The sequence below is a fragment of the Heterocephalus glaber genome, unplaced genomic scaffold (genome assembly GCF_053883595.1).
Source record: "Heterocephalus glaber isolate CG9 unplaced genomic scaffold, H.glaber_assembly_v1.0 deba00001504, whole genome shotgun sequence".
NCBI classification, from domain to species: Eukaryota; Metazoa; Chordata; class Mammalia; order Rodentia; family Bathyergidae; genus Heterocephalus; species Heterocephalus glaber.
In genome coordinates, this window is record NW_028258324.1 from 737,843 (window position 1) to 882,021 (window position 144,179).

General features: G+C 44.7%; 1 protein-coding gene and 1 pseudogene across 2 annotated transcripts; one reads left to right on the forward strand and one right to left on the reverse strand.

Moving 5' to 3' along the window:
• Positions 1-34,133: 34,133 nt before the first annotated feature.
• On the reverse strand, positions 34,134-114,724 carry Parm1 (prostate androgen-regulated mucin-like protein 1). Of its 2 annotated transcripts, none has more exons than XM_087186002.1 (4): positions 114,634-114,724; positions 62,893-63,573; positions 48,113-48,191; positions 34,134-37,582 (listed from the first exon to the last, which is right to left on the reverse strand). In XM_087186002.1, the coding sequence occupies exons 1-4, from the start codon at positions 114,707-114,709 to the stop codon at positions 37,498-37,500; spliced, it is 921 nt and encodes a 306-aa protein (XP_087042128.1). In that variant the 5' UTR covers positions 114,710-114,724; the 3' UTR covers positions 34,134-37,497. The 2 variants fall into 2 exon arrangements, with proteins under 2 accessions (XP_087042128.1, XP_021110505.1); XM_021254846.2 differs by lacking the exon at positions 114,634-114,724 and adding an exon at positions 114,139-114,300.
• A 17,412-nt stretch (positions 114,725-132,136) lies between these two features.
• LOC101702434 (N-alpha-acetyltransferase 50 pseudogene) lies at positions 132,137-132,664 on the forward strand (annotated as a pseudogene).
• The last annotated feature ends 11,515 nt before the right edge of the window (positions 132,665-144,179 follow it).

Below are 144,179 nucleotides of genomic sequence, written 5' to 3' on the forward strand. Positions count from 1 at the left end.
TACATTGGGTCCGTGCTCAGAGGGATATTGCAAAATTGGTACCAGGAGGGATTTCTGAAATGTGCATTAAATTGGGATTCTGGAATTGACTTTCTCACTTGCTTAATGAGCAGAAGCTCAGAGGGACAGAGGCAGAGAGAGGCAAAGTATTTATTTTTCTGTTGCCTTTCCAGGCTTCCAGTTGGCAGCATCTGTCCCTATTACCCAAGGCCACAGCTCTGTCTGGTGAGGATCTGACAGCTACAGGTCTTACTGCATCAGAGCTTTGCTGCTAGTCCTGGGTTCCTTGCTGTTCTTGTTTGTTCCTACCACATCTTTGTCAAATATGTCCATTACCCATTTGAATGTGCCAGCTATATCCTGCTGGCCCCAGTGGATTGCATAATTGTTACTAGGAGGGATTTCTGAAATGTGCATTAAAATTGGATTTTGGGACTGAGCTTCTCACTTGAATAATGAGTGAGTAGATGACTAATCTTTTCCTGCGGGGAGGAACTGAGACACTGGCAATTCATGGTTGTGATGCCATTATGGATACTCAAAGTGTTAATCAGTAGTGGCATGGCAGAGTGCTGAAGAGGGCACGGTGTGGGGAGATCAAGTTACCTATTTCCCCCAACACCCAACACTGTTGTTGAATAACACAATATTGAATAACACATTATTGAATAACACTTACTCCTTTTTGAATAATAATGACTCCTTTAGTGCAAATTAAACTCTTTTATATACTGAAGACTTTCTGGACTATTTTGCTTTATTTATTTGGATAAGGCTCACATGGTCACTTTATTTAATTGACCTTTGTTGTAAGTCAGAGACAACACTGACTCTTGGTATCAATGGCTCTATTTACATGGGGTAACTGTGTCCCAGTTACTGCTCCAAGTGATTTATGTGTACTAACTTATCTGGTCCTCACAACTCTATGAACAGAAGCACTTATTATCTGCATTTTGCAGATGGAAATTGAGGTACAGAGAAAGTAAATGACTGGCCCCCAATGCCATGACCAGAAAGCAGAAGAGCTGAGATTTGAACTTGGAAAGACTGTTCCAGAGTCTGAACTCCTAACCACTTTGCTACTACTTCTAATAGTGAGGCAGTGAGGGCATTTCTTCTGGGGACTAGAAAGTTGTACTCCTGGTGCATGGCTCCTGATGGTCTAAATTAACCAGATAGAACTTTGATAGCCTAGAACAATGGAGAGCAACTATGTCCTCTTGCCTGTCTCTTCCAATCATCAGTTTCTCAGGTGACCTCCTAGTTACTGTCAGATTTTATCTATATCAGCCTTGAAAACTAAGTCCAAAACATTTTATTACTGAGCTAGCCAATTATATTCAATTTTTTTTCTACTGCAGATTTCTCGCAAATCATGACTGGCATCTGTGTTTCTGTGATGGTTCTTTTGCATTGCTAGATGATCATTGTGTTGTTATGACACATCATAGATTGGACTGGTGAATACCACAAGGAGACATGACTGGGTAAAACTCTCTTCCATTGTTGTATAATAAAATAAGGCTGAGAACAACTGTATGAAGTTGGGTTGACCATTAGGTCACATAGCATCTCATATGTGAGAGCAATTCGTAGTGCCTGGCAGTGCTTGGCATTCGAGTGGTTCATTGCAGGCCACAGTCATTATGTGGCTGTGACAGTGCAAGTACAGTGCTTGGTGGTTCTGTGCCTATAACTTTATATCATGGATTTGGTAAGGACTGTATGAGATGACTTCACTGCATGGTAAAAGGCCTATAATTAAAGCCCACTATTATGTGCTGCCTTAACATCTGGTGAAATCAGGGGCAAGGGTCCTTGAATGTCCTAACTACAAGTTCTTTTCCCCACTCTGCTATGGTAGGCCAGGGACATTTCCTTCTCAGCCCTGGGTAGGAGGCTCAGTCCCTGATAGCTTGCAGATTCATTCACAGGAGCTGATCACATCCTCCTGCAGGAAATAGGCTGGCAGCTCAGCCTCTGCCTCTCACAGCCTGAGCTGCTCCTCTGTTCTGAGTTAGTGAAGCCCATTTGGGCCTAGGGCGGGGGTGGGGAGGGGCGGTAGCATCCTCCTCCCCTTCCAAGCGTGTGTGTGGTCACATCTGCCACCATGAGGTGTGTGTGTTTGGCCAGCCCCATAAGGACAGCGTGGGAGTCCTTTAAACACCAATGGGAAATGGGAGCTGCCGAGCATCCTAGGAGAAGAAACTTAACTGAATGAGCCCTCACTGAATTCTGTAGATTGCTTTGTCTCCAACTTCATTATCTAAACCAATTACCTGGGGATCTTGTTAAAACATCCACTCTGCCTCAGTAGGTCTGGAGTGGAGCCTAGGGTTCTGTATTTCTAACAAGGTCCAGGTGACACATTGAGTAACCAGCCTAGGGTCAGAGTCCAGGCAGGCAGGACTGGAGCATTAAGGGTCACCTAAGCATTTGCCATCTCACTGAATGATGGATGGCGGGGAGGGGAATATTCAGCTCGAGAAAGAAGATCCTGACCAGAATGTATGTGAGATGCTCAGAGAGAAGACTCCACCAGACCAAAGGAAAAGCAAATCCTTTGTGGTCATCGCTAGCTGGGGAAGAGGTCTGTGCTAGCCATTCTGTGATGCCAGAGACGAAGCTGTCTGCATAAAGCTCATCACTGGATATTTTATGATGGAAGAACCTTGCTTATTTCTATTAGTATTTTTTGTAAGGTTCACTGGGGAATGTGACTCTGGAAGAGGTGGAAAGGGAGGGCTTGTTGCCAAGGGCACTAATGATAAGCAAACCATGTCTTTCTCACTGAGGTCAGGGAAAAGGAGAGGAACAGGAGGAGGGCTGATGAGATCAAGTCCTGTTTCCGCCAGGAAGCCTGACCTCAGTGAAGGCAGAGGCCCCAGGCGTCCCTCTGCTCCCCTGAGACCCTGCATATTAGATTGGCCTGTGTTTAGCAGCCAGCTTTGATGCTAATTTCTCTTGACCTTCTCATGAAAATCTTGTCAACCTGGCCCTCTTTTGTTAAGCTTGCTTTAATTATGTGCATAATGACTCATTATTTTTTTTATAAAGGAAGGAACAAAGGAAACAATTATGCAGATGAACAGGGTTTGTTGTTTGAGGAGGAGTTGCAGGCTAATGGGGCACTGGTACAAAAAATGCCATTGCCAAACACAGTGCTGCCAAAGGAAGACCACCAACTGTGATGTCAGACCTAGCATCTCCTTCCTGCCTAAGGGGTAAACTTGCACCACCAGGACAAAGGAGCAATGCCAAAGAGTTCCCCTGAGGCCTTGTCCTTGCCAAGGCAGAGGGTGGATCTGGGTGGCCAGGGCCACTCCAAGCAGCATCTCCTCTTTAGCTTGGACTTTGGTGTATTTGAACCTAGTATTCTTCCTTTGGTGTCCTTTGGATTATGTCATTCATTTGTTCCTTCTGCTTATTTCGATTTTGTTGAGTTAAAATATTCACCTGCAAGGCTCTGTGTGGTGGCTCCTTCATTTTTTATTTTATTTTATTTTTTATTTTTATTAAATTCTTTTATTGGTACATTGTAGGTATACAACACAATTACATTTCTCATTGGGAATTGTACCTTTACATAATGCATCTTGGTTCTTATTTTTTCCCCATTCCTAGCCCTCCTTTCATCCCCTCCACCCTTCCCTATTTACAAAGACTTTATTTCCATTTTTTCCATTTCTCATCATTTTTCCTTTCCCTTTTTTCCTTTCCCCTGCCTCTCCCACTACCCCTACCCCTTTGGACCTTTTCTTCCTATTTTGCATTATCGATTATTCATTCTAATCATTGGTACATTTTAGGTGTACAATATAATGACATTCATCATTGGAAATTTGCACCTTTACATAATCTCTCTTGGTTCTTATTTTTCACCCTTGCCCAGCCCTCCCTTCAACCCCTCCAGTCCTCCCTATTTACAAAGATTTCTTCCTATTTTTCCATTTTCTCATATTAATCCCATTCCCTTCTATCCTTTCCCCGACCACTCCCACTTCCTTCCCCTTTGCCCCTTTTCTTCCTATTTCACATTACCTATTAAACATTTAGTCCTTATTTACACTTTCAGTTTCTCACACCAGAGAAACTATTCAGTATTTACATGTGTGTCCTATTTATTTCCTTTAAGAGTATTGTTTCAATGTGCATCCACTTAGCTATAAATGTCTCTAATTTCTCATTTTTTATGGCTGAGTAGTACTCCATTTTATGAAAAAAACACATTTTCTTTATCCAGTCTCCAGTTGATGGGCATTTGGGCTGTTTCGAAGTTTTAGTTATCACAAACTGTGCTGCTATAAACATGGGTGCACATATATCACTGTGGTATGATTCTTTTAATTCTTTGGGGAAGATCCCCAGCAGTGGAATAGCGGGGTCAAATGGGACTTCCAGTCCTAGTTCTTTGAGGTATCTCCATACTGATTTCCAAAGTGGTTGCATCAGCCTACACTCCCACCAGCAGTGGAGCAGAGTTCCTCTTTCCCCACAGCCCCACCAGCATTTGTTATTGGTTGATTTCATGATAGCAGCCATTCTTTCTGGAGTGAAGTGGAATCTCAGTGTTGTTTTCATTTGCATCGCTCAAATGACCAGTGATGTTGAACATTTTTTCATGTATTTATTTGTTATTTCTACTTCTTTATCTGAGAAATGTCTGTTCATTTCAGATGCCCATTTTCAGATTGGGTCTTTAAATTTGGGAGGTCTGATCTTTTGAAGTTCTTTATAGATTCGAGATAGTAGACCTTTGTCTGAGGAAAAGCAGGTGAAGATTTTTTCCCACATTGTGGGTTGTCTCTTTACACTGCTGGTGATTTCTCTTGCTGTGCAGAAGCCTTTTAATAAGAAGAGATCCCATTTGTTGATTGTTTGTGCTAGTTCATGAGCAACTGAGGTTTTGTTCATAAAATCTTTTCCTACAGCAATGTCTTCAAGGGTTCTACCTAACCTCTGTTCCAACTGGTTCAGAGTTTCTATTTTAATATTTAGATCTTTAATCCATTGTGATTTTAGTTTAGTGCATGGTGAGAGATATAGGTCTAGTTTTAATTTTTGCAAGTTGAAGCCCAATTTTTCCAGCACCATTTATTAAAGAGGCTATCTTGCCTCCAGTGAGGGTGTTTGGCTCCTTTGTCAAAGATGAGATAGCTGAGTGTGTCTGGCGTTGTTTCTGCATCTTGTAATCTGTTCCACTGGTCCTCAAGTCTGTTTCTTTGCCATTACCATGCTGTTTTTATCACAGTAACTTTGTAGTATAGTTGCAGGTTGGGGATTGTGATACCCCCTGCCATGTCTCTGTTACCTAGAATTGCTTTTGCTATTCTGGATCTCTTCTTGTTCCAAATGAATTTTAGGATTATTTTCTCGAGGTCTATGAAGTATGCTACTGGAATCTCTATTGGAATTGCATTAAATCTATATAGCAGTTTTGGAAGTATGGCCATTTTCACTACATTAATCCTTCCTACCCAGGAGCAGGGGATGTCTGTCCATTTTCTGATATCATCTTCAATCTCTCTTTTCAGAGTGCCATAGTTTTCAGAGAAGAGGTCTTTGATTTCTTTTGTTAGGTTGATTCCTAGGTATTTCAGTTTTTTGGATGCTATTGTGAAAGGAATTCTTTGCCCTATTTCTCTCTCAGTGAGTCTGTCATTAGTGTAGAGGAAAGCTATTGATTTTTGTGTGTTGACCTTGTAACCAGCTACTTGACTGAATCTGGTTTTTAAGTCTAGAAGACTTTTGGTGGAGTTCTTGGGGTCTTCTATATAGAGTATCATGTCATCCGCAAATAATGACAATTTGACTTTTTCATTTCCTATCTTTATTTCTTTTATTTCTTTCTCTTGTCTAATTGCCATGGCTAATGTTTCCAGAACTATATTGAACAAGAGTGGTGATAGTGGACATCCTTGTCTTGTTCCTGATTTTAGTGTGAAGGATTTCAGTTTTTGACCATTTAGTATGATATTGGCTGTTGGTTTTTCATAGATGGCTTCTATCAGTTTGAGGTAGAGACCATCTATTCCAATTTTTTGTAGGGTTTTTATCATAAATGCATGTTGGCTTTTGTCAAATACTTTTTCTGTGTCTATGGAGATAGTCATATGGTTTTTGTCCCTGGCTCTATTGATATAGTGTATTACATTGATTGATTTGCATATATTGAACCATTCCTGCATCCCTGGGATGAATCCCACTTGATCCGGGTTTATGATCTTCTTGATGTTTTTCTGCATTTTGTTTGCCATTATCCTAGTAAGGATTTTTGCATCTATGTTCATTAGTGAGATTGGCCTATAATTCTCCTTTTCGGTTGGGTCTTTCTCTGCTTTAGGGATCAAGGTGATGCTTGCTTCCAGGAATGAATTCGGGAGTATTGCTTTCCTTTCAATTTCATTGAAGAGTTTAAACAGTAGTGGCAGCAGTTCCTCTCTAAATGTCTTGTAGAATTCAGCAGTGAAGCCATCAGGGCTAGGGCTTTCCTTAGTTGATAAGTTTTTAATTACATTTTCAATTTCATTGGTTGATATTGGGTTGTTCAGAGTTTTTAGGTCTTCTTCGTTCAACTTTGGTAATTCATATGTATCTAGGAATCTGTCCATTTCTTCTGTGTTGTCCATCTTATTGGTGTATAGGTTCTGGAAGTAGGTATTGATGATCCTCTGGATTTCTGCTGGGTCTATTGTCATTTCACCCTTTTCATTTCTAATTGCATGGATTTGGCCTTTTCTTTCCTTTTTCTGACAAGGTTGGCTAAGGGTTTGACAATTTTGTTGATTCTTTTGAAGAACCAACTCTTGGCTTCATTGATTTTTTGTATCATTCTCTTAGTCTGCATTGCATTGATTTCTCCTCTGATCTTTATAATTTCCTCCCTTGTATGAGCTCTGGTGTTGTCCTGTTCTTCTTTTCCTAGAAGCTTGAGGTGCAGCATCAGGTTGTTTAATTGGGCTCATTCTGTTTTCCTAATATGCGTATTCACTGCTATGAATTTCCCTCATAAGACTGCTTTCATTGCATCCCACAGATTCCGATATGTTGTATTGTCATTGTCATTTAATTGAAGGAACTGTCTGATTTCTTCTTTAATTTCCTCTGTGACCCATTGGTTATTCAGAAGTGTGTTGTTCAATTTCCACATGTTTATGAAATTTTTTGAGTTTCTTTTGCTGTGGATCTCCAATTTCATCGCACTATGGTCTGATAATATACAGGAGATAACTGCAATTCCATTGAACTTACTTAAACATGTTCTGTGTGTGAGTATGTGGTCTATTTTGGAGAATGACCCATGTGCAGTTGGGAAGAATGTGTATTCTGATTTTGTGGAGTGGAACACTCTGTAAACATCTGTTAAGTTCATTTGTTCAAGAGTTTGATTGAGTTCTAGTGTTTCATTACTTATTTTTAGTCTAGTTGATCTATCTATTTGTGACAGTGGGGTGTTGAGGTCCCCCACTACAATTGTATTAGTGCATATATGACTTTTCATGTCTGTTAGTATTTGTTTTATATAGTTGGGCACACTAGATATTTATGATTGTCACCTCTTCCTCTTGGACTGTTCCCTTTACAAGGATGTAGTGTCCTTCTTCATCTCTCTTAATTAGTGTTGGTTTGAAATAGACTTGATCTGCCAAGAGTATAGCTACTCCTGCTTTTTTTGGGTTCCTGTCTCATGGAGTATTGTTTTCCACCCTTTAACTTTCAGTCTATGAGTTTCTGTTTGAATTATGTGTGTTTCTTGTATGCAGCATATTGTTGGATTTTGCTTCTTGACCCATTCTGCCAGTCTGTTTCTTTTGATTGGTGAATTGAGACCATTAACATTGATGGTTATAACTGAAATGTATTGACTTGTCATTGCCATGACTTTTTCTTTTTGTTGTGTTCTCCCCCTTTACATTTAATTTCTTGTCATGCCAGATGGGTTCATTCTGCTTTGCTTCCTGGGGTTGTGATCTTCAATGTCTCTTCCGGGGATATTATGTAAAATTCTTTGGAGTGCTGGTTTGGTATTCACAAAGTTCCTAAGGTGCTCTTTGTCATGAAAGTATCTTATTTCTCCATCAATTTTGAAAGGTAGTTTTGCAGGGTACATCAATCTGGGTTGGAGGTTGTTTTCTCTTAGGGCTTGGAATATGTCAGTCCAAGCTCTTCTTGCCTTGATGGTTTGTGTTGAGAAGTCTGCTGTGACTCTGATGGGCTTTCCTTTGTATGTGATTTGTTTCTTTTCTCTGACTGCTTGTAGAACTTTGTTCTTCTGTTGAGTTTCTGGAATCTTAACACTTTTTTGCCTATGTGTAGATTTGTTTTGATCAAGGCTATTTGGAGTCCTATATGCCTCACTTATCTGTATGTTAAGCTCTTTTCCCCTGCTTGGGAAGTTTTCTCCCATTATTTCTGTGAAGAGATTTTTTTATGTCATCTCCACTCTCTCCTGTTTCTTCATTGAGTCCAATCAGTCTTATGTTATTCTTCTTTGCATCATCTAGCAGCTGCTGTAATGATTTCTCATGTTGCCTTATAATTTTGAAGCAATTTTTCTTTTCCTGGTCATTAATTGCAATCTTATCTTCTATATCTGAAATTCTGTCCTCACATTGCCTCATTCTGCTGTGTAGACTTTCAATGGAGTTTTTCATGTCCTGGAAATCTATTTGCATCTGTTTTATGGATTCCATTTGAGTCCTATGTTGGGATTCCATCATGTTCTTGAGCTCCTCTCTAGATTTATTAATCATATCTTGCACTAGGGGCACAAGTTCTCCTGTTATCTGAGAAATTATTTCTGATTTCATTTTTTTCAGATCCCCTTTTGTTGCCAGTTCAGTGGGTCCAGGTGGTTGAGTATCAGAGTGTTCCATCTCATTCCCCTTTGGGGTTTCTGTAAGTGATCTGGAAGTCTGGTTTTGAGACTTTTTTATGTGTTTTCTCATTTCAACTGGGGCGGGGGGAATGTTGGCACCTGCACAGATTTCCTCCTTTGAGCTGGGTGAGGTCGGACAGTGGCCAGGAGCAGTGGTAGGGATGGTGGCCCAAAAGCCCTTTCCTGTGGGCTAGGAGCAGAGAGAGAGATGGTGGCCGGGAAGCCCCTTCCTCTTGTCCAGGAGCAGTGGGATGGTGGCTCAGAAGCCCCTACCTCTGGGCCAGGAGTGGTGGGAGGGATGGTGGCCCAGAAGCCCCTTCTTCTGGGCCAGGAGCCGTGGGACAGAAGGTGGCCCATAAGCCCTTTCCTCTGGGCTGGGATCAGCGGGAGGGATAGTGGCCAGACAGCCCCTTCCTCTGGACCAGGAGCAGTGGGACGGCAGCTCAGAAGACCCTACCTCTGGGCCGGGAGTGGCGGAACTCAGTACCATGGTCTGGTGGTCCGGTTTCCTCTGTGTCTTTGTAGTGTGGAACCAGGTGGCTGTACAGAGGAGTGGGTGGTGGGGTCCCGTGGATTGTTGCCAGGGTGCGGGCCGATTTGTTGTATTCCGCCTGACTTGGGACCTCGGTAGGGCGTGCACAGACCTGCCTGTCTGCAGCAGGCTGATTTTGCATGTTCTGCATGACTCTGGTGGCTCCTTCTTGCCCTGGCCTTGGCTCCCTCTTCTGACTCAGTCATTCTTCATAGGTGGCTGACTCTAGCTTTCAATAGTTCAAGCTGCCTTGGTCTTTTGATTACAATGGATCCTTCTTTTCCCTACTGTTAATCCCTAATTGTGATTTATTAGAGTAGGCCAGGAATAGATGTCATGTGCTTCCATGTTACCCTAGGGCAGTGATGACAAACCGTTTAGATACCAAGTAACCAAATTGAAACCCCAAACCCATGTATTTATTGAAAAGTGCCAACACTGCAATTAAATCTTAATACTGAGGTTTTAGTTTAGAGAAAACATGCTATCTGATGCTTGGCTGCTGGGGCAACTTGGCTTTTGTGCTACCAGAGAGGCCTCTGTGTACTCACTGAGGCACATGTGCCATAGCTTCACCACCACTGTGCCAGGGCATTTATATTTGAAATTCATTGCTGCTATAAATGACCTAAGTTAGTTGTTTATTTACAATGATCATATCCTCTCCTCCAGAACTCACAACCAGCAGGGATATTACACAGAAGGCAAGTCTGCAATCAGATCTGCTCAACAGACATCACCCAGCAGCCACAAACAAGGTCCCAGGGCCTGTTCTGCTAGCTTTCTGTCTGTTTTTGCATCCAGACAAGCCATTAACTAATAGGTTCATTTGAGGTAAATGCAAAAATATTGTGGCAATAAGATGCAATTAAATTTCTAATCAGGACCAAATATTGCTTAAATGGTGAGATTTAAAACCAGAAGAAATATCATTATTTCAAAAGATATAAAGTCATTATTAGGTATTCCAGATTCTTATAATTTTTTATGCAAAAATGGGAATGCCTACACAATAATTTTAGTCATTCCAGAGACTTGGAAGATCATTTATTTGACGAAAGAAAAATCATCCACAACAACCATTGTACTAAGCAACAAACTTGCCATTGATGAGCTATGGAGGTAACCATAGACTGTGTTGGAGTGGGGATTTGGTTAGTTTCTCAAATGCTGATTAACCACTCCATGGGATATCTATTTTTGATTAGGGCAGTTCAAATATTAACCAACCACCTCTAAAGTATAAGTGAAAATGGCCACCTATACATCACATGGCCTACAAAGTAATTTAAAGCAAGTTGCAGGCAATATAACCATTGTTAAAATCACAGATTAATGTCTGGTTTATTTACTGGACTATAAACTCTGCGGAGGGGAGAGACTTATTTATGTGAATCGTATACCCAGTTATACCTGCACAGTTCCAGACCTGGAGCAGGTAATCAGGAAGTGTTCCTGGGAAAGTTGAGATCATTGGTCATCTTTCCTCTCCTTCCCAATTCATTTTTTGCTGCCTGTTTTTGTCTATCACTCTTTTTTTTCTTTCCTTCCTTCCTTCCATCCTTCTTTTCTTCCTTCTCTTTCTTTCCTTCTTTTTTCTGATTTTCTTTTCTCTTTCTTCCTTCCTCCTTCTTTCTTACTCTCTTCTTTGATTCCTTCCTTCTTTCTTTTTTCTTTCTCCCTCTTTTTTCTCTCTCTCCCTCCTTCCTTCCTTCCTTCCTGCCTTCCTTCCTTGCTTCCTTCCTTCTCCTCTTATGCCTGTGATGCTGTAGCTTGGACGTTCAATGTCCCTCTAAAGCCCATGTGTCAAAGCTTTGGGCCCCATGATAGTGCTATTGGGAGGAGGTGGAAACTCCAAGAGGTGTTCCTTGTAGGGTGGGCTTAGGTCATTGTGGTCATGCCCTTGAAGGGGATGGTGGTACTGCAGCCCCTCTTCCTCTCCCTGTTGGTTCCTGGCCATGAAGTGAGTGTTTTATTTCAGCTGATATCCCCACAATGATGAGCTTCCTGACCAAAGCCCTAGAAGCAATGGGCCAATCAGTCATGGACCAGAATCTCCAAAACTTCAAGTCAAAAACTGATTACTGCAGATGTTTCATAGAGTGATGGAAAACAGACTCTTACATGCAGGAAAAGCAAGAGATATATTGAGAATTCGGCCTGTATGTTCCATTGTTAAAGAACAAGTGTCTTTGAAGACTTGAATTATCCTGATTTAGTCACTTGGAGGCTTTATGCTTTGCTTACTCACCTATGAAAGGGGCAGCAGTAATTCCTGCCTGAGATGCTTGTGGGGATCTGTGGAACATGCCTCACATGGATAATTCTTCTGCTCCTTTCCCCTTTGAGTTTAGCCCTAGGTCCATTTCACTAATTTCCTCAGCCATGATGCCATTCATTTCTTCTCCTTACTGGTCCTGAGAGTGTGCTGATGCAGTTTCTGTGTCTTGGGGAAGGGCAGACAGGAATTATAGCTTAGGACTCTGGAGGAACCATGGCTAATTCTTGGGGAGGAGAGGCAGATATCTGGGGAAAGTAAACTAGTGGAATGTCTTCTGTTGTCAGCTTGCTAAGATTTCATTAAGCAAAGAATATGGAGAGAGTGTTTGTTTCCAGGAGAGGAAATTCAGGGGGGGTTGAACATTTTCTCAGACTTTGAATATCCCTGGTTGCGTGAAGTGGAAAGCTTAGTTCTTATTTGAACACACTGTAATCTGGCAAGGACAGATATGGGATAAGATAGAGAGCAACCAAAGCGGAATGTATTTGTGACTGTACAAAAGGCATATTGTGACACAGATGGAGGTTATTTTGAGCATCTCCATTTATCCTCTGGGGCCCACTGCACTGGGACATCAGTGACCTTATGCTATCAATGGTGGCTGCATTACTTTAAGGCCACACTTGGCTCAGCAGGACTCTTGTCCCGATGAACCCTACATATATGATGTCTCAGACTGTTCATCTGGTGTAATAACACACTATAGAGTGGGCAACTTATACAAAAGAGAAATTTATTTCATACAGTTCTGGAGAATAGAAATCCAAGTTCCAAGTGCTGGCACATTTTTTTTCTCATATGGCAGTCTTGCCTATGCCTCACCTGATGGAAGAGACTGAGGGTTTCTCTGGACCTCTGATATAAGGTACAAATCCAGTTCCTGAGAGTTCTGCTCCCATGACCTAATCACTTCCTCAAAGCACACACCTGGAATCCCAGCATTTGGGGAAGCTGAAGCAGGAAGATTACACATTCAAGCACAGCCTGAGCAATTTACCAAGATGCTATCTCAAAATTAAAAAAAAAAAAAAGATGTAGCTCAATGGGAAGACCATGGGTTTAATCCCCAATAATAGAAAAAAGAATGCCTGAGCTCCTTGTGGTAAGGATTGTAACTTGTGAGTTATGTGGGGACACAGTCATTCAGACCACAGCACCTGTCTTCATTTTTTTCTCTTAGTTTTTGTTGTTTATTAGGCCAAACTTTTACCCAGACACTCACTATCACTAGTCGAATGCCTTACATTTGTGGAGTTCCTTAAGTTCGCTAAGTACTTTTACATGTATTATGGCAGTTGATGGACTTGTTAGCATGGGTTAATATCTTAATTAATAAGTCGGTCCATGTCTGTGACATATTGATATATTAACTACTGGAAACAGCACCGGACTTGGTCAAATACCTTAGCTCTGCATAGTTCTTTACATTTTCCAAAGAGCTTTCACATCTGTTGTTGATAGGGCTCTGGAGCAGTGAGACCTGGCCTTGGGAAGACTGCAGGAGAAACTCTCTCAGGTGGAGGGCTTTGGGTCAGGGCCACCTCACTGCATAGCCCCAGGGAACACCATGAACACCATGGGCACTGGGGTGGCATCTGGTGGCTATGCAGGACACCTGTGAGCAGCCACATTCAGCAGCTCTGCTTGTGGCCTTCAGTTCATTTCCTGGTCTGTGGCCCGTGCCTGAGCAGGTGGCATCAATCTGATGGCCAGAGTGACTAGGAGAGCACTGGCTCATGCAGTCCCAACCCCACAGCTCCAGGATGGAGTGACCAAAGGCTCTGCCCAGGAACAGTCACTTAGGGCCACTCTGTAGAATGCTTCTCTCTGTATGCTTGGGGTCAGCCTCCTTGGAGGTAGGATTCCAGGAAAGGAGGATGTGAAAGTATAGAAAGCACAGCAGGCATTGCAACTGTTGTAAATAGATAATCCCTTCTCCAGGCTACTGTCCTTGCTAGTCAGGTGCCATGCTCATGGTGCCAAGGATGCGTGAGAAGACTGCCCTTCAGTGTTGCCAAGGAACCTGAGGTTCTCTGGCCTTAGACACAGCTTGGATGCACACCGCGCACTGGGTGCCCAGGTTACTGATTGTCAATTTCCTACATCAAGGTGGTGTTTTGAGGGTACCATGGTTCCTTCTCGGTAAATTCTCTCTCAAGGGGATGTTTCCGGTTCAAGGCCCAGGAAGTCTGAGTGGGCTCCAGAGCCCACTGGCTGTCCTTCTGGTGTTTGAAGAAGGCCCTGGAAAGAGTGACAATTTTACAGGAAAAAGCAATGATCATTTTGTTCTATACACAGTTCATATGTTTGCAAGGTAAGATCAGGCTTCAGAGGAATTCTGTTGCATTCCTAACAAATCAGAATGTTCTCAAGTGTGACTGTGTCAAGGGCCACCCGGTCAGCTGTTCAGTTGTCTCCATCATCGTGTTAGAAGTGGGATTGAATTTCAAAGAGTTCACTGTGGCTGCTTGGGATGCAGACAGATTTCATTGCAGACTACTCGGAAAAAGTGGCAGATGCAAGACTGCTTTACACAGTTAGGTATTCCCCGCTTCCTACATCTCTGTCAGCCGAATAAGGAATGCAGAAGGGAATTTCATCCGTTTTGGTGGAAGCACAGGTACTCACCACAGTAACAGGATACTTTGGAGCAGCCTTGGGAGATTGTGACAAATGGATGTGCAAGGGACAGCTCTCCCCATACATTCTTATGCGGAAGCCATCCACACAGCGGCTTTATCTGAAGCGAATTTTGCAAGTCTGAAAGGAGTAAGGCCTGGGTTCCAGGAGGCCAACTCTCCACTCCTAGTTTCCATTTCCTTGGTCAGAAAGGCCATTCTCTCCTCCCCTGTCCACCACTGTTTCAATCCTGTCACAATCTAACAAATAATTTTTGCTTGATATTACAAATTTTAAAATAGACTGATGTTATCTTAGCTCCACTTTATGCTCAGCATCATAGTTACCATCATTCTTGGTCATTACTTTAAGTGGATCACAGAGGCAGGCTTACGGTACACCTATGTGCAAACCTGCCTATTCCCGGGTAACTGCGGCATTCACAATTACAACCCTCACGAGCTCCACGCCGAGCTGGAGGCGAGGTTGTTATAGACTATTATGCAAGGAAAATCCTGCAAGTTCATTTTTCTCCAACTCCTCTCTACCATTGTATTTTATTTGGTGTTATGGTTTATGTTTTAAAAAATTTGCCTGTTGCGTGATATTCTGAATTCATCAAAATAATTCATAGCCCCCAAAGGACTTATTGAAGTGTAAATGTGATGAGAACAATAGCCACATACATATTAAAACTCAGAATATACCTCAGAACACAGCTCTACAGTATGGACTATGAGTATAGTGAGTGCCTATGTGAATCTCTATGAATGAGACAATAAATCCATGGGTATGATGTTGTACAAGGACAAAAAGACAGTTTAGAGAGCATAACAGTAAATACCTGAAATTTGAGTGTTACTTCTTCCCTAATAGTGTATTATCATTGTAAGACTTCATCAAATAGAGCCATGAAGTCAACTGTAGCATTTGCATCTTTTTTGTCAAAGTTCAAAAATATACTCACTAGGAATAATTTCAGATGCATTTAAGACATTGACCCTTAAAGAACTGTGAGTTGAATAAGAGAGGGATTTGTTTCTGTTTCTCCAAGAGACCTGGGTAGGCAGTGTGGCTGGTGTAGTGGCCCCAAGATATTGCAGAGCCCTGGGCTCTGATCTCATCCCACACCTGAGTGGGTGGCTTCTGTCCCCACAAGTGTTTCATGGTCAGGAGGACTGCACAGGTGGGCACACTCATTTCCTCTCAGAGAGAAGCCTCTGCCACACCCACAGAGATTTGTGTCTCTTTGACCAGAACTTCCTCCATGATGACTCTAGCTTCAAGGAATGAGAGAGTCTTCTGTCGAGCAGTATTGCATCCATCCAAAATTTGAGGTTCTGATACTAAGAAGAAAGACAAAAAATGGATATTGTAAGGGGGATTTGCAATTAATTCCACATATGACTTTCCTAGAAAACTAACCAGTTCTTTTTTTTAAAAGCAAGCACAATATGACACTTTTTAGTACAATATCAATAGATGTGGTTGCTAAAGTCATGGAAGAGACCAAAGTAGAAGAAAAATCATTCTGAGTACTTATCACACAAATCACAAGAATCTTGTTCAATTACTCCTACAGTTAATGATAAATATCATGCTTGAAGGTTATTGGCAAAGTTCCTTTATGAGATGTCTCTGTTGTGGATTGCTGCATACCAACAAAATATAATATGAAGGGTAATTTCTATTGGTAATGCATAATAATGGTAAGTTCCATGCTTTGCAGTTCTGTTAAATTCACTGAGATGCGGGATTTTAAACTAGTTCCTGACATTTCTTATTCATGGAGGAAAATTTCTTGATATCTTTTAAAAAATTTATCCCTGAAAGCCTATGATATAGGAGATTTTCATTCACTTAGTAAATAGCTTTTCAAGTAATGATGTAGATAGGAAAAATACATTGAAGATTAATGCTGAAGGCAAATAAGTGTTTGTAGCAAGTGAAAGATTCAAATGAAACATGAAATCACTCACTGTTTTATTTGTGCAGAATAGTTGATAGGCAAGTATGTTATTGGCTTTAATTTTAGAAGGAACAGTGACGCTTATAAACATAAAGAGGAGGTACATAGTGTATTATTTTCAATGCATTATTTAAGCATTGAGCAGTAAAACCTACTGATGCCAGGTAGAACACAGACAGTGCTGTGGGATGCAGCTGGTAAACATGTACACTGGTCTTGTGGCATGCAGCTGGCACTTTGACTTTGGCCTTGAGAGATCTTAAATTCAGTTGAATCTGCCTGGGCTCCTAACCTATAGGATTGAGGGGTAATATATAATATTGTTTTAATCTAACTTTGTGTTAATGTTTAATCCAATAACACTTAACATAATGTGTTCCAAAGGGTAGGAGATAAATCCCAAGAAGATTCAGGGACCCGTAGCACAATGAAATTTTTAATCTAATGGCTAGAGGCACACTGGGGCATTTTCAAAGTTGGGGAAGATCATTGCATCTTGTACTCCTTATCACTAGGAAGGAAATAGCACCTGACAGGCATTTTTGATTTATGGAGGAAGCATATTGCATATGTGGGGGTGTTGCTTCAACCTACAGGATGGATGACACATAAAACTGTCAGCTTTGCCTGGGGCCAGGACAGAGAAAGGCCTGTGGGAGGTCAAGACTGCAGACACCTTGCTCACTGGTTTTGACACCTGTTGCCAATATGGATCCACCTTTTCTGGCTGCAGGGCCTCAGTCAACACCATTGACTAATGGCTTAGAGAAAGTTAGATCCTTAGTACTGGACCCACATAAGACTGCAGAGGACAGAAAGATGTGCAGTTGTGGGCATGTGACCATGACATCAATGGTCCTATCATATGGTACCCAAAGTCTACTGGGCTGGCAGAGAGAAGGAGCAGTCTGCTGAGGTGCCATCTTGGAGAGGAGGCCCTGAGTCCCTGGGACACTATCCTCAAGGGTATAATGTTCACCCCAAACCAAAATGCATTATATGGTCCTGTGTTCATGAAGTCCAGAGAGCAAGGATCCAGGAAGCAGAAAGTGATGGTAGCAGGGGCCCCGCTCACTTTCAGCCTTGTAGTCCTTTTCTTGCAACTCTGACTTCTGGCATCTTATCAGCCTTGATTGTTAGAGGAGGTTGTTTCCACAAAGGAATATTGCAAGATCCTGGCAATGCAGGGCTGCTGCTGAGTCCCTTCAGAGACCTCATCCCAAGATACCAGGAGGCAAAGAAAGTGATCACCACACTGGCAGGAACAACTGACCCTACCAGGGATCACCAGCCTGTGCTTAGTAAGCATGTGCCCAGCATTGACAGTAAATGGTTGAGTGCAGCAGCCATAGTCCTTGCCTATCCTAAACTCAGGTGCTACCTCAGCAGCCTAGCCACAGAGACAGCAGAGACACTCCTTAAGGTGAAAGGGGCTCTCAACCTGGTGGTGGAGCATGGCCAAATGAAGGTCTCTTCCTGCCTTGAGATGAGCTACAGTGGTGAGGAGGGTAGTTTTCGGAGAGTCCCCCAGAGTCCTGCAGGAGCTTTATAGTCCAAAGCACAGAGATCCCAATGGTGTGGGGAGATGGCACGGTCTGCCCTTCTCTAGGTCTGTGCATTCATCTGCCCTGGCTGGTGACAGCTGTCATTCAGTTCACTTTCTAGGGTTTCCAGGAGCTGAGGGTGAGTGACTGCGGGTAGGGAGGCAAGGGAAGCTTCCCTACTCCCTCTGAGGACAGGCTGACAGCCCAGCCCCTCAGCCCTGCTTTGCTGCAAGTGTGTTGCAGTTCTGATCGCTTCAGTCTAAGCCTGCTTCCTCCTTCCCTCTCAGGTGTTCACCCCAACCTCTCCCCAATGCACCTCCTGCACCCGCATCTCTCCTCTGGACAATAGTTCTCAGGGTTCTGACTGTGACTGGAATGTGCCAGCTTATATCCCCCTAGAAATATATGACTTTTCCTTGAAGCATTTCTGGCATCAGATTCCTTGGTTTTTAAAGGTGGGAATTTATTTTTTGTTGTTTAATTTTATTATGCAAAATGGCACTCAGTTTTATTCAGAATTTAAAAAATTGCCAGCAATGTTGAAAATAGTGTGTGTGTGTGTGGGGGGGGGGCTTTGTACTGAGTTACATCCCCAACTTTAAAAGAAAAATTTTTTTTAAAAAAATGTGAGACAGGGTCTTGCTACATCCTAAAGTTACAGAGGCTGGGATCATTCTTAGGGTCCTCCAGCTTCTGCCTCCCTGAGTGCTGGGATTGCAGGAGTGCACCATCATACTTGGCTGAGAGAATTTGTATGTGTCTATATATTTGTTGTACTTTTTCTTTTGTGAAATGTCTACAGGCATGAAGATTTTTGGACCTGGCTTTTCATGCAGACCCCTGACTCTTTCTCCTCCACCTTCTCTCCTTCCTTCATACAGCACACAGCAGAAGACAGGGAACCTGCTGGCCAAGTGATGGTTGGTGCTCAGGACACCATTCTGTCCTTGCTCTAGGAGATCCCAGGAGGGACAGCGACTGAATCTTCAGGAATCATGCCAGTACAAGCAGGGTTTTTGGAAGGTGACTCCTCTCTGTTCCTTGAGGCTTCTTGAGCTGGTGTTGCACCTTTCTGAGGCCAGGCTGTTTCCCCTGCATGCAGGCTGCGAGTTTCATGGAATGTGCAGGCAGAGTGTGCGCCTCTAGGGCCTGTATGGCTCCCGACCACTGATGAAAGCTGGCTAAAACTTCAGCTTTTATTTGAATTCTTAGAAAAGATTGAACTGACTGAAGGATATTTGGAAGCCTTTCAAAATTCAGAAACACTTTAATATCACTCCAAACTACTCCTGACATTTTAAACTTGATTATGCAAAGAACTTCATCTCTGGGATGTGGAATTACCCATTGCCAAAAATAACTCCACTGAGACCTGGAATCTGTTTCTGGTGCTGAGAAAATGGATGTGACTGGAATTTGTTCCCACTCTGAGGAAAGATGACATCTGTGATTCCTGGTCTGTTTGGAGGCAGGCATCACTTGACCTCAGTTGGTTTAACCTGGAGAAGCTCAGTCTTAGAAAGGCTTATTATAAGCAGGAGCTGACTTTGCATCTGTGATCATCTCACAGCTGAGATCCGTGTATTCTCAGAAGGATAGCAGTGCAGATCAGCATAAGACAATGGGAGGTGCTGCCTGAGAGGTGGGCAATTAGACGGTTTGGATTTGTGATGTGTTAAAGTAGTGTTTATCTTCCCTAGTGAAGCGTTTATTTTTGCAAAGGTGTCAATTGGCTGTTTTTAAAAACTCTTCAAACAGAGTTTGGGAAAGAAAAGGTGGTAAGTGGAGGAAAGGATAGTTTGATTCTTAAGAAGAAGAAAAGTAGATAAGCAGTCAGAATTTGGGGGACACTACAGGACTCAGAGAGGACAGGGATGGCTTCTCCACTCAGCTGGAGCCTTCTGAGGTGACAGGTGAGTGGTCCAAGATGGGTGCTTGGTGTTTTGATCACTGTCAGAGATGTTGTCTTTGAAATATCATCCTCAGACTGTTCATTCTTGCTCGCTAGCTCATCACTGGAAACTTGCACCCCAGGTAATCAAAACGTTGAACAGTGAAAACTAGGAACCTATCATATTTCCCTGAAAATGAGACCAGGTCTTATATTAACTTTTGCTCCAAAAGGTGCAGCAGTACTTATTTTCAGAGCATGTCTTATTTTTTCATGTACAACAATCTACATTTACTCATTGATTCATGTATGAAAATATACATTTATTCTTGTATGAAAATCTACATTTATTCAAATACAGTCATGTCATCATCTGGAACATCATTGTAACTCTCTAAAAACCGAATTCAGGCCTGAATTTCTTATGAATCCATCTCCTGTAGAACCATTGGCCCCAGTCTCTCTGTCTAGCAAGAGAGCTCTCCTTAAATGAACACTTCGTGTCCGTGTGGCCTGTTCAGAGTACATTGCCAACACTGCTGTCAGCGATTTCATCCAGTGAATTCTTCACCCAAGTCACAACCTCTTGCAGGCTAGGCTTCACAAAGTTCCCATTAAATCAAGTGTTAATTGAAGACTTATGAGACAGGTGCAGCAACAAAAATGATGACAGTTAAGAATGATGGGCCACACAAAAGCAATGGAAAATTGTAGGAATCAAATTCAGAAAACATTTCTTTATTTCACACGAGTGCATTAGTACATCCATTAAAGCACACAACATATTGAATTATGAAGATTTATATTAGACACAACATGTCCATTTTTTATCAAGTATGCACGTTATTTGTGCATTGTTCTATGTTCGGATAGGTCATTTGGCAGTAAGTCTCAAGTTCATCTGTTTATATGGGCGTTTACTTCTCGTCAGAAGGTGTCTACTTGGGTATTCACAAATACTTTATTATAATTTATATTATTGTTTAAGTATTAATCTCAATAATATTATTTATATTTAATTATATAATAATATTATTATTTTATAATTCAATATTTCTGTTGTGCATTGTAACAGACTACTAAATGTGTCCATCTAACTGATAATCTTAACTGGGGCTTATTTTTGGGGTGGGGCTTGTATTACAAGCATTCTAAAAATCATGCTAAAGCTTATTTTCCAGGTAGGTCTTATTTTCAGGGAAATATGATACCAAGAAAAGAAAGCATCTTCAACCTGCTACACTCACATTCTCAAAGCAGCTAATTGGACACCTATCTACTTTTGAAATATTTTTAAATGTAGATTGATATTATATATCTGGTTGCATATTTGTTAGCCAAGTGTGGTGGTGCACATCTGTACCCCAGCTCTTGAGAGGCTGAGGCAGGGGGATCGCTGTGGGTTTGAGGCCAACCTGGGATACATATGAGTTCAAAGCCAGCCTGGACTGAATAGTGAACCCTGTCTCAAAAAAGAGAAAAAAAAATGTGTCAAAGTGTGTATCAGAATGTGGCCTTTTTCTTTTCCTGATGGTTTGACATCTTAATTATGTAAAGCAGTTTTTAATGAATAAAACTTCAATTTATAAAGCTCCAACTCTCTGAGCTATCACCTAGAAACATTTCTGGAACTTCTGTGTCAGTGATGTCTCCATTTCTAGCTCCAGTTTCTCATGCCCTCTGAGCAAAATGGAAGAGAACAGGGTTAATGTTTACTAAGCCCAGTGCACATAAATTCCCATTTAATCTTCATAAGTGGCACTGCCAATGAGCGTTATCATTTACATATTTTAAGTGAAGAATCAGAGGCCCAGAGAGATTAAGTCAGGTGCCCAAGGTCATTAAAGGTTGCAGCTGGCAGAGGTGAGATGTGACTGCAGGTTTATTTTTTCATGTTGCTTTGCCACTAACCCACCGACAAGAAGGTAAAGACATGGCAGCAAGCACTGATCTGAAAACAAGCTACGTGGCTCTTGCTTGTCTTTGTCCTGCAGCCATCTGCTCAGCCAGCCAATGACCACAGGTGAGGAAGGAACAGGCATGAGCTTCAGAACTGTAGCACCAAGGGTCCAGGGTCAAATGTGTCTGGCCTCAGATCCCGGGTTCAGCACTAACCAAAAAGTTAATTCAGGCCAGTCACAGTTCCACCCTTGTCATGGCTATGTCATGTAGATCGGGTGGTTGTGAGGACTGAGTAAAGCACTTAGCATGCTGCCTGGACAGGAGAGATGCTGACTGAATATTAATTTTATTATGATTAATCAGACAGATTCTACCACACTGGAGAGCTGTGTTCAACTTGGGTGAGACTGAGTTTCTGCATCTCTAGAGTGGAGAATCATTTCTCTTACATGACTTTTATTTAGCAAGAACTTACTGTGAAGGGGTGGAGATATGACTCACGGTAGAGAGCTTGCCTAGCATAGGCCCCAGGTTCTGCCCCTAGCCCTGCAGAAAACTAATAACACAAACACAAATCCTGTATTTTTATAGTCTTTGCTCTGTGCTGTTCTAAGCATTCTGCAGGTGTTAATTTGTTCAACTTCAGGTTAGCCTCGCAGGTAGGCTCCATTCTGATCTCATTTGCATATGAAGAAACTGAGCAGCTGAGGTGCAAAGTTACACATCTGAACATGGGCTGAGCCAAGGTTCACATGCAGGCACACTCGCTGCTCCCTGAAGCAGAGCCGATATTGGTAGAGTCTGTCCAGTTCCTGACACATAGCAGAAGCCTCAAATGTGCTGGCTCATCTTCTCCATAAACACCTGCTGACATTCTCATGGGATTTGTCAGCTGGCCCATTTTTCCTGAAATGTGCAGCTATAGTGAGAGCAGCACCCTGCCCCCTTTGAAGGCACCCAGGAATACATCCTTGGGTCACCTCTCCCAGGAAACCTTGCATCTCCAGGCAGCATGGTGGCTGTTACTGTTGACAGCCAGAGTGCAACAGTTGGAGGGCAGCTGATGTTACTAATGACAGAAGACTAGTCCCAGGAGCAGCACAGCCAGAAGACTGGAGTCTAACAGCAGGCTGCAAGCATTCCAAGCTACTGTCTGGGGTCCTGAAGTGACTGTGAGGTACCCTAGGGGACAGTTCTAGGCTCCATGGGGCTGTCTTGGGCCAATTGCCCTGTATGCTTTCATACACTGTAGGATTTGTAGTGTCCTTGACTCAGTTTCTAAGTGGGAGGATCCCCCAGGCACACAGGGCAATTAAAAAAACAAAACCACAAGATAGTGGATCAACTGCTCTGTTGTTAGAGGGAAGCATTTTGAGGATCCATTTCTGAGGGCTAGTTCCTGTTTCCTTGTGTCTAGGAAGGCAGCTAGAATGTACAGATGAATGCATATTATGATTTCCATCACAGTCGATGCCTTAGGAAAATCCCTATGGGATATGATGGAATGTTTTGATGCCCTGGAGGAAGATGTGGTGCTGTCACTCTCCTGAAATCCAGCAGTGGGGTGCTTGGGGATACCTAGGCATTCCACTGGGAGGCTGCATCTTACACTTGCTGCTCAACCTTTGGAGCTAGGGGGCAGCATTAGCACCCTTGGCTGTGATTTGGTTGTGCATTGAGGGCTGAGAGGCATTTCCACATGAGAGACAACACCGCAGGCTTTGGAGTAGGAAGGTCCAGGGCTGAAATCCAGACTCTATCTCCCGCTACCTGTGCTACCACTGGAAAGTCATTTGATCTCTGAGCTCCAGTATCTTGCTCTCTGAATTGATTTTGATGCCATCCTGGTAGCGAAGGCACACACAGGCATTGTGACAGATGTCATTTCCCTTCCCCTCTCAATCATCTATCAGAGAACAGCCAGGAAATTCAGAATGGCTCCTTAGGTATCCTTAGGGAATGGTGACCATAGGATGGCATGACAGGGTAGAGAGATGATTATTCTCTCCCTTGGTCTCCACAAGGAGAAGCAGAACACATAGCAGTTTCTATCAGTGGGATTGCTGGGATGTGACAACTCTGGCTGAGGGCTGATCTGAATGTGACAAAGGTGGGAAAAAAAGTGGTACCATGGTTCAAGGAGGGCAGTTAGGCGGAACAAGGATGAAATCCACTGAGGATGGCCCAACATGGGTCTACAAGGGGAGCCCAGAGAGCTGATGCAGGCCATTGGGCAGATGGTGGGGTGTGGGCACCAGAGACCTGAGAATAGGAAGAAGAAAGTGGTCCCTCTCATCCTTTGGTTCCTGCCTCTTTGGGCTCCACAACCCTGCACATTGGTGCACTCAGGCACCCACTGCACCACATGATCATGGATGGAGGGAGGCATTTTGAGGATCCATTTCTGAGGGCCAGTTCCTATTTCCTTGTGTCTAGGAAGGTATCTAGAATGTACAGCTGATTGCATGTTGTGGTTTCCATCACAGTCGACTCCTTAGGAAAATCTCTGTGGGAAGTGACAGAGGCTCTTGGTGGCTGTTGGTGAGCAAATGTGGCCCTGTTGGTTTCAGCTCCTGAGCACCTCTGGACTTCCTGCCCCCTTCTCTTCTTGGAACTGGTGTTTCCAGCACAGAGAAGGCACTGAGAGGGAAAACCATAAAGGTGTTAGGACTTCTGGGTAAGCAGTTCTCTTTTGGTAATGGCTTTGACTATGGCTAGATCAGAGCCCATGAATTCCCAAGGAACTGGCTGCTTCCAGGAGGCCAGGAGAGAATGTTTGTGTCTTCTCTTTTTAACCAAACAGCCACTTGGCAGCCCTCTGGAATGGTCCATGAGGTCACTGTCCAGGAAGCTTGAAGATTTACTGAACTCAGATGGATGAAGCATGAAGCAGACCAATGGAAGACACATAAAATCCAGCCCGTATACACTGGTGGAAGAGAAAAGGGGACTCTTACAAGGGGACATAGAAGGCTTCAGACCTGTGTCCCTGAGTAGGTCTGGCTGATTTCCAGGAAGGAATGAGGTGACCCTTCAGTCCCTAGCTCCAGGAGCCAGGATTCATTGCCCTGGGGGATTATCTGTCATACAAAGGTAAAGTGTATTTCCTCTTGCTGCATCTCAACTCCAGGACTGGTCCAGCAGTTCAGTACAACCACTGCAGCCTGGGTCTCCTCATGGGAGGGGAAAGATATGGGCTTGGGGTTGTGATGGCGGGTGTGGAGTGCTTCATGGTGCTTCAAGCTGGAAGTGAACAGATTAAAGGAAATCCTGCTCTTACTCTCCTCCCCCCTTCCTAGCAGGTCTTCTTTTCCTTTTCTCCTCTTCATCTTCTCACTCTTCCTCCCCCATCCTTCCCATCCTCTATATCTAGTCCTGACTTTCTGTCTCTCTCTGTCTTTTTTTTTTTTTTTTTTGGTACCCAGGACCAAACTTGGGTCCTTGTGCTTGTGAGGCAGGTGGTGGAACCACTGAGCTAAATGCCCGGCCTAGTCCTGACTTTTTGAAGGATGCACAGTTCTCAGAGAGATGAGGATGGGGGAGGCTGGTGGATGCATGGGGGTGATGGGGTGTGGAGTGGCCATGGCCCTGCATGTAGCAGGCTAAGTGCTGGGAGTCGCTTTGAACCCTTCCTCTGTTTTCTTCCTACACATTCTGTTTTCTTTTTAGTGAAGGAGCGTGAGGTGGGATGAGGGTGAGTGGGAGAGGGAAGAACAGTGGGGGAAGAGTATTTGGCACCTCACATTCCATGTGAGCTTGTCTCTGTCATTTCTCTTCTTTTTTTTATTACTCATTTGTCTGTCCTACACTTTTTATGTGGTAAAAACATTACCCAGCTCAGTAGCTCCCTTTCTCCTCTCAAGTACCCAGGTTTTACTTGTGTTTGACAAAGGTTTGAGGCACTGACACAAAAAAGCACCACAGCCTGGTGTGATGTTGACTGAGGACAGGAGGTTCTGCGGTGGTGGTGGATGAGGGATGCAGCCTCTTGGCTAAAGACATTTCAGTAATTGTTTCCTCTTTGCTTCCATATGCATGTATGTACACACATGTGTGTGTGTGTATGTGCTGGCTAGCCCCTTTTCTGTTCTCTCTCACCACTCTCTGTCCACTGTTAAGCATGCTAATGTGCCAACCCTGTCATTTGTCAGGGGAGGACTCATCTGAGCTGGGAAGGGAACGCACAATCCCAGAGACACAGGCACAGATGGGATGAGCATTTTGCTTTGCAAGGAGAAGGCATGTGTGTCCCCAGCTGTGTGAGGGAAGAGTGTACCTATCTTGATGGGGTTTCCTCTCACTCTGACTGACTTTTGGGGAGTTCTAATCCAGGGTAAGAATGAACTGTGATGGTTTGTTTTTAGAGCAGTGTTGTTACCATCCTTTCTTAAGATCCTCTGCAGTAAGGAGGAAAAACCAGAAGCAACGTTACCTGGGACCCCACTTGCTGCTTGGCTCTGATCAGAGTTCATGCTGAAGAGCTCAGATGAGATGGGGAAGATGGAAAAGGCAAAGCTAGGCTTCTCTGGAAGGTGCTGTCACCAGGTGGGCAGATGGTTGCAGCCTCCTGGGAGCTCCTAAGAAACACAGGCTTTGCTGTTGCAGCCTGAGACCATGACCACTTCTCCAAAACTCTAGACCTGGATCAGGTCCCTGCAGGTGACTTCCCTAACCTTCCTCCTCCTGCTCTTATCAGTGTGTGGCCTGTATGAAATGTTCCCCTTTGTACTGAAATGTTACTGTACTTCCCAGGAACACACACAGGTGCTCTTCCTCTGTATTCCCTGCTGCATCCAGGGATGCAGAAAGCACTTGTCTTACACCTCTTGGCCTTGCCTGGCAGTGACTAACTTGACTTGCAGTACTCTGTCCAGTGTCTGTTGCTGTGAATTCTGTGTATGCGAACTCTGTGTATGGGGATATGCTCAGTGGAGGACAAGATTGGTATGGAAAGTGTCCTGACAGCTTCTTTGTGGACTTGCCACAGGGTGGGTCAGCCTGGAGACCCTTGGGTATGGTGTTGAGGACTGAAAGGGGGGTGCTGGGTTGTCCCCTAGGACAGCTGGCTGGCTTCCCATTACTGTCACTAAATGCCTGGGACCGTCACCTTCTAAAAGGGAAGGTTTATCTGCTCCCTGTCATGGAGGCTCCTGCCCAGGGTCAGTTGGCCCTGGTGCCCTGGGCCTGCAATGAGACCACACGTCATTGCAGGTGTGCAGGACAGAGCACAAAGCTCACTTCATGGACAGGTGGGAAGAAGAGGAAGGAGGGGCTAGGGTCCCTGTGACTTAGATGCCTCCCACTGCTTTCTGAGAGTGCCACTCTGGGTCCAGGGGACATTTGAGATCCAGATTACAGCACCCAGTACCATTTGTCCCCTCACAAACTCATGCTGAGATTTAGTCCCATTGTGAGGTACAGAAAGTAAATATGTCCACAGTGTTTAGGGCAGGGCCTTGGGGAAGTGACTGGGATCAGATGTGGTCATGGGGGAGCCCCATGGTAGAACACAGGTGGCTTTAACAGGAGAGACCACACACATATGCACACATGCACAAATGCATACTCCCTGTCTCTGGCCACATGACCCCTGTGCTGCCTGGCACTCTGTTGGTGAGAGACTATCACCAGTTGTAGCCCTATGCCTCTTCCTCTAGAACTTGGAACCAAATAAACCTCCACTCTCCATCACCCTAGCTGCAGTTGTCTCAAGGGCAGAGAAATGGACTCATCCTGTGAACCTGGGGCTGCTGAGTCTGTTGGGCTGTCACCTCCAGGGCCCTGCCATTGTGGAAAGACCCCAAGCACTGTGCCAGGCAGCACTGCTCCTCAGCTGCTGTCATGGTACCCAGCTTGGCCACACTGAGACCCTTCTCCACAAGGAGTTGGTCTGCAGTGGGGTCCAGCCTCCTCTGCCTGTAGTTGTTCTCTGCACCCTGGGAATGTGAATAAAATCTCACTGTAGAGATATCAAGCTGCGCAGAGTGTGTAATGCTGTACTTTGCTCATGGTAAGTGCTCTATGAGAAGGAGCTATCGGCATCATTATCAATGGAAAATCACGCTGACACAGGGACAAATTCAGGATGACAGCAGAAAGGTGACTGTGAGCAGATTCCAACAAGTAGCAGTGTGGGCCAGTGCCTTGTGGCTGCAGGCAGATCCTCACCAGGGCTATAAGTTATAACCATCAACATTAATGGTCTCAATTCACCAATCAAAAGAAATAGACTGGCAGAATGGGTCAAGAAGCAAAATCCAACAATATGCTGCATACCAGAAACATACTGAATTCAAAAGGAAACTCATAGACTGAAAGTTAAAGGGTGGAAAACAATATTCCATGCGACGGGAACCCGAAAAAAAGCAGGAGTAGCTATCCTCTTTGCAGATCAAGTAGATTTCAAAACAACACTGATTAAGAGAGAGGAAGAAGGACACTACATCCTTGTAAAGGGAATAATCCAAGAGGAAGAGATGACAATCACAAATATCTATGCATCAAACACTAGTGTGCCCAACTATATAAAACAAATGCTAATGGACATGAAAAGTCATATATGCATTAATACAATTATAGTGGGGGACCTCAACACCCCACTGTCACAAATAGATAGATCAACTAGACAAAAAATAAGTAATGAAATACTAGAACTCAATCGAACTCTTGAACAAATGAACTTAACAGATGTTTACAGAGTCTTCCACCCCACAAAATCAGAATACACATTTTTCTCAGCTGCACATGGGTCATTCTCCAAAATAGACCACATACTCACACATAGAACGTGTTTAAGTACAAAGCAATTGAAGTTATCCCCTGTATATTATCAGACCATAGTGCGATGAAATTGGAGATCCACAGCAAAAGAAACTGGAAAAATTTCATAAACACGTGGAAATTGAACAACACACTTCTGAATAACCAAGGAGTCACAGAGGAAGTTAAAGAAGAAATCAGACAGTTCCTTCAATTAAATGACAATGACAATACAACATATTGGAATCTATGGGACGCAATGAAAGCAGTCTTATGAGGGAAATTCATAGCAGTGAATACACATATTAGGAAAACAGAGTGAGCTCAATTAAACAACCAGATGCTGCACCTCAAGCTTCTAGAAAAGAGCAGAACAAACCCAAAGCTCATACAAGGGAGGAAATTATAAAGATCTGAGCAGAAATCAAGGCAATGGAGACTAAGAGAACGATACAAAAAAATCAATGAAGCCAAGAGTTGGTTCTTGAAAAGAATAAACAAAATTGACAAACCCTTAGCCAACTTTATCAGAAAAATGAAAGAAAAGTTCCAAATCCATGTACTTAGAAATGAAAAGGGTGAAATTACAATGGACCCAATAGAAATCCAGAAGATCATCATTACCTACTTCGAGGACCTTTACGCCAGTAAGATGGAAAACACAGAGGAAATGGACAGATTCCTAGATATGTATGAATTACCAAAGTTGAACAAACCTAAAAATCCAATATCAATTAATGAAATTGAGAAAGTAATTAAAAATTTACCCGCTAAGAAAAGCCCGGGCCATAATGGCTTCACTTCTGAATTCTACAAGACATTTAGAGAGGAACTACTGCCATTACTGTATAAACTCTTCAATGAAATTGAAAGGCAACCAATACTCCTAAATTCATTCCTGGAAGCAAGCATCACCTTGATCCCCAAAGCAGAGAAAGACCCAACTGGAAATGAGAACTATAGGTGAATCTCACTAATGAACATAGATGCAAAAATCCTTAATAAGATACTGGCAAATAGAATGCAGAAGATTATCAAGAAGATCATACACTCTGACCAAGTGGGATTCACCCCAGGGATGCAGGGATGGCTCAACACACGCAAATCAATAAATGTAATACACTATATCAATAGAACCAAGGACAAAAACCATATGATCATCTCAATAGATGCAGAAAAAGCATTTGACAAAATCCAACATGTATTCATGATAAAAACCCTACAAAACATTGGAATAGATGATCTTTACCTCAACCTGATAAAAGCCATCTATGAAAAACCAATAGCCAATATCATACTAAATGGTCAAAAACTGAAATCCTGGGCCAGGGATTTAGCTCAGTGGTTCAGCCACCTGCCTTGCAAGAGAGAAGTCCCAAGTTCAATCCCGGGTACCAAAAAAACAAACAAACAAACAAACAAACAAAAACAACCTGAAATCCTTCACACTAAAATCAGGAAGAAGACAAGGATGTCCACTATCACCACTCCTTTTTAATATAGTTTAAGAAACATTAGCTACAGCAATTAGACAAGAAAAAGAAATAAAAGGAATAAAAATAGGAAATGAAAAAGTCAAATTGCCATTATTTGCAGATGACATGATACTCTATATAGAAGACCCCAAGAACTCCACCAAAAGTCTTCTAGACTTAATAACCAAATTCAGTCAAGTAGCTGGTTACAAGGTCAATGCACAAAAATCAATAGCTTTCCTCTACACAAATGACAGACTCACTGAGAGAGAAATAGTGCAAATAATTCCTTTCACAATAGCATCCAAAAAACTGAAATACCTAGGAATCAACCTAATGAAAGAAATCAAAGACCTCTACTCTGAAAACTATAGCAGTTTCAAAAAAGGGATTGAAGATGATATCAGAAAATGGAAAGACATCCCTTGCTCCTGGGTAGGAAGAACCAACATAGTAAAAATGGCCATATTTCCAAAACTGCTATATAGTTTCAATGCAATCTCAATTGAAATTCCAGCACCATACTTCACGGACCTTGAGAAAGCAATCCAAAAATTCGTTTGGAACAAGAAGCAACCTAGAATAGCAAAAGTAATTCTAGGCAATAAAGACAAGGTAGGAGTATCATAATCCCCAACTTGAAACTATTCTACAAAGCTACTGTGATAAAAACAGCATGGTAATGGCAAAGGAACAGACCAGAGGACCAGTGGAACAGATTAGAAGATGCAGAAACAATGCCAGACACACTCAGTCACCTCATCTTCCACAAAGGAGTCAAAAACACTCACTTGAGGATAGATAGCCTCTTTAATAAATGGTGCTGGAAAAACTGGGTTTCAACTTGCCAAAGATTAAAACTAGACCTATGTCTCTCACCAAGCACTAAACTAAAATCAAAATGGATTAAAGATCTAAATATTAAAATAGAAACACTATACCAGCTGGAAGAGAGGTTAGGTAGAACTCTTGAAGACACTGGCATAGGAAAAGATTTTAACAAAGCCTCAGTTGCCTGTGAACTAGTACAAACAATCAACAAGTGGGATCTCTTCTTATTAAAAAGCTTCTGCACAGCAAGAGATACCACCATAGTGTGAAGAGACAACCCACAATGTGGGGAAAAATCCTCACCTGCTGTTCCTCAGACAAAGGTCTACTATCTCAAATCTATAAAGAACTTTAAAAAATCAGAGCTCCCAAATTTAAAGACCCAATCCAAAAATGGGTATCTGAAATGAACAGACATTCCTCGGACAAAGAAGTAGAAATAGCAAATATATGAAAAAATGTTCAACATCACTGGTCATTTGAGAGATGCAAATGAAAACAATGCTGAGATTCTACCTTACCCCAGAAAGAATGGCTGCTGTCATGAAATCAACCAATAACAAATGCTGGTGGAGCTGTGGGGAAAGAGGAACCCTGCTCCGCTGCTGGTGGGAATGTAGACTGGTGCAAGCACTGTGGACATCAGTATGGAGATACCTCAAAGAACTAGGACTGGAAGTCCCATTTGACCCCACTATTCCACTGCTGGGGATCTTCCCCAAAGAATTAAAAGAATCATACTACAGTGATATATGTGCACCCATGTTCATAGCAGCATAGTTTGTGATAGCTAAAATTTGGAAGCAGCCCAATTGCCCATCAACTGGAGACTGGATAAAGAAAATGTGGTTTTTCTATAAAATGGAGTACTACTCAGCCATAAAGAATGAGAAATTAGAGACATTTATAGCTAAATGGATGCACATTGAAACAATACTCTTAAGTGAAATAAATAGGACACACGTGTAAATACTGAATGTTTCTCTAGTGTGAGAAACTGAAAGTGTAAATAAAGACTAAAAGGTATAATAGATAATGTGAAATAGGAAGAAATGGGGCTAAGGGAAAGTGGGAGGGGTAGGGGAAAGGAAAGAAGGGAATGGAATTAATATGAGAAAATGAAAAAAATGGAAACAAAATCTTTGTAATTAGGGAGAGGTGAAGGGGTTGAAGGGAGGGCAGGGGAAATGTGGAAAAAAAGAAGAACCAAGATAGAGTATGTAAAGGTGCAAATTCCCAACGATGAATGTCATTATATTGTATACTTAGTATGTACCAATAAAATTAATAATATAAAAAAAAGGTGACTGTGCCTGAGGAAGCAGGTGCCCAAGAGTAGATGGGCCTTTGCCAGGGCTGGGCTGCTCCTGTTAGTAAAATGGGGACAGGCCCTCGGGGAAAAAGAGACTAAGGGCTCTGGTTTAAGCCCCACTCTGCTGCTCTATGGACGTATAGATCCTGTTTACTTCATACATTGCAGGGGGCTTGGACAGATTCTGTATGTGGATGCATGAGTTTACTATCCTGGTGCTTCAGTTGCCCCCCATGAGGTAGAGACGGTATGGTGACCTTGAAGGTGGATGCAGAAAATGCCCACGGCACCTAAGTTTCCTGATAAATATTAGAGTTGTTTCCTTTTTACGGTGGATTTTGAGGTTCTTGGTTAGGATAGGTTAGAGCCATCTGTTGATTGATAGGAGAATCGTGTCTGGTGCAGTAAGTGTGTGTGTCCTGGGTGTTCTGAGGATGAGACCCTGCAGAGAGGTGCTCCCACCTTGCACAGGGCTCTTCCAGCTCAGTCAGTGGCTTTGGGTGACTCTTCATCACTGCTCTCTGACAAGGATGAGAAATGCTTGCTAGAAACTGTTAGTGACATTGAATTTTAGGAGAGTAAAAGATTAAAGATAGATTATTATATACTTGATACAGATTATGATCTGAAGCTGAAAAGGTATAATTGAAAAACTATAGTTGAAAAGCTCTAATATAGAAAAATGTTGATTTTGACTAAGAATTATAATATGTTGACTTTTATGACATATATACATATATGCATTAGTTTTTATTTTATTTTTTGTGGTGCTGGGGATTGAACCCAAGATCTTTGCACTAAGCTACATCTCCACTCCAACCTTCCTTCCTATCTTTCTTTCTTTCTCTTTCTTTCTCTCTTTCTTTCTTTCTTTCTTTCTTTCTGTCTTCAGACAGGGTCTTGCTAAGTCAAAAAATTGCTCAGGTTGGGCTTTGACGTGTGATTCTCGTTCCTCAGCCTCCTAGAGTTCTGAAATCATAGTGTGTGCCACCACACCCAGCTACATTACATATTCTTATGAAGTGTTTCCTTTCTGTGCATATTTAAAGTGCTTCCTGTCCAATTCCGTTAAGGCAAACTTGGAAGAAAGGAGTCTTTCGTTGCTTTTGTGCCCATAGCGTGTCCAAGAAATAACCAAATATGTTAGTCAGCTTTCTGTCTCTGCAACAAAATACCTGAGACAGCTTATAAGGAGGAAAGATTGCTGTAGCTCACAGTTCCAGAGGTTTCTGTCCATGGCTGGTTGGTCCTTGCTCCTGGGCCTGGAACCAGGTTGAACACAGCAGTTAGCAGAGGAAGCAGCCTGCCTGCAGGCAGCCCAGAGCGGAGAGAGGGAAAGGAAAGAGGTCAGGTCCCAGCATGTCTTTCAAGGCCAGGACCTAGTGACCTAAATTCCCCCAAGGCTTTACTGCCTCCCCACTCAGGCCTTGGGGAGATACTCAGCTCTCAGCACCAGGCAATCCATGGCAAGGCTCTTTCTTTGCTTTGTCCTCATTTTCTATCTTGTTTTTCCCGGTCAGGTCTTCATGCCATGTCACTGGAGGCCAGAGAATTAAATTTCTAAATCTGTCCCAAATGACATCCACCAGAGGGTGGATCAACACTTCTAGCTTGCAGGTGGCCTTGTCCTCCCATGGAACAAAATGATGGGATTTGCCATTGCTACTTTCTTCTAAACCGGCATAGTATTTCCTTAGCTTGTGGGGGCTGAAATTCTATTTGGAATGGGTGAAAGTGCCTGCTACTTAGCTGTCAGATAAAGATGAATATGCTGAATTTAATCTTTTGAAGGGGAGTGGAGCAAGTATCACAGGTACTGCTAATGCCAATATCCCTTACTGAGCCTTGATTGTGGACCCAACTCATTAAATCAAAGTGTTTGTTCCTACATCTGCTATGTAAGGCACACAGAATATGTGAGCGTACAATTGGTGCTGGGAAAGTTTCTTCAGTGCTGGCATACTTCAATTCTGTTTCAAGAACAGGGAGACCTTCCTGCCCCGCAGAAAAATATTATTTATTGATGTGGTATAAATCTTCTTTAAGAATAATTCAGAGCTACTGAACATGAGTGGTTTATCAAGTAAATGATGTGAATAACAAATCACACCAACATGAGTATCATGATAGCCAGACACAGCTTTTAACAACTTTAATTGGTACAATTATAGCTGGTATGTAACAGGTCTTACAACAATGACAGAAACAATGATATCACATATCCAAGAAGTTGCCTGTCTTTCTCCCTCTTTCCATGATGTCAGCTAACTTCCCCTAAGAAAGAAACCTGGCAGTGAATTCTTGCTTAGCATTATTACCAGTATCTTCTAGTGCTTTTTATACCCAAGCTGAAATAGTACATTCATTTGCCCTACAAAAGGTTAAAGGCAAAGAAGGTGAATCAACGTGCAAATTAGAATCTGACCCAATAGCAAAATTCATTTCCCAGATGCAAGGGAAGGAACCATGCACCCTTGCAAGCAAGATGAAGGGCAAACTGGTGACATCAGACCACAGTCACCTACACAAGGAATCCAGAGACCTCAGGGTGTTGAAGGCCAATTGTGTCCCAATTTGTCCTCTGTTCTTTCATCAGGAGATGGACACCACCCTCTGGGACCCCAGGCACAGTGAACTCCACCACTAGTCCGCTTTGCTTGGGCAGTTCTGAGCAATCACAGCTATCTGATGTGGCTGGGACACAACTGAAATTTTATAGAATAAGGAAAGACAACACCTAAGTATCACAGCAAACAAGAAACTGAGATCACTTATATACCATTGCAATATTTAAAGTCTATAAATACGTCTCTCCAGAAACTGGAAACACTGTAGACATGATTCCATGAGTCCTCACGGCACCTCTGTGAGGTAGGAAGGAGCAAGGCCAGTGTGACAGCATTGCCTTCCTCAAGATGACAGATACAGGTGGAGGGCAGGACACCTCTGCAGGGCTCTGGGGAAAGAACTCACAGCTGACTTGTGCTCTGTGCTCAGGCGCGATGGATGGAGAGGAGGCTGCTTACTTCCTTCCCATGCTAACACCCTCTTTGCAGAGGGGACGGGTCCTGCCCTGGTGGGCTTGGCTGTCAAAGGCATCGAAGCTTCCCTCGGGTGGATGGGATAGGTTCTCCTTGACGGGAAGGATGTCAGTTGTCAGTATCTATTTCAGGGGTGTGTGTGAGTGTGTGCTTGCACACGTGTGTTTTTGAGTAACTTTTGTACAATACACTTACTAAAATTCAATGGCCAATTCCAAAGCTGAAAAAATACCTTTGGCAAAATAAGGCTGCACTGTAAGTATTTAATACTAACCAATACAACAAGCATGTCTGAATTTTCATGGGAAGCTTTCACCTTGCTGAGCACTGCAGCGAGGCCCAGACCCCTCTCATTGCCACCAGGCTTGGAAGTGAATTAGACCAACAAACCAGCCCTGTGCTGTCTCTATGGCTAGCAGCCTTTGGTAAGCAAAGGCACTTGCCACTCTGTAGCTCTCAACAGGCCAGAGGTCTTGGGAGAGGCTGTCCCTGTGACCCAGGACAGAGGACAGGGGCAGTGTCCGGATGTGCCCTTCTCCAAAGGTGTTTCCCGGACATTGTGTCCAGATGTTTAGGGCTGAGTGAGGAGGACACAGTCTTATGGAAGGTCTTGTCTTTATTGATTTGTTCTTTGCCGGACAGAAAGCCCTGTGGAGGGGGTGGGACAGGGGTGGGACAGTTCTTCAAGGCCAGCACAGCCAGGAGGCACCTGGAACGCTTTGTTTCTGGGATGACCCACACTGAATTGAATTTAGAGACATCCTAATTCCCACCAGCTCCTTCTTCCTTCCCCTCTTTGGCTGTGGGAACCTCTGGCGAACTCCCTCTGGACCCAAGGGGCTTAGGAATATCAGAAGGCGGAACACAGGTGCTGCTCCTGTTTGTTTCCAAAACAGAGCCACAGGGCAAGGCATCTATACTGTTGACATCTCTACTGATGCAGTGCCATGTTCTTTGTGACATCGTAGGACACGGCACTCTTTAAAATGTGTTTTCTACTCTATGAAATCAGGATGTGAGATGACAGTAACACCAGAGGATAGAGAAGGACAGAGGTGGAGCCCTGAAATAAAGTCAGAAACACCTAAGCGAGAGGGGCAGCCATGCATGCCAAGAAACAACCCATCACCCAGAAAACTAAGACAGAAACTTGACACATCCCTTCATTTTGTTAAAAATAAAAGTGGTGACAAATCCAAGATTGTCTTGTTCTGTCACGGGCACTGCAATGAACCAGGGTTCTCAGTCTTAGCACTTTTAAGGCTTTGGCTGGGTAATTCCTGGTACCAGACGTCGCAGGCACAGTGGGATGTTTAGCAGAGTCCAGGCCTCTACCCAGGGTGGAACCCCATCTCGAGGCCATCAAATATCCCACCAAATGTTTTTAGATGTCCTAGGGTGGGGTGGCAAAATCACCTCTTCATTGAGAATGGCTGGAATAAATGGATGCTTTCAAGGGTGACAGTGAGTTTTCAATATTTGTTGTGCAAGATTTTAGTGCCAGCTCCCCAGGGTGTTCACTTTTTAAAGGGGAGAATGAGTAAACGGACTGTTCATGGTGCTTGTTTCCTGCGGAAATGCAGATAAACTAGTGCCTCTTTTTTATTTTTTAAAACAGCTTACAACAGTCCCTCAATAGGCAATAAGGCAGTGAACCAGCTGCTTTATGGGTGTAAAGCAAGGGTTGGGCTCCTCCAGGCAGTGGATCTGCTCCCCAGCAGGAACTCAGGTGCTTCATCTCTTTTCCTCCACACCTCTCCCTTCTCAGGTCACTAAGTGCATCCCCTCACAGGAAGCCCAGGGGCTCCCCATTTGCATTTGAGAGGTCTGGGAGGGAGAACAGGTAGAGACAGGTGGACATCAGACAGCCACCTGCTGCTCTGCCCTGGCCTGCTGCCCCCTCCCAGGGCCCACGTTCATGGCACTAATTAGGCAGCTAATAAGCAGCTGTGGGCTCTAGGGCTGGGCAGGCTCCTGTCAGACACAACCTTGTAAACAGATTACAAGGGAATCTGAGCAACCTCTGCCTCCTCACTGCAGGGGGAGAGCTGCCCAGGACTTATTTCCTTGCTCTCTGTTGACCTTAATGTAATTTCCTATACAGAAGTTTAAGAAATAACCAAAAAGTTCCCCTAAAAGTACTTAATCCCTCCAAACCCCAAACCTTCTCCCCAGTCCTTGTCACAGTGGGTCCAGGACGGGTGCCAGAGCCTCTGCCACAGAGGTCTCACCCCTTTAGTGGCCACCCAGCACCGCTCACCTGGAAATCAGGATTCTGACATACCAAAAAGGGGATGTTGTGGCCTCCAGAGGAGAGAGAGGAAAACGATAACAACCATACCAAAGAAACAGGCCTTAAGATTGTCGTTCGATGCACATCAGGTACTTGATATTAATTCTACTGAGTAAGCACTTATAAATAAAGAGCAGTTCCTCCTCACACTGGGCCACCTTCCACTGTTAGGAGTCATCATACAGAGGGTTGTTGTAGTTTCCCCAGGACCCGTAGTCATGGTCATCCAAGAGCCTTCCATAGGAGGAGTGCCTGGGAGGAAACAGACACAGGTGGATTACGCACAGCTGCTACCTGAGCCCAGCCCCACACCCTGTGGCTTAAAGTGGGGCTGGTGGGCCATCAGAACAATGAGAGGATGAAGGGTGCCACCATGGAGACAGCCCTCAGCATGGACCCACCAATTCCTGAAACTAGCGGCCACCCAGCAGCACCTGGAGTCATGACTACTCCACCCGGGCTCGATGGACACTTTCTGTGGACATCCCCTGTGTCCCTGTCTCCCTCCTCCCCCAGAACAGGATGACGGGGGGCGGGGCCCATTTCCATGGCTATCCAGGAGGAAGGATGGAGGCCAAAGCAGTATTCCTCTGATGGAGGACTTAATTTCGCTGAAGTACCATTCACTCAACCACAGCCATCAGTGCCATCTCCGCCCCACGGCATTTGCGCTGGGTTGCACCATGTATAGAGGGCTTCTACACTCAGTCTGCACTAGACCTCACAATAAAGTCCACAGAACAGACATGGCTTAGCCTTCTTTCTCTGAAGAGGAACGTGGGGCTCAGAGACACCAGTGGACACTTCCATGGCCACCCCATGGAAGCACACATCCAGTCCCCACCTCCTGTGCGAGGTGTTCAGGGCTCAGAGTTCAGATCCTCAGGGTCTAAGTAGCCCCTTAGTTTGGCCCAGGGGCCATTCTCAGGAGCTGTCATACACTTCGAATTTCCATCAGTAACCCCAAGACATTGACCATTGCTCCTCCAGAGTCTCTGATTGTCTCTCATCTCAAACAAAGTGAAAGTCCAAGTCATTAAAATGGCTTGCAAAGCCTCAGAGCATCTGGCCTGGATATTTTTCTGTGCAAATCAGCTACTATTAAAAGGTTCCTGGGCTGGGGATTTAGCTCAGTGGTTTCGCTGTCTGCTGCGCAAGCACAAGGACCTGAGTTTGATCCCCGGTGCCAAAAAGAAAAGGTTCCTTTCCTTCTTTCCCAGGCCTACATACACACCCTTGCCTTGGGTGCACTTCCCACTCTAGGACCTGGTCACCTTCTAATACACTGACACTTCATGGATTTGCTTTGCTGTTGCCTCTTCCCTGACTAGACTATGTGCTCTAGGGTAGACTATCTGCCTCTTCTGTTGATTCTTGGTTCAATTTTGCCACCTAAGAGAATATGTGACAAACAGAAGTCCTCAGTAAATGCTTGTGGAAAAAATAGTGATTGGAAAAAATACAACCTGAATTCCCCCAAAAGTGAATCAGTCTATAAGCTGGGAACTCGTGGGGAGGGATCTGGCCATTTCAAGACCAAAATTAATGGCAGGATTAGAGGAACACAGTAAAACAAGCAGCTGGTACCCTTAGCTTCATGCTAGGTATGAATAATTTCATCTTTCCACTGGAAATCATGCATACTAGGTATACTGCAGAGAAACACACTCACTGCCCTAACCTGTTCCTGAAAGATATGAAAATTAGACAAAATAAAAACATTGTACAATCATCAAGACACAAAATGCATTGACTGTACTTTTATCTGTTGCTAAGATAATTGCCCTTGCTCTTGTGAAGCTTATTTACATCAGCCAAATGTTGGAAGAGGTGATACTTGCAAAGGACCAGCTCCCTCACGGTGTTCCTTTCAAACTCTGAGCCCTTGGAATTCTGATTTATGTCCTGGAAGCTAACTCAGCAGAGCCAGTCTATGCACCCTTCATTTCTGTAGGTGTGGGAAGAACAGCAGCCACTGAGAGCAGCCCAGACACACCATGCTTCTTTAATCTGCAGGAGCAAGACGGGTCGTTTCCATGAACAAAGTCTCCAACATTGTACGGCCAGAATCCCCTCAGCTTGAAATCCCCAATGCCAAATAAATCCAGTACTGGGACGGTTGAGAAGTGGAAGCTACAGGATGAACAGGTAAAATCCTGGAGCCTACCCTGAATTGCAGCATGACTTCCTGATACAAACCCGGCAGGCATCTACTTAATAAACATATGCCCTTATGGAGAGGACAGAACCCCCAACTCTGTAAGGTAATTTAACTTCTCCAGGCAGTTTTGTCTCTATCATATAATTCTATTCCCATAAAATGTCAGTAGTCAAGAGATGTACATCCTGACTATGTTGAATATGTTTTTGACTCCCTGTGCCTTCTATAAAATGGAAAATATAAGAAATTATATTAGGGCTGTTGGGAAGATTGAATGAGGCAATGCATATTAAAATGGTTACCACATAGTAAATGCGTAATAAGTGTTGGCCATGGCTGCTCCTTAGTTTTTATAATAATGAAACTTATATAAGCACAAGGGAAATCTGCAGGCAGTAAAAAAGGGCACTGAATGAAAAGTAAACCTCCTACCCACCAGGAACTCCTGAAATTAGGCCTTGGCATAGTTATAAAACCTGTTTCTTACATTATTGCTATTTGAATTTTATAAATTATTGTGCCAAAGTGGGGTGAGAGAACTACAAGTCTTCTCTCCATCAGGTTTACCACCTGTGGTTATTTTAGGCAGGACGCTGGATAGCACTGTAAGAGGCATCTGCCATGCAAAGACTAGCAGAATGAAAGAAAAAGACTGATTCTGACTTTCATTTTCTTTGCCTTCTTATTTGAAGGAAGAGTGAGTTGAGTAAAATACTGACAGGTAGAGAAAGAGATGCAAGAGATATGGAAAACTCAAACAGGGAATGTGCTGGATCTGGAGAGTTCATTTCAACACGTGCATGAGCCTCAGCTGGAAGAATTGGGCATGCAGGGTCCAAGCCAGGTTTGGATGCATCTGATGCTGTGGTACAAAGAGTAAAGTAAACATGTTTCATGTATCAGTGATGGGGGGGGCGGTTTGTGAGCATGTTGACCTCTCTCTGGGTAAAAGCATCTTAAATCATGGCACATTTTGGATGGAAATGGGGAATTTTTCCAATTGGCCTTTGAGAATCTGAAACAAAAAATATCATCAGTCCCAATGTTAGGAGAGTAGGAGCCATGGAACACAGCTGGCTTTGTCAGTCTGACTCAATGCAGAGCTGGTACAGCACCATCTCCTGGTTCTAGGGCAACAACTCCATCTGAGCAGCAGACCAGTGTCTGATGTCACAGCTGGGTCAAGGTGATTTTGTTTCCTCAGTTTCCTGACAAAGATTGAGACTTGCTCAGTGCTGCAGGTTTTCTATTTTTGGTGCCTGGGCTCCTCTTTGATGGTGAACTTCTTGGGGGCAGACTATGTCTCACTTGCCTTCTAATTACACCTAATATGTTGCTCTTGGTTCGATGGTTATTTTAAACACATGGGAGTGGAGCTGCTTACATCTCATAGCATATAAGGGTGCTCCTGGGGTTGCCTGCTCAGTACTGGCAGCCAGTCATGGTAGAATGCAACCACAGCCAAGTGAAAAGACCATGTGGAGGAAGGCCGGAAATCTAAGCTGCCCCTTAGACTCCAAAGACAGTAAGGGAAAAGAATTATGAAGAAGAGGAAACCCTGCTCTGTGGTGTGGCTGCACAGTGCTCAGCACAGTCCCCATTACTCAGTGGCACTGCAGGTTTGTCACTACATTTCTCCTGTGCTATGTGGTGTAGGAGCTAAAAGCAGAAGCCAAGAGGGCAAAGGAAGGAGTGATTTCTTCTGAGCTGTTCCCTTACCGCTTACTTCTACATCAGTCTCTCTTTAATAAAAAGCATCACTTCCATGGCTGGCACACATCTGTAATCACAGCACTCTGGGAGGCTAAGGCAGGAGGATCCCAAATTCAAGCACCGAGCAATTTAGTAACTTAGCGAGAGACTCTGTCTCAAAATAAAATAATAATAAGAGCTGGGGATGTGTCTCAGCAAAGGCCCTGAGTTCGATCCCCAGTGCCACACATAATAAAAGCATCATTTCCCGTTCCATCTTCAGTTGGCGACACCTGCTTGATGACATCTGGTGAATGTGGTAGCATCTGTGTGAAGCCTTCTTTGCTACTGCAGAGTGGCACCTATTTTAAGGTAACTATAATATTAACACCCAATTATCCTTGAAGATGACTGAGTTATTTGCTTTCCTGGTGTTGAAACAAAACCCCTTTTAGAAAACACCTTCTCTTTTCCAAGGGTCAGAAACAGGCCCCAAGTCCCCAGCCCAGTCTGTGATGACACCCCAGGCCCTCTCTCCCCTTCCATCCAGGGTGTCATGCCTTTCGATCATCAGTGCATATCCTGGGCTAAGAAGCACAGGGACAGGGCGAGTGAGACCTGGCTTTGTGCTGGGGAAACAGCTGGAGGAGCAGCTTACCAGGCCTCAGAATCAGCCCTAGACCTTAGGGGCAGCTGTCACTGTGTCTTCTTTGTTCCCATTGGTGGCTCTTTCTTCCTGATTGTCATTGTCCCTCCTGCCTCCTTTTTGTTAACTATTCATTGGAAACTTACCATCTGAAGCCCCTATTCTGGGACCCTGGGGACACCTTAGCCAAGGAAACAGACCACATCCCTATGGGGAGGAGGCTGACAGCCTGACAGCCTGGACATGAGGCTAAGTTAGAAATAATCACATGGAAATGGCAGTAAGTAGGATATGGACAAGAGCACGGGAGGTGGGGACGGCGACCAGGGGGTCTCAATGAAGACGACACCTGAGCAGAGACAGAGGGGGTGAGGGATGGTCCTGAGTGACCCGAGAGGCACCCTGTAGACAGGGAAGATGGACCAAGGCCCCTTTAAAATAAACTTTTTGTATTGGAATGATGATTTTAGATTTTACAGAAAAGTTGCAAAGCAGTGAAAAGCTCCCATACACCCTTCCTACTGCTCTGCTTAATGTCACCATCTTACATAATCATGGTGCATTTGTCAAAACTAAGAAGTTAACATTCAGAGCCATAATTTCAAGGCTAAGAGGATTGTGAGCCTAAGAGGCCCACGTATTTGCCCCTAGTGACCATGGTGAGTGAGTGGCCAAGAATCAGAACTCGAGGGCCTGTCAACTGGACCTGTCCTGTCCATCAAAATCCATTGAGGAACAGGTTTCCAAACATCATCTTCAAAATCCTCTTCCATTGTCTGGGTTTTTGAAAAAAGTGATTGCTTTCATGCCTATCTTTAAATAATCTCCTTTCCTTTGAAGAGCAGATCTGAGCATTCATTGTATTTGTCACGAACGTCTGCAGACACTGCCTGCCACAGACACTCGCCACAAAGGGCTGTGCTCAGCACATCTGCCCTTGGCAAGCAAGTCTGAAGCCACTGGGGCCATGAGAGTCTGTGTGGCTGATGGAGGCCCATGGCTGCCTTCCCCAAAACAGCTCCTCCTCACCTGGCTTAAATAAACACAGTCCTGCTGCTTCATCTCAACTCTGCATTGTACCCTTCTGTCATCCATATGTGTTTACAGAGCAGTGGTGACTTCTTAGGCAGTGCCAGGAGCTGCGAGAAGATCCAGCCAGGGACACGGGCAGGGAGCACGATGACTCCCACTGGGGCGGAGGGGAGATAAGGAGGGACATGGAGCGAGGAGTGCAGCGTGGAGGAGGAGGGGAGTGAGAAGAGGCCTCCTCTCAGCTGGACAACTTGGTATGAGCCCAAGAAAGAAGGGATAGCCAGACTCCATGACAGCATACTCACAATCACCGAGGCATGATACACAAGGGCAGCACCATGGCAAAATGTGCAACGGGGGTTTCAGGAGTGGGGACAAAGCCAGGTCACTCCCAGTGTGGCCCTGGGGCCAGGATCCCTTAGCAATGTAGGTGCAGGCCCTGAACTGGCCAGACCAGAGCCTGGGGGCTAGGACCCAAGAAACTGTTTTCACGAAGCTCTCCCATAGATTCTTATGTAATGAAGCTTGAGAACCAAGTAGTCTAGACCCTCAGGAGCCTCCCACCCCCAACTGATCTGAAAAACAAAACCCAAGAAACACAAAGCCAACTTGTGGGCAATGAATTCTAGAAGCTCTTAGCCTTCCTAGCCAGCTGAGCCTCCTCTGCTACCAGCTGCCCAGCCTCAGAGCTGGCTGGGTTAGGGCTTAAGCCCACCAAAGAGCAGAACGAGTCCAGTTGTGCAAAATGCAACCGTGGTGAAACATCAGGCAGGACAGGTGACTCTGACAGGACACCCCGGAGGCCAGGCCCTGCTGTGATAAATTAGGGTTGGGTTATTTTTGTGAAGAGAACAGCCTGTTGTCTGTCTGGGTCCCAGCACACTAATTATAGCAGCCCCACTTCCCCACCACAGCAGATAGGGTCTCTCGCCACAGTGATCATCTCCTGGCTGAACAGTTTAAACAAAAGAGAGCTGACTGACCTCATCCTTAATTAAAGACACCCTCCTGCAAGAGGCAGGCAGGGCCTATGTTTTCTTCTAAAGTTCCAAACAAGCCCTGAGATCAAGACCTCCCCGAGATGATTTCTTTTTATAAATGCCTAACATTAAATCAACCTCAGAAGCACTTCAGAATAGCTCCTCGTGACTGCCCAGGGGGAGACATGGAAGCCCGGAGAGCCAGGGCATGATTGGAGAATGCCCCTTCCTCCTTTCCTCTCCTTTCAATCCCTGATTGTACCCCTGGAGGATCCTCCAACTTCATGGCCCACTGTTGGCAGCTGCTATCTCATGGGGCCCTGAGGGCAAAGCACAGTTCTCATGGGAATGAGCACAACCAGTTGGCCTTCCACTGCCTGTACCTCACACCAGGACCGAGTGTGTGTGCCCATCCTCATGGCAATCCTGAGTTAGGTGTTGCTAGTTTTACAAATAGGGAAACTGAGGTAGAGTGCTGGAGACTCTGCCCCTGGGCACATTCTTAACCATAGTGCTGGTGTCAGGCTGAGCACTGTACTTGCTGTGTCAACGTCCCCTAAACGACCCTTGGAGGAGGGGTATGGTCACCTCTATTTTTGCAGATAGAAGAAACTGAAGGTCAGGGAGATTAGAATTTGCCCACTGCCACCTAAGCAGCAGGAGGAAAGGTCAGTCCTGTGCTGAGCTTGGCCTGTGGAACTTGCCTACTTGTCTACACTGATTGCTGCTGGTTAAGACGAGTGGATAACAGGGGTCCCTGGGAGAGTAGCTCACGGTGGCTCCCTGTAAGTCAAATGCTAAATGACTCAGGTAATTAATCAATGCAGGTCCCTAGGCAGGGGGCATTGTGCCCAAACGGGGTCCCTGGAGAATGGGAGTGTGGAAACCAGATGGCTAGAGGTTTCGGAAACCTTCGGAGGAGCTGAGGTTTGGGCAGAAAGATGAGAGGCTGTCCTTGTATTCTTGAGGACCCAGGCTGGGCCAGTGCAGCCCATGGTTTTAGGCCAGAGGGTCATGATGCCTACGAGCTGTGACCTCAGTCTCTGGCAGCCTCAGCCAAGAGAGCTCCAAGTCCAGACAAGAAAACTCCTGTTACTGTTCTCAGAAATCCAGGATGACAGAAGAATAAACTTCCAGCCAAGGCAAATCCCAGCCTTACACACACACACACACACACACACACACACACACACACACACACACACAGTTAGTGAGCCAACTCTATGTTTGATGAATGATTCCAAGGACTTTCCACAAACCTGGTAAAGTAACCCTTGAAGGGGTTTCAATACAGCCTCAGGATTCATGAGAACCATTAACCACCTTCTGATATCATTTTGCCAAAATAACTAGTGAGGAGCAGAAAGGGGCTTTTCTTAGGGGGTTTCTAAGACAGGTCAGATCAGCTTCCCATTCTTTAGTTTACAGTGCCAAATGCAAGCAGTTTTGTAGATAGATAGCAACCTTACATTTATGACACTGTAAACTTTTCTACATTCAGCAGCGAGAACCTGCATGGTACAGGGAAATAATGATTAATTCAATACAATTATTCACTAAATTTATCTAGTGTTAAAGATTGGGGAAATAGAGTTCAAAATAAAACTTTATACTATTTTAATCAGCACTCAGAACAAATTGCAATAGGCTGCTATAGTGGCAAGGATGGGTCCCATCATTCAATAGTCCCTGTGCCAGGGGATGCCTGTTATGTGGCTGATGCCAACTCCTGTCTGCCCATCAGGTTAGCTCTCCATGGCTCTGTCCCCAGAGTTCCTCACAGTCTACCACTGAGGGGGTGATGATGTTGTGGGCAGTGTGTATTAATCCCTCCGGCTGTGCTACCAGGAGTTGGGATGACTGCCCTTACCTCACAGGTTTGCAGGTGGAGGAATCAGGATGGCAACTCGCTCCGTCATACCAGGTCACACGACTAGGACAGGCTGGGGCTGGGTTCAGACTAATGTCTCCCCGCACTGTTCTAGATGGCCTGCCTATCAGTGGTATGGTCTGAGAAGGCAAGGTTGAATTCTTGCCTAAAATAAGAGTCTTTTAGGTTAGTTCAACATCTTCTGTGGGGAGGGGGTGTAGTAAGATTTTAGTGACATAGCTCAGAAATTCACCATTGGCAATTCGAAAGACTCTATGATTTATCAATAAGTTATTTTTCTGAGCCCAAGAACCTATTTTTCAACAGAGACTTTGTTGGAATTGGGAATGAGGTTCCCAGAGTACTTCATAAAGGCCAATTTAACTCATAATTAAAGTACGAGGTATCTGCAGTGATAAACTAGTAATTATTCCAGATGGGAAAAGGTACCATTTAGTAAGATGTAATTTATAAAACTGTTTGGTGCTCAAAGAAATACAGACTAATGAAGGCAAGATTTTCTTAAAATTTGAAGGAAAGTTCTGGATGTTTTCATAAAGCTTTCAGGTATAGGTCGCGAGGGGATTTTTCTTCCCATTTCTCTCTGAAATCTGGCCTTCCCTGTTGGTGGTGTCTTGGGGGAGGCCATGTCCAGGAGTCTGTCATGCTTGACACCATCACTGGGCTTGTGGAACACGGTGAGGACTGAGAAAGAGGGAAGGGAGGGAGGAGCAGGGAGCTCCCTGTGGATGGGAGACAGGACAGGGCCACAGAGAAGGTGAGATTACACCGTCAGTTTCACATGGGGGCAAGGACAGGAGGGAAGGACAGGAGGGAGGGACAGGCCAACATATGGCTTTTAGACGGCCTGCCTATCACCAGTGGGGGGAGGAAGACAGGAGCTCAGGTGCACACACTGGTTTGTGTGTGTGTGTGTGTGTCACAGGGCCATGTGACTGTGTGTCTTGCATTTGGTTCTCACTTATTCAGGTTCTCAACCATTGTCTTTGAGCTGAGCCCTGAGCTTATGACAAAGACTGGGTCCTCCTGGAACTTACATTTTTGTGGGGAGAGAGACAAAAAAACCCCAAACAAACAAGGATGAGAAAAACAAAACACAACAACAGAGGTTGACAAGAGCAGGGCCAGAAGGGGTGAAGGTATCTGGACAATAACCACCAGGGGAAATAAATGAAAACTGGGAAGGGGGTCTCAGGGAGGTGGTGTTGGGAGCACGGCAGCTCAGAGTAAGGGCTGGAAAGACAGGGCAGGGCAAGGAGGGCAGGGTGGGGAGGGGCAGCACTAGAGGGCAGCAAGAGGGGCTGGGCTGGCAAGGACAGCTGCAGGTGTAGTGGGTGGGAGGACGCAGGCAGGGGAGTCTGCAGCAGGAGCACGAGGCTTCACAAGGGTGGCCTCAGCCGCAAAGGAGAAGGAGCTGTGTGTGTCATGGTCCTTCTGTCCCTCGCTATGAGTACCACACAGACTGGCAAACAGGACTGCCACTTGCCGTCTGGTGCCTCCTGGTTGGGAGGACAGCCAGTGTAGGGCACGCAGCTTTGGACTCAGACTTTCAGAGCAACACAAAAGAAGTTGGCACTCACGGCATCCTAACTTCCTGTTTCACTAAGGAGAGCAGAATCCCACATGCCATTCGTGATCACTTTCATTTCACAAAAGAAAAGATTTCTTAAAACTGAAACCCTAATGGTACAGTTTCAGGGAAAAATCCTAGTTTTAGGGAAATGCTACACTTGCCTTTACTTTTGACATTTTACATAGAACCAGTGAAAAGCTCATAAAGAGACTCAGCGGGTTTGCAGAGCATCCAGCAGTGGGTCCCACCCTGCACCCTGGCTCTGGCTCCCAGGTGGGACCTGGGCTCTGGGTGCATGTGGCTTCCCAGGGTCACCAGGAGATCCTGGCACAGAGCCTTGAATCTGGAGTCCTAACCCCAGCTTCATTCTCCTTCCATCCCAGCAGCATGCCGTGCATTTGGTTTGAGCTCCTGTTTTTTTCCTGCCCAGGCTCAGGCCAGCCACTCCTGTCTAGTGTGGAGTACACTGGCCATGTCTACCCCTGGCCAGTGTCTCCAAGGGCCAAGGCACCTCAGAGAAACAAGCCCAGCTGGTTTGGTGGAGCACACTGGTCATCTAGCACCCTGGGAGGCTGAGGCAGGAGGATCACAAATATAAATTTAGCCTGGGCAACTCAGTGACACAATAAAACCCTGTCTCAAAGTAAAAAATAAAAAAAAAAAGTGCTGGGGATGCAGTTTGGTGAAAGACCCTGGGTTCAGTCCTCAGTACCAAAAGAAAAAAAAAGAAGCCCTTAGTCAAACATCTTTCAGCCTGCACCCCCACAAAAGGAAATCAATCTTCTTTTCATAAAGAGTGAGTCTCACCTGATCTTTAAATATGCCGCGACGCCAAACACCAGCACCACCATGGCGATGACTGTCACTGTGATGGCGGCGACGCTGCCTGTGGAGGACAGAGTTAGTGACTCATATGGCACAGTACCCACCCCTGCCTGCCCCTTCTCTTCCTGAAAGAGGAAAAAGTCATTGACTTCAGACCCTTCCGAGGTAGTCAGAACTGGAAGAAATCCCAGGTCGATGTGCTGCTGTCGGCATATTTTTGTGGCATGGGATGCTTAGCAAATGGTTGATATTATGTCAATATTAACCGAGATCTTTTGGTGGAACTCAGCGAGTCCACGGCTACCTTGGGTTTGCTTTTGAAGAATGACACCAGGGCTTGCACAACTGCTGTTGGCAGAGATAATTGGCTTTGAGTCTCCCAGTATCCTCTCTCCTTCGTACAGGCTCTGGCTCACCTTCCAACCACTCATGAAGCATTTTGGAGACAGGATGTCCTAGTCAGGGGTCATCACAAAGTAATGTGGTTGGCTCCCTAATAAACCAAGCCACACAGCTATCTTGGGAGTGTCCACTTCATTTAAAAGGGTCACTTTGGTGGGAGATAGGCTAATTTTAATGATGCCACCACACTGAGCATTTAAATAAACCCTCCTCCTTGGGAAGTGTGTGCAGCTTTTACCCTTAAATAGCAAATCTGGTTTTACAGAGAATATGGTCAAGTCTGGTATACAAAGTAGGTTACACTGTTTGTTTTGTTTGCTGGAAGAACCAGATGTGATTACAAAGTAACATGAAAGTTTTATTCTGTCGTTTGAAATCTAGTTCCAAAGGCAACTATTAATAGGCAGTTAAAAAACAAAACAAAACAAAACAAATCCTTTGAGTAGGCAGCATGGTAAGAATAACCATACTGCCTCTGAATACTACTCAGGAGCACAACACTCTTTTTGTGTGAGCCTGGGGCTAATAATCATGTGGATACTTTAGCTTTATTCCCCTCAGAAATGCAAGAGTCAATTGGGCTCTTGTCCCTTATTACTGTAGGTGACCTTTTGGCACTGACGCTGTCGGTGTTAGGGAAATGATTTATGGCTTCACATGAACAGAGTCTTCTCAAACACACCGGGAAGGGCTCACAGATTCTGGAGCTGGAGGTGGGGACTCATGTATGGCCCAACCAGGATTAGCAGTGTGAACATGAGCTAGTTACCCAACCCCGCCAACTCCTGTATTCCTCACTGCAGAGATGGAGGGACAAGGATGGTCTACCTGTTCGTCTCACACGACTTCAAGGAGATTAAACGAGATGGTGTGAGCATTAGTCTATAGAAACATCAAATGCGCGATCTGGGATCAATTCCTACTTCTGTGCTGGCTCTCAAAGTTGATGAAACTTCCCTAAATTTTTGAAGATTAATTATTTGGAGATTATTTTGCTATCTATTTATTTTTTTCCCCACCAACACAAATGGCTTTTGTCCATTGTTCTTTTCATTATTCCTGCCACCAAAAGAATTCGAGCCTAGCTGAGAAGCAAAGCTACTCAGTGCTTAGTAACTCCCGGGGAGCTCTGGGTGAGGGACGGTAGCCCTGGCCCCACACTCCTGTGCTGTCATTTCTAAGAGAGCCAAATGGGTGTGCTGATGACACGAGACAGAGACCAGTGCCCACGTCCCTGTGGAGACCGGCCACGTTCTGCCACGTCCACCCTCACACACTTCCACACATGCACGTATCCGGTCCTTTGACCCTGGATCCTTTGGAACCAGATTACTGTAATCATCGGTGTAATTCTTTTTCCTTTTTCACAGTGTAGAGATGAAATAATGGCTCTGAGGGCTTGAATGTGCAGATTGGTCAAGCAGAGCAAGTTCACCTCAGACCCTCCCGGGAAAGCCTCTCTTCCTGCTCTGCAAGGCGGCTCTTAGCTTCTTGGCCTTCAAGCTGTGCTGAAATTAGAACAACTTAGAGTTCAGAGAGGCCTCAGAACAGCTCTTCCAAAGTGCTGGTGGGAGGAGGGTTTTAACCACAAGGCAAGGTGCCGGGGACATCTTAAGATGAAAAAAGATGCGGTTTTTGCAATTAGGAGCAGTTTAAAAATTGGCCTTTTGATCTAACTTCTTTCTTTCCTTAAAAGAGATGGAAAGTAGCTGATTTGACTGTAGGATTCTTCTTTCTTGCCCCAGGGACAGTGTAATGTAGGAAATCGTAGGTTTGACCTTTTCCAGTTTCTCCCCAACTCTAAGCAGTTGGGCTTCCTCTAACACTGTGATGTGCTGAGCTTATTTATACAGCATTTCTTTCTAAAGATAAATGAAGCTGTTTCCCCAACTCAAGTGCTGTTCTTTTTTTGGTTGTTGTTGAGACAGCAAGTGACAGAGTGGCCACCATATGACAGTAGCTGTCCAGCTCTGGGTGTGACCTTGATATTAACGGGGCTCTGAAGGTCACTCTTTCTGGTACCCCACATGACCAGAATGGGATGGGCACCTGCAGACGGCTGGGCAAGGGGCCCTCTGAGAGTCGGGACCACCTGACACGAGGCCCAGAGGTGGGAGGTAGTGTGGCTGGGGACACCTGGGTTTCTCCATTAATTATTCTGCTGTCTAAGACTTCTGTCAGAGCACTAGCCAGGGCTCAAGTCTTCCGGCCCTTGACCTTGGCCAGCTCTGGGCCGGGGAGTCCCCGTGTCCTGAGTTTTTCTCCTCCCACAGCCACCATGGCTCACATATCCCTGCAGCTCATCCCTGGGAGGGGTTCTACCCTGAAAGCTTCGAGCTTTAAGCAGGTGAGGGAGTTGCTGAGGCAACATGATCACAACTTTAGGGAACTGGAAAGCTTTGTTTCCTCCTTGTGAAAACAAACGCCACTTCCCCGAGTTTTGTTTAAACAACACCACACTGGAATTCCCCCAGTCCTCCCACTCACCTTCTGCTCAGGGCACTGTGGGTCTGGTGCTGGCAGGGAGGGTGGGCAGTGCCCTTTAAGACTGGGTGTGACTCATGTGGAAAAGCTCAGGGGTGGACAGAAAGGAAGAAAGCAGGGTAAACGAATCTGTGTGTCCTTGAGGCCAAGACACAGGGAGATCCGCCTTGCTGGCAAGTTCTGCCTCATCCAGGGGCTCTTGAGGATCCACACACCAGAGAGCTCCCTCGAGTCCTGCCTTCTCGAAGTCTGGGACTTCCCAGGGCACCTCTGGCCACTGTCATCCTGGGCCAGGACAAGAATAAGGGAGCTCAAGGATAACTGGCTGCTGGCCTCTCATGGGAGCCTGCTGAGGCTGCCACTGCACCAAGGACTTTACCCTCTCCTCTCATTTACTTCTCTGTATGAGAAGCTGGATGACCCTCGTTTTATAGGTGAGGAAGTCAAGGCCTGGAGAGGTCAGAACTTGATTGAAGTTTAACTCTGATGAATGATTGACCTAGCTTCTGAGCCCAGGGCCACTTCACCCAGGTTTTGCCCTTTTACTCAGTTCCAGTGTCTCTCTCAGCACGTACAGTTCTGTTCCTCTCACTGAGCACCAGCGCTGGCGAGAATCCTTCCACTTGGGGAGGTGACAGGGCTGCTCTGTGTTCTGGGGGCCCCTGTGCCTCACCTGCCAATCACTGCGCCTGTGCTTGGCTGCTCCCTGGGTGGATTCCAGTCACAGCATCTTGCCTCTGCCCTCACTTGTGTGCTTCCAGCCCCAGGCACAGCCTGTAGCCCACAGTGGGTACCTAGCTCTTTTCTTAAATGTTGAATAAATAAATGTGATGTTGGGGGAAAATCACAATGGAAGTTTCTGGTCCTAATCACCGTGCTAAGAAAACTCAGGAGTAGCAGGCTCTCTGCAGGTCCATGAATCCCAGGCCTCATGTGAGGGCGACTCCTGATGCTATGTCTGTGGTTCCACTGCCAGCCCCTGACCTTCCACAATCTGTGGATGACCATGGCTGCCTAGAGGAAAACTTCAGGAATAATGAATAATCGGGTGATATTTGTGAAGCAGCACAATGAATTCTCAAAAGCTCTTGTCCCTGGTCAGATCTAGTTGGCCACCACTCCTCTCTCTGGTGTCCTGAGCCCATCCTGGAATAAACGTGTCATTGCTGTAAGTGGCCTCTTGCCCTCACCTGCCTCTCACCCATAGGCATGGCCTTCTCTCTCTCACACCACAGGGGTATTTGGTCGTGGCCACAGCTGACCACTCCCCTTGCATGACCTAACAGTGCCCCTCCTGTCTTCCAGGGTTCCCAAACCTTGGTGCCCTCGGAGGATTCTCCTCATAGAGGGATTTCCTAGCCTGCCACCTTCACACATGAAAGAAATGCTTCCTCTGGACTGGGCAAGGAAATTTGCCAGCTGCCCCTAGACCAATCCTGCCTTGCCACTTCCCGAAGCACTAGGAGGAGCAGACAAAAGGTGGGCTTTGCAGAAGGGATCAGTGGATGAAGGTTCAGAGACCTTGTGCAGCACAGTCCCTTCCCTTTGTGGATCCAGAGACCAGAATTTCTGAGGCTGCACAATTTACAGAAGTGATAAAATAGGATTGTCGTCTGCATAAAGAGGTGTCATGGAAATTAATAGTGGCCACGGAGAGAGTTGGCCACTGAGGCTCCTGACACGGACCTGGGCTACAGGGGCCACAGGGGGAATTTGTCACTGATGAGGGCCTTGCACCTTCTATTTCTATATGCTTCTTTGATTTCGTGCAGCTCGGTTTAGTGACTTTACGCTAGTGTATGCCTGGTTCTGATATCTCTAGCCAAGGGGAGTGAAGCATGGCATGCATACGGGACAGAGATGTCTGGAATACACTGTTACCTAATGACTTCCAGCAAGCACTGTCTGCCTGGTCTCCAGGTCAGAGTCCCTGAAAGCCAGGAACACCAAATTATGCTTCCCTATTCATCTGGGCCCAAATAAATAATTCATAAAGTAACCCTAATTTCTTCTGAAGTGTAGCTATCTTCTAATTGAATGCTATTAGTAGTTATGATGCAAGAGAAAAAGCTCCTTCATAAAGCATATAACTTGCATGGAAACATAAAAACACAAGCTTTTAATTAACACAACCTAAGCTTGTCTGTGTAAGTTAGTCCTCTTCCCTTAAAGTCTTTAAATCCTTAAATCACTGTTAGTCATTTGCTCATCAGAGTGGGGAAGGTAAACGGAACTAAAACGAGCTTTGTGGTATCCCAAGCAGAAGCAGGATTTCTGCCTCTGGTTTCTGCTCCCATTCTGAAGCTCACTGGGGGCAGAGTTGGGCGTGGCCCACTGGGGCAGGACCCATCCCTGCACTTTTCTGCAGTAGGTCATCTAAGGCACGAGTCGTCTTGGTGGAGGTGATGAGGAGGAGCCCTGGCGTGAGACAGGTGCCTGCTCCTTCTTCCTTCTCTCCTTCTCTCTGGGGGACACAGCCACTGTATTTGTAGGATGCTGGAATACAGGTTTGAAATAAATCTTGACCAGGGCACACATGCAGCACAATTCTCAGTTACCATGCTTTCAAACTTTCTTTGCTTCACTTACAATCTTTTCCAGCACAAAGGAGACCTTTTCCTCCCTTGGAATTTAACAACCTGTGTAAGTCTCCTGATCTCCATTCTCCTTGCACATCTGTAACGTGAAGCTCACAGCGTGTTTCCAAGGAGAGCAGCAGACCTTGTTCTCCTTCCCCTTTAGCCCTCCACAAGGGAACCAGCCAATGGGAGCCCAGTAGCTCAGGCTGGAGGAAGGATCTTGTCCTCCTCCTGATGGCCTCCGGGGACTCCCAGGCCTGACATTAAAGGCCAGGTTGGGGTTCTCAGTTCCTAAATCATCTCTTTGCAAATGGTGCCCAGGGGGCAGATACATCACAGGAAGTGAATAATGTGTCACCATGGCCTACCATTTATCTCCGTGAACACGGGGACAATTTTTTCTCCTTGTTTTCTCTTCCTCTGTTTCATTGATAAAACAATGCTGAGGGGAGAAATTAGCCAGAGAAGTTGACATAGTGCTTTCTGACCATCATTCACTGGCCCAATTCCTTGAGGCCTTAAACATGCACAACCTTCTACACTGCCATTCCCTGGGATTAGACGATGTAGGAAGAAGGAAGGGCAAAGCTCTTGGGGCCAAAATAGTCTGAGCCCTGTTTGCCAAGTGGCATGCACTGTGCATGTTAATTGTTTTTTATTATGGGACCTGGGTGGGGACCAGAGAGTTACAGTTTCAGGCCACCCGCCCCAACACCTTAGCTGAGGGTGAGGATAACACTGTAATTACTGCAGTCCCAAGGACTGAGAGGCCTCCTAGGAACCTTAGCTAAGGTCAGTGCTGTCCCCATGTGATTAATCACCAAGGCCACAGGAACCTGCTTTTGGATGCTGTATTTACCAAATTTTAATTCCTCCCAGACTCAGGTGCTTAATACTGAAGAGTTAAAAACATGAGAAAAAACCCAATTTCTAAACTCTGGTGCAAGTCAAGGGAAGAGTACAACTTCTGGGTCTGAAGGAAGCAGTTTTGGAGCAGGTGGGGCTTGGGCTTAATCCAGTAGTTCAGCTTTATTTCCTGAGCTCCTCACGATAGCTTTTCTCCCAGCTAGAAATCTCTAGTTGTTTGGACTCTTTAATCCTTTCCTTTGGATTTCCTAAGTTTTCTGAAAACGTTACTGTTTCAAAAGTGAACATAGTTATTTCTCTCTTTCACACTTCTTGGATTATCCCTTTCTGTATTGTGCTGTAGGCAGGCACTTAAATGGACTTTTATTGCCTAGAATTCACAGTAAGTATCCTATTGGGAGTCTTAAAGTATTTTACAAACATTCTAATTTTTCAAGTAAGAAAACCAAAGTCTAGAATTTAAACTCTTGCTGGTATCCACACTAAGGATTCAGAACCCAACTGTAATGACAACAGTTAACATTTTAGTGTTAACTTATTTAATCCTAATAAGAATCCTGTAGAGGGGCACAATACTATACCTGTACTCTCATTTTATAGATGAGAAAAGTTTGACAACCAGTAATAAACTTGCCCCCAAGTCTTCCACTTGGCAAATGGCATTGGTGAGATTTGAACCAGGCAGTCTTATACCCAAACTTGTATGAACATTCTTGTCTTCCCAGAGCCTGCCTTTGGAATGACTCCACTATTTCTCCAAATGGAAATATGGTAAAATGTTTTGGATGGACTACTCTCATGGACTTACTGAGATTTTAGGATTTTAATGTAAGTTCACCTTCATCTTTGAGCCTGTATTCCATCCCTTGAAGGCCATGGGTCTGACTGCCAAAGCAAGCCCCTATTAAATAAAATGTTTTTCTTTCCTATGACCTGAGTGACAAAACACACTGAAGACAGTATTTTTTAGCATCTGTTATGTGCTCTCCTAACTCAAGCTCCCACCTCAATTCGTGGGGTAAAAATTTTTTGGATCCCTCTGCGATAAAGATGATGGGCTGGTGCTGGTCCACCTCATGTCCCTGGCTGGGTATTTTGTTACTGTAGAGTCTCGCTCTTTTGAGCTGGAAGATTACCGTAACAGTTCAGTCCAATATGGAATCAGAGTCTTCTAATCGGCTTTCCCAATGAGCCAGCAAGCTGTCGATTCATTAACAACCTCAGCCGTGCTCATGAGCTCAATCCCACTTTCTCAGTGAAGCATTTCCAAAACCACTTTAGTCATCTATTGAATGGTTTAAAATGGAAAAAAGAAATGGTTCTTTGGGGACAGAAACTCTCTGGATGTAATAAAGGTGACATTGGGACAATTTCAATGTATGATGGCACTGCCTTCCTACCAGCTGACAACATAATGGTGAATAGCTGAGTTTTGACCTTGACATATATTTGTCAAAGGGCATTTTGGAAATATTTCAAAGACTGGATTAAAATTTAGGTAGTAGAAGTAAACAAGAGGAGAAATATCAGAAGTAGAAAAAAGGATTTCAAACAACTTTTAAGTAAAATAAAATCTGAGCATTGGAATGCCTTAGGGCAATTTACTTGACTTTAATAAGCTTTAAGGTTTAGCCTAAGTTTAAAGAATTGTGCACAGACACAACAAAGGGAATAAGGGTCATAACAGTAACCATAGTGGCACGAAGCCCACAGTGAAGCCACAGTGGGACCCAGAATGCTGGGCAAACCAGATGTGGGGGTCTGGGGGTGCAGGTGACAGAGTCCGGAGTGGGAGTGGAAAGCCCTGAGATATCTCTGTGTGCACAGGGGACGGTGTTCAGCTTTTCTCATTCTAAATTCAGAGCTCAGGATTTATGAAGATTGTGATTTATGTGGATTTATTATCTAAAATTGATATTTAGTCACCAAAGACTAAATTTGATTAGTTTGATTGGTTCCATTGGACATCAAGTGAGCACTGTTAGGTTCTGGGCAGACATCTGTGAGCCACAGCGGACAGGGCCTGCCTTCCTGTACCATGGGAGGCTGAGGAGGGCACGGACTTTTCGGGGCGGGTTACTGCAGACTGGAAAGGAGGGACACAACCGAGTTGGTGTGCTGTTTGTAACAGGGAGGCCAGAGCAGACCGGGCTCCCCAGAAACGTGTGAACAGGTGGTGTCTGGCTGAGTTCTGAGGGGTGAGGGAACACAGCCAGGTGGGGTGCGGTAGTGGGAGAAGGCTCCAGACAGTAGCATGTGGTGGGTTAAGGTCCCAAGTCCAGGAGAGACCAGGAGACTTATGGACCTGAGAGTGAGTGGGTGTAGGTGCTGGGTGCTGGGAGCAAGGGACAAAGGTGTGGGCGACCCAGGGTGGCACAGAGGACCCATAAACCGAAGGCTTTGGGGGGTCACCCTAAAAGTAGTAGGACACCCTGCAGGGCCAGGACATGGATGCTTGTGGGTCATGTGCTACCTGATCAGGTGTGTGTTTAACCTCACTCTGACTGTGGAGGGAGAGACCAGGCCAGGCTGGCGATGACAGGGCTGCTAGGAGGCTGCTGCTGGGATGATGGGGCTCTGACCGGCGAGGCAAAAGAAGAGAAGTGGATGAGGTTGGAGCTGCTAACAGTTCCAGCTAGCAATGCTCAGTGGCAGAGTGGAGGCAGGAGGCAGGGCAGAGAGGACTGGAGAGACAGTGGCACAGGGCAGTGAAAGGCCAGGCCTGGACATGCACCAGGAGCTAATGGTTGTGAAATAAGCCAGAGGATGATTGCTTCCTGGCTTATCCTAGGCATTCTCAAAGAACAGGGTCAGGAACTTGCTAACATTCTGTTACATGGCCGTTCACGCCTATCTTTAAAAATTAAATCATTGTGTAACCCTTTAACCTGTTTTTAATGTTTTTAAAACATGATGGTCATTAACTCACTATAATATACACTTTTTACTCCTGATACTTTTCTCAGGATACTTTAAAAACTATTCTTTCTTCTTTCCCATCAATTCATTCTGTTTTGCAAATCTATACTCATCCCAGGGGACATAGATCTTTTGAGGACCAGAAAGTGCCTTCCAGGTACACAGAAATGTCTAGATGTCTGTGAGGCTCAGGGTCCTTTAGTTAAGAATATTTATTAGTACAGTTCATACTGAATAAATTCTGGAGTTCAGGCCAGCAATTTAAGTTCAAAGGACTTTATCCAATTCCACAATTGTATGTCTTTCTCTTTGTAGTGGAAAATACAGGACAGCGTAAGATGGACCTCATAGACAAGAGAGAAATCTGTTTGCACCAAGCAGGGTGACTGATTTTAGAGTCTGCATAGGTAGGAACAGATGGCCTTTGAGTCTAATTCAGTTTGCAATGTCAGTGCACCCCTCCAGCTTTTAGTGAGTCTCGAACTGCATTCCTTCAGGGAATAAAAAACATTTGGTCCTCATAGCTCCCATACACGAAGAGCTCTGATTCAATAACACAAGATGACCCACATCTAACACATCACATCCTCCTTTCTTTAAAGGCCAAACAAAAACAGTAAAATGAAAATCAATCAAAACCTATTTCCGCGTGTAGCTGGTTTCAGATGGCCTGCTGACCTGACCTGCTTCTCCTTCCATGAGCTGCCTCTTAGGCCCAGCTGTGACCTGAGTCCATCAGTCAATCTCTCCAGACTGATTTTGTCACAAACCCTGCAGAGTTCACCTCACTGGAAGATTCTGAGGATGTGAGGAGCTACATGTGTCGGTGAGGAGCCCACTTAACCAGGAAGCTGCTTAAGAATATGATGTGCCTGCTTAGGCGCAGGATGAATGCAATGGACCGTTGTCATAGTGCAACACGCCCAGAGGGCTTCAAAGATAGCCTCTCAGGTATTCAGCTTAGAGCTAAGAGCGCTTAATGTGAGAGCAGTTATGTGACATGATTCCTGACAGTGAAGAACAGGAAACCAGGCATAAACCCATGCATGTTTCTAGTGCTGACCTGGCTGCGCCTCACTACACAAGTCCCTCCTGCCAGGTCACCTGCATAGAATATGATTCTTAGCATGTTCTTTCCTGACCCAAATCTGTTGGTGACTATCCTCGGACTGCCAGCCAGGTAATTATCTCACCCTGGTCCTCTGACACATGTCCTGGTGCCTTCCTTCCTTCTCCATCCATAGCGTTACCCTCCACACAGCCCGAGACTGGTCAAACTAGGTCATCCTACTTTGTGTGCACGAGACATTTAAAGCCCATGAGAGGGGTGACTGTATGATTCATGGCTCTGTCCCCAGGACTTAGATGCCTGGTTCACAGTAAGAGCTCATTAAATGCTGGTTGAAGACGGAGGGGCATCCTTCACTATGGCACACATAACAGTGATGATGATAATGACTGCAACAGCCAAACAATGATAACAAGAACAATAGAACAAGAGCCACAGCCAGCGATCGGCCACTGTTCTACAGCCACATGTGCTATCTCATCTCAACCTGTCATAACCTATCACGTCTGCCAGCCTTCTCCCATGTGACTGAAGAGAAGCCAGAGGCCCCTGATGTTGCTGACTGCCTTGTCCATTGATCCATTCAACAGACATTATTGACAGCCTGCCACCTGTCAGGCTCTGACTCCCTGTTGTGAGTGAGGTCCCTCCTTCCCAGGAGCTGATACTCTAGTGCTGGGAAGCAGGCACTTGTCTAACAAATGAGGTGAAGTCAGAAAATGAAAAATACAGCAATCAGTGGTGGTGGGAGTTACTATTTCAGAGAGGGGAGTGGATTGAGTATTGCGACAGTGAAAGAGTCCTGACAGTGGATAAGAATAGGACCTTAAAGCACGGGAGGGAGAATGTTTCAGCAGGGGAAACAGGAAGTGCAAAGGTCCTGAGGAAGGAGTATTCTGTGAAGCCAGCAAACAAGAAGTTTGTCAGTGTGTGTGAGGGGGAAGAAGGTGAGAGCAGAGGGGTGTGGGTTTGGATCATGCTGAGAGGAGAGGACTGGCATGAGCCTGTGTCCTTGGGGAAAGTCAAGGTCATGGGAGCTCTTCATGGAGGAGGAAGACAGCTGGGCTGCTCACCCACGGACTGCAGAGCTTAGGACAGACATGGCCCCAAACTGGAAGGCCCACGTGCTTCCGAGGGATCTGCTGGTGAAGTTTGGGGAGCAGGCATCACATGCAGGGATGGTGGAGCATCCAGGGAGAGGAGACAGAGGGGGAGACCAGGCCAGAGCTGATGGAAGGGACGCAGGATGTGAGAGAAAGAAGGAAGACTGGGGTCACCCCGAGGCTCCTGGCTGAGGACCTGGAGGAAAAGAGGGTGAGATGCTGGGAAGGACTGGCTGAGTGTGGGGCTAAGGTCCTTCTCTGCACAATGGGAAGCAGAAGAGCCAGCAAGAAGAGACGTGAGTTGGTCAGCAGCTGGGTATGTACATCTTCAGTCCCACGAAACCACAAGGGGACAGCATTCTACCTCTCAGAGTTACCAGCACACTGATGGCATCAAAGTGACAGACTGCAATCCTCCCAGGAGCCTGTGAGATCCAGGGGGAGGGGACTGGGTGGGAGATGGAGAGCCGGAGTGACTCTGGGGTGCAGGGAGCTGAGGCTGGGGTGAGACCGAGACCCACTCTCATGGTCTGGTCTGCCTGACCCGTTTCAGAATTATTCTCTGGGGACCATGCTCAGGCGTTTGTTGAGCAAATGAGCCCTGGAGTCATAAAAATAGGCACTGTGAACCCACCCAGAATAAGACACACTGCAGAAGTGTGCCCTCAGTTGTGCCACCCCTGAAGGCAGCAGAAAAATGTCTGAGCAACAACACCCGAAGTATCACTGCCAGCAGGACCCCAGGGTGCCACCTGGTCTGTGGGCTGATAAGAAGCACAGCTGGGTTTAAGAGGGGACAGGACTGGGGCTAGGGACCTGGCTCTGCTCAGCTCTGCTGCTGAGTGGTGTGAGCTTGAGCAAGGCTCTTCACAGTTCAAGGACACCACTGCGTCCCCTTGAAATGAGCACTGTACCAAGATGACCAGGGCCTTCCACATATCGTATTAGACACTGAGGCATGGTTGAGATACCTAGGCTGTGTCCTTTCTCTCTGCCTGAACCACAAGGTCTTAGAGGACAGGGCTCGTGCTTCGCCTCACACAGAAGTCCCTGCAGGCACACAGCAAGCATTTCTCAACTGAATGGATCATGCAGGATGCCTCCTTGCTGGCCTGTGATGGAAACCCCATCTTCCTCAGTGACCTCCCTCCTGCCCACCACGCTCAGCTCTTCTCTTAGCATCCAAGCTCCCTTTATCTCTTTGCTCTGAGTACATACTGTGTGCAGTATTCCCTAGAGCGGTGATGGAAAACCTTTCAGAGCTTTCAATGATAACAAACAGCCTGCTGCAGCATGTGTGCCATACATTCTCCAGAACTGCCTTAGAGCCACACAGGCTCCAGACACAGTTCTGTCACTAAGTTTGTGCCTGTTGATCCTGATGGATTAGAGTTGAAGAACCCAAGCATATGGTCTAAAAATAAACTAAAATACTGGAACAGAACAGTTGGAAAATGCAGGCTGTAGACTGGGGCACCTGTAGAAAGCAGTAGCTGTCTCAGACAATGGAGACTCATGTGCTAAACTCAGATTTGTGTGCAGGAATATCAAATCTCTCATATGCAGGGGTCGTGCATTGGAGGGGTGGGGTGGAGAAGATATTAGTTGGCAAATGGAAGAGGTGGTGGTAGGCAGGGTCTGAACCAGCAAGGAGAAAAGTGGGGGAACCTGTACTTGGGTGGCGCCTTTGTTGGGGACAGATTTATAAGTGACCAACTCCATGCCACAGTTGTGACATGCTTGCTGGGAGTTGGGGTGGGGGTAGAGACACTGACAAGCACATCCACAGGCAGTGGAAGCAGGGTGCTGATGGCCCTGGGGGCTGTGTGTCCTCCTCTGCCTCTGTCTCCAGCTTCTCCACCTGTCTCTCTGACCAGCCTTCAAGGACTGTGGTGAACCATTAAGGGCTCTCTCTTCCCTTTCACACCTGGCCTTGTGGTCCCAGTGTACCCTGGCAGGTCCTGGTTTTTAGTTCCTTTAACCCAGCTTGAGGGTCTCTCATTTTTGCCTGGCCCCTCACCCATGTACTGAGCCTTTTGAAATGAGCATTTACAATTCTTTGGGATTTTTGGCTTCCCTATGTTGTAGATTTCCATGATGAATTAGATCTTTGTTAGCTTTAGTTCTGTTTCTTCCTAACTCATCATTTCGCACATTTCCACTGTGGTAGATGCCCATAGCTTGAGAAGAGAGGTGGGTTTCTCCTGAGGGACAGCTGTTCCTGGATGCTAGCTTGTCACACAGGATCTTTCTGGAGTGTCCTGTTAGTCCATGCCTGTCACAGGACTACCCAGAGGAAGGCTGCAGCCCTGTCTCCCCTGTACCCCTTCTCTCCTCACCTGTTTCCTGGTTGGGTCTCAGCCACTTGGCCCCAGGCTTCTTGAGTGCCCTTTCCTGACCAGCACCCTAAAGTGTACAGTTTCTCCTCCATGTCAGAGCCGTAGCTTCAGAAAAGACCCTTAACCACCTCTTCACTGTAATTTCTAAGATTGCAAAATTAAAAAAAAAGGAAATAAAGTCTATGTAAATAGGGAAGGGTGGTGGGGGTGAAGGGCACACAGGTAATGGGGGAAAAAATAAGAACTAAGATACATCATGTTCAGGTACAAACACCCAATGATAAATGTAAATGTATTGTATACCTAAAATGTACCAATTAATATATAAGTAAAAAAAAAAGAGAAATGTAATACTTCACAGAGATGTTGGGAGAGTCAAAACAAGTGTAGAGCCCTGTAAAATTTATTGTCTTTCTCATAAAAGACATCATGACGATAAAGAACAACTGTTTCCTCTACGCCCACACCCTCCTGTGACTGGTTTCCAGGCAGTAAACATGTCTTTAAAACACCATGCAGACTAATAACTGACAGATTTCCTGAATGCCCCCCCCGAGAGGGAGTGTTTGAAGCAGGTTATATGTCATCTTGTGTAACCTCCACAAGAACATCACGTGGTGGAACTTGCTTTCACCCATTTCACAGATGAGGAAAGCCAGGTGCAGAGAGATGGAGGATGTGGCCAGGCCTGGGTCAGAGATGCGACCTGGGAAGCTGCCCTAAGCACACAGAGCTAATGCTTTTGCTGCACAGTCTCATTCACTCACAATCCATGTGATGTGATATGAAAACAAACCAAGGTGACAACTGGCCACAAGGAACAATCATCACATGGAAACTGTCATGTGACTAAAACTCATTTGCATTCTTATGGAAATGCTGTGAGTTAAGATCACTTAGGCATTAAGCTTCAAAATTCACACCTACCTGCATGCTTTGAATGGTGCTGACCCTTAACTTGTCGCATGGCTGAGCCCCCCAGGTCTGGCAGAGGACTCACCTGAGCTCAGTGCGTGCCCCACCTCTTGCATGATCAGGAATGGGGTGGTGGTCTCCGGCCCACAGATGGCTTTGCCAGGCTGAGCATCCTGGGCTGTGTTCTCCTTGGGCCCCGGCTCCACTGTGGCATGGGTGGTGGCTGTATGGCCGAAGCTGGGCTCCTCTGCTGGTGCGGTGGGAGCCCTCGGTGGCTGTGTGCTGGGCACCTGGGAGCTGTGGTTGGAAGGGGCCGGGGCAGAAGGAGCTGGAAGTGGTGCAGTTGACAGGTTTGACGGGGAAGAGGCTACATCTTGCTGGGATAGGGGTGTGGGGGACTGCCACCCTGTGGCTGGCATGCTGGCCCCGGGACCACCCAAGCTGTGTTCCTCTGGTGTGAGGGCTGAGGAGACCCCACCAGCTGTTGAGGAGAACCCAGGGAGTGAGGTGTCAGGGTCAGTGTGCTGCTGGCTGGGATCTGGGCTGACGATTGCCTCTTGGGTGGGCTCAGAGGAAGTGTTCTTGGGGAGCAGTGTCAGTGTGGCCGCTGTGGTGACAGGGAGTCCCAAGGCATCCTGAGTGCTGCTGGCCAGGGACATTGTGGGAACAGCAGGGCTTGATGCAGAGCTGGTCCCGAGGGCAGCCAGGGAGGTGGCTTTGGCCGGAAGAGAAACAGGTAAGGTTGGCCCGCTCTGTGCCCTCAGTCCTGTGAAGGAGACAGCACAGGGGTTAGTAGGGGAACCCACAGAGCGGCGACAGAAGCAGGTGACACCCGGCCACTGTCTCACAGTATTGTCAGAGGAAGTCTGCCTTTTGCACTGTACTCTCCTCGGTTGTGAAGGTGATGTTTATAACACGCTCTTCCACCAACTCCTTTGCCCTTGCTTGGCAAGAGAGAGAGGAAGAACAATTCTTGGGCCAGCAGCTCAATCCTAGGTGAGTGCACTTGTCCTGTGCCTGTTTGTTTACATCAGTGTCCTGAGAGGTGAGACCCCTCTAGAGGGACCTGGCTCCCTGGACTTCGGGTGTCAGCTCCACGGCACCCGCAGGGATGCAGAGGAGTGCATGGCTGGTGGCATATGTGGTGACTGATACAGGGGCTATAACTGCAGGGGACTGCAGTCCTGCCCACCGCCCACCAAGCCAGGGAGCTGAGAGGTTGGCTGTTCCCTGTCCCCTCTGCTCAATGCACATAGGCTGACTGGCAGCTGAGATGCATGCATATGTGAACCCATTTCCTACAGAGCAGAAGAGTGGGGTGTCCCAGAAAGAAACCCAGGAGGAGGAACCCCAGGTTTAGAAATATTCTGAGACAGGAATCCAGTTCTTTGAAATTCTACGAGGATATTATTTTGCCATATTAGTTTTTATGATCATATTATTTTGCCAAAGGTTCTCATACATAGTTTGTAAAACTTAGAGCTACTTTATTTTCCTCTCTCACTTCATTTATTCATTAAGTTTCACTCATTCTTTTGTTGTTTAATAAATGGCTCTCTGAGCTGGTCCTCTGGAGACCTGGGACTCAGGGCTTATTTTTTGAGTAACACATCATTGATTGGCTCTGTGCACCCCTTTTCTTTCCCCAGCTAACTTTTTCATCTCAGTGAATGGGACCCCCATCCACCAGGATGCTTGTTAAAAACTGAGCTGCCATCCTTCACGCACCTGTGTCCCTCACACCCTACATCAAATCCTCCAGAGCCACAAAAATACAACCCCCCATCTGTCTGCATGTCTGGGCCCACGGTCGCCTGCCTGGATGGTAGCAACCATTCCTCAGGTGGCCTTCTGGTTTCCAGGTTGCCTCTCTGTGTCTACTGTCACAGACAGCAGGGAGGTCTTCTCATGGCAGAGCAGGTCATGTTCTTTGCTGTCCGGAGGACTTCTAGGGTGTCTTGTTGTACTTACAACAGCCCCAAATATAGAAAATAATTTTACACAGCTCTTTGTCCATTTTTTCAAAGACTAAAAAAAAATTACTATGGTAAAATCTATATAATCTAACAGTTAGCATTTTTACCATTTCACACACACAGTTCAATGGCACTTAGTATATTTGAGTTGTGTAAACCATCACCACCATGCATCTCCAAGACCTGCACCTTCCCCAATCTGCTTACTCCATTGTCTGTCATGTGATGGATTCAGGGGTGATGGAAAGTTGTGCTGCAGAGTAATATCCTGAACTCAACACTGGGATTCTCATGAAAACAACTGGTTTTATTTTATTAAAAAGAAGTTCACTAAGGGATAGAAGTATAGCTCACTAGTGCAGTACTTGTCTTGCCTGGTACGTATGACGCTTTGGATTCAATCCCCAATATGAAAAAAAAAAGCCTTAAAAGGAATTGGTCAAGACCATGAACTATAAGAGAGTTCTTTTCCTTTCCTAGTAAACTTCCCAACTTAGGCTACTTAATATTCCTGCTCTTGTGGTCTTTTCACAGCTGTTCTTTTGCAGTTTCAGGATGAAAAAGATCGAGAAATCCTTGACATATGGACAAAACAACGGATGAATCAAATATTTTTGAACACTGGATCTTCATATGTGATCACTGGAGCTGTGTCCTGGCAGCTTCCACAGGTGGTTAAGTATTCAGACTGGAAAAAGTGGCAATGTTTAACAGTGCATAGCGTCACATTTGGGAGATAGAGGCAGAGAGTGCTTCAGTTAGGTAGCTGGGTTGGAAAATTTCTGAAACTGTGAGCTAAATCAGGAATTGCAAAAGAGCACCAGTTTGTTCATTCACTTATTGAGCAGCTTCTATGTCCATGGGGCCATGGCTTTGCCTTCAGAGAATTCGCTCTCTAGAAGGACAGAAACAATGTCTAGTTTTCTCCAAGTTGATGCGGATGTGTTTATAAAAGTAGGACCAAGTTGCAGTGGAAGCTCTGGAGGAAAGATTAAAAATTTTGCAAGGGAAGCATAGAATGTAAAAGATACACAAATGTCATTTCCAAACGACATTTAGGAAAGTCATAGAAGAAGCGGTATTTGAGTTGGTTCTACAAAGAAAACAATGTACATGATGCTGCTTGAAATCGGTGTGCATTGTCATTCTCAGTGGAGATAAAAGCTCCTTATGGAAGTCATTTTGATGCTAAAAATGGATGCTCCAAGAGCTGGGGTCGAGGCTGGAGATGCTCATTTCCTTGTTAATTCTTACTAATACTTTTATACTTTTCCCAAGCCTGCTCCCAATGAGGACTAGAAATGATATTTCCCATGGCCACACACCGAGCAATTTAAAGCACTTTGCAGTCAAATTCAGCCAATCTCTATTCCTCACCAACCAACAGTGTGTGACCTTGCTGGTGATCATCCCTTGGCCAGGCTTTAGGAACCCTGGCTTTGCCTTACTGATGGCACCTTCCTGTGCCAGTCTGCTGGAGGGCGGTTTCTTTCAGCAGGAGGATGGTCAAGGCCAGGGCACCATGCCTGCCGTAGAGAAAGTGGGCTGTCTTGGCCTGCTGGGCTACTATAGCTAAACCTGATAGGCTGGGAGCTTGAACAGGCATTTATTTCTCACGGTTGTGTTGGCTGCAAAGCTCAATAAGATCCATTCGGTTCTGCTACTGGGGGGCCCCCTTCACCCTACCAGCTATGTTCCCATGTGGCCTTTCCTTGGGGGACTTGTGCTGAGGGAGAGAGAGCAAGCTCTCTGCTGTCTCCTGTGAGGGCACTGATCCTTCCTGAGGTCCCACTCCAGTCACTTCCTCTGACCCTAACTATCTCCCAAAGTCCACTCCTCCATGCCCACACTTGGGGGCCAAAGCTTCGGCATCAGAATCGCTAGGCCATTCTGAGGAAGTATGGCTTCTGTTCTCGCCTATGCAGGACTTGTCCTTCCACATGAACACCAAACTAAGTCAGTCTAACAGGCAAGGGTGTATACTTTCCTCAGATTTCAAAAACATTTCAGGTCTAGAGAGGGCCTCGGTGGTGGCTAAGTACAACCTCTCACCTGCAAATGAGGGAACAGACATAGAGAGGGGGAGAGAATGTGACAGACTTCACACACCCAAGAGCTATGTCTGCTTGGAAGACCACGCAGGGACCTTTTTCCAGCAGCCACAGTGACAGAGTAAGCAGAAGGAGCCCATGGAGGAAGGGAAAATGTGTGGGGCCACATGTACCATCCCACCCAGAGGGAGCCATGCACTTCAGAAAAAAGAATTTGCTTTAAATTTTCCTTAAGAAAATGGAAGCTAATGAAATGAAGAATGGAACCCATTCACTTCTTCCTCAGAGGTCAATGAGCATGGTTCAAAGCAGAGTGACATTGCCAGGGACCATGTGCCCTGCCTGGGAAGGGACAGGTCCACACCTGTGAGGGGCTGACTCCAGGAAGGAGGCCTCAGACTGAGCCCACATGGGAGGGGGAACCTGATAGGATTTCCTCGGGAGTAGACAAATGGCAGGCCTCCTGTAAGTTTGATCCAAGGTGAGTGTCTATGTGGCAACCATAGCCGACAGGTTGTTGCTCTAAAGAAAACCCGATTCTTAGCTGGATAGAAATGATTTGTTTCTAAGTATACTGTCCTTCAGGGGACACTAGAATCACTGTTTACATCTCTCTGATATCTGAAGAGCTTGTGTTTGGCTTGGGTGCCAGGCCCTTGCCTTGTTAAGAGGAGGGACTGGAGGCTAAGGCCTCAGACAGGCAGGCAAACCCTATGCCTGGCCGTGAGAGAGCATGGGTCAGCAGTGCCCTGAGCTCTGTCTCCTTTCTCTAAATGGTATGAGCAGCAACCAGGGCCAGTGCCTGGGTCCCCTTTGAAGCGCTTACCTGGATTGTTCCCCTGTTCTGTTTTTTTTTTTTTTTGGTACCGGGGATCGAACTTGAGTCCTCAGCTTGCGAGGCAGGCGCCAGAACCACTGAGCTAAATACCCGGCCCCCTATCCTGTTTTTAACCCTTGGCCTTATCCTTCCCTGCCTTCTTCTCTCAAGGACCTGAGGAATCATGTGACACAGCTTTGACAAATTTGGTAAAACTTGATCAAAATGCACTGGGCCCTTTCCTGCTGTTAGGTGCACTTGCAGCCTGTGGTTTCTGGGTAGAGGCTCTGGGTCCATACAGATCTGCCGGCTAGGTGATCTTGCACAGGGACTTCACACTGCACCCACCGGGTGAGCTCCTGAAAAGGCCACTGCATTCACACACATACATGTATTCCACACACATATGCAGACACTCACCACACATACAGATACACATGCCCACACATATACACACAGGCACACACCACACATGCGCACAGACACGTGCACACAAACACCACACACATGCACACATACACAGACGCACAGGTGCACACACCCTTCGTGAGTGCGTGAGATGAGAGTGTAGACCAAGCACCCTACATGCACCACCTCCTCCATTGTCACCTGACCTCAGGATGTGGCCTCATTACCTTTGTTCTAGACAGGATTAGATAGAGGCTCTGCAAAGCTAAGTCCCTTCCCCCAGGTCTCAGGGCTGGTACACAGCCCAGTGGAGCTGGAACCTGGACTCTGGCTCCAAGTTTGACCTCTAGGTATCCGCTCCATGCCACTGTGATGGGAAGCACAAGGATGGCTGAGGTCGGGCTCCATGTTTGTAAGGCGGCCAATCCTCAATTTTCCCGTTTCTAGTGTGAGCCTCTAGAGTGATCTAACTGAAGGGGCCCATCCACCCCTCAATCCTCTCACTGGCTCCCTAATGTCTTGTGATAATCCTGAACTCTGGGGCATAGCATGCAACATCTCCTGCAGTCCTCACTGTGCCCACCTGGGCACCATGACCTTGTCAGCTGAGGCACCTGAGACACCCTAGGCCCATCCCCTTTCTGCACACTCCTGTTGCTCTTCCTACCCTGACCCTTCCTCCTGGATGGCCTTGCTAGCCCAGCTCTGAGGAGCATGGAGCCTGGCACCTCTGGGAAATAGTGACCCCCCCATTCCTCAGCAACCCCAGTGATCAGGGTGTTGCCTTGTCCTCTGGGTCCCAGTGCCTGGCCCTGAGAGGGTGCTTGATAAATACTGAGAAAAACCATGGATTTTCTACCCTTTGAGAAACAGAAATGTTTTCTCCCTCATATGCTGGTTGGGTCATGAAAGGAGAAACATGTCTTCCCTTTGATTTGTCTGTAAGTTACATAAAAAGAATCAGCTACCATGAAAAGTTGGATGGGCTTCTGAACTGGCTTTTGTTACTTATATTTGATTGTTTTTGGAGACAGCAGGGATGTCTTCTTTTTATGCATGACAGAGACCTGACTTCCAGCTCTTGAAATGCTGACCTCTGTCATGTGGCCCAAACTCAGGCTCGTCTTAAGGTTCCCATGAGGTGGGCTGGATGGACATTGGGAGGACAGAGAGTGAGGGAGACAAGAACCTTAAGGATGCTTCTTTTTCAATGTCAAAGCAGGTCTCAGTGTTCTCTGGGGAGGGTGAAGCCACACTCCTAAAGCTCCCTACACTCCAGAAGCTCTGCCTGACATCTGCAAAGCCACAGCCACTTCAAGTGTGGTGCCACTGCATGGTCTTTGACAGCTGTTGTATGTGAGGACAGAACGTGTGTGCCCAAAGCCCCAGACTGTGTGAAAAGAGACATTTGTGTGAAGTAGAAAAGCCAGTCTCCTGAGTGTTTGCTTATGGAAATTTGATATAATTCAGTCCAAAAAGAAGAAAGATCTTCTGTTTTCCCACCACCGAATTAGAACTCACAGACCTGGTGTATGACTTGATTCTCCATCTAGAAAGTCAGTGCTGATGATATCACCAGGCTGCTCCCTCTGCTATCTGGCTGTGAATGCTCATGAGAAACAATGTTTGTGAAGAATGCTGTGCTTCCTGAGGGGAAAACACCTCTTTCTTTCTTTTTCTCTGGAGTAACATCTCCTTTATCAGTCAAATGCTCCCAAACTCACCACCTGGAGGCGAGAGGGCCAGTGGTGGTTGGGCCTGGGGGAGGCTGTGCTGAGCAAGGATCAGACAGATGCCTGGGGCATGGAAGGCACCATCTTGGGGTGGCTCAGGGCTAGGGAGAATGGAGAGGAAGGGCAGTGTTGTAGTAGGCTGAGGGGCTTTGAGAGGATACTCTGTGGGTGCTGATGAAGGAGAAGAGGCCCTGAGCCATGTTCAGCTGTAGGGGTTTTTTTCCTCAGGGCTGAAGTCATGTACTCTGGTACTTCACTTCTGGAGGCTCCATGCTAACATTTGTGGAGTGCAGGGCAAAGTACACACAAAGCTCCTCAAAGACAGTGTCTAAAGATGGAGTTGTTATATATGAGGATGGGTCCATGGCATGGCCTAGGCTCCAGCCAGGGCTGTGGAGCTCCCTCCCCAGGGTCCCTCTAGTGACCGAGGTTAATGGGGCCAGGGATCTGCTGGGATAGTGTAGGCCAAAGCTGAGCGTGGGTCCTCCTAACCCAGCAAAGAGCCTGGCTTGGACACTTAGACCCCTTCTCAGGGCAGTCACCTTTTCCCTAGGCCTCATTTTGCTGGCAAGATTTTTAGACACTCCCAGGCAGAGGGGAGCGAGGGCAGGCCAGTGACAATTGAGGTGGTTTCACCAGGGATGAACTTCCAGAAAGGACAGCCACTCCATCCTCCAGGGGAGAGGCTGAGCTTCTCCTAGCTTCCTGGGCCAGCAGGCCATACCCTCCAGGCCATGAGCCCAGGTCAGCTACCTGTCATTCTCCTGTTTGCCCAATAGTTTGCCTAAACTAAGAAAACAAAACAAACAACCAGACCATCTCCCATGAGACTGAGAATAAAGAAGCTCTTGTATTTGGGTGTCTGTAAAATGTAGGGGTCTATTGGCTGGGCAAGGGGCTGCATATCAGTCCATGCCCCTCTACAGGGATGATTCATAGCAACGTCATTTCTCCTGATCACTGCCCAGAAAACAACCAGAGCCTAACTGAGCCTATGAGCCCTGAACCACCCTTCTCCAGGCCTGCACTGACCAAGCGCACCATGCAGCCTTGCTCTCTCCTGATGACCTTCTGGACTCTCGCCTTCATAGCCCATGCACATGTGTTCACTGCTTTCCTATGCTGTCCCCAGCTCAACTGTTTGATCCATTGTGACTCCTGCAGCTGCAGCTCTGGAAATGGGCAGATCTTGGATGATTGGGCTCTGGAAGGATGGCTCTCAGAGTGCCCCATGGACATATCTTGATGTGACTGCACTGTGACCCCCCCCCCCCAGGATGGCATCTATGGAGTCTTAGTGCCTCTTCTCCCTGCTGGCTTCACACATGCAGCCACCACTTTGCAGCCAGGGCACTTATGGGTGAAGTGTGGCTAATGAAAACACTGAGAAAGCTATGCGGAGGGTGTCTCCTCTTGGAAGGACAGGGTGGTGGGGGCTTTCTAAAAGAAGACAGATGACCTATGACATTGGGGTACCCAATTCTCTTTAAGCCACCTTTTTCTTCTAAGGGTTTCCACCAGAGTTCAGTTACCATGAGTCTGTGCCTCACGGTATCTTTCTCTGTTTTTTAAAGTTTAAATAAAATAAAACTTAAATGCACACCTCTCAAATGTACGAGTAAATGGACTTTTATACAGGTTTATATCTACACGATCACCACACAGGTCACAGTAGAGACCTCCCAGATCCCGGAAGATTCTCCCATGTCCTGTCTAGCATGGCTGTCTGGTTACTCATGCTCAGACCTCCATCATTTGATCCCTTTTGCCTGCAGGTGAATGTCACATACATGGCATCACACAGTGAATACTTATTCATGTACAGATTCTCCCACTCACTGTGAACTAACCTGTGATGGTGTGTGGAGTACTAAGTCATTTTTCACTGCTGAACCATGTTGTTGTGTGGGTACTCCACACTTTCTTTATCCATTCTGTTAATGACAGACATTTGAGCTCTTTATAGCTTAGGGCTATTACAAATAAAGCTGCTTGCTTCACTAGCTTCTCATTTAACAATTTCTTAATTGTTTATGATATGCCAAATTCTGGGCAATTTATGAGTAGTAAGTCATTAATCTTCATAGAAGAACCCAGTGTAGGTATTATTGATACTTCCCTTTTATAAGTAAGCAAACTGAGGCTTATTAGAGTTAAATAACTTTCCAGAATATGCAACTAGAAAGTAGCACATCTTGGATTCAACAAGCAGCAGGTCCAGTGGGAAGCAGGTGGAAGGGAAGCAGAGAGAATGACCCTCAGCAACAACCTGGACCTCACCTCGGTATTTTTAGACCAGCTGGACTGCCTTATCAGTGCTGTGAGGGCCAGGCTAGGACACTCACTAGAATGGCATCCTACTATTATCTGTACCTGTTAAGCATCACTCAGTAGTTTGCTTTTTTAAAAACTCAACTGGACTTTGTTTGGGTTTAGTTTGGCAACTCTGCATGGAGTGCCTGCTGTGAACAGGGCACCCAGTGACTCCTTGTCTCATTGCCATGAGAGCAGGAGTTGAGGAGACACCTTTGTTCATCCACATGGCCTTCCCATCAACTGTGCAGTTCAGTTTTGTCCACACTCCTGTGTGTTCATGCTTTATGCCTCCTGAGCCTGGCCTTCCTGAGTAGCCTCTGCTATTGGAGCAGCCTCACCCTCTTTCTTCACACAGCCTATCTTGTCAAATACACTGGAAGGACAGGGCTAAACAAGTAGGTAAAGGAATGGACGAGTGATTAGGTAAAAGACTTATATAAGATGTTCTTCATTTATGATTTCTACCCTTCAGTTCTCCTTCTTCTCTTAAGCTGTTTCCTAAATTCCAGGTTTTAAAATGTTGCAGCACCAGGATGTGGCTTGTAGGACCTGAAAATGTTCGTCATCTTTGGACATTTAGTGATAATGAGGCCTGTCACTCCTTGGAGTGGTCCGGGTGGGAGGGCTGAAGCAGACAGGGGAACTCTGAAGACTCTGGCTTCTTGGGTCCCATGGCCATGCTCCTTGGAGGAGCTGGTCTGTTCTCAGAAACCCAGTTCCCTTGGCAGTCAGCCCCCTTTCCCACTGGGACCCTCAGTGCTGTATTTGGCTTCTTTGCTGAGTGGATCTTGGGTGGAAGCTGGAGGCTGGTGCCCCAACTGTGCTGTCCAACAGACCTCAGCTTGTCCCCAGGCTCCTGTGTTTCTACTTCTCAGGGAAGTGTCTAAGTCCTAGTCAGAGACAGGCAGAGCATCCCTGGTAATGACGCAGGAGCCGTGCACCGTTCTTTCCTGATTGAGAATGGGATTCAGCCACTGAGAGGTTATGTGGACCCATGCACATCTGCTGTGGGGAGTGTGAAGGGAAAGTGGACTGTGTTTTATTTCCAGGTTCAGTGAGCTATGGTTTGAATGTGGCCCCTAACGTGCATGTGTTGGAAACCTATTCCCCACGACAACAGTGTTGTGAACTGTGACCTTTAGGAGGTGAGGAATGAATTACAGCTGCCATCTCAGGAGTGAGTTAGTGATTATGGGAGTATAAGACAGGGCAACAGGGGAAGGGACAGCCCCCAAAGGGTGACACCATCATCCCTGTACATGGAACCAATCGGAAGAATGCTATTTTCAACCCTCCATTTCAATCTGGTGCTACCCACAGGATCAATCAGAAAAGACTTTTTTCAATCCTTCATTTGCATGTGGGCACAGCCAATCAAAAGACTCTTCTCCTGATCCTTCATTTATTATAGGGCAGAAATCCAGGCCAGGTTTTTGATAGGACAGTTTACATGTGGTGCTATCCTTAGAGAGCCATAGGACAAATGTCCAAATGCCTTATTTGCATGAAAAAGAGACAGTCCAGGAATTTTGGATACAAAAGATGCCTTCTGCTCTCACCTTGGAGAGTGTACCACTTTTTCACCTTCAATAAATATACATCCTCGCTACCTTTTCTGTGTGTCTTGTCTAGTTATTTGTTCAGGACACCAGCACCCTTGAAGAAAGCCCCACAGGACTGTCCACCATATACCAAGTGGATCCTCATAAAAGGATGCATTCAGCCCCCTTCCTCTTGTGCCCCCATCTGCACACGCACGCAGGTGTATTTATTCACATGGTCTCTTGCCAGACCATGTCCACCATGGATGATGTGGCCAGAAGCCCTCACCAGTACCAGCCCCTTGATTGTCAACTTCCCCACCTCCAGAGCAGTTAGACATGAACTTCTTTGCTTTATCAATTGCCCAGTCTGTGGTATTATGTGATAGCAGCACAAAACAGATGAAGATAAGGTATTGTTAAGGTAACATAAATTTTGTAGGAATGAATGCTCTCTGCAAAAATGTGGCCCAAAATGAACTAAATCAGCTGAAATCAATATGTGGAATCATGCTTTATGTAAGTGATGTCATGGGTAATGAATTTTAATCAAATACATTCAGTGGCAAGAGGAACTGGCTGTTTGAGGAAACTCCTTGACAAATCCTCATTTAACGTGATTAATCACCTCCCAATTTGTCACCTGCAGAGGAAGCCTTCAGACTTTCAATGTGCCTAAAATTCTGGACTCCCTTACACTTTTGGTACCTAACAGTTCACTGCCCCAGAAAGATGCAGCTTGTTCTCTTTATGAGTTTCCCTCGAGGCTTAAAATAATGGAAATCTGGGCACAAACAGCCACACAGACTGGCCTCTGACAGCCACTGCCCTCAGTATCTCTGCAATGCCTGCAGCAGAGCCACCGCTGCTAGTGATACTGTCATCCAGGCCAACTGGGGAGGTGCCACCAGCCCTGGTATCAGAGCACAGCATATTGATGGAAATCTTTGGAACCCATTAAAATGCCACTCTGCAGACATTCCTGACAGATGCTATTAAACACATCAGCCTGGAAGGACAGAATGTGGCAACATGAGCTAACTCAGACAAATTATCGAACCTATAGAAAAATTGGCTCTGTTGATAGCTTGACTCAAAAATAATTTTCCTTTTGCTGTACTTATTTAGAATAAATTTATAAGTGTTGTTGCTTAGGAAAAAATTACTCAAAAAATAACTCTTCCCACTTTAAACCTCACAAGCTGCTTCTTTAATATATTCCTATGTTCATTCTGGCACTATGGGGATTATACAGTGACACCCCAGATACATGTGGATTTGAGGCAGTCAGCTCTACCATGTGGCTTCATTTCACAAGTGATTCCCAAATCTAAATATCCTGCTTTGTGTTCTCTCCTGTACTCCAGGTCTCCATCTCCAAATGCCTTTGAACTTCATCCTCAGAAGCAGGAAGTCTGCCATCTGACTTATCTTTCCTCACCAAACCGTCTTCCTTATTCCCTCATCACCCTTCTTCCATATTCAAGTTCTAGTTCGAAGTCAAAGAGCTTGCAAGAGGCAAAGCTGGGGGTTGGACCAGATCTATCCCACCATTCCAGTCATTTTTCTGGTCATTTTGCAAGGAGGACCCTACTCTTCCTGCAGGGAAGATTCCTATTCCTGCACATACGGAAGCTACAGAGGGAAATCCACCATCTCCAGTGGCATAAAATGTCATCCTGCCCATGACATCTCTCACATACATCCTTCCATGTGAGCTGTCAGACAGGTCAGACAGGAAGGACTTGTCTGCCCAGCCGGACATACAAATTCCTCATGCAGTCACCCAGAAGGAAATGAGCGTGGCATGGATGCCCACATGTCCTTTGGCAGGGACCATCTGCCAGCCAGATTACCAACATGCCTTGGGCTCAGAGGCTGCATTCAGTGTGACAGATTCACATCTCACCCCAAAAGCACTTATTGTGAGCCAGGCCTCTTCCTGGCAGCAGCACAGCACTATGGCTTGGCATAATGGTGAGGCTGCAACTGGATTTCTCCATCCAGAAAATCTACCTTTTATGAAGTCTTTGTCAAATAATGATGTACAGAAAGGCAAAAGTCATTCTTTGCAAGACCAGAAATAGCATTTCTATTTGCTGTGGAATTTTATTTATCAAGAGCAGCTTTGGCTAGGATCTGTGAAACCCACACTTTCATTCCCTGTATAAGCAAGAAACAGGAGGCTATAGAAGATGCAAGGAAACTTTCTGAAAGATGCAGAGAAAATTAATTCTGTTTCTGTGTATGGCCAGAAAGAAGAGTATGCCTAGTAACACTGTGACTTGTTTCACTGTAATGAAGCAACCTTCAGTCTAGATGAACATGGCTAAGCAAGGAAGGAGAAAAACTTCTCTAAAAGAAAAGTGCCATTGACAGGAAGGCACACGTCTGAATTTCCACTATCATTCTCCATCCCTGGAGGGGCCTGTGGCCAATGTGAGTCAGGGTGTTAATGTAGAGTTTCTGAAAGAAGTGACTGCTCAGATTAGACGTAGGGTTGAGTTGAAGTTAGTTTGTGAAGTACAGGGCTGTGCCCAGGGGGAGAACAGCATTTCCAAGTCAAAAGGCATCATGTCCAAACTCTGGAATGGGGAGAGTGAAGTTTTATGTCCGGAACCTAGAATGCAAAGAGGGTAGGAGCAAGAGGTGATGCTAGAGAAATCCCTGGGGACTAAGGTCATGGAGGCCCTTGCAGGACACACTTGAGTTTTGGTCTTTGTCCCAGTGACTTTGAAGGAAGGGGTGGTGAGACCAGATCTCTGCTTTTGGAGGATCCCTCTGGTGAGAGGATGGTGGAAGGATGGCAGTACTGGAGATGGGAAAGTAGCCAAGGGGTGTTGCAGAGGGATGAGTACATGACTTGGAATAAGGCAATGGCCACAGAGATAAGTGAGAACCTTCAGATCTCCCCTGGACTCAGCTCTGTCTCTAAGGGCACTCCCAGCACCTATGCAGGGCCCGTGTCCAGGAGATGGTGGAGGGGTACAGAGTATATGCAGAACTCTGCTGCCAGACTCCGCCCTTCAGGGGCTGTGGGGCCAAGGGCAAGTCATCAAGCCTCTTGGCGCCTCTGCATCCTCAGATATAAAATATGGATAGTGATGGTAAACAGGGAGTTCATGCATGTAAGCACTTAAGCCAGCCATGTAAGGAGCCATCTGTACCTGCTGCTTGGGATCATGCTGCCATTTGCTTTATCTACAGTATCATCACATCTTACCGGGTTTACCCCATGATGTCATCTCCAATACACTTTCTACCTTGCTCTTCCTCTGCCTAATTTTACTCTGTGCATAACTTCTAAGTTAATCCTCAAGACATCTCTCACAATCACTCTACTTTTCCAGATCTTTTAAGTCCAAAATCCTTAATCTAACATCTCAAACTTTCCTTAACCTGGTCTTATTTCCTCTTCTTTAAGTTTATTTCCTGTTGTAGTTATGCCTCACAGTGTACCTTCCCAGTTTCCAAGAATTAAAATTTGCAAAAAGTTTCATGTAATGTCTGTTTTGGTTTGTGGTGCATTTATTCACATATATGACGGCTACTCTGGATTGTGATACTCCCCAAATAGCTGAGAACCAGGAAATAACAGGCCCTATGAGGTCATCCTCTTAGGGATGATGGATTCTCAGGATTTTGGGTTGGTGACAATTTTATGGATCATTTGCACAGCTTTTATTGATTTATTTTGTCTTTTGTGGGCTAGAAAAGGACAGCAAATGTTTAAGTACATGGCATACAATAACCATAAATGATCTGACTTAAGGCATTCATTTTGTCACAGAATTAATGTAGGAAAACTGTCTTAGAAATTCATGCTATGACAACTTGTGTCATTTAGTAATGTGATGATGTCTATTTTAAGGAGATTTGGAATTGTAATTGTTTTAGTATAAGTGGCTTAATTTAGAGATACAGGATGCATCTACAGCCCTTGCGATCAATGAGTTATGTCTTAGACTTGCAGAAATTTGCCCTTGAAAGATGGAGGAGGACTCCAAATGTTGGGCCTCAATGTATTCCTCTCTTCTGTCCACAGACCACTTCCTGCTTCTTTGCATCATTCTGCTCTTAGCCTTCATGACCACCTCACCTTCCCTCTGTCATTTCATCAGAACCTGACTCTGTAGCTAGGTCATTTGTCCTCTGTGAAGTTTTTTGCAATGATTACGACCCACATTGAACTTTCTCTTCTCTAAAATTCTACTGTCTTTACCTTATTCTTTTATTTATCTTGTTGAAGTACAGTTGACATGTAACTGTGAGTATGCAAAATGCACAAAACTGCTGAGATTTGACATTTGTATGCTCCTATACCACAATCAAGATAGTGAACAGACCTACCACCCGTAAGATTCCTCATGACCTTGTAATCTCACTTTTCACTTCCAGCCCTGTCTCCAGGTCACCACTGACCTGCTTTTTGTCATGAAAAATAAAAAACTGAGCTTGGCATAGTGGCACATGCTTGCAATCCCAGTACCCTAGAGGCTGAGGCAGGAAGCCTGACATGAGGTCAAGATCAGGCTGGGCTACACAGTGAGACACTATCTCAAAAAAAACTTCAAAAAAACCCAGACAAAAACCCATTACACATCTTGCTTCTTCTTTTCTTAAAAAATCATAATTCATTGTTTTTTCCATCAATATTCTTTATGTGACTTTTAAAGACATGTCGAAAATAAGGGGAAAAGTATTTATATTTATCCCCTTGTACACTTCCATTTCCCCTCTCCTTGAGTATCAGTTATACATTGCTTAGTAACTATAGGGAATGACTAAAGGGATGTTGCCAGAACCCCTGCCTTGAGCCTTGGCCTACGGTGAGCCACTACAGCACAAGGTGAATTAAAGAATAATGACACAAAATTAGATTTAGAATGAAGCTGGATCTTAGGGCCACCTGTGTGGAAAGACACAGAGCACTCATATGGCCATCTCTCCCACAGCCATGTGACAGTACACTGTGTAGAGGACCTTGTCTCCCACAGGCATGTGAGTGTGTACACCCTGCACATGGCCATTTCTCTTGCCGTTGAGTGAACGTTTCTGGTGTACATGTGGCTGTCTACATAGCTGTCTGTCCTACAATAAGTCCTTATGGGTGCAGTTGCCTCTGACCCCTCCTGACTTCACTCAGGGGTCCTTCCCTGGACAGTACAGGGCAAGCAGGAACTGTTGAACTGAACAGTAGTGAATTTTCCTCTGAGTCAATGAATCCCACAACTCGAGGGGAATGGAAAATGCACTGATGAGCTGTTTGTACCCAGAATAGTTGGAAGAAGGACAGGGGCCATTTAGTAGTCTAACAAGAGGAGGTGCTGGCTGCTTCTTTGTGTCTGAATTTGATCCTTTTCAGAGAAGAAAATTCTTCTGTCATAATGAGCAAACAAAAGAAAAAGCACAAGCAACACTGATGTGCTCTGTGCAGTTCCTTAGAAATACCTTCCAGCTATGCAACAAGCTTTAAGGCTCCACAGTTTCACTTCTTGACTCTTTCATAACTTACCTTAAATAGCAGCCCTGATATTTTAATTTTGATCTTAATACATGAAGTGAATTCCAGTGCATTATTATTTCAAATTTAGAAGTTGTCTACACAAATGATTTTACTTCATGATCCTATTGAATACCATTTAAAATGGGGTTTGCTTTACACTCATCCTTCCTGAATATAACTGCTGGTGAAAAATGCAACTGCTCAAACATTCAGTGTCTTTCATGCACAATTACCTACATTACAAATGATAAATTATATACTCAAATTACCCATTCTGTCTCCTTCCTTAATGTAGCTACTGGTCATAGACACAACTACTGAATATCTCTCATATGTAACTATTCATATTTATAATTAATTTAAGAGTGTTATGAAAGGCTGTGTCTCTTCTTAGATCCCACACCCCCAAATCACAAAGAAAGGTGTGGCCCCTGTGGTCACATCCAGACACAGTGGTCCTGTCTTCTAATCAACTGATTAGACCAGAGTCAGGCCCCTTACTCAGGCTGAGCCAATTGGATTTCTTCTCCCAAGGAAAAATACTGGGAACTGAATACTAAGTACCTGTTAGAATTAGTGGTTAAACTTGGAGGACATCTCCCCAGTGGATAAAGAAGAAAGGGAAGCCAGTCTGTGGATGGAAAAGAATGAAGCGAACAGAAGAGGAGCACAAATTCTACCGAATATTTAGGATACATCCTAAGGTTCTACCTTGGTGAGTTCAAGAACTCAACTAACTCCAGCATTTGAAGATAAGGAAACTGAGGCAAAGGTGGACTCTTGGACATGGTAGAGCAGGACTGTGAGTCTAGCAGTTGACTCCAGAGCCTGCAGCACCAGTGCAGGAGTGACCGTGGGTCTCAGAGGGCAGGCTTCCTTAGCAGGGGTTCCTGACCTTGCTCCGGACCCACCTGGTCTCCAGCTCATAGATATTACGAGAAGGACTAATTTCTTTCATTACATTCCCCCCCTCTACTTAAACTGCTTTAGTCACCTTCAACCCCAAAGTCTCACCTGGCCTGCCCCTCACGGCAGCCCACAGTAGGAGTAAATGGTCATTGACTCTTGCAGGTGCATGTGCTCATTCACAGCTCCAGAAATCTCTGTGGCTGCTGCTGTTTGTGCTCAGTTACAGGGATACACACATGCACACATACATGCACAGAAATATCTTGCACCTGCGCCTACACCATCCACACCCTGGTGTCCACTCTAGGTGCTTATATGACTGGAAATGCAAAGCAATGTTGATTGGTTTTAATCTTGCTAGTGTCTAAGGCTCAGGAAACCCTGCTGGTATTCCAGATAACATCCCCAAATGTCTTGGTCGCTTTCCTTGCTGCTAGGACACACTACTCCATACTTATAACTTAGCAGAGTGATTTATTTTGGCTCAAGTTTTTAGTCCATAGTCGGCCAGCAACAAGTCAGGACAGCATGGCAGAGGGAACAGTGGAGAAAAAGCTGCTCACCTCATGCTGTCAGGAGGCAGAGAGAGAAGGGAGGAGCCAGGGAGGGAGACAGACCTTTCGGATCACCCGCCAACCCCACTTCCCTAAAGCAAGGCAGTGGTAAGCCCCATAATCCAATTGCTTTCCATAAGCCCTGCCGCTGAGCACCCAAGGCTTTGGGGGACAAATAGACATAAGCCACAGCACCAAATAGTGGGAACTCTCTGGTACACAGACCCTACATGGAGTCAAGTTCATCCCACCCCTCAAGTGAGTTCCGTTTCTTTGGAAATTAGGAAAGCGTTTTGTTTTTCTTTTTTTTTCTTTTTATTTTTATTAGTACTTGTTCACAGTATTTTTGGGAGGTGATGCCGGTAGTGATTCCATGTCCTTCACACTAAGCTACATTCTCAGTCATTTTTATTATTTTTAAAATTTTGAGACAATGTCTCACCAAATTGTTAAATTGCTCAGGTTGGGATTAAAATTGTGATCCTCTTGTCTCAGCCTCCCAGAATGCTGGGATGATAGGTCTGTGTCACCATGCCCAGCTAGACATAGGACAAATTTTACCTCAGGGAAGCCAGAGGGAGCTGACAGTTGAGTAGCCTTGAGTGTCCAGGTATGGGTAATAGTCAAAAGGTAAACTCCCTACAGCCATGGCTCAGACAAGAGTACAGGGCCTGAGGAAGGTAAAGGGGAGGCGAGGGACAGAGGGAAGAGATTTCTGGGGTGCAGAAGCTACAGATGGGTGACCTCAGCCAGGGCCCTTGGTGAGCAGCATTGCTGGTGGGCAGGATGGAGGGGACCCCAACAGAACCTCAGGGCCAGCAGCCTCGCCCACATCCAGTGCTCAGTGTCACCATGTCACCGACGTCAGGGACCATGACACCAAGGCATCCAAGGTCCTTGGTGGGTAATCTTACCTATCAACCTGACTGGGCTGTGGACCCCACTGTCAGCTGTTTCTGGGTGGAATTAGCATTGGAGTAGGAGGGCTCAGTGGGACAGACTTCCTTCCTCACAGTGGGAGTGCATTGATATTCTGGACAGAACCAAAGACGGAGGAAGGAGGACTTCACCGCTCCTTTTCTGCCTTTCTGCTCAGTCTGGGACACTACATCCCCTCTTCTCCCTCCACCCTTGGACTGCACTACACCATCACTTCCCCGGATCCCAGTCCACCACTCACTGGAATCACACCATTGATGTTCTTGGTTCTGGCTTGCAGATAGCGGGTTGTGGGGCTTCTCAGCCTTCATAATCATGTGAACCCCTGAGCCAGTCTAGTCTCTCTCTCTGTTTGTCTCTGTCTCTGTTCCTGTCTCTGTCTGCTTTGTCTTTGTCTCTCAGTCTCTCTCTCTCTGAAATATAAAATGCATGTAACCTACTTGTCTCTCTCACCCTAATTCAGGCTCCCAGAGTTGAAGCCTGAGGGTTATGATCTGGGTTCCCCTAATCAACACCTGGAGAATTTGTCTTAAGGGAGACACAGCCAGAATCCACACAGTGTAGACATATGGGCTTCCTATGCCTGGGAAACATCCAGGCAACATCCCAGGCCCCTGGAGGTGCATCCTCTGAGAAGGCAGGGAGAGGTTCTTGGTCCTGGCCCCTGGCAGGCCTGGTGTTCAGCTCAAGTGCCACACAGATGAGAGAGCTCAGCCTCTAGAGGTCGGAGCTGATCCTGGACTGTGCTCTAATCCTGGGGGAGCGTGGGGATCCTTGTTTATTTTCAAGATGCTGAAATCTTTATGGAGGAAATAAAAGCATTTTACATGCTGACATTGTGTGTTCTTTGAGACACTTTGAATGTCTTGTTCATATTTATTGGAAAAAAATTTTACTCTCTTCCATATATATTCTCCAGCATCACTTAGACCTAAAGTTTTATTAATTTTTCTACTTCAAATTTGTATTCCATACAATGTGTATATGTAACAATATCCAGGTTTTATATTTTGTTGACTGAAAAACAAAAACAACAATCAAAATTCCAAACAATAAAAATATTAAACAAGGGCCCTAAAAGAAATGAGAAAATGGGAAGGAATAAATTTAGATACTTACCATGGGACTGTGGAAAGTCCATTCTTAGATTGTGGAGTTTAATCCCCAGAATAGCACTGTGAGGCATGACTGTCTCATTGTTTATAGATGGGGGCAATGAGGTTCGGAAACTAAAGATACCGTGGCACTCAAAGGGCGCAGCCGAAGTTCCCAACTGACATTGGACTGAAATGAAGCCCAGGCCTTCTCTGTTGTACTGCACCAGCTCCCAGCTGCCCCGCAGCCTCCTGTCCCCAAATTGGATATTCTCATTTCTCCTCACTCTCCAGATACACAAGGGGATCATCAAGATTCCATCACAAAGGGCTTAGCACTTCAAAGAGAATGATCCTGAGAATAAGGAGCCCGCTTTCTCAGGGTCTGCACCCCTCGGAGGGGTGGAGGTCTACTCTAGCTTTCCCAGGAGGATTTCTCGAGGGTGCTAAGCCAAGTCTTTCCAGTGAGCCCTTGATAGCATGTAGCTCTTTCCAGCCCAAGGCTCAAGCTTGCGTAATGCTACTGTGGATGAATGAAAACTGAACTTTGAGAGCGTTCAGGTTCATTTACAGAGGTTTCAGAAGGCAAAGTTTGCAGAAAGGTTGTAATGTAGATGTGTGCTTCTTTCTGAAGTTGCCTTACTGCTGTGAAACACAGGGATATAGAACCCGGTGCTGCACAGGGGCTTCTGAAAGGACACAGAGAAGCTTCAAAGGACTGAAGTTGAAAGAGGAGGGTTGTCACACACATTTTTCTTTCCCATTGAGGAACCAAAAGTAAACAGATCTAACATTTAGGGTAAAAAAATCAGAGATGGCACCCATAGAGCACCTGCTGCTCCATCTCCATGACTCAGTGTCTTTGGCCTGCTCTGCTCAGACCCAGAGACATTGCCCACACTCTCACTCACCCTTGTGCACCCCCAGCTACACCCTCACTCAGTGACCTCCAGGAACTCTATGGATAAAAAGGTGTCCGGCGTAAAGTCACCATTCTGTGGCTCTGAAAGCTGTCCTCTGGCCCTGGAGGGTGTGGGCACTGTCTCGCCAATCAGTGCCACAGGATATCCTGGACTTTTCAAAAACCTAGAGGATTTCCTCCTGGAAAGAAGATTCTAGATTAGGCTGGGGGATGAGAAGGATCAGTGGCAAGGTCACTCAAAGGTTAAGGCAGATCCTCATTGAACCCACCATGCAGAACTCAGAAGCCCAGAGCAGAAGGAGCCAGAGGACCTGCCTGACTCACCAATTTACTCCCAGATAGGTGACTCCAGCCAGGAACCAACTCTAGAAAGTTGGTTGCACTCCTACGCACTGCTGTTTCACATCCATTAAAAAGGGAGATGGATACTGCTGTAGACTGTGATGTGTCTCTGACTGTGAGAGGCTCCCTAGTTTCAGCAGTGGTGAATGTTAAAAAGGAGGCTGTTAAACCACCTTTTCAGAATTGGTGAGCTGGGGTAAGCGTGGCCTCAATGGTCTGCACTCACTTGGGGTCTCTTTCCTCCTTGTACTGTGCCGCTTTATTTCCCACCAAAAACCTCAGTTGCAGAGGGGATGACTTCCTCCAAGTCACCAAACTAATAATTAGGAGGAGGGCCAGGACTTGGACCTGGTGGATTCCAGTGCCCTGTGGATTCCAGTGACTCTGTGTGGCCTCTCCCACAAAGGGATTTATCTCTGGCTCTGGAAAACAGAACTAAATTAGTCTGCAGAACATTTGCCTCCTGATTAGGTTTTCCTTATGATAACATAAAAATTAAACTGCTGTCCTGAACACAGGCAGGCAGGTTGGAGCAGCATGGGTAGGAGCCTGCCATTGGGGAAGGCAGTATCTCTTGGTGGGGAATGCACTGAGTGAAATCAGAACCATGTGCCAGGCTGCTAAGTGGCTCCATCACAGTAGACCTGACGTTTACTAGACCTGGACCTGCTGGAAGGGGCCAGGTGAGACGGGCTTTACTCCCCAGCCAGGCCCTCCCTGTATACACAGCTGGAGTCCTGAGATTCTCTTCGAGTGAAAGTCTGCACACCTGCAACTGAAACTCTGTGCCCTGGTAGCCGACATGTGACCTCTCTCACCCTCAGTGGCCCAGAAGCCCTCAGACTTGAGAAGAGGGACAGGCCCACAGGAAGGGGAGTGCTTCTGGAGTGCCTCCTCTGGCCAGGGTGATACCAGGCACAGTCCTGCTTGGAAGAGGCCTAACTGAAGTATCTCAGCCAACTGGGGTGCCAGAACCCAGACACGGTGCTTCTCCTGTCAACACAGCATCATTGCTAAGGTTAGTCTGGGGTGTCCTGGCCTCTGATTCTTCATATGGGAGTGTCCTTCAGTGCAGAGCCTTCCCAGCCCTTGTGACTATTGGTGCACACAGGAGTGGGGATATACAACTCACTCTCCACTCCGGAGCCAGGGCTGGCCATCAGACTGAGCCAGGGGCTTGGACAAGAGCAGAGGGAGGAGGCCAGGGGCTCGGTGCCAACCTCAACCCAGGAGTGCAGAGTGCCATACATTCCCACAGTTGCCTGAACAGCTGGCACACTATTGTGTGCTTCCAGCAAGATAGCACCCAGAGGAGAGGGCGCAGCCAGCTGCATGCACAAGGAGGGCAACCAAAGCATCAGCCTTTGCAACCAAGGCATGAACTCCCTTCCATCAATCCGCCACTGGCTGTTTCCACCTGCATTTTCTCTGCCTCCCCTGACTGATGGAGGGAGCAGAGAGGCGCTGAGTAATGCCTCTTTCCTGGAGGCACTGGCTATGTGTAAACCCAGCAGGCAGGCACTGGGCACACAGCCCTAGACACGACCTGCCCCTCCTCTGGCTGCAGAGGTTGCAGTATGGGAGGCAGGGGGCAGTGCATGTGGACTGGCTGTGTGCTCGTCTGCAACTTGGGCGTCATGACATTCTGGGGGCTCCACCGTACCCCTGGGATTTAGGGCCTTTCTTTAAATTACTTAACTTTGTTTCTCCCAAATCTTTTATTTTTAATTTTTATTTTTATCAGACCACGTCAGAGGGATCCAGGCTGCTTTCACAATCGATTTCTCTTTCAATTGGTTTAAATACCGGTATTTTTTTCCTTCTTCCTCCTGCTCACATGGACAAATCACCAGGGTGTGGCATAAATTTCAAATCTTATTTGAAGTTCAGATGGTATAGAATGCAGGAAGGGCAAAAGTCTGATTACAGAATACCACACCCACATAAAGGGTAAGGCTCAAAACCAGGATAAATCAACTTTCTTGTTTCCTGACCTGTACAAATTTAATTATCTAGACCTGATGTTTTCATAATCTGATTTTCAAATGATACAATGTTCTTTTCTCTTAATTTCGTCTTGAGACAAATGTTCTAATTTTACTTGTAGTGGCTGGGGGAAAGTAAAGTTCAACGTCTAATTTCTCTGATATATTTAGGTTTTTTTTTTTTTTCCTTCTGCTTTCCAGGAGACAAAATAGAGGACCAGAAACAGGATCAAATTCTATAAATAAATTATGGTTGGCTTGTCCTTAAATATCATAAACTGCTGAGAAGAAATGAAGTCATAGACATGCATTAATTTTATTTTGAAAGCTGGCTAAGAAATGGTGTTAAAATTTAGAAGTTTTGCAAGTAGGAAAATTAAAGGAAGGGAGAAAACCTATAACACTGCAGAAATAATGAAACACCTATATTTTCTTGCCCACCTTTTCCAAGACAACCGAATTCTGTGTTGGCTGCTTTATCCACTTATGTAACTGCCAAAGTCCTGGGGCACTGGTTAACAACCTGTCCATGTGTTGCTTGTTAATAATGCTTCCATTTACCCACTCTTCTAGCCACCACTTCACCTTCTCCATATACTAAAATATCCCTCAGGGGAAAACCGCAAGTTAAATAACAGCAGAACAAGACCTTACAGGTAGACATGGATTTGGTTGTATTTTAAGACCTTCTTTCATGTCCCTTCAGAATATTTATGGAGTTGAAGCAGTCAGACTGTGTGTTAGTCTGTAACATTTTTTTTGGAACTGAAACAAAAAAGAGGAAAAAAGAACTTTGAACTCGCATTTGCACCAGCCTAGCCCACGTGCCAATGTCAAGTGCTGCTAGCCCTGCCCACAGGCCCTCTGCATTAATGTCCCCATGATACCATCTGCTCCTTGCAGGCAGGATTCTAAGGCATTGCCACAACCAAAGCCAGGTGGAGATTCAGGCTATCATACAGGTCATTTCAGGTCAGAATGCAGGCCGAAAGACAACACTGGTTCTGTCTGAAATGGCCTGGCTGTCCTCGTTTTGTCTCTTGACTCTGCATGGGCGATGCTGCTCCAGGAATTACCCAAATGACAAACAACTGTGTCATTCTGCACCAAGGGAAATGCAAAGCAGATCTCGTTTATCATGTTTGTGCAGCGCTCCACACCTGGATATGTTAATGTGAAGGAGTGTACAAGACTAGCACAGAGGAAAACAAGTCCTCCTGTCATTCATCTTCCAAATTGCCCTGGAAGACTCATGGTTTCATGTTGACACTGGACGCACAGCTCTTGCATCCGCAGAGCCATCTTTTGACTGGAAAGACCCACATCTCGCAAAGCCTTTGGCTCTGCAAGAAACTGACTGTGGGTCATATTTACTGAGTCATCTGCCAACTCCTGTGCCAAACCGCAAAGCCCATCAGCCAATCCATTTGGGAGGAAACCCGTCAATGCCAATGCCGAGTGGTGCCAGCCATGCAAATCAGAGTCAGATGGTCTTCCTCTGACTGCTGGTGACACAGACTCTGCTGGGCCACTCTCAGACAGCTTTCTGAGTCCTCTCTTACCTCAGTCCCTGTCCTGTCTTTGGTCCACTTATCCCAGCCTTCACAAGAGTCCTTCTAATCAAGTGACCACCCTCACCCTGCATGGCACATAAGACCCCCCCCCCCCAATCCTGCTGGGTTGGTTTGACTGTAACCCCCTGCTCTTGATGACTCCTGGCCCTGATTTTATGTTCACTGACACTCTCTGCACCCACGCACGGGCCACAGACCCCACTTTGCCTGTTGTTGGAGTAGAGCTTGTCCTCTCCCCAAGTTGTGTTTATCTCGACACCATGACAATCACCTCAGCAAGTCTTCCTCATCATTTCAGCAAGTGTCACAATTGCTTTACTTTCACACATGATGACACGACAACTCTATAGCAGCAACCAAATGTTGGGGCACTCTAGTAACAACAAATGTCACTGTGCACTTAGCAGAGAGCTAAGTCACATTCACGGTAGTCACAAATTCACTAACAACTTTGCTTAGTTGTTTGTCACTTTCTCCGCTTCTCTGTGTTCCAGGGAATCTTTAGTTGAGCTGACCACAAGGTTGTTCCTAAAACCCCCCAAGAAGCAGAGACTAACCTACAGTTCTCAGGAGGAGAGGTCCTTACTCATTTGCTTACTCAATGAAAAGTTATTCTTTGTGTTTAGTTGCTAAAACAGTAGTCTCTACTGCTGAACACAGCCTTTTCTTTTATTTATTATGTTTTGATTCAATGGATTTTTGGTAAGCTTCACACCAGATCCTAGGGCAGGGCAGTAAACGAAATGGACCCAACCTTTACCCTTGTACAATCTATAGAGTCTAAGGAGGAGATGGATATTAAATACATATCATAAAAATAAAGTATCATTACGAACCATGATGAAAGTCATAAAGAAAACATCAAGGAAGGACACAGTGAATGAGTGTGTGTGTGTGTGTGTGTGTGTCACAAGCATTTGGGGGGACTGGTTTGCTCTTTATGAGTGAGGTCAGGCTTATCTGAGGGAGGGATGTTTGCAGGAGACCTGAATGAGACCTCTGAGTCACTTAAACTGGCCAACAGGAAGCCCGAAGACCAGGCTGAAAGCTGGACCTGCTGGAGCATCCTGCAGACTGCTGTGTCCTGGGCAGGGCCTCGTGTGGTGTCAGCAGTCCTGGGGGACCAGGCTGAGATCAGGTTCAAGGCTGTGAACACTGCCTCAAGGCAGCACACACTGCGAGTGCTCAGGAGGGCAAGGGTTAAGTACCTCCTTGAGGTCATAGCACAGTAGTGTTTGTTCTGTGAATGAATGGCTAACTGACCCATCCTCACAGTGAAGAATGAGATAGGGAGACTCCACGATCCACTCAAACTCCCAACACCACCTGCCCTTTGAAACTGGGGTCATCGGAACTAAAGGCTGAGATTCCTTCTACAGAAAGAAGAGGTGCATTGATGATGACCAGGTGCTGGCACAGCACAGGGCCTCCTCCCACACACTGCCTTCCCTGGTTTGGACATTGCAGAGACTGGAGTCTGCACTTGGTTCTCTCTCATTCTCTTTCTTGCTCTCTCTCTCACTTCCTCTCCTCTTCCTCTCTCTCTCCTCTCTCTCCCTCTTTGATGGAATGATATCTAATATACTTTGGGAAGGACATATATAAAATGTGTCAATTTAACAGCTTAAATGTATAACTCGGTGACATTAGTTACATTCACACTGTTGGTCAACCATCAACACTATTTCCCATACTTTCTGTCATTCCAAACAGGAACTCTGCATCCACTGAGAGATGGCTCCCTTGTCAATAACCGGTATTTTTTCTACACAGAATCCCACAGTATTTGACCTTTATATTTGGTTTCTTTCACTTAGCATGATGTTTTTAAAGTCCATCCATGTTGCACCATGGATCAGAGTTGTATCTCTGTCACTGTTGGATGATATTTCACTTTGTGTATATGCCACAACATCGCCCATGTTTTCTAAAAAATTACATCTAACCAGAAAAAAATATGCGACCTCAATCAGCCTGTCTTTGCCTTACCCGCCATCACAGAGTAACCACAGAGCAAGAGAATAGTGAACTATAATCTTTCAGATGACTCTGGCCATCACCATAGTAACGAACAGCTAGGGCTTGTTCCTGTTAGGTCATTGCAGCTAGGTCTTATCTTCAGGGAAGCATGGTGTACACCTGCTACTGGACAGCTGGGCTCTTTCCAAGTTTTAGCTGTTGTTGAAGAATGCTGCTAAGAATGTTGGTATAAGAGTTTCTGAATCAATTCTTCTGGATCTAACAAACATTTTAAAAAAGAAAACATTTTGAAAGTATGATAAAATGCATATAACATAACATTTGTCATCTGAACTGTTTCTAAGTGTACAGCTCAGCAGTATGAAGTATATTCATACCATTTCCCGACCATCACCACAGGCTTTTCTAGATCTACTTCTTCTTAAAAAATGGAAACTCATTCCCTATTCCCTCTTTCCAGCCCTGGCATCGACCCTCCTGTGCTCTATCTCTATGAACCTGACTACCCCACACACCTCACGATGTGGAGTAGCTCAGTGTTAGTCTCTATGTGACTCTTTAAAGCCACCCTACAACGGACATCTGTTCTGCTGCCTATGTGTATGGAATATCTTTTTCTGTATTTTCATGTTCAACCTGTTTGTATCTCTAAATCTGAAGTCTCTCTTATAGACAGCATATCACTGGATCTTCATTGTGAAAGCTCCATTCTATCACTCTCTGTCTTTTCCACCATGTGGTGGGTGGACTGCACCCTGGGCTACCTGTCCCAATGACAGAGGTCAGCACAGGGTACAGGGCACAGCTTTTGAGGTCTTGCTTCCACCTCTCCCACAACAGCACCCCAACACCGTTTAATGAAGGGATATTTAGCTGTCCTCAAAGGCCACCTTCAGTGGAAAAGACCTGGATCCCAGGTGTTCTCCTGGGGAGGAAACAGCATCCCTTCCCTGTCCTACACTCCTAACAGCTCTCATCCAGACAAACGAGAAAGAACAGCACGTTGCTCTGGCTCTCCCTGTCCTCAAAATCATACAGATTCCTCTATTTTGAGACATCCTTTTGCTTCTGCATTGTAGAAAGAGCTGAGGTAGGTTCAAATCTTAAAAAGCAAAAAACGAATCAATTAATTCAGCAAACAAATCAAAGAGCCAGCTGAGAGCTGCTACCAGCACAAAGTGTAGGAAGAAAGACACTATTTACTGAAGCATTTCTGTATGTCAAGGCTGCTGTAGGTAAATCCATCCCCTGTAATCCACCAGTCCTGAAAGGTAGGCATGGAGATCTCATGTTACAGGTGGAGACAGGACACCCATCCAACCAGCACAGGTAGGAGAAGAAGCATGAGCCTAATGGTGAAGAGACCCGGGTGTAGATTTGGGGGCCACCAGCTCTGTGGTTTTATAAGCTGCTAGGCAGAACTTTTTCTTCTCTTCTTTTTTTGTGGTAATAGGGTCATTCTACCATGGTGTGTGTGTGGGGGGGGCGTGCAATACTGGGGTTTGAACCTAGGCCTTCTCTCTGAGTTACAGCCCCAGTCTTTTTCTTACAATAAGTAAATAAATATGATTATTTACTTATTTGAACCTTGGTCTCATTAGGTTGCTAAATTGCCCAGGTTGGGCTCAAGGTTGTGATACTCCTGTCTCATCCTCTTAAGCAGCCGAGGATTACAGCTACCGCGCCTGGCTTAGCCTGGCTTAGGTGAGAACTTTTCAGGGCAAGGTCCATACTTGTCTGGGCAGAAGGGGAAGGCTGCTTCCCTTGTCAACAACTGTTAACATTTCTTTAAGTTTTTTTTTTTTTATCAGTACAGGATTTGAACCTAGGGCTTTGTGCTTTTGAGTAGCCTTTCTGTTACAGATGAGGCTCTCTACAGAGACAGCCACAGGGAGCTAGGCAAAGCCACTGTGTAATGCTGAGCCGGCTTCCCTTTGTGCTGGGTACATTTGCTGATTTTAATCTCATTTATGCTCCTTCTCTATCTGAGGTGTTCCCATCCAGCATTACTGGTCAAGCCATGCAAACAGCAGCAGAATCTGGAACTGAGCATGTGCAGGAGTGTGCCCATGTGAATATGCATGAATCATGGGTTAAGGCCCTGAGCTCTTTGCTCCAGGAGATGCTGTTCAGGGTTATTCCCAGTGCTCATGTTTCCCTACAATCAATAAAAGCACCTTCATTTTTCTCTCCTGGGTTTTGCTAATAATTATTCACCCATGAGCTGTGTTAGGTTATGGCTTTGGGCAAAGGATCGAGCCTCATTAAACCCATTTTCTCATCTGGAAGTAGAGACCAGTAGCACCAGCTTGCAAGGCTGTTATAGAGGCACATGGAAGTGTTTGTCAATGCCTCATAGAATGGCTGGCACCTCCCACCCTCATTGGAGGAAAGATAGCCTACTTAATAAATGGTGTTGGAAAAAGTGGATTTCAACCTGCCAAAGATTAAAACTAGACCCATATCTATCACCATGCACTATACTGAGATCAAAGTGGATTAAAGATCTAAATATTAAAACAGAAATACTAAACTTGCTGGAAGATAAGTTAGGTAGAACTCTTGAAGACACTGGCATAGGAAAAGACTTTATGAACAAAACCTCAGTAGCACAGGAACTAGCACAAAGAATCAACAACTGGGATCTCATCTTATTAAAAAGCTTCTGGATTGCAAGAGAAACCACCAACAGAGCTAAGAGACAACCTACAATGTGGGAAAAAATTTTTAACAGCTGTATCTCAGACAAAGTACTACTATCTAGAATATATAAAGAACTGAAAAAAATCAGACCCCCCCAAATTTAAAGACCCAATTTAAAAATGGACATCTGAAATGAACAGACATTTCTCAGACAAAGAAGTAAAAGCAGCAAATAAACATATGAAAAAATGTTCAATATCACTGGTCAATTGAGAGATGCAAATGAAAACAACACTGAGATTCTACCTCACCCCAGAAAGAATGGCTGCTATTAAGAAATCAACCAATAACAAATGCTGGCGTGGCTGTGGGGAGAAAGGAACACTTCTCCATTGTTGGTGGGAGTGCAGACTGGTGCAACCACTGTGGAAATCAGTATGGAGATACCTCAAAGAACTAGGACTAGAGGTCCCATTTGACCCAGCTCTTCCCCTGCTGGGGATCTTCCTAAAAGAATTAAAAGAATTGTACCACAGCGATATATGGGCACCCATGTTTATAGCGGCACAGTTCGTAATAGGTAAAGCTTGGAAACAGCTCAAGTGGCCATCAACTGGAAACTGGATACAGAAGATGTGGTTTTTCTATAAAATGTAGTACTACTCAGCCATAAAGAATGAGAAACTAGAGACATTCATAGCTAAATGGATGCATATTGAGACCATACTCTTAAGTGAAATAAATAGGACACACGTGTAAATACCGAATACTTTCTCTAGTGTAAGAAACTGAAATTGTAAATAAGGATGAAAATGATTAAAATGAATAACTGATAATTTGAAATAGGAAAAGGTCCAAAGGTGTAGGCGTGGCAGGAGGGGAGGGGGAAAGGGAAGAAGAGAAAGGAAAAATTATGAGAAAGAAAAAAAAATGGAAATAAAGTCTATATAAATAGGGAAGGGTGGAGGGGGTGAAGGACACACAGGTAATGGGGGAAAAAATAAGAACCAAGATACATCATGTTCAGGTACAAACACCCAATGATAAATGTAAACGTATTGTATACCTAAAAGAATTTTATTGTACCAATAAAAGAATTTAAGCAAAAAAAAAAAAAAAAAAGAATGGCTGGCACCTTGCTAGGTCTAATAAACCTCAGTTCCTTTTCTCTTGTCTGTTGCCCGGTGGAGCCAGAGCTCAGAAGAGGGTCCTAGATCCCCACTCCACACTGGTGCAGATCTGCCCTGAAGACTTGGCTGAGGCTCCCTCCACCTGTGCAATAGCACAAGCAGACTCCTGAGCTGGAGCGGTGCTACACCGCAAAGCACTCTCTCTGCCTGCGTGTCTCTATGCTTGGATGCAAACCTTTTAGAAGTCAAAAATCAAAGTACATAAACCATGCATTTCCCAGCATTCTGATGCCATTTCAGTGTAGCTGACCATAAAACATCTTTGCCAGACACTTCATGTCACAGATCTATTTAGGAAAAAGGTTTAAAATTGGCAAAAAATGATAGAATCACTGTGCTTAAATTTCTATGGTTTTTGCAAAAAGCTAGTGACATAGGGAACACCAATGGCCTTTCTAGGCCGAAATCTTTCTTGCCATCCATGTTTTGAAACAGGCTGTATTTTCTTCTGGAAAGAAAAAAAAAACTACAAGTCCACAAAAAAAGTTGTTTAAAGGTTGCCAGCTACAAGGAAAGACTTTATTCCCAGTGATTTTCTTGCTGGCTATGGATACATTTGTCCTTTGTTTGCTTGGTTTGGAGAAATATTCTGTACTTTTAGAAAACTTCTTCAGATTTAGACTCTAGGGAATGCACTGTTTATTTCACTATGAAATTTTTTTTGCAGATGGCCCTGTCCGATGTATGAGTCCACACAAACACCTCCCCCCACCAAGCAGGAAACCCCACCCCCTTGTGCCCAGTGCCCCCAGGAACAGCAGGACAGCTGGGTGCAGTGAACAAGGAGAACTTGTAGTCATGACCAGCACTGGGCTCTGGCCCTGCCTCTAATGTGTGACTTTGTTCGTGGGCCTCAGTTCCATGTTTAGGTTTTCTCATGTCTACCAGGGAGAAATAAGCTGACTGCCAAAAGCCCACAAGGATGGAGCGTCATGCAGTTACTGATAGCACTGAGGAAACCACTGCTGTTTTATGGCATTTTCTTTATTAGATTTAAAAAGCAGGAGCCTGAAGAACTCTAAGCTCTGGGTAGAATTTTCCATTTTTAAATTGAAATTCATACTAGCCATGAATTTGATTTCTTTGGGATCAGTGTTTTTGGAGACCTGAACTTTGGAGACCTTTGCTAGTGTAAGTGGGATCCAGTATACTGAGCTCTGTGCATTGACGTGAAGCTTTCCTGAGATTCCAGGGAGCAGACTGCCATGGGAAGTGCACACGTGTGACTCAGCGCCATGCCACCCATGAGCCATCCTGATCCTCCACTTCCTGTCCCTGAGAGGTCAGTCCCTGACTCCAAGAGTGAAAGTGAGTGTAGGCAGGATGTGCATACTCAGGAGCAGTCTGTACAATGGCAGTTACGCCCAAACACGACTGAGCCTGAGCCAGGCCCAGGTCGGCCAACAGGGGCCTTGCGATTTCTCAACGCCTAAGTCATGGAATGGTCAGATGAATCACAGAATGACTGCTGCACATGTGTCACCTAATTGGGGGACAGAACTCAGATACTGGATAAAATCTATGGATCTCCTACCAAGGGAAGCAGTGGATATAAGTACGGATGCACAGGTGTGCTACAATTTCGGGCATTTCATAGGCTTCCTGATGCTCCTTTAGAGGTCATCTAGGTTTTGGTAGGCTTCAGGTTAAGAATCTATTTTGGATCATAAACAACAGATTCTAATGATCACCATTCAATCCATTTAACAGATAGTGAGGGAGTTTATCAGTTTACCACAGGGGCTAAACGTACTTTGAAACACAATTTCTTTTTCATTTTTTGAAATCTGCCATCCACATTATATAGAGTAAGCTCAACTGTTTGGAATATTTCAGTTACCCAAACATTTTATTTGTCTTCACAGTTAAGTCAAAACAAGCTTATGCATATCTCATCCATTTTCTGTAGTATGAACTAAATTTGTGCTTCAAAATGATGCTGTGTAGCAAGAAAGCATGCGTTGAATTAATTCAGTGCTTCTTTAAACCCAAACTGTCTAACACTTTTAGAAGAAAACTTTATCCACCATGGCTTAAACCTAAATTCTCAGATGAACTTTGATGTAACTAGCATTCAGGTTTCCTGAATTATACAGGGCCTAGCTAATTGCCTGTGTTCTGCCAAATTCCTGTGAAATCAAGTGTTACCTAGGTCTGATGCTTTTAAAATGCAATTTCATAAAAATAAAATCAAGGAAATGCATAAACAGTATAATTCACACATGCGGGAGCCTGGGTGAGGAGAGCCAGCGTCACCAGTGGAGATGGGAGTTGGGACTGTGCCCTCTCCTCTGCCATCACAGCCAGCAGCAGTTGCTGTCCGCAGGTGCAGGGGTGGCAAGGTCCTTGGAATCGGATGTGGAAGGGCCCATCAGTGTTATGAGAGAAGAGAAAATGAGCAGGTGGAACCCAGGAGCGCAGCAAGCTCAGACCATCACACTGGTCTCTGTAATTTCAAGACAGCAGCAGCACATTTGTTGGGTGTTATGAGTAAACACAGGTCAGATCCAGGCTGTCAGAAGCCTTGCAGTTAGTGCTCAGCAAAGAGCACAGGTGCGCTTCCAAAGCCATCTGCTGCCAGTCACGCTGTCCAGAGCAGACATGGCATCACAAAGAGCATCAGAACCAGTGCAGCTCCTCGCCCAGGGCAGCATCAAGGATATGCCAAGGAACCTGACCTCCTTGTTCATGGTACTGCTGAAAAGGAAATTAACAAAAGACAAAGCAGAGACTAACAGTTGCAGAGCTGGACACAGACTGACAGTCTCAAGGCTGCCCCTCCTGTTAAACCCATGAAGATCACTGTGCCCGAAAGATGATCTGCTGAAACAACACCTGCCTAGGCCTCCCTGTCTCCCCATATCTTAAAGGTAAACTGTAAGAAAAGTAAAAAAAGCAACATTACCTCCGCCTCCCTACCCTTTGCTAAGTTCTGTTTCTGTAAAATTCTGCTTGCTCCCGTGCCCTGGCTAAAGAACAGATAAATATGAGAACAAACTTAGGAAGGGGTCTCAGACTCTGGAAGGTGACTTCCGCTGGGCCCAGTAGCGAAAATAAACCTGCCTTTCCCTTCAGTTCTGAGTGCTGCTCTTTTCCTTGGTCTGCCTGCCCTCCGAGTGCCATTTCACTGCCTTTCCAGAAATCCTGATTGACCCTAGCAGAATCTGCCTTTCTCCCACACCCGTCTCTTCACATAGGGCTTAGAGGTCTGGGCTTGAGTTCTCTCCAGAATAGTGAACCTTCTCCTTCCACCCACTTCCAGAAGGATCTTCTGTGCATGTTGAATCCCAGAGTTCAGAGGCTATTTTCCAGGCCCACTCCTACCTTTCCTGTCAAGTTCAAGAGTGACCCAGGCCACATTTGGAGAGCTGGAGCCTCCCAGTCAGTTCCTGGAGCTGCCAAGAGAGAAAGATGCTCACCCCTTCCCTGCCTGTCCTGCCAGGCCTTTAGGGTTGGGCCCCGCCGGTTCATCTGCATCTGTGGTCACTCAGACGTCTCTGGAGAGGCCAGGACAAGCTCAGATGTCAGTGGCGATGGGGATTGCTTTTCACACATTAATGTTCCTTGTCATTTGTTTCATTCTAGAAGAATTATCACTAAGTGTGATCTTCCGTGGAAAACTTGGGTCATCACAAGCACGTGCCCCAAGCCAGACATCTGAGCTGGCTGATCTGTGCACCCTTATGTAACCTCAGATTTCCTGATTAGCCCCTTTAATCTGAGCTTTGTCTGAAGAATCTCAAAGCTTCAGGAGCTCTTTCCTCCTGGTCGCCTGAGTGTGAACACTGGGCCCCAGGCTGTCTCACCACATTGCTTTGGCAACACAATGACTCTCTCTGGGATTTAAAAAATATAATGAGGCTGTTCTCTTGCTTTGTAACTTTTCATCTCTGCATGAAGGTAGTTCTCATCAAGCAGCTTTGTTTGTAGTAACAGAGATTTAAAATTTTTTACCCTTTAAAGAATAACGTGAATCAATATAGGCTTCAGATCTCTCGCTCTTCTTAGAACATTTTTCTTACTCATAAGCAAACTCTCTAAGTATTAAATCTCCTATGAGTAAAATTATATTTTTTTTTCCAGAGGAAAGAGTTTCAATATTGATTCTTGCTGTGACTTCAAAGGAAAAGTACAATTTCATAAGAACATTGAGTAAGTAGCTACAGAACCAAATAAATGCCCACGTTTACCTGACATACAGCTCAGGCACTTATCAGAAGACACAGAATAATACAATTGTAGCTTTTACATGTAAAAAGTATTCTACTTGTATATGGGGAGGGAACTCCAGAAAATGTATGAATACATCAAATATCAATTTTCCTAAAAAAGACATTGGAATGCTACTTGAATTCTCCCTTAAAAATTCTTATGATTTCAGTAAGGAAGGAAGCGGGTAAAAGAGGGAAATATACCCAATACTCACATACACACACACACACACACACACACAACACACACACACTTTTCACAGTGGTGGACAGAAACCCCCTATCCTAGCATGTCACAGTGTGTGCATTTTTTCCATGAAAGATTCTTGTGACCTATTGTGTTCCCACATTTACAGCAGTAATACTTTACAAAAAATTAAACTAAAGGTGCTTTTTGGAAGGTGACTCTTTCCCCATTAAACAAAGGACAGGCATCATTTCCCCATGGCTGTCAATGAGAGAACGGGCAGCCGTTTCCATCTCCTGCCTTGCGGTGCTGTTCCCCACTGGATGGCAGGCGCTCTGTCCTCAACAACAGCAAAGCATCGGACCTGGCGGCTGGCCCTGAGGGAAAACAGTGCCAGGAATTTCCCATAGGCATCCACATTGGCATAGAAGCTACTGTCAGCTGTGTCCAGGTCAGGACGTTCTGGAATCATTTCGAGGCCTCTCACACTTGGCAGGGTGGCGGGTAGCCAGTGTGGTTGTTGCTTAGAAAACTCATTTTGAGTGGGGTTATAGGAGGGACATAAAACCTCATCAACAGACTCTTGCTTCCTGATGATCTAATATTTTGGAAGTGTGTGAAGGCGTATATTCCCTGCTTCTTTTCTTCCTTTACTCTACTGTATACATAATTTTTCTTGCTTGTCACAATACCTGAAAGTTACTACTGTTATTTAGTGGTCAGGACCCAGGAAGATCCACAGTTGAAAAAAATGTCTCCTTCCAAATGCCTCAAGTACCCAGATTGAGAAACACCTGATTTAAATAGTCTCAACTGTTTTCCATCACCAGGAGCAATAAATAAATAAAGATGTAAGCAAACAAAAATACTTGGGGGGAGGGGTAGAAACTGCTATCTTGAGTCAAAGTGATTTATAATTGATTAAGTTATGGATTCCTCTTATCAGTGAGGGTCCTTCATGAACATGGTATAGAGGCAAAAATAATATAAATGCCAAGGGTTGAACTATGTCTCCAAAAGGTGTGTTGAAGTCCCAAGCCCCAATATATGTGAATAGGAACTTGTTTGGGAATATGGCCTTTGCTGACCTCACCAAGACAGGGTCTCCCTGCACTAGGGTGGGACCTACTGTAGCAGGTGATTGACCAGAGTCTTCAAGAGAGGGCATCCGGGCACAGACAGCATCAGAGGGAGGTGAACAGCCACAGGAAGTTGGGAACAGAGACTGCAATTATGCTACTACCAGCTGAAGAACACCTGGGGTGACTGGAAACTGGGGAAACCAGGAAGGGTCCCCCCGGAGCTCAGAGGGAGCAGGGCTCTGCCGAAGTCTTGATTTCAGCCTTCTGGCTTCCAGAACTGTGAGGGAATAGTCTTTGTCTTAAGCCATCCACGTTTGTGTTAATTTATTATGGCAGCACTACTCAGACAATAGCAAATCTATATTTATCCTATGCTTGGCAGGTTGGCATAGTTCAAGGGGACAACTGGCTTATAGCAGTTGCAAGGGTAATGGTTACAGACAAGACACTTTCGACCATGGTCCTCCACGGAGCACTGCCTCCCTTTCCACCACGGAGACTGCTCCAGTCTTGGCTGAGGACACAGGATAGATTTCCAGAGCCCCCAGTTCAAAGGAAGAGACGTGTGCTTCCAGCAACAGAAGAACCCAGAGGGGACATGCAACACCCTTCTTTGTCACTCCTTTTCTACACAGGGGTGGATTCTGCTGAGCAGGAGACAGCAGCTACCACAGGTAGGGACCTTAATTAGGGCCTCCCCCGTTTTCACAGGACACAGTGACCATTGTGAATTCATGGGTATTGGCTAGGTCCAGGCTCTGTCTTGACAATGGTTTGCCCAGGTTAACCTGTGGATTGCAACGGGGAAGCAAGAAAACCCACCTGCATGGACACAACTTGAGCTCCCTTCCAGGAGCACAGCCCAACACAGACACGCTTTCCAGAGGACCCCACAGGTATCTGCCCATGGTTTGCCCTGTGAGCTGCAGCTCTGGAGCTTGGGAAATGCAGCCCTTGCTGCTGGTGCCCTTCCTAGCCAAAGCTTGTTTCCTGTGATGTGCAGAAGGGACTGCCCAGAGAGCAAGCCAGTATAGAAAGGGATTGCAATCCCCTTTTAAATTGCATTTGCTCAGGTGGAAGCATGTCAGGTAGGCTAGCTGGGTCTGCACAGCCTCACCCCTCACCTCTAGGGACTCCACGGCCTCCTGCTGTCCCGTACATGCATGGGCCCTCATGCTGCAGCCTCTGAAAGAATGATGTCCCAGGCCCAGGGCTAGGCTGCTGTCCTCTGTGAAGATGTGCCTGTCCTGTGGGCCATTCCTTTGAGGTTCTGTGCTCCTCTCTATGTCAGGCATAGACAGTGACTTCTGAGTCCTCCAGGTCAGTGTGTCACTTGTCACAGAGCAGAGCACCTCTGCCTCTCAGCTGAGAACCACTGGAAGTCAGGGACTTAAGTGTACACTGGATTTCCGTCTCCATCCAGCCACCAAATGACTGTGAGACCTTGGGCACCATCTCTGAGCCTGTTTCTTAGAGCACCTGCCACGCACATGCTCCCATGTGGGAGGAGGGACACAGGGCCAACACCTGACCCCAGCTTCACACTGCAAGACCAGTGGCGCTAACGCCAGCCACCCGAGGTGGAGGTGGAAGCTGGGCCTGTGTGCTGCAGGGAACCTTGGTTGGCAGGGAACAGAGGAGCCGGGGATATTGGACTGGAAGTAGCAGGAGCTAGAGCAGAGAGGCCTCAAAGGATGTGCCAAGTGTCCCCCAGGGAGGACTTCCCAAACAAGAAGGACCTTCCCTTCCATGGCCTGTCATATAGTGGTTACCATCCTGTATTTCTTTAGTTCTGCCTCTTGCTAATGGCTTTGGACTGTTGGTGGAAACAACAGGGAGGTCTGGGAGACTAAATTTTTTTATAGCCAAGTGTGGTGCACGCCTGTATTCCCAGCACCCTGGGAGGCTGAGGCAGGAGGCTCTCACATTCCAGCCTAACCCCAGCAAATTAGCCACTTAGTGAGGCCCTGTCTCAAAAATTTTAAAAAAGATCTGAGAATGTAGCTCAATATGAAGGCCTTGGATTCAATCCCAGTACTCCCTAATCAAAAAAAAAATCAAAAAGACATTTTATAATGGAAGGATTTAATTATGAACGAAGGAGAGAGTATAATGAATCACATGTTCCCTTCACTGCTTCAGCAATTAGTGACCCCAAACCATTTTTTCCTATAAGATCCCCATCTATTTTTCCACTCCCTTATTATTTTGAAGAAACCGCTAAGAATAATAGCACTTATTCTGTAATATAATGGCACGTATCACCAAATGATAAAAGAGTTGCCAAAAATATAAGGGGCATATCATTATTATGCTTAACACATTAATACCTCACCAGTGTCAAATACCTAGAAACGTGCATGTTAACAACTATCTCATAAGTGTGTCATTCATTTTTATACTTTTGGTTTAATTCAGGGTCAAATAAGGACCCAAACTTCTCTTAAGACCTCTTTTAGTCTGTCAATCTCAATACCCTCTTCTGCCCATCTATCTTTTAACCTTGCAACTTATTATTGGCTAAGGCAGCTTGTTTACACCACTTTGCACAGCTGGGGTTTTCAATCCCATGCTGCTGTTTAACACAGTCCTTAGGCTCCACGTTCCCCGAAACATGGCTGTTGGCTGCGGAGGCCTGGTCAGATGTGGGTGCTGTTTAACTGGCAGGCTGCGTGAGAGGTGACAGTGATGAGGTCCATGACTCCTTAGGCTGAGCGACGGGGAGATGCTTTGTCTCTACTGCACCCTCATCACTTCTGAGCTGAAGCCTTACACAGAGGCCATCAGTCACAGAGGAAGATGATCAAATCATAAACAGTGCTTGATTCTTTCTAGTTATCTGTTACTTTTCCAAATAATGTGTGGGCTTATTCCATCTGCAGATCAGATTCCATCTTATTCCATCTTATTCCATCTGCCAATGCAGATCAGTAAAGTTGCCCATATCACTGCTTGGCTTTGGGCATCACTGTGAGCTTGCGAGGAGATGAATGGAGTTTGTCAGTGCAGTTAGCGTCCTTGTCAACACTCGTGTGGCCGGCCCTACATCAGGCAGTGGGTCCTGGGCCTTTGGTTTCCTTCTTATTAATACACTTTGGCAGTGTGATCGCTTTTGTCACGGGGAGATGGTACCTGTTTGTCACACATCTTAATTCCTTTTTCCTTCCCCTCCCTCCCTCTGCAGCGGTCTGGGCAGGCCTGCACAGATCCCCCAAAACTGGCCTGAATGGGTGCCCCAGAACTGGCAGGAGGCTGTGTGAATCACAGTCACCATTTCAGATAACTGCAGTGTTTAGGAAGAGAGGGTGCTGTAGGACAGGAGGGTTAGCAAATGAGCCAGGGTTCAGGGTGGTGGGGTGGACACAGGTGCAAGGCCAAGCAGTTACTGCCCGTGTGCTCTGTCACTCTTGCATAACTTCTGAACCCCGCCACCTGGACTGCAAAGTGGGAACAGCATTGCTGTGAGGACTGGGAGAGGTTGCAGAGGAAACAAATGCAGAATCATGTGCGAATCCTGGTGAGCTGCACATTTACAAATGCCCCAGAAAGGTGTCCAGGGTCATCGTTAACAGAGGGCTCAGCCTGGGCCACATCAGAGCCACCCCCCGAATCTCCCCAGCTACAACTGCACTGCATTCTGATAGTCCTCGCGATTGGTAATGGACACTCCAGCATCTGCTAAACCACATTCTATTGATCCTTTATTGAAAAGATGAGATAATAAATGTAAGGTTGCCAAAGGAAAAACAGATTATATACTCTTCTGAGGTCTATTTTTCTTATTCCATATCTAAATTGGCCAATTTCATTGTGAGAAATTTAGAATAATGTGTAAGAAATCACTCTCATAAAGGACAAATTCTGAAATTTAAATAAAAGAAAAAAACCTAATAGTACATTCTTAAGGGGTTCTGGGCCCCTTAAAATACTATCCGAGATGCAGGCCTTTTTTTTAAAAATTAAATTCTTTTATTGGTACATTGTAGGTATACAACACAATTACATTTCTCATTGGGAATTGTACCTTTACATAATGCATCTTGGTTCTTATTTTTTTCCCCATCCCTAGCCCTCCCTTCACCCCCTCCACCCTTCCCTATTTACAAAGACTTTATTTCCATTTTTTCCATTTCTCAGCATTTTTCCTTTCCCTTCTTTCCTTTCCCCTGCCCCTCCCACTACCCCTACGCCTTTAGACCTTTTCTTCCTATTTTGCATTATCGATTATTCATTCTAATAATTGGTACATTTTAGGTATACAATATAATGACATTCATCGTTGGAAATTTGCACCTTTACGTAGTCTCTCTTGGTTCTTATTTTTCACCCTTGCCCAGCCCTCCCTTCAACCCCTCCAGTCCTCCCTATTTACAAAGATTTTGTTCCTATTTTTCCATTTTCTCATATTAATCCCATTCCCTTCTATCCTTTCTCCTAGCCCTCCCACTTCCTTCCCCTTTGCCCCTTTTCTTCCTATTTCACATGACCTATTAGACATTTAGTCCTTATTTACACTTTCAGTTTCTCACATCAGAGAAACTATTCAGTATTTATACATGTGTGTCCTATTTATTTCACTTAAGAGTATCACCTCAATGTGCATCCACTTAGCTATAAATGTCTCTAATTTCTCATTTTTTATGGCTGAGTAGTACTCCATTTTATGAAAAAAACACATTTTCTTTATCCAGTCTCCAGTTGATGGGCATTTGGGCTGTTTCCAAATTTTAGCTATTACAAACTGTGCTGCTATGAACATAGGTGCACATATATCACTGTGGTATGATTCTTTTAATTCTTTGGGGAAGATCCCCAGCAGGGGAATAGCGGGGTCAAATGGGACTTCCACTCCTAGTTCTTTGAGGTATCTCCATACTGATTTCCACAGTGATTGCACCAGTCTGCACTTCCACCAGCAGTGGAACAGGGTTCCTCTTTCCCCACAGCCCCACCAGCATTTGTTATTGGTTGATTTCATGAAAGCAGCCATTCTTTCTGGAGTGAAGTGGAATCTCAGCATTGTTTTCATTTGCATCTCTTGAATGACCAGTGATGTTGAACATTTTTTCATGTATTTATTTGCTATTTCTACTTCTTTGTCTGAGAAATGTCTGTTCATTTCAGATGCCCATTTTTGGACTGGGTCTTTAAATTTGGGAGGTCTGATCTTGTTAAGTTCTTTATAGATTCAAGATAGTAGACCTTTGTCTGAGGAAGAGCAGGTGAAGATGTTTTGTGGGTTGTGAGATGCAGGTCTTGATCAATGATTCATACAGCACTCCGGACTTAGAAAATGTAGTACCACTTGGAGTCAATCCTCCCAGAACCTTCCCTGCTCATGAGTTCAGTGAGGACTGTAAACCTTTCTGAGGTGATTTGCATCCCTAAGATCACATTTTTGAGGGCTTGGTCAGAATAATTTCTTGAGTCAAGATTTTCAGGATTGAAACAGTCATCTAGTGGTTTTAATCACCCCATTAACTGTTGCTAAAAATGGATTTAAAATATTCATGATGTCTTACTAAATAATTCGGACAAGGAGAGGAGAGGAGAGAAGAGGAGAAACTGACCTAAAACTCACTTACTAGAGATACAACTATAGCTTTCTAACCCCATTCTCTCCAGGCACACACATGCCCACAGCAATACCTGGTTCATTCTACAGTGTGCTCTTTCAATATTTTGGGAAATGGACAGTTACACCACATGGTAACCATTTTTATAGTTGGTACATAGCGAATACACCCCATTCTTCTAGGCTGCTGCTTTCTTTTGCAGTGGGTGTGCCAGATCATCTGACCAGACTAGTGCACACTTTATACCACTCTGCCATAAAGATGATGAACTTGAGTCATTTGTAGGAAAACGGATGCAACTTGAGGCCATAATATTAAGTGAAATAAATCAGACACACAAGTTTAGATATCATATAGTTTCTCTTATAAGAGAAACAAAAATTATAAATAAAGAGCAAAATAAAAGATGGATAATAGGTAAAAGGGAAAGAGATGTTTTGCAAATGGGGAGGGGACCTAGAGATGGAGGGGAGAGAAAGGGGATGAATGAAAGAATGGAGATGTGGCATGTACATGTGCCAACTCCACACAGGGAATGTAGTCATTATGTACTGCACACACACACTAATAACAAAAACTGAAAAAAAAAAGAATGGACAAATGAACCTCTGAAGTGGGCAAGCCAAGTGTTTTCAGTAAACTGTCACGTTTCCCTTCTTTGGTTTATTTTTAAATTGCTCTAGTTGATCCAACAAGACCAGTATGTTGCTACTTTTTAAAGCTCCTGTTCCTCCTGGCAGCACTAAATAACTCATCATTCCTGTTTTCAGCCAGTTGGAACATTTCAGGAGTATTTGCTGCATGATGAAGCCGGGGGTTCTAGACTGGGCCACATGAACGTTCAGTGGTGCCAGCCCTGCAGGAGCAGAGTAGGTCCCCATCCCAGGACACCAGTTTGAGTTAGAGCCATCATTTCTCTTACTGGACTGAAACACAACCCAGTCTAAAAATCATCATGGAAGGGAAGATAGGGTCTCTAAGGCCGGAAACCCAGTGTGGTCTTGAGCTCATCAGTGACTAACTCACTCTTACAACACTCGGTGTTCCAACTGACAGAGCATTCTCCAACTTTCCTAGGTAACTGCCATTTGTGATTCCTTTAAATGCAAGCCACTTTTCATCACCAGGCTACTTTTAGTTATTCCAAAATTCACAAATATGTACAAACCATGGAGGTATCTTGATCCTGCGGGGCTAAGCTCAAAAGGGACATTTTCTTTTTGGTTTTCTGGGGTTTTTTTTTTTTTATGAGGGACATTTCCTTAATTCACCAAAGAGTTTGGGAAGTTTCAGCTATTTTAAAATGATGTCCATGGGAGGAAAAAGGCTTAGGACTCACATTTTAAAAAGAAGAGTTTTGTATGTGCATAGTTCAAAAAACAGCTAATTTTTAAGATTCATTTTTGTAATTCCCCGTGAAGACTAAAGATCTGATTACTGGTTTTAAAAAAGCTACTTAAAAACACAAGACATGAGCCCCTGAGGGTAAGCAAGGTTGCCAATGTCTTATTTCTGAGTGATTTATGGAATAATCTGAATGAAGTCTTAATTTTTTCAGCCCTCAAAACCATCTTTATCACCCAGTTCAACAAAGTTTTGAGTATCCCCTACATGCCACCCAGTGGTATATCACTGAGGGACCAGGACAAGTGAGAGAGACCAAGTCCCTGTCCTTCTGGGGCTTTGTTTCCATACAGCAGAGGGGAGGGGCACAGACAGGGGAGATGCTGAGCAGAGGCAGGAAGCAGAGGAGGGCACAGGGACACGGTGCTGGCAGGCGACACACTGTGGAGCCAGGACACTGGTCAGGGCAGGGCTCACTGAGAAAGTGACATTTCAGCAAAGGTGCCACAGTTTGGATCTAGAGTGTCCCACAGTGGGCCTGTGTTGAAGGTTTGGTGGCACTGGGAGGTGTGGGACCCAGGGGAGGCTTAGGCCGGGGAAAGCGCCCTCAAAGCTGCTGTGGATGCTGCCCTCTTCCCTTCTCTTTGTTCTTTGCACCTGGCCATGAGGTGGACAGCTTCCTCCACCAGGCCCTCTTGCCAGTTGCTGCCCAGGCCCAAAGCCAGGGCACCTGGTCACAGACTGCTGAGAGCCCCAGCAAGATTCTCTTTGTACGCTGACTACCTTGGGTTTTCATCACAGTAACAGGAAGCTGATTGCCACTGAGGTTTTCAAGAGGTGGGGAGTTGGCCATGGAGCCATTTGGAAAGAGTGTTTCCAACAGGGAAGCTGTGACAGGGCTTGTGCAGGGCAGAGATGTGCCTGGTACAGTTCCCAGGACCAGGTGTGGCTCCGTGGAAAGCAGGCTCAGGAGGAGAGGCCTGGAGGGGAGAATAGGGAGGAAGATGGCGGCTGCTCTTGCTGGGGACAGCAATGGTGGTAGCGGAGGTGGGTTGGTTCCAAATGTATTTGAAAGGTCAGGAGAGCAGGCTGTCTTGAAAGGTTGGATGCAGGGACACAGAGTGGAGCCAGGATGACACAGGACTTGGAGTAGGAGCAGCAGGGATTGGAGCTGCCGCTCAGTGCAGGGCGAAGCTGCAGGGTGAGCCTCAGAGGAAGGAAATGTGCGAGCTCAGTTTGGACACGTTGAGTAGGACTTGCATATTGGACACTCGATGGTTGTTTTTCTTTTCATAAGTCAAAATTCATCATCTTCAAAGAATGGAAATTCCCCGAGGGTAAAGCTCTGTCTCTCTTGCTCTTCAGTGTATTTCCAGAGCCTCAGAGAGTGTTTAGCACATGTAGATGCTCAATTAAAAATTAATTGTATGAATATTTATTAAGCACCCACTTAATGTCTCACTCTGTTCTCTGTGCTAGGGTTACAGTGGCAGATCAAACAGCTCCCATTTCTGCTCTCCTAGTTGGAGACAGATGAGGCTAGGAAGCAGAGTGAAATAAACCTTCTGTCCGCTGGCATGGTAGACGCTGACGAGACACTGTCCCTGTGTGCCCCCTGTCCTAGCTCTGCGAGGAGAACACAAGGCTCTGGAGTCACACTCCACACCATCCTCTTGCTCCCAAACTCTTCCATACCACACTGCTTCCTATGTGACAACACAATCCCAAGCTCATGTGCTAAGTATCGGGCTGAATTTCTCCCATGAGCATGTACAGGGCAGTGTGCTCCCAGCAGGACTAGCTATAAGGTACATTCTAGAAAGGACATGGAAGCGAGCACCTCTGGCCACTCAGTTCACCGGAGTTAATTCAAACCATGCAGCCAAATCACCTTGGCTTGGGTTGTCTCCCTCCTCACTGGCAATGTTGAGGGCACCTCGATTACCTGCCTGGATCTCCATATAGTTTCATCAGAAAGGCTCAGTTTGCAGCCTTTTATAGAACTAAAAAGGTGTTCAGAAAAAGGCTTCTTATTCTTGGAACAGGAGGTACCCCTGACCCCAACCCCTAGAACAGAAATGTGAACAATTCTCATTCCCAGCAGCAGTGGAGCAGCAGCAAGGGCCTCAGTACTCCTGAGCGATCTGAATTATCAACCGGTCTCATCTGCACACTGGTTAATTTTTCATGCTTTCATTCTGCCCTCTCTCTCCAGCCACTCCTCTGTGCCTTATGCAGAAATTCTCAACCAGCCACTGGCCCTCCCAACTGTCCACTTCCATCTCAGTTTCCACATGGAATCTCGTATCTCACTTCTTTCCCCACCAACATTTCCTAGAAGGTAAGTGATGGAGGATCATTTACCCTCCAAAGTTGATGATCCTTCCCCTGCTGCTGACACATCTGATCAGCCCTCCATACAAGGAGGATTTCAGGACTCCCCTCTTTCATGTCACCTCCACAGGCATGCAGCCCCCTCCGTAGTCCATTGTGAGGACTGTACACATTCTGGTGCCACCTGTGACACAGCAGAGTCCATCAACATATGAATTCTCATAGTTTGTGATTTATCAAGAACTTGCCTCCTTCCCAGGCCAACAGAGAGGTGTTTAGCCCATCAGATTTCTTTAATGTGCAAATAAACCAGGGGCAGAGAGGCCTGTTCATGTTGCATTTTTGACATATTGGCTAACTCAGTAGGAGACAGGGAGCTTGAGTATTTCCCTACACACATCCAGGTGCACTGTAACTTTCAAATAGTGCATAAAAGGGCATCCTATTAGTTGTTCTTCCTGAAAAAGCCAAATTCCATTATAAAGCAAGAGTCCTACAACATGGAGAGCTTCACAGTCACACATATATGTTCGACCCCAGCATAATCCTATCTTCCCCCCATCTGTGGGATTGTGCTGTGGCTTCAATGTTTTCATGTTCCCAAATTTTAGATGTTAAAATCCCAACTCCCAAGGTGATGTAGTGAACTTTGAGGACTGCTTATGAGGACTTCATGAAGGAAGCCAGGAGGTAGGCCTTGCCTTCCCCACCCTGTGACTGCACTGACAGGGTGCTACCTGTGAGCAAGGAAGTCAGCGCCCCCCAGACAGAATCTGCAGCACCCTGATCTTGTGCATCACAACCTCTGCATAATGACCAGTACATGCTTGCTGCTTAAGGGAATCCATTTTGCACAGCTGGGCTGTTACAGCAGCCTCCTGGACTAAAACAGTTCATAAAAGCCTGTCCAAAGACTTAGAAGCATTTTCTACTAGGCAGGGGGTACCAGACGTGTCCACTGTGAATACAATGGCAGGTAAGTAAATTCTCTCTACAGTGAGGGGTGCTTCTGACTACACACAGCTGGAAAGAATGTCACAATGTAAACTATAACATATCTTTTATTAACGCTAGATAAGGACACACAACGCCATCTCTCCAGTGATAAGTCTGAGTGGTAGCTCTAGATTCATAACCATGGGCAATACATTGGATTCCTCTCCTGTCCGACACCTGCACTCAAGTTCCATGTCATTACTTCCTTGCTCACAGAAAAGAAAATTGGGTGTCAGAATCTGCCGTGTAAGTGGAGGATACCATCACCCAAGTATATGCTACTATTCTCCTTTGATATCAAACAGGGAATGTTTTCTAAATATCACACCTAGTAATTTGTCACCATCTCCTCACTTAACAGTCAGCTATTCACAGATTTTTGCCTCAGGTACGAGGGTGCCCATTTCCACCAGAATGCAATTGCTTAAAAGATTTTTTTTTACATCTTCCTTAAACTTCTAATATGTTGCTTGAAACTCTGTATAGCCACTGCTTTTAAGTGACATCAATAAACCTATAGAGAAGGAATTATATAAAACTTATCTAATTAATATTTGTAAGATGTCCTGAGATCCTGGCACAAAAAACAACACTGAAACCCAAAGGTACTCCATAACTTTCTTTTTTAATCAGCTTCCAGCAAGATTCCATGAGGCTTCTAGTTCTAGCTGTTTCGGCCATTTTTAAAATTGCTACCATAAGAAACACACAATGTTTTTAAAGGAAGAGTCAAAAGGGGCTCATTAATGTAGGTGAGTGAGGCCACAGAAATCTCACTGATTGTTCAGACACACACAGAAATGCATAGCAGATGGTACAGCCGGAGTGCACAGATTTCACTGCAGCAGTGAAAGTTGTCCCTTAATCCCAACCCACGCAGTTGCTGACCAGAGAGTGACTCTAAAATCTCCCCATTTCCTCACAGACAGATCATTTTTAGTGAAGTAGTAGAGGGCAGCTTAGGCCCCCAAGGGAAGATTCCAAATAAAGCTGATCTTATGCCAAACCCATTGCCCAGATGAGCTTGACTACACAGAGGAGTTGCAGATGAAAGACCCAGTCTGGCTGCCAGAAAAATATACAGAATGTTTAGGTGGATTTGACTTTCACTTTACATGGGGCATACCTAGAATCACTGTGTATCTGAGATTCAAATTTTGCTGGACAACCTGGATTTTTATTTGCTAAATCTGGCAACAAGGCAAAGGAAAATTAAGACAGTGTATTTTTCATTGATACAATGCCACCCTGCACCAAAGGAAAATATGAGTGGGAAGCTGTCTGTAACTTTCTCTTTTGTTTTAAGCATTCCTGGTACAAATGAAATGTCAATGGCTTCAAAGTGTAAAACAATGTTCAACAGGTGAAAGAAATGATATGCTGCCATCAAAGGTTATGATGAGCACTTGAAGATCCATCCACACATTAGAAAGTAAGATTTACATTAATGGGTCACATAAATAATTTACAATGTAATTAAAATGAGAAATGTTGTGAACTACCTGCACACACGAATCTTACCGGGTAGTCACCCTGCCTGCACAGCATCTGAACAGCAACTGATTAACCCTGCATTTCCAAGTAGAAACCAATCCTTGAGTAAAGCAGACAGACACCTCCTCTCCATCCATTATCTTCCACAGGAAACCTTAACATTTCCAAGGGTCTCCTTCAGTTGATAACATATGAGCTAACCACACACTTATTCTTATACTGACATGTTTGGTTTCAGGGACAGCAACTTGGGAAAGGAAGCACATGGTTGTAATCACCACTGCAGGACTCCTTTCATTTACCACAGAACAGACTTTACCTAGGTGATAAGATGGCCAATTCCCATCAAAAACATTTTTAAAATGTTACTGTCCACCACTTCCAGTGGTGGCTGTTGCCAGAGAGGGGAAATTATTGCTTTAAAAAGTCTGCTTAAACAGTATAAATACTTGACCGGTATTTTCTACATAAAAAAACAAGCACAATTAGACCAGGTCTACAGCCTGCACTTAAGTTAGAAATCTGGGAATTACTGATGACTCAGGGTTCTGGAAAGAGCCATTCTAGAACTTTGAAACAAAATGACCCATCTTTGCCCAAATTGTTTGATCTGAATTATCCAAAATCTTGTGGCTCTGGGCACCTGACTTTTAAGGTTTAGCTGACTGAGGCTTTTAAGAACACCAGTTTGCAAAATTCCCTGTGGAAGAAATGAAGCACTTGGTGAGCTGTTACTTCTTTTTGTTATTGAGCATTTTTTGGACTATTGTACAAAATTAGTCACTTAATAGGCTTGGCTGAATATTTTCTTAATTTGTTCATTGGTTTTGCTGGAAGAGCTGCACTGAAGCATTAGCAAAGATCTTTGATTTACAGCATCCAAGGGGAATTGTATAATTAAACCCTGCTTCCAGAAAGTGCAGAATATAATCAGCTTTATCAATGAGGATATTGGTTAGCTAATGCTTACTGGACATATTTACTACAACCTGGCACTGTTTACTTGTAGGTGTAGTCTGTCGTTTAATACTTCCCAAAGCCTTGTGAGGTTTTACTTCCATCAAGTTTGAAGATAAGAACACACATTGTGAATAAGGTGCTTGCCCTAAACAGGGCGCGTATGCAGCAAAGCCTGTTGGTATCCAACTGCAGGAAGAATCTACTGCTCACCACCTCGAAGCCCTACCTCTGTTTGCACATCAGATAATAAGGAAAAGATGCCACCTTTCAGGTCTAGTGTCATGTGGAGGAACTATCCTGTCTTTGCCTATGATCACGAATTTTGGAGGACAGGAGTCTCTCAGGCCAAAGCAAGGCTGGCGACACTTTCTACCACCCCAGCAAGCCACAGATGGCCCTGGTGTTTCTGGGCATGTGTGTGCCGTTCTGGTTTGTGTTAATATATTTGGGAAAAGGTTAAATAGACACACAGCAGAGCCCGTAGCAGACAGAGAGCTGAAAACTCATAGGGAGGGCACATCCTTCAAGGACGAGGACATCAGGTGGTTAGTTAGATCCCATGGGGGTGGCAGGCTGGGGTCCAGCTCTCCTGTCCTGTTTGCCCAGAGACAACAAGATGCACAGAGTGCCTGGCAGTGGGGTGGGCCACACTATTCCTGCAGGACACCAGAGCAGACAGGGCAGGAGCAGCAAGAGAGTGGGGATTTGTGCCTCCCTACCTATGACCTGCTCCTCTTTTGTCCTATGCCAGTGTTGCAGAAAAAGGCCTCTGAGAGCCTCACCATATCTTTGATCTCTTGGTGAGGGAGTTGTGAATAATGGGGCCATAGAATGTCAGAAAGCAGCTGTGACAGGTAGGGAATGAAGGAGAAGCAGCTCTAAAGCCCTAAAAAGCGAAGTTTCTAAGGCTGGAGACCACGCTCCAGAGTAGCTTTGAACCCAGGAGTTTCAGCTAGCAGTCACCAGATGAGAAGAGTTTGAGTAATGTGCTGTAAAAGAGTGGCCACCAGAGCCAGCCTCCAGACAGCTGAAGACCACCCAGACTTTCTCTTTCCTTTGAAGACACAAGAGGATAAAGAGACCGCCTGGGCTGGACTGCTGACAATACGTACACATGTGCAAGTGCCCATTCTACATCCTGGAGGAAAGGCTATGTATACATCTAGAGGATTTGTGAAGCTAAAAACCAAGCTCTGGGCATGGTAATGCACCTGTAATCCCAGCTATTCAGGAGGCTGAGGCAGGAGGAACACAAGTTCAAGACCAGCCTGGGCAACTTGGTGAGACCGTGTCTCAAAATAAAAAGTAAAAAGGGGCTGGGGCTGCAGCTACGTGGCAGAGAGCTCTTGGGTTCAATCCTCAGTACTTGCACCCCCCACCCCCACAAAGCCCCCCAACCTTGTTCTTGGCTCAAGAAAGCATCACTTTAAGGGTTTTACAGTAATAATGATGGCAATGATGATGATATAATTTAAAAATTGAAGCCTCTAAAGCTGGAGGGAAAGTAGAGAAGAAAAGTGTCCTCTTGGGCCCAGCTGAGCTCCAGCACAGCCAAGACACTCCAGTGCCTGCCACCCGGCTCCTTCACCAGTGCGCCTGCTTTTCCCGAAAAATAGTCTTGTGGCTCTGAAAACACCTTCTTTTGGACGCAGGGACTCTCTGGAGGTACTTATGTTCTTTCTGTGTTATCTGGCTGAAAATTTACAGTAAATAGCTCTAGCAAGAAACGGCAGCCTAAAGAGATTCTTGGGGGGTGAACTTCGGAGAAAAGGAGGGCGGTCCTGGTCCTGGGGCGGCTTCATTGGGCTTGGGGACAGGGACCCGGACCCGGACCCATGGGGAAGGGACAATAGGGCTGCCCGGATCCCATTAGTGGCCCAGGACCCCGCCTAGGCCAAGGGGACAGGTCTCCTTCTCGCCAAGCACCAGGCTAAGCTAAAACTGCGCGAAAACAAAATCACAAACAAAACATCTTGAGCCTGTCAAGGGGAAAAAGCCACAATACAGTGCTTGTTAGGATTAATCCGGCTTTGCCAGCTGCCGGGTGGTTCAAAATAACACAGAAATGAGTGAGAAAACGCAGGCTCTGGGTCAGAGCTGCCCACAGAACCCTACGGCCTGACCAAGCCGGGGCCGAGCTCCTGGAGCCCGGCAGCGAGGATTCTGTCCCAGGTGAGGGTCTGGCTGTCACCGACCACGGGGGCACAGCCCCAAACCGGGACGCGGGAGCGCACAGCGGACCAGAACCGGAGTCTGCGCGGCCGAACCCTTGCAGCGACTGTCCTGCCTCATCATCCCACTCAGAGCCAAGACACACGCCTGAGACCCAGGGCCAGGAGCGCCCGAGCAGCCTCCGGGGCCGCGGCCACACCTGACTCAGCCTCCTTGTGGCGGCCCCCCGCCCGGCCCCTGCCGCCTGGCTCCCGGCCTCTCCAGGACCTCGGTGTCGTCCGCGGGTTCCAAGGCACCGTGTCTACGCGGGCGCAGGCTGAAGCAGCAAGGACCCCCGCCACCGCGTCAGGAGCGCCGGGGGCCACGCATCTTCCTCGGGTCTGGGTCTGGGTGCACAAACCGCACACCCTGGTCGGACTGGACTGGATTGGGAGTCCACACTGCGGGCACCCCCGAGATCTCCTCTCCGCCCGCGCCCCCGAGGACTGTAAGTACCTGCCAAGAGGAAGCACAGGACGACGAGTGCCCGGCCGCCCATGGTCCTGGAGCCGGCGGGCGACGCGGGCTGCAGGCGGCGAGGTGCGGAGGACACGGCGCGGCTGGCGCAGTCAGCAGCGTGTGCTCCCGCCCCCGGCGCTCTCCTGCTTCATCCCCAAAGCTGAGCTGGAGCCGCCGCCGCCAAACCCCTCCCACCAGGACTAGCGGGGACTGGGCCACCTCCTGGTCGTCCCTCCCTCCCTCCTGCTGGGCTCAGGTCCCAGGAACTCGGCCCAGGGCGGCCTCTGCTGGACAGTCCGCGGCGGAGACCGGCTAGAAACCGAGGCAGCCTGGAATGGGCTGGGACCTGAGAGACGCGCAGGGGACCACCTGTGTCTCAGGGACGTCTCTGTGCCCCCCACGGGAAATGGTACAGCCTGGCAGGGGCACCTGGAGAGCAGAGTGGCACCTCCTTTGCTCCGAGGACAGGGACCCTCACCCCTGCAGACTCGCCTGCGAGTGGAGACCCTCCAGGGCCCGGGGCCAGGGCTGTGCTGTCACCAGCCTGCAGCCGGCAGCTGTAAGGCATAGGACTCCTGACCGCACGTCAGACATGAAAACATGGAGAAAACGAAGGCTCAGAGAAGGCAAATTCTGTGCTCCAAGTCTCAAAGCTGGTGACCAGAGCCCTTGCACCGGCCCTGGGACACGGGCTGACTCTTCCCAGCTGACTGCTGTGTGCTACCCTAGGTGCCTTGCAGGTGGCCACCACGTCTGTCTTTTACTTTCCGCAGAAACTTCCCAGGTGGACACATCTTCAGGGCGGGACGCTGCAGCGCCCAGAGAGGTCGATGAGTCTGTCCTGGTCGAGTCTCATCCAGGGATTGGAGACCAGAGGCAGAGAGTCCCAAAGCCACCATCAAAAGGACCTTTGCTTAATTCCCTCCCCCTGCACTTGGGACTTCCTGTGTCCACAGCCCCAATGCACGGGGGTGGGGGTGGGGGTGGGGTGCAAGCTTCACTGTTTGCTGTGAGCAGAAGCCCGGTGTCCCCTAGGACTGAGGAAACCTGAACTAAGGCCCGGGGCGAAGTCTGGCCGTGCTTGGTGCCTCTGGAGAACACCTTCCTTCCCATCTTCTTTCTCATCTAGCAGGGCTCGGTGCTGTCTCTGACCAGGCTCCTCACATTCTCAGGGGCCAGGCCAGTTCCCTGCCAGCGCTGCCCAGCGCCACTTGCAGAGTTTGCTTCCACTTCCACTTCCACTTCCACGGGCTCCTTTCACCTTGGTAAATGTACTGATTCCTGTTGCAGCGAGGACCAGGGGATACCACAGGCCAGTGCCCACCTCCTTCATTCTGCCCAGTCTAAGAAACTGCAAGTGCAGTTTGTTAAAACACGTTCTCTGACTGATCTTGAGCCCCCAGTCCTTCTGGTTCTTGGTGTAGTCTGCAGGAGAATTATGGAAGTGTCACGGTGGTGGAAGTAATGTTTTTTGAAGACCACTGCACAGGGAAATTAACTCCATTGAAGTTCAGCAGCACTTTAATGGGGTCCCTCCAGAATGCAGGACGTGTGGGGCTCTAGCTTGGGGAGCAAAGGTGACTGCTTGGTACTCAAAGGGTGGTGAGCCCTACATTCTAATCAGTCAGAATCTCTAACACTTCAGAGCTGAAATAATTTCTTTAATTAAAGTCATTCAGGTTAATTGCTGATTAAAACGTTTTAGTTTACTAATCCAGTCAAAGCATATGTAATCACTTTCCATGTGCCAGGCCCTCTGATCAGCTGTGGGACATTAGTGGCTGTCACACCCAGGGTAGAGCAGGTGATGTTGCTGTCATGGGCCAGCCCGAGTTTCTGCATCTTGAGCAGTGACAATTTGTTTATCATAAAAGTCTCTGGTGGATCCAGGCTCCTCTCCAGAGTAGCTGTCCCCACTGTCAGGACTGTTGTCCCACCGCTGGCTTCCACATTCCAAGAGGTGGAGAAGAGAGCAGGGAAGGTTATGGCAACAGTTAATCTTTTACCCAGAAGTGATGTTTCCAGCTGTGTTTTATAGGCGGATGCAAGTCAGCAGCCATATCTGACTTCAACAAGTCCGGAAGCACAGTCACTCCGAGTGCCCGCTGGAGAGGAGAAAGGGGAAGGAGGAACAGTGCCATGTGTGCCACTGTGGGTAATCATCATCTCTGCCCTCCCAAAACATATGCAGTGATTTATTATGTTAAACGTTATGAATGATAATATCCACTAGCATTCACTGAACTTCTGCTATGTGTAGGAATTGTTCCAAGCATATAGCTGTGCTGGGTTGAATACTCTTGTTTTGATCATTATTAAAAGGAATTTCTAGCATTGTGGACTTGCAATGCCTTACACAAAAATTGTCCCTGGCTGACTTGGTTCTGATGTCCTGGATTAGTTGCACCCCGCAGATACTGCTGGACAACAGATGTGGGAGGACATGAGGGGCTGTGTCTGGCTCTGCGAGTCTCATCCCAGCTAAGGAAAGAATAAATAGGCTGGGAGCTGGAGAGGCCAGGCTCAGGGAGGCTGGAGACCGTCCTAGTCCTCTCTCTGCCATCTGCTGGCCGGCTGGAGACTGAGGACTCGGCAGTCTGTACAGGTGTCTGTGTTACTCTGCTAGCAAAGCTGCTATGACACCAGAGACCCAGTGTCTTACACAACAGACCACGATGTCTCACATTTCAGAGGGTCAGGATTCTGAGGCAGAAGCACTGCCCAGGTGGCTCCGGGGTCCTCTCTCCTCTCTTCCTGTCACCACCGCACCCTCACGGTCTCATTTATCCTTAAACACCTCCTTAATCCATTTATGCCAAAGATTGAAATTATTTGAATTTTGAATTCAGATACGTTACCTAGAAAAATTCAAGGATCAAGAATTCAAAGAGAAACTATTTCATTATGTTCCATAGTTGTGGGTGTTCCAAAAGTGGATCACTAGGCAGTGAAGCATTTAAACCCTGTCTCCAAACACAGTTACATCGGGAGTAAAGTCTTCGGCATGTGAGTTTGGAATGTGTGCAGGGGACAAATTTCATCCGTCCAATCCACCCTCTGATCCTCACTCATTACCCACTCACATGCAAAATACACTCACGCCACCCCATAGACCCCCAAAGTCTTAACCTATTCTGACAGCAAGGCTAAGTCCAAGTCTCACCTAACTGTGCTCTAAATCAGGTCTGATGAGACTCCAGGCACAGTTCCTTCTGAGGAAAATTCTTCTCTACCTGTGTAATGTGGAACAGACCCCATCATGTGTTTCAGAAACACAGGAGAGGAAAGGCATAGGATAGTTCCCTCCTGGTGTTGTATGAGGATAAACTTGATCATGTGGAAGGTGCCATATAGGCTGAATGCCGATAGACGCCAGCCATTATTATAGAAGAGTTTGAGGTATACTAACTGTATGTTAGGGCCCAAAATGCAAGGAGAAAATGCTACCATCTGCAGTGGTTGTTCTTGTCATCCACAGCTACGCAACTGGGGCTCTGTCCTTAGTAATGCCACTCCACCCTGTGACCGCTGGGCTGCAGTGGAAAGCCCTCAACTTCCTATGACTGTTCCTCCCCACTTGACGTCCACAAGCAGGAAAGCAGCAGCTAGACCCTGGTCTGCCTGTCTTGGCTTCTTTGGTCTCCCCACAAGCTGCACCCCGTAAAAATTTCCTTTGGGGCCACCATTATTGTACCAGTTGCTTTGCTTTTCTCTTAACTTTAATTCTCTTATTTTTAATATGGCAAAGAAGCTTAAAAGCAGTTATGCAACACATGTAAAAGTGTAAAATTGAAACTTAGCTACGAAATGCATGTTAAATAGAGCAGTTTCAAAGGGCATGATGAAACATGCTTGCTTGCCTGATTGAAACAGCATTGTTTGAAGCTGCTTGAGGGCTTTGAGGACGATAAAACCATGCGCCAGAAATTTCTAATTAAGGACTAAAGGCCTTAAAATATTTAAGAAGAAACTGTCTTCTTAGGTGATACATAAAGAAACCACTTATTTAAACTAGTTTAAAACTTCACTGAGTTAATGCTATTAAATCAAACACTATTTGATAGGAATAAGATACAAGCTACATACACAAATTAAAAATTTTAGTGGCTGGGTATGGTGGCATATGCCTGTAAGCCCAGTACTCAAGAACTACACTATCTAAGCAAGACCCTGTCACAAAACAAAACAAAAACAACAGTAAGAAAAGAAAGAAAAATGAATTTTAGTAGACACATTTTCTTTTCAGCACTGAGGACCAAACCCAGGTCTCTTATGTGCAAATACACACTGTACTACTGAGCTACCTCCCCGTCCCCTGCCACATTTGAAAAATGGAAAGAGAAACAATTGAAATTACTTTAATAATTTTTTACTTAATCCAGTATCTAAAATGTTTACTATCTCAGCAAGTAATGAATATAAAGACATTAATGAAGTCTTCGATATTTTTTGCTAAGCCTAGGGAACAGTGCAAGGGAGACTTTCCTGAATTAGCAGCAGCTGCAAGTCTAAGACACATTGCTTCATGGCCTGAGGAAAGGTACTTAACCTGTCTAGCCTCAGTTTCCCCTCTGTGAAAAGAGGATGAGGATAGTACCTTTCCACAAGTGGCTGTTTTAAGAATGAAACATGTGGAAAGTATTTAGAATGAAGCTTAGACAAGGCAGATTTTAACAAGTGTTTGCTGTTGGTTTTGGTAGAATCATGATGAGAATGAAAAGCTGTGATTAACAGTAAAAGCATCCAAAATATCACTGTAGTATTTAGTGGAATCAGGCTTCTTGCTACTCAAAGGCACTGACATTATCACTTGCCCTAGAAAAACCTATATATGTATAATTCAGAGCGTTTCTCAAACTGTCTGGTCTCTGGACCCCTTTACACTCCTGAAGCTTATTAAGAACCTCCACAAAATGTTTATTTATGTAGGAAGAGCATTTTAAGATCTCTCAATATAATTGTGGTTTTCTTCTTTTGTACTGCACCAATACTCAAAAAATAGTAGTTTCTTAAATTAGCTGCAATGTAGAATCTGGAATTTATATATGTCTTAGACACTTTCTCATTGCTGAAGCACAACACTTGACATCCATGAATTAAAAGAGGAGAGGTTTATTTTGGCTCAGTTTGCAGAGGTTTCAGTCCATAGTTGGCTGGCTGTAAGGCAGCACAGCATAGGAGAGGAGCGTGACAGAGGAGAAACAGCTCATGGCATGGCAGGCAGGAAGCAGAGAGAGATTAAGGGAGGAGGGAAGGACATAAACCCCTCTGGGCCACTCCCCTAGTGATCCGCCTCCTCTGACCAGGCTTCACCTCCCAATATCACACCCAGCTATAAACTCATCAGTGGATTAATTCATGATCCTGTCACCTTCTAAAGCCCTACCTATGAGTGCATGAGGCTTTTGGGGGGCAGACATCTAGATATCAACCATAAAAGTAATGTAATTTTTAGGCTATATTATATCAAAATCTATTTCTTTATCTTGTACTTGGAATGGACCTTCTAATCATACATAATTTTGTACATAATGTAATGGCCGCTTGGAAAATATTGGTTCACTCACTGAGTTAAGCAGCTGATCCAAATTTTTACACATTTTATTATAAAATATCAATTTATAGTTCTTTTTAATATTTTCACATGTATCCTCAAAAAAGTCTTTAAGTATTGGGAAGCTGTGAAACTAATGGTGAAGGATACAAGTTTCAAAATTCTAGTTTTTTCCTGAAATCTTGAATCTTATCATTGGCCCTGAATACCATCAGTTGTTTTTCTTGACATGACAACCCAATTTCATGGAGAAAATGTCTGACAGATGCCCAAGCCTAAATAACTATAGTTTATCTGTCATTCATTTCTCCAAGTAAAAACTGTGTTTCATGAAAAATGTGGTTCCTTTAAGCTTGTAACTCAAATCATCAAATATGTGTATTTTCTGAGACCTTATCTTACTTTGTTAGCTAGAGCATGCTTTGTGCAATTTCTCTTTTACTTACATAGCATATAAAAACATGTGCATCCAAGATCAAGACTTACTGAAATCTATGATTTCCATGGCTCAATCAAGGACAAAGCTTACTTTTTCCCCTTTCAATTGAAGATGTCCATGGTGAACACTCAGTGATTGCCAGGAGAGTCTGGTGCTAGTGTGCTAATACACCAGAAGTTTTATACACAGTTGTTTTCTTAGTGTCAATGTAAAAGTCAATATGAAATTTAAAAAATAAGTAATTGTGGGGTACCACAATTCTGATTATACTAAAAGCCCAGGCATCTGAAGGTGTATGAGGATACTTAAGGAGACGACTTTGCTCTCAGAGATATGTGCATAACAGGCCACATTTATTTAAGAATGACTTAACATACTCAACCGCACATGCACAGCATGAACAAGGTCATGCAGCAGGTGTTTAGTCTCACCATGTCTCGGTAAGCAGATAAGACACTGTAACTCTTGTGAACTAAACAACACTGTAACCTTTTAGTAGCTGTGTTTGTTGTATTTGCTATGTTGCTGTTTTGCTGAAGGAAAAAGGCACACAGCTCTGGAGTTGCATCTCTAACTCTTATGCTCTGATGCTGCCCTGATACTAATGATTGACCTTCTCTGTGTTGTTCTAATTGGGGAATTAATTAACCATTCACGAATGACTATATGGAGTAAATGGACCCCTCCACAGAAGCTCCTGGGGAGGCTCAGCCTTAGGTCTCACAGTAATATTTTAGCATTTTTATGAACATGGATTGACTTTGTAGATCTGGGAGAATCTTGGAAACCCCTAGGACTATGAACCACACTTCGAAGTACTGCTGCTTTAGAGAATCACCCCACAAAATTGCTGGGCACACTGACTGTGTTCCCTGCCAGAGCAGCCCCTCCTTTGGGGCAAAAGCTCCCTCTCTTGTTCCAAGTAAGTGTCTCCAACAGAGGTTACTCTCTTCCTGTGGAGGCTGTGTCTGTCTACACAGGCCATGTTTCCATACTCAATGCATGGTCCTGAGATTCCTCAGGTTGGAACAAGAAAATGTCACTAAGAGTTGCTGTCTGAGAATGGGAAAGGAACTCTTATGGGGTTCTGGCACTCTGATGGTACACCCCTACATATAGAAAAATCTAGTGTAGACTGGAGTAGAGATGCTTGACTCTCAGAGAAAAGGAGGGATGGAGAAGGTTTGGTAGCATCCCAATCTTATTCCACCTGTCTGAGGCCTGGCCATCCTTACCTTTTCCACCAGTCTGTGTACATTCTGATACATTTATTTTATTTTAAATATCTAACATTTTAACAATCTACAGATTTGTCCAATTAAGCCTTTGTTTCTAGAACATTTTTACAACAATAACTTGCAACCTATCTTAGTAGATTCCATCTCAGGTTATACTGAGTTCATGTTTTCTCAGCTTCTTTGAAAGTATTCTTGATTATAGTTTTCTTCAGGCCATTCATAGACATTAATGTTTCATTCATTTCAAACTCAATTTTGAATTCTCAAATTAAGAACAACAACAAAACAGTGTTCGTAATAATGATCAATACTGGAGAGCCCTGCAGTGAGTTCTGATCTCCTGCTTAGTGTTACAACACATGGCTGGAAGAAAGACTTAGAGACAGAGTTAAAGAGACAGAGGGCCAGGGATTTAGTTCAGTGGTTCTGCCTCCTGCCTCAAAAGCGCAAGGACCTGAGTTCAATCCCTGGTACCAAAAAACAAAACAAAACAAAAAGAGACAGAGATATGGAGAGCCAGGATGACCAATACTCATGCAAGCAAGGCTGAACAAGCAAAGGTCCTGAACTCCCAGAGCTGTCAATATTTATTGGTGACTTCACAGATTGAGCTAAAGTGGCTACTTGAGAGAATGTGTAGTTGCTATCGACATATTACTGATAAGTCTTGTAAAGGAAAAGACAAAGCATTCTTGAATTAGGAACAGAACAGACAAAATATTGGTTGTGGTTAATAATTAACCTTGTGCTTTTAGTAAAGAAGGTTTTAACTCTGGGAACAGAATTTGGGTAAGAGTTACCCTGACCTGGGCATGTAGGCTTTGGCTGCATTTGCTTCTCAAAACAAGCCAATTGAGGGGTTAACTCTTTACAGCCTGTACTGCTCACAACCTGCTTTGGGCATAATCAATAGGGTGGTCCCCCACAGATCAACTCATCAAGAACCAAAGAAAGGAATTAGAAATTATATTTCTTGTTTTTTAATTTTACTATTGATGTTGCTCTATTTTGGTCCTCAACTTATAGAGCAACCTGTGCCAGAGAAAATCTAACAAGCTTTATTTTCTCTGGATATCCTTTTCTGGCTACATAATTAAATACAATTTAATTAATTTATAATTAGTAAATGACTTTTCTGGTTAGACTAATAAATGAGTGACTTAGAAACTTACTTTACTTGAAGCTTTATTTTAATCTCTGTGAATAAATTATCCTTTAAGTAGATTTAGATTTTGAACTATTGTTCTATTTGGGGATACTGTACATTATGAATAGTGTGACACTAGTGTAGTCTGGTATTGCTAACATATGCCCTATTCTTTTAATGCCCAGTGGCCTGAGACAGTACATACAACACAGTCCTCTGTGGTTTAGGTGGATATCCCTAATTCACTTCCTGGCTTCTGGTCTTCCTATGTGACCTGTCCCTCTCAGTAAGCCCCATCACAATGCCATCTGTCAGTATGTGACACAGCTGAGGGCACCCTCACTAGAGGCAGAATGAAAAAATTGCCCAATTTGAGCTTTCAGCCTCCAAAACTGTGAGCTAAGCAAACCTCTTTAAACATTACCTGATCTCTGGTATATCATTACAGCTCTGGAAAATGGAGTAAAACATTTTCTTTCCTTTTTCTCCTGGAGCTGAGTGAAGTTCTTACAAACTACCTTTGTGTCTCCCTTTACTATCAGGTATATGTTTCCTTCTCAGCCTACCTTCTCACTGAAGCTCAGCCATCCTCTAAAAGCCTTAGCTCTATGAAAGGAATTCTATTCATGAATCTAATGAATGTGAACTGAGTTCTCAGCTTCTGCTTGCTCTGTGGCTGATAACCCAGGGAATCCATAGCTTTGGCAACTAGTGGCTGCTGTCATTGTAGCTGCATTCCCACTGTATTTGGGCCTCTGAGGTTTTCTCTTGCTTTCTTTCAAATTCTACTAGATATTTAGGGAAAGATTATAGCACTTTATTCAGCATTTTGAAGACAGTTTGTAGCAGTAGGTGGTTTTAAAAACAACTAAATCTTCATATTTATCTTTCCCTTTTCTTTTTATTCTTCCATTTATTTTCCCTAACTCAAATTCTATCTTTAACTTTAATTTTAGTCACTATTAAATTACTCTTATCTTTCTGGATTTTTGTTTTTTGAGACAGGGTCTCACTATGGAGATCAGGCTGGTCTTGAACTCATTATGTATGCAATCTTTCTGCCTCAGCCTCCTGAGTGCTTAGAGTGGTGCACCACCATGCCCAGCCATCTTTCTGGATTTTAAAAACTGTAGTCTCAGAATCTTACACAATGTTAACTTTGAAGCAGGAATGAAACTGTTTGGTTATTGGCTGTCTGTCCATCCTCATACGCAGGTCACTCCTGAGTGTCAGTCATCCTCTTCAACATAGTTCTTCAGATGCAAGGGGTTTCTGCTAAAGGTGAGGTGAAGGAATCTGCACAGTCACCTGGATTCTCACCAAACTGGTCATTTCATTACTGAGAGGTTTCACCTCTTATAGTGGCTGTGCCTAGGAAGAAGGTCACAGGTTCCCTCTGCAATCAGACCCCTAGATCCATCCCTGTGCTCATTATTCAACTTATCCTCCTAACCCCAGGGATTTCTTGTTTTGGGGAAATCATATTCCTTTCGCGATTCTTGCCTAAAATACTTTGTCCATACTCTAATCTTCTCCCAGCTTTAAGGATTAGGTCTTTAGAAACAAAAGCCTGGAAGATTACCAAGCAATTTCTGATTTTTGCTCTGCCACAATCCTTCCCTCCTTGTTCCCTCTCCACCAAGCTGGCAGTGAGACCTGGATTGATTATGTGTTTGAACAAGGACAGTGTAAGAGAAAGGTAGAACGCTATTCAAAAAGTAGATTAATAACTTCAGATATGTTTCTGCCACATGTTTGAAAGGTGAGGGTGATAGTTCTGAAAAATCTGATTGTAACTGGAATACAGTAGTGGCGATCAAAGAAGGACAAAAGACAGATTTGAGAAACCTTTTGGGGTTAAAAGCAATGGAACTGCTACCTGCTGATCTGTACGGTTAAAGGGAGTCTCAGGATCCATATCTGACTTCCAGATTTCTGCTGGACCAATTTTGGGACCCTATTTATTGAGCTATGGAATTCTTCAGAAATAAAAAAAATTCTGGGAGTCTTTTCATATCCATTTTCCTACTTGACCAGAGAATCCTATCTGTGAGTGAATAGCATTTCCAGGAATTCAAGATATAAAAAACTAACCTTATTACTACCCTATCTTATCTCTTGTTCTCTCCAAAGCAGCTTGACATTTGGGCATTTCTTTGTCTTTTGACATAGCTGTCAATCTTTTAAACATGATCAACCATCTTCCATATTTTTCTCTTTGGTGGTATTGTTCAGCTATTGAAACTGCAAAAAAAACCAAAAACAAAAATGACATACAGTCAAGTCCTGGAACTCTTGTGTCTTTGGGTGACTATGTGATCACAAATCTTAAGTCATTTCTATTGTCAGGCTCCTAACTTTCAAACCACAAAAAGTGATTCTAGATAATTTAAGAAAAGAATATAAGTAACTCAAAATTGAAAGGAAAGTTAAATATCAGGCCTCAGGAACCAGGAATTGTTCAGAGGAAGGTAGCAGGAACGAAAGGCCCATTTCTTTATATGCCCTTAGGGTGTTCAGGAAGAATCATCTTCATCCATTTTCTGCTGATTAACAGTCTTGAGCAAATGGGTCTGATTGGTCTAACTTCTGCTAAATGTCACTGTTTGATCAAAAATGTCCCAAAAAGAGGACAGATGGCACTAGCATAAAAACAGAAGACTAGAGAGAAGGTGAGCCAGTCCCAGTGCCCGGGAGGAGGCTCCCCCGCTGCCATTCTACACTCCTAGGGCAGAGAAGGTGAGCCAGTCCCAGGGTGCACCTCCCCTGCCGCCATTCCATGCTCCTAGGGCAGAGAAGGTGAGCCAAGTGGGCGCCAGAAGCAACCTCCCCCCAACGTGGAAATGAGAAGACATGTAAACAAGCCTCAAAAACAGACTTCCAGATCACCTACAGCAACCCCAAAGGGAAATGAGATGGAACAAGCTGATACTCAACCACCTGGACTCCCTGAACTGGCCACAAAAGAGGAACTGGGAAAAATGAAATCAGAAATAATTTCTCAGATAACAGCAAAGATTGTGCTCATAGTGCAATACATGATTAATAAATCTATAGAGGACATAGATAAAAAAAATAGAGGATCTGAGGAACATGATGGAATCCCAACACAGGAAACAAATGCAAACAATAAAACAGTGCAAACAGATTTCCAAGAGATTAAAAACTTCATCGAAAGTCTGCACAGCAGAATGAAACATGTGAGAACAGAATTTCAGATATAGAAGATAAGATTGCAATTAGTGACCAGGAAAAGAAAAATTGCTTTAAAATTGTAAGGGTACACGAGAAATCAACCCAGCAGCTGCTAAATGATGCAAAGAAGAATAACATAAAACTGATTGGAGTCAATGAAGAAAGAAGAGAGAGTGCAGATGACATAAAAAGAAACTGTTCACAGAAGTGATGGCAGAAAACTTCCCAAGGAGGGGAAAAGAACTTGACATACAGATAAGTGAGGCATACAGGACTCCAACTAGCCCTGATCAAAAAAAATGTCCACATATGCATATAATAGTTAGGATTCCAGAAATCCAACAGAAGAACAAAATTCTGCAAGCAGTGAGAGAAAAGAAACAAATCACATACAAAGGAAAGCCCATCAGAATCACAGCAGACTTCTCAATGCAAACCCTCAAGGCAAGAAGAGCTTGGACTGATGTATTTCAAGCCCTAAAGGAAAATAGCCTCCAACCCAGATTGATGTACCCTGCAAAACTATCTTTCAAAATTGATGGAGAAACAAGATAATTTCATGATAAAGAGGACCTTAGGAACTTCATAAATACCAAACCCAACACTCCAAAAAATTCTAGACAATATCCTAGGAAAAGACAACGAGGATCACAACCCCAGGAAGCCCAGCAAAATGAATCCATCCGGCACGACAAGAAATGAAATGCAAAGGGGGAGAATCCAACAAAAAGAAAAAGTCATGACATGGCTTTTAAAACTTTAAATTTCATCTCCATAATGAGTGCATAATTCAATGTTGTTATTGTACTGATTAGTATTTTTCTGATTCTAGAGTTGCACACCTTTCCTTGTGCTGTACTGGCTATTTGTCATCTTGTGTCTACTTTTTAATTGGGTTGTCTATTAATGAGCTGTAAGAGTTCTTTATATATTCTGGTCATAGGTTATATGCCTTGTAAATATGGTCTGTTTACAAACTACTTTTCATTTTAATGATGTCAAAGAATTTTGACATGAATGAACTTTAATGAATTTGAAGTTCTAAATTTTGATGGAATCTCATTTATCAATTTTTTTCTTTTATACATCATGTTTTTTGTTTTTTTTTTTGGTGCCAGGGATTGAACTTGTATCCTTGCGCTTGCACAGCAGGCTGTGAAACCACTGAGCTAAATCCCTGGCCCCTACATCATGTTTTTTGTATCCTAGGTAGTTCTTGCCTACCCTAAATACATAAACATTTTCCCTTATAATTTCTTCTTAAAGTTTTATACTTTTAGGTTTTCATATTTAGGTTCATAGATCCTTTCAAGTTATTTTTATGTATGGAAATAAAGGGTTGAGGTTAATTTTTTATATAAGGATACCAGGTATTCTAGTGCCGTTTGTTGAAAACACTATCTTTTCCTCGGCTCTTGAATTGAGTTTATATTCTATAAAATCCTAATGTTAAATAATCTTTCAAAACTCAGTGGACCATATATGTGTGGTTCTATTTCTAGATTCTCTGTTTTATTCAAATGATCTATATATCTTTCCTCACACCAACACTGCCTTGATTACTGTAGCTTTAGAAGAAGTCTTAAAATTAGGTACTAAACATCTTCCATCACTGTTTTTCTTCTTCTTCTTCTTTTCCTTTTTACTTTTCTAGGTCCTTTGTACTCCTACATAACTTTTAAATTTCAATATCCAATTCTTCATTTATAGCAGGTATACATAGACTGGAATTTTTATATATACCTTGTGTTTTCTAATCCTTCTAAATTCAAATACAAGTTCTAGGGGTTCCTAGAGATTTCTTAGTATTTTCTCTGTTGATGATCATTTCATCTACATATAAAGATTTTGCTTCTACCTTGCCAATCCTATCATGATTGTGTCATTTTATTGCCAGACTATTTTGGTTTGGGCCTATGTTTCAAAGTTTAATGGACAGATGAAGAGTAAGCGTATCTGCCTTTGTTCCCACCTTAAGGAGAAAGCATTGTATCTTCTCCATTCATATAAAGCATTTTCACTGAAAGTATGGAGTACATGTCTTTAATCTGTTGAGAAGGTTCTGTTCTATTTCTAGTATCCTGATAGCTTTTACCATGAACAGCTGTGGAATTTAGTCCAATACTTTTTCTCCAACTAGTGACAGGATCATATGGCTTCTTCCTTTCCTCTGTTAAAATGATGCCTTTTGGGGGTGGATCTTCCAATGCTGAACCAACACTGCCATCCCTATAACAAAACCACTTTCTACATACTGCCAGATCTGACTTCTAATAGTTTGTTTTATTAAACAAATTTCTATCTGTGTTCATACTTTTTTCTTCTATGATCTTTATCCAGTCTTAGGATTAGCACAATGTTGATTTCCTAAAATGAGGGGAGAAGTGTTCCTTTTTTTTCTGCTTTAAATTTTTGATATAACTTATCAGTTAAAATGTTTGATATAATTTATCATTTAAAATGTATATGAGCCTGTTGTTGTCATATAGGTAGGTTTTCAAGCTAGGAATATACTTTCTTTGATAGGCGCTATTCAAATTTTATATTTCCTCCAGAGTTAGTTGCCTTAATTTGTCTTCCAAGGTACTTCTTAGACATTGTCAAATTTATTTCAAAAACAGATTTTTGAAATATGCTTTCTATAGCCTTTTAAATTCTGTAAAATCTGTGGTAATGTCTCCTAGGTCTTGATATTTTAATTTAAAAAATGTATAATTGATATTGTGTAGTAGAAAGTAACGGTTTAAAGGAGCAGGGGAAGTGGGAGGGGTAAGGGAAAGGAAAGAAAGGAAAAAATATGAGAAAAGAAAAAAAATGGAGACAAAATCTTTGCAAATAGGGAAGGGTAGAGGGGTGAAGGGAGGGCAGGGGAAGAGGAAAAAAATAAGAATCAAGATACTCATGTAATGATACAAGACCCCAATGATATATGTAAATGTGTTTTATACCTAAAAAGTACCAATAAACTTAATGGGAGAAAATAAAATAAAAATTTAAAAAACCAGAAGACTGAAAACCTAAGGAAAAGTATAGTCTTCCAGGGTAAAAATTATTGTTATTAAAAATAAATTATTATCTGTTCTTTCCTCCTCCTCCTCCTTTCTCCTCCTTCTTCCTCTTCCTCTTCTTCTCCTCCATCTCTGTCTTTTTTTTTGCTTTTTGCTTATTGAGACAGGGTCTCTCTATGTAATTCATTCTGTCCTGGAACTCACTATGTAGCCTAGGCTGGCCTCAAACTTGCTGTGATCCTTCTGCCTCAGCCCCCTGAGTGCTGGAACTACAGGTGAGTTCCACTACATCTGGCTTGGGTGGTTCTGTTCTCTTCCAGCTCGTGAAGATACAACCTTTGAGTAATCACTGGCTGCCAGTGGTATGGTCACCCTTCCGTCAGTATGTAATCAATTTTGATGTTCCTACCATCTTATACATGGTAGAAAGCAAAATAACAGCAGCACAACTTTTCTACAAAAATTGACCCCCTGTCACCTACTCCTTAACTTAATAACAAGTCACTTGTCTGGAGGGAAAAATAAGGCTGCATACATCATTGGGTCAGTCCATCTGCCTTTGGCTAATGAGGATCATAAATTTACTGCGGCCCTCGGGTGTGAGAGGTCACTTGTCAGATGGGCCACAGCTTCCCCGCTGTACCAGCAGCCACTAGATGGGGACACATGGATTATGGAAGACAGGAGAAGGGTCACCATGGGGGCTGCCAACAAGTCGACTGTCTCTCACAGCAGTCCACTTATGAAATCAGGGAGCCCTCGCAGAGTGTTGCCTGTGGAGATACCGCTCTGCTGGTATTGGCCTTGAAATAGGACTCAGTTTCCCTTAGAGCCCGTGATCTCTAACACATTTGTTTTGAGTATTACATGGAATTTTTTACTTTGCTTGCCATTTGGGTGCACATTTGGTACTATTTGGTGATCTTTTATGTTTGTGAAACATCCAAGGATTAACTAGTAGTCCTTGTCTTTAGATGTGGTAAGAATTCACAAAATCTAGAGATTATTCCTTCTACTTATTGCTAATAAAAATACACAGCTACAGTTGTGTCCTACTTCAATTCTTTATATTCTTAAATATGGTTTTAGAGCTGTTTCTAGGTGTGCATTCAGGCTACCTGCTATGGTTGGGGTCTAGACGTCCCCCCAAAGCCTCATGTGGTCATAAGTGGCTGAATCTAGAGTGTGTGGTGCTGGAATTAAGGGTGTGTGGTTACTAAATCAGTCTGCTGGATTGGTTTGGCACTGTCCTACTCTTGGTAGCCTGGATACAATATAAAGGTCAGAAAGAGGCTTGTCTCCTCCTTTGTTGCTTTTGGTGTCTTCCACTGTGAAACACATGAACTATTGCCCCTCTGCCATGTGCCACCTTGCCTTGGAAACACCTGATTATCAACTGAAACTGCTACAAACTGTAAGCTAAATAAACCTTTCCTCTTTAACTTTAATTGTCGGGTAATTTGTCTCAACACTAGAAAAAAGTAACTGAGATGCTACTTTAGATTACAATGCTGATAATTAAATCAGGGTGGGCTTGGTGATTATGAAGAACCACGGGAGCTAGGGCAACACTGAAGAGATGTAGGTCGTTTTGGTCTATACAAAATGATACGAGGAAACTACAAAAGCCTCCAGAAAGTCAGAAAGAGCTTTGTGAACTTTACTTTTCAAAATTCAAAGCATCAACATGAGGAAGGCCTTATTAGGGCCACAATTTCATAGACGAAACAGAAATTTGTGTAGTTAACAGGCCACTTGTGGACAAGTGAATCATGGGGATTGTTTTAGCTCAGTTTCCTTAATTGGTTCATTATATGTGTGTGTGTGTGTGTGATTGTATCAGCCATCTGGTAAAAATTCACTCTCCTTCTCATATGTGACACTGTCACTGGGAAGAGATGTCCTGACAAGGACTGCATTTCTTAGCACCCCATCTTGGCATATGACTCTTTTCCAATAAAATGTGATCAAGTGATCTGCATCATCTCCAAGCTAGCACCAAGATGGAAGTAAGTGGGGCTTCTCTTCTGCCTTCTCTTCTTTTTTCCCCATGATGTACTAGCTGGGGCTCTAACTGACCTAGAGAAGACTGCTCCCTTCACCAATCAGGGACATCTGTATGAATTATCAAATGACCAAACAGCATGTGTTGTGTTGAGCCACAGAAATTGTGGTGTTTGTCATTAGTGCTAATGGCACCCCGATTATCTTGAGAATACTCATGTGATCCTTTCCCTTAATCTGTGTCTATGTGCATTCCATTTGGCCCATTTGTTCACCCATCCACGCACTCAATAAATATGACTGTGAATGTCCATTGTGTGCCAGGCACTGTGCTGAGCAAAAGTCATGAAAAGATGGGTAGGATCCCGTTGCTCACAGAGTTGCGGATAGGTGGGTCGGGGATGGAGAACCAGAGGTGGGTGAGAGAAGACAGGTGATATATCTGTGATGTGTGACAGGAGATGTAGTGGGACATCAGCCCATCCCTGCAGCCAGGAAGGCCTCTGTGGTGGGATCCTATGTGAGATCAGAAATGTGGGTGGGAACAAGCAGACCAAGGCTGAGCCCCTAGGGTGGGGAGAGGTGGGAGTGGAGAGCACTCGTAGCAGAGGAGCAGCTCTTGTCAGAGCCCTTGGGCTAAGGTGAACACAGGCAGAGTCAGCCAGGACAAGAGGGTGGTATTCACAGGACTGTTTAGCAGACAAGCTGATGAGAGCACCAGTGTTTGCAAAAGTGTCTGGCATGATGGCACTTTCAAGGCACACCCTGGACAGGTGCCATCTGGATGGAAACCCAAACAGAGCCAGAGTGTGAACAGCTGTGTCTTCTCTTTGTGATGACTGGGCCAAGGTGGGACAAGTCAGTGGGCAAGGAGCAGCGTCCTTTCCTGGTGGGGCACTGATGGACCTCTCACTTCTCTGCAGCATTTCTAAGTGTTTTAACCCATTATTTTTTCAGATAAATGCAATTACAAATCAGAAGCCCAAAGTGGTTACAATGATCCCATTGTCTTCTCCTTCCCATTCTCTTCCTCCTCTCCTAAAAGAGTCACTATCTTTCCTCGGGAAAAATTGCTACAGGTAGAGATACACTGAGTTACTGTAGTGTACATTTATAGGAAATCACAAAGAATAAAAACTAGCTGGCGGCCCCCGGAGCAGAGGGCCCCATATGCACGTGTGGAGGAGGAGCGGTACCTGCGAGCCAGCTGGAGACGTCCCCGCCCTCTCCATAGATTCAGGGCAGTGCTAACTTTTGAGGCCTCCGTCACCCCCTCAACTCCCTACCCTAGGCGAGGAGGCCGGCTTGGATTGAGTGGCCCGAGCCAGGGCTCCGAGCGCGCTCAGAGCAGCGAGGAGGACAGCATGGAGTTGAGAGTGGTGGTAAGGGCGGCCTCTGCAGGCGGGGAAGATGAAAGGTAGCCGGATCAGCTCGGAGATGTAACACCACACAATATCAAACAACTGAAGAAGTTAAACCAGGTCACCTTTCCAGCCGGCTATAATGACAAGTTCTACAAGGATGTACTGGAGGTTGGTGAGCTAGCAAAATTTGCCTATTTCAATGATACTGCTATAGGCGCAGTACGCTGCAGGGTGGATCATTCACAGAATCAGAAGAGACTTTACATCATGACACTAGGATATCTTGCACCTTACCAAAGGCTAGGACTAGGAACTAGAATGTTAAATCATGTCTTAAAACATCTGTGAAAAAGATGGCATGTTTGACAACATCTATCTGCACGTCCAGATCAGCAATGAGTCAGCAATTGACTTCTGCAGGAAGTCAATTGGTTTTAAGATTATTGAGACAAAGAAGAACTACTGTAAGAGGATAGAGACTGCTGATGCTCATGTGCTTCAGAAAAACCTCAAAGTCCCTTCTGATCAGAATGCAGATGCGCAAAAGACAGACAACTGAACAAATTACAAATGAACTTTCTTGTACTTGCTTGTCGCCAAAGAGAGGCCCGTTGATTCCCCAGCCCCCTTTGTTAAGCTTCCCCTCCTTGTTCTCTTGTTCTTGGTTTTCCTTTTTTTCCCCCCTGCTCTTTGATCCTTTAAGTTTTATTTCAAGGATTTTTAAAAATAATCATGTTTGGATTGTTTTAGTTCTCTCAGTTTTGTGAGGTGGTTGGATTGAAGGAAGAAGATCTGTTTAGTTTCATAGTTAAGATGTACAGTCTGAAAAGTTTGGGTATCAGATGATTTCAAATTTTTTAGCTTTTTTTAAAATGTCCTGTTTCACATTGAAGGGCGGAGCCTACAAATACTGTTTATTTCAGAAGACTAAAAGAAGCAGCAGCAATATCTTTTTCTCTGATTTCATAGACAAGTTTAGTGTGTTTGTGGTACTTTGGGTTTTTAAAGGCTATTTGTGGGATGCTTATCCCAGGACATGCCTTTGTTCCACCTTTAGTCCTTCTGAGCACCCTCTCAGGAGTTGGACCATTATTATCCTTGTAAGAAATACTAAGCTTATTTAGACTTTTAAAGCAATTGATTTTTCTCTCCTTGCTGATGGGTGGGGCAGTTTGGGTAGGCAGTATTATACTTTGGCCTAAGTGTTTGAGTTAAACTGCTTTTTTGTTAACGAGTGGACTGGTTGTCAGCAGGTTTGTTTTTCCTGCTATTGTTACAAGAGGTATTAACATTTAGAGTGTGAGCTGGTGAGCTTCAATTTTTTTAATATCCCAGCTAGAGATAATGGGCTTTAACTGACCTAAAGAAGTTTATTGTGATTTAGATTTTTTTCCTGTCCTTTTTCTTCCATAATCCAACAGTACTATAGTGAGTTTAACTTTAAAAATGAAGTTGATGTCCTTATAGGTTAACACCCCTAAATAAACCTGAAGAAGGTGTCTTAGACATATTTAAAATACCTAAAAGAAAGCTTAGATGGACCTGTGGCACAATAAATGCATTTAATGTAAACTAATACAGGCTGTTAAAAAATGTGGCCAGTGAATGTTTGCTTATCTAGACAGTAATTTTTGAGAATGACATAGTTATGATGCTCTTTATCTGTTGGAGAATATCCCAGATTTGCTTATACTCTGTGCCTACAATATTGAGTTTAAGGATTTGGGATAAGGGGAATTGTTAAACAAATGGCTTCTATTCTTAGAAAAGTAGAAGCATAAAATGTTAATAGTACAAATATCACTGTGACCTCCTTCCTCTAGTGACAGGACTGGTTTTATGCTAGATCATTATCTGGCAAGTAGGCAGTGGCTCTGACAGGTTGATAACTTTTCATAAGATGAGACTAAATCCCCAGCCCAGCAATTGCAATTTTCTCATCAGTTGAAAAATCCTTCAAAAAGAGAACGGTTGGGAAACCATAGTTTGTGGTGGTGGAAAAGAAAAGCTCCCTGTTTTTGGAGGGAATAACTTTAAAAATACCTTAAGTGGCTAAGTTTACTTGGTGCAGTTGAAAATTTAACTTTTCAATTTTAACCTTGCCGTACATCTGAAATAAACTTATGTGATGTTCTGAAAAAAAAGTAGCTGCCCCCTTTCATGTCATAGCTGGGAGCCATGGTGACTATGTTGTAGAAATACTTGTCATATCAAGAAGACTCCTCTTGGCCCCCTCCCCTTCAGATGCACACAGTTTCTGGGCACTGCTTCCTCCTGTGTACCAATAGGCACCGAAGCCAGGGAAGGCAGGCAAGCTGGTAAATACCTGAGCTCAATTACACTAGAGTTTGAAACCTACGGATGCACAGAGCAGCTGGAATATTTTTCTCTTAGGAAAGAATTAAGATGAATTTTCTGAGGCCAGGATTAGGTTTAGTTAAAGTCAGGAGCAACTTGTTGAATACTCATTACCCCAAGTGAGAATTACTCACTCACCAGGTCTCTCATCTCCTGGTTCCCTGTGTGTAGCCAGGAAAACAGCAGGGTAACTGCTACCTGTCATTGTGTTCATGTTATGCTGCAGCTGCACAGCAGGTTGTTTAGATAGCACTGGGTGTGGGTGTGCCTGTGTGCATATTTGTGATATTGAGGATTGAACCTGGGGTCTTCGCATTGAGCTACATTCCCAGCCCTCCTTCCCTTTTTTTTTTTGAGACAAGGTCTCACTAAGTAGCTAAATTGCCCAGGCTGAGCTAGAACTTGAGATTCTCCTGTCTCAGCCTCCCAGAATGCTGGGATTGTGGGTGCGCACCACTCTGCTTGGTGACAGCATTGTTTTGTTGTAAACCAGGTCAAGAGTAGTCTGGAGGTGGGTGATGGTGAGATTTATTGCTCTACTTTCAGCCAGTTTGACTGCTTATAATGGGATTTAAAAAATACTGTTTAGATTTTATTATTTGTATTTTGTAGATGATGAGACAGTCAAACTAGGATAGGATTGGCATGGCAGAAGCAAACTCTTTATGTATAGATGAAATGATCATCTACAGAAAAAATACTAAGAAATCTCTAGGAGCCCCTAGAACTTGTACTTGAATTTAGCAGGATTAGAAAACACAAGGTATATATAAAAATTCAGGTCTGTGTATACCTGCTATAAATGAAGAATTGGATATTGAAATTTAAAAGTTATGTAGGAATACAAAGGACCTAGAAAAGTCAAAAACAAAAACAAAAACTAAAAACACTGTTGGAAGACATTTAGTACCTAATTTTAAGACTTCTTCTAAAGCTACAGTAATCAAGGCAGTGTTGGTATAAGGAAAGACATATAGATCATTGGAATAAAACAGAGAATCTAGAAATAGAACCACACATATATGGGCCACTGAGTTTTGAAAGATTATTTAACATTAGCATGTTATAGAATATAAACTCAATTCAAGAGCTGAGGAAGTGATAGTATTTTCAGCAAACGGCACTAGAACACCTGGTATCTGTATATAAAAAGTTAACCTCAACCCTTTTATTCCATACATGGAAATAACTTGAAGGGATCTATGAACCTAAATAAGAAAGCCTAAAAGTATAAAACTTTAAGAAGAAATTATAAGGGAAAATATTTATGAATTCAGGGTAGGCAAGAACTACCTAGGATACAAAAACATGATGTATAAAAGAAAAAAATTGATAAATGAGATTCCATCAAAATTTAGAACTTTAAATGACATCATTAAAATGAAAAGTAGTCCTTAAACAGACCATATTTACAATGCATACAACCTATGACCAGAATAAACAAAGAATTCTTAGAGCTCATTAATAGACAACCCAATTAAAATGTAGACATAAGAAGATAATAAATAGCCAGTATAGCACAAGGAATGGTGTGCAACTCTAGAATCAGAAAAATACTAATCAGTGCAATAATAAGATTGAATTATACACTCATTAGGGAGATGAAGTTAAAAGTTTTAAAAGCCCTGTCATGACTTTTTCTTTTTGTTGGATTCTCCCCCTTTGCGTTTAATTTGTCACGCCCAATGGATTCATTCTGCTGGTTTTCCTGGGGTTGTGATCCTCATTGTCTTTTCCTAGGGTATTGTCGAAAATTCTTTGGAGTGCCAGTTTAGTATTCATGAAGTTCCTGAGGTGCTCTTTCTCATGAAAGTATCTTATTTCTCCATCAATTTTGAAAGATAGTTTTGCAGGGTACATCAGTCTGGGTTGGAGGCTGTTTTCCTTTAGGGCTTGAAATACATCAGTCCAAGCTCTTCTTGCCTTGAGGGTTTGCATTGAGAAGTCTGCTGTGATTCTGATGGACTTTCCTTTGTATGTGATTTGTTTCTTTTCTCTCACTGCTGGCTGGTAGAATTTTGTTCTTCTGTTGGATTTCTGGAATCCTATTATATGCCTGTGTGTAGATTTTTTTTGATTAAGGCTAGCTGGAGTCCTATATGCCTCACTTATGTATATGTCAAGTTCTTTTCCCTTCCTTGGGAAGTTTTCTGCTATCACTTCTGTGAACAGATTTTTTATGTCATCTGCACTCTCTCCTCTTTCTTCATTGACTCCAATCAGTCTTGTGTTATTCTTCTCCATTGTCTAGCAGCTGCTGGATTGATTTCTCATGTTCCCTTACAATTTTAAAGCAATTTTTCTTTTCCTCCTCACTAATTGCAATCTTTTCTTCTATATGTGAAATTCTATCCTCACATTGGTTCATTCTGCTGTGCAGACTTTCGATGGAGTTTTTAATCTCTTGGAAATCTGTTTGTATCTGTTTTATGGATTCCATTTGTTTCCTATGTTGGGATTCCATCATGTTCCTCAGATCCTCTATTTTTTTTATCTGTGTCCTCTCTAGATTTATTAATCATGTCTTGCACTATGAGCACAATTTTTGCTGTTATCTGAGTAATTATTTCTGATTTCATTTTTCCCAGATCCTCTTTTGTTGCCAGTTCAGAGAGTCCAGGTGGTTGAGTATCAGATTGCTCCATCTCATTTCCCTTTGAGGTTGCTGCAGATGATCCAGAAGTCTGTTTTTGAGGCTTGTTTATGTGTTTTCTCATTTCCACAGGGTGGGGCGGGGTGCTTCTGCTGCCCATGCGGCTCACCTTCTCTGCCCAAGGAGCTTCGGATGGTGGTGGGGGAGCTTCCTTCTGGGTGCTGGGACTGGCTAAGCTTCTCTGCCCTAGGAGCCTGGGATGGTGCAGGGGTGGGGGGCTTCCTTCCAGGTGCTGGGACCAGCTGAGCTTCTTTGCCCTAGGAGCCTGGGATGGAGGTGGGGAGCTTCCTTCTGGGTGCTGGGACCAGCTGAGCTTCTCTCCAGAATTTTGACTTACGGGTATAAATAATGATTTACTTAGGAAAACACTTATTTGTGAATAAAAACCTCAGTCATTTTCTTATCTGAATTATCATATATCCTAAATTTAAGAAGTCATTTAATAGAGTTGATTGTATTTTCTTAAAATGGTTTTCTGTACCCACCCCAAATTTTGGCGATTGTTACAAGAATTTTTATAATTAAGTCCTTACTTGATGAAAGCCATGCCAGATGAATATGGTTGCCTGTGGTCTTTAGGGCCAAGCAACTGGGTTTTTATTGGCACAACTAGCAATGAGCATCATAAAGATGAAGTTTTCTTTTAAAAAATCCCATCTTAACTCTAACTTCAACTAATGCTCTTAATAGACTGTCTCTTCTGCTTCAATGCAATGTCTTTGTCATCCTAAAATATTTTTGTGAAAAAACAAAATGCTATAAAAGAAAATAAGCAGTTTAGCTCTGAGATAGCAAATGTACAAACAACGGAAAAACCACACCTCACGAGCACAGTGGTAACACTGCTTTGGCACAGTGAGCACTGGATAGGAAGTCTCTGTGTGCTCCGTGTGTGTGTGTTTTCCTCACCACCCCACTGAGCCACCATGTGCCTTGCTGCCCATGGCCAGCTAAGTCCAAGGCAGTGCTATCTTTTCTTGGTGGATTCCATTTGCCTTGCATCCTTGGTGGAATCAAGCTGTCCTTTTCCATTCTTCTCTGTTCTCTTTCTTCTTCTTCCTTTTTGTATCACGTTGTCTAATAGTGTTGTTTGCCACTGGATGAAGAATTGAAGGGTGGAGTGAACACAGGCAGGGGACCTGGACACTTGCCCTTCCAACTGGCATCATGAGCTAGTGAAGTTCTCATTGAGCTGGCATCCATTTGGACAAACTTTGCTGTGAGTCTCCAGTAAAACTTGACAAAGTTTCCCCTATGTCCTGAGTTTTGCCTGGAGAACTTGGTTTTGGTGTACAGAATGCATTCTCTTTAGGCTTCCACCTGCTTGTAGGGGAGAGAGAACCTGATGATGATCAGGTCTGCATTCATGGATGGTTAACTTTAGGCACAGAAGTTAACTTTGGCTGGGCTAACAAGTGTCCAGACAGCTGGTGGTTCTTCCTGGGTGTGCCTGTGAAGGTGTTTCTGAACCAGATCAGCTTTTAAATTGCTAGGCTGAGTAAAGGTCTCTTTCATGAATGTGAGCAGGCATCATCCAGTCTGTTGAAGGCAGAATGGAACAGAGAGGTGGAGGACAGGCTAGCTCACTCTTTGGTCTTGGGCTGCAATAACCCTCTTTCCAGCTCTTGGATGTTGTGACTTTTCATTCTTAGGGCTTTGCTCTCAGGGTTATACAAAAGCAGCCCCCCTCCAAGTTCTTAGGCTTCCAGATGCAGCCTGAATCACACCATCAGCTTTCCTGGGTCTCTTGTTTCCAGGTAGCATACCGAGGAACTTCCAGCTTCCATGATCCCATGAGAAATGGCTACCATAAATGTCCTCTTATTTACAGCTGCATATGTCCTACAAGTTCTGTGTCTCTGGAGAATCCCAAACAGTTCAGGTGGCTGCCATCAGGTTGGAGGGCCCACACACAAAGTGTACACAAATCAATTTTGGCTGCTGCTGTTGTCACTGAGGCATCAAAATTAAATCCTCTGCTGTTCCAGGACAAACTTCTGCGTCTGATGTACACACTTATTTCCATCACAATTCCTGCTATTAAATCCCTACACCAAACAACTTCATTGCAGATGTTTGGTCCTCCAGTGAACACTCTAGAGTAACATTTGACCTGAACAAAATCATTCATTGAAAGATGTCTTAGAGAATTTAATGGGATTTCTCCAGCACAATGGACAATATTTTGTATTGTTACCCAGAAAGCTCCCAATCAAATTCTTTTTTTGATAACATAAAATCTTTGCATAAAAAATTTGTCCCTGAGGTAAATAATGGAAGTATAACCCTAAAAATCTCAAATTAAAGGGCTGAATCCTGTGAAGACTCCGTTTACATTCTATCTTAAGTCCCAAGGGCAGTGCCTTCGTCCATTTAGGTGATTGTAACAGAACACTATGGCCCGCATGGGTCATGAACAGTATAAAATTATTTCTCACAGATCAGGAGCTGGGGAGACCAAGATGGAGATGTTATTACAGTTTCGGTGTGCTATGCTCTTCCTAAGGGACTCCTTCCAGGCTCTTGTCCTGAATGAAGAACTGGACAAGAAATGAAGTGAAAAGGTTTACATTTATTAAAGGTGTTATAGGTAAGAAAGAAGGGAAAAGAAGTATGCTCTACACAATGAGTGTGGCCTAATTAAAGTAGCAAAAGGAGCACACTCTGCAGAGTGTAGAGTGGGCCACTGAGAGAAGGAAGAGGCCATGAGGCCAATGGATGCTATCTTTTGTATCCTCCATTTTGACATCAGATCTAAGCCATCCTTATCTTGTGCTACAGAATTGAAGACAGAATTCTCTGATTGGTCCCAAGTGTGGGGCTTGTAGGATGTTCTGTGTATGTGTCCTGGCTCTCCCTGGTTGACATGTCATATCCACTTGCCCAGACATTTTTCCATGCCCTAATCTCCTGCCTCAGAGGTACTGACAGATTCAAGGGCTAGCAAGGGCCCCTTTCTGGGTACCTAGAAAGGTACCTAGGCACCTAGTGGTGCCTTCTGAGCTGGGTCCTCCTGTGGTAGAAAGGACAGGGCAGCTCTCTGGAGCTGTTTTGGAACAGCACTAACCCCCTTCCTGAGGCTTCACAGCCTCACCCAGTCCCCCTGCAGAAGCCACACCTCCTAGCACCCTGGGATTGGTGATTAGATTCTGATCTACCAGGGGGCGGCACAGCTGTCAGACCACAGCCAACAGTCAGAGTCATAAGGTACCCACAAGCTCCGTTTCCATTCCGAGCAGGCTTCTTTTCTCTGAGCATTAACTTCACAGCTAAAACATTCTGATGTTGTAGGAAAAACTACTTCAGCAATGCAAGACAATATTATAAATCAAAGGATGTTGAAAATAAAAACGCAAGTTATAGGAATTTAAATATGGACAACATACAATAACTTTAGTACCATTAAGAAGAACTTGTTTGATGCTGAATAGTTCTTGAACAAATCCAAAACTCCTCTATCACAAATGGTAAATGAGAAAATGTCCTGTAAGTTCTGACAGTGTATTTAAATTTAATTAGCTGTACTTTACTTTTACTGTATTAAAAACGCTTAACTGCAAATCTAGCCTCTCAACAAATATCAATGTGCACAATATAGTATTGCTAATTTTTTCTAATCAAATTCTAAATAAAAAATTACTTCGCTGATGTTTTCTTGGCCAAAGCTGATGAGCAACTTGACACATTTAAGCATCAGTTAAGTAAATTCATCTCCCTAATAAATCCTCCCTTCTCTTTCTCCAGTTCCTCCCTACATGGGACATGACCTATCTAAGATGAAAAAAGTTCTCTCCTGATAAAGACTATCCAAACTTACCCTAAACCCTGCATGAAATGAATGCTCTATCAGTCATCTCTCTCATTGCTGGGATCAAATACCTGGCATACACAATTTAAAGGGGTAAAGGTTACTTTGACTCATGATTTCAGAGGGCTCACCAATGGTTGTCTGCCTCCGAAGCAGAAGTGGCCTGGCAGAAGGACCTGGAGGAGGAGAGCTGTGCACCCCACAACAGCCAGGAAACAGCAGAGAGAAAGAGCTGGGGACTAGAGTACACCCTTCCAGATCGCACCCTCAGTGACCCTGCTCTTCCAACCAGGCCTATTTCCAACAGCACATTCAACTATAACCTCATCAGTGGGTCAATCCACCAATGAACCCAGTACTCCATGATCCAATCATCTTCCCAAAACCTCACCTTCAAACACAGGAGACTTTGGGAGACATTTTAGATCCAAACTGTAATACACTGGATTTATTTTCAAAGTGGAATACATTCTCTCAACCCTGCCCTAAAGATATAATAGTGGAATGGTTCTCAGAAAACATACTTTATGGAGAAAACCTAATCCACATCAGAAGAAGTTGTTCTCCTAGCCTCCTTCCCTCACCATCTGCATTGCTTTCCTAGAGCTGCTGTAGCAAAGTACCCAAAAGTGGTTAAGGAAAATGTATTGTTTCATAAGCCTGGGGTCAACAAATGGGAACTCAAGATGTTCTCAGAGGTACACCCATTCCGAATCTTTCCTGCTTCTTTCTAGCTCTGTTGGCTAGCAGTCCCTGCATTCCCTGATGTTCAGTCATATCACTTGCTCAATCCTTTTGTTGTCACATGGGTACCTTCCCCCAAGCGCTTCCTTTGTCTCTTCTTGTAAGTGCATCACTCACACTGAATGAAGGACACACTACTTCAGCATGAGCTCATTTGAATCTAAGTAATTACATCTGCAAAGATCCTATTTTCCATATTTTGAAGTATAGGAATTAAGATTATAACATACCTTTTTTTGAGAGAGGATGCACAATTTAACTCATAAAAGCATTTCTAACTACAAAACCCCCTTGCGTATTTATGCAGGAATGAAATGGATGAGCCCTTGTGGCATAGACACCTCTCTCTGGAAGCCATCTAAGCCAGGACTCAGTCTTCACCTGGCTGCAAAGGCCTCTGTCCTGGGTAAGAGCTGCAGCATTTGCTTCTGCTGATTGAGCCCTTGGTTCCTCACTTAGTTCCTCACCAGATGCAGACTCTGCTGCTGACTGGAGTCCTATTGTCTCACCTCCACATCACAATTCATTATTGCTCCACCCTGCATCCTGCTGCTTGGCTGTTACTGCCAGGAGAAAGGAATCCCATTGTCTACCTCAATTTGAGAACTTTCTGTACCTCACTCAGATTGATGAGAGCCTCCCATTGAGCATGCTGGCCTAAATGATCTGCTGATGAATCCTATCTCAAAACTAAAATTAAATTGATGTTTTCAAGCAGGATGGATGTGCTACCATCAGCTGAAGCTCTCCTTCAGAAGAGCTTTGCCTGAGTCAGGAATCAGATCAGATTGTAGAACTTACTGCTCTTCCCAGAGCTTATCAGCTAGCCAAAGACCAGACTGGAAACATCAAGTGTGAATGTACGTTGTATATATCAACTTTCTCAGACTATAACAAGTGCCTAGGACAGTGGTAGTGAAACTATGGGACACATACTGCAGTGGGCACACAGAGCACTCTCTGTTGGCTCGGGAGCCAAGTCACCCCAGCAGCAGAGCATCAGATAACAGTGAGTGTGGTGGTGCATACCTGTAATCTCAGTACTTGGGGTGCTGAGACAGGAGGGCAGCTGTGAGTTTGAAGCCAGCCTGGGCTGCATAGTGAGTTCAGGGCTAGCCTGAACTACATAGCTAGACTCTGTCTCAAAAAAAGCAAATAAAAAAAACTCAAAAAAGACAACAGGTTTTTTTTCTAAACTAAAACCTCAATATTCAGGTTTAGCCACTTAACAGTTTACACCAAGTGTCACTTGGGCAGTGCATTTGTTTACATACTGACCATCCCAAGTGTTGCTAGGTGTCATTTCGACCAATCAATTCTTGTATTTAATAATTTTGATAAAACTATTGTTTTTATATTTCCTGTTATATTCTTATAAAAATTAATGAAAAAATAATATAAATTTTTGGTTATCTTGTATTTAAATAATTGGACTAGTAAGTGGTTAATTGCAGTGTTGGCACTTTGTGATAAATAAGTGGCTTTTGGGTTGCAGTTTGGGTACTCGGTCTCTAAAAGGTTCACCATCCTTTGCCTAGGATAATCAACCAACAAGGAGAAAAAATTTAACTTGGCTCACAGTATTAGAGGGTTCAGTTCATGGATGGTTGGTTCCTGCACTTCAGAGCAGGGTGCACTGTGGAGCAAAACCTCTCCCCTTTCAGCCAAAAAGCAGAAGAGGAGTGAAGAGAGTCAGTGTCCCACTGTTCCCTCAAGGGCAGGCCCAAGCCATCTGAAGACCCCTCAGAGGCCCCACTGCTGAATGATTTCCCCCACCCCATGTCACTGGAGACCGAGAATTTAACATCTGGGCCTTGGAGGACACTGTTCTATACAGATAGAAGTGTGTCTATGAGAGTGTGCATGATTTGGGCATACTTCAGAGTTAGAAAGGATTTCTCACCGCTGCTGGTACCCCACAAAAAGTGGGAAACAAGGTAAGGAGCTGTAAAATGTGCTTCTACTTCTTAAAGACATGGCTGATATAAAGTCTCAGACCTAGGCCTAAAGAGATAGCAGAGAAGCAAAGGGAGTGGCCTAGCAGGCTATCATGCCAAAGTAGCCACTGTAACTGAGGGTACAGTCTTAATCAGATCACCCAAGAAAAGTCTCTAGAGCATTGCAGAGAGACCTTTGTAAAATATTAAGGTTTAGTTGCTGATCTGGAAAAGGAAGAGTGGGAAGTGTTTGGTTCTACCCCCAGTCCCGTCGTCTGTGGCAATCTCCCACTAGCTGTCGGTAACATCAAATAATCAACATCAGGTGACTTCAGATGGCACCTAATAAATCTCTCCACAATCCTACTCATCCTGACATAGACAAAATTTTTCTTGTTTTCTGAAATCAACACATACGGGGAGGTTTAAATAGATAGCTAAAGGTCATATGCCATCTGACAATAATATAACCCTGGGAAACTGTGAGCAGGAGACTGCACCTGGAATAAAAACTTAAGGGCATGTTGCACACCTGCAGATGAATTGTTCCCAACTTCCAACTTTCCTCTGTCACATTTAAATGTGTTAT

What these genes read in the sequence shown, in the direction of transcription:
- Parm1 (XM_087186002.1), bottom strand. Translation starts at nt 114,709, where the DNA reads ATGCCTTACAGCTGCCGGCTGCAGGCTGGTGACAGCACAGCCCTGGCC. An exon ending in TGGAGGGTCTCCACTCGCAG is followed by an intron (nt 63,574 to 114,633) that starts GCGAGTCTGCAG and finishes TCTCCTTCACAG; the next exon opens with GACTGAGGGCACAGAGCGGG. An exon ending in GCGGCATATTTAAAGATCAG is followed by an intron (nt 37,583 to 48,112) that starts GTGAGACTCACT and finishes GTTTCCTCCCAG; the next exon opens with GCACTCCTCCTATGGAAGGC.